This window comes from Triticum urartu, chromosome 7 (genome assembly GCF_003073215.2).
Source record: "Triticum urartu cultivar G1812 chromosome 7, Tu2.1, whole genome shotgun sequence".
NCBI lineage: Eukaryota > Viridiplantae > Streptophyta > Magnoliopsida > Poales > Poaceae > Triticum > Triticum urartu.
Window position 1 is genome coordinate 708,968,789 of NC_053028.1, and position 108,562 is coordinate 709,077,350.

At 43.5% G+C, this 108,562-nt stretch overlaps 1 protein-coding gene and 2 pseudogenes across 1 annotated transcript; all 3 read left to right on the plus strand.

Moving 5' to 3' along the window:
* The first annotated feature begins 7 nt into the window (after positions 1-7).
* On the plus strand, positions 8-4,810 carry LOC125519550 (histidine-containing phosphotransfer protein 2-like). The gene is made up of 4 exons (XM_048684324.1): positions 8-73; positions 159-295; positions 378-447; positions 4,598-4,810. The coding sequence occupies exons 1-4, from the start codon at positions 8-10 to the stop codon at positions 4,808-4,810; spliced, it is 486 nt and encodes a 161-aa protein (XP_048540281.1).
* A 32,118-nt stretch (positions 4,811-36,928) lies between these two features.
* Positions 36,929-38,502, plus strand: LOC125519551 (annotated as a pseudogene).
* A 9,114-nt stretch (positions 38,503-47,616) lies between these two features.
* Positions 47,617-98,604, plus strand: LOC125519553 (annotated as a pseudogene).
* The last annotated feature ends 9,958 nt before the right edge of the window (positions 98,605-108,562 follow it).

A 108,562-nucleotide genomic window follows, 5' to 3' on the forward strand; every position in this document is an offset into this window, starting at 1 on the left:
GATCACCATGGCGGTTGTCGCGCTTAGGGGCCAGCTGAACACCCTTGTCACATCCATATTGGCCATGGGTAGTGCACCCTCACCCCCCCTCCCCCTACTAGACCCGTGTGGTTGCTGGCTGACTATGCTTTTAGCTTCTCGTGAAGTGATCCATCTAGGGTATGCTGGACGAGTATTTCCAGTACTTGCAGTCGATGGACGAGGATGGTAGCTCAGCACAAGGCCTGGTCGCCGAGGTCATCAACCTCTTCATCGCCAGCGCCAACAGGATCCTCAACGACATCACCGGCCTGCTTTCCGGCCCTAAGACCCCCTTCTTTCCATCTGCTTTCGTCATCTCATCATGGGTACTGATTTCGTCCGCTCTGCTTTACCAGGAACCAGCCTGTGATAGACGTCAACAAGGTGGACGACCTGGTGCATCAGCTCAAGTGGTGCATCAGTTCAGTAATGTGTTCTGTTTTAATAAAAATTTGCAAGCATGTTAAGAATTCGTCAATGCTTGTTCAATAAAATTCTGTTTTTTTATTTCTTTCACTATTGTTTTCGATTTTCCCATTCATGAGGGTGCACATGAGCTCGCGAGTAGACTCTAGTGCCTCCATTGCCCACGGGGTATATCTGAATGGTCGTGACTTCTGTTTTGCTTTTCCCTTGACAGTCCTTTTGTTCATAACTTTTTTAACTCTAATGCACATTGATATTGAAGTGCATTTACATTGTATAATATATTTTTAAATGCAACATAAATTTTCTTGAAAAGTGAATAGCTTGGAAATGTCACATAGTTCTTTTTGAATGGTACAACCATTTTTTAAAACTTGAGCCAACTTGTTTACACAACATGAACATTTTCTAAATGTGGGATGAACACTTTTAAAAAAGTAAATATATTACGTTTTCACAATAAGGAGTGTGACTTCAGTTTAGCCATCACTCTATCTTCACTAGTGTATTTGATTTCACTCGATTTCACTAGCGACCACCAAATCTTGAGTTGGTTGCATCAACTCTCTTCACGGCCTACACACTTTCATCACTTGCACTTGTCATTGTATAACAAAGACACATGTAAATGTACTTGTCATTAACGCTTAGGAAAGTAGCTAATGCCTAAATGCATAAGAAACAAAACATGACCGAGTGGCACTAAATCTAAGAATAGGAATTAATTTCCATTTTGTGTTGGAAATTACCTAGCATAGCACCAAGAAATTTTTACTTTCATCCTCCGAATTTTGGTTGTTATATTCATCGCGCAATGTGCATCTTCCACAAGACGGAGACATCATCTTAGCCTGGCCACCTGCAGCATTAAAAAGTGGAATTTCAAGAAATGAAGAGATTTCATATACGATCTGATGCATCAACAGAGGGAGAGAGCATAGCAGCACACCAACCAATCGACGGAGGATTACTGGCCAAGATCACACTGAAATCGGAGGGCGGGGAAGTCCAAGACAAAACTGTGGCCGAGATCACACTAAAACATTAAGACTATGAACTCTGACGTCATTTGAAAATACACCCGTTTGAATAATAGTATTTATAACCTCAGCATAATAATGATTAATAAGCTTTCTATCACATTACTTGCCTCTCTTCTTGAGTCAAGCTGTTGTTGGACTAAAGTCTTGTTGTGTCTTTCCAGCCGACCAGAGTCGTCGGAGCACTACGATGCCGAGAAATAGAGGCGCGACCCTGCCCGAGGTCCTGCCCGAGAAGTTCATTGAAAAAAAATACTCATAGGTTGCCGCCGAAGGACGTCGGCCACTATTGTGCCATCACCATATCATGACGCAGTGTGACATCCACACCCGGATTCTTGCGTGAACACCATGGCTGCTAGCCATCGCAGTGTGACATCCACACCTAGATTCTTGCGTGAGCACCATGGCTGCGAGCCATTGCTCCCCATTGTCGATGGCCACAGGCGTCCCACCACCCTCGTCGTTGTTCGTGGCGCCATTGCCCAGCAGCTCGGAACTTCCCTCCTGGGATCCGAACACCAGTGTCAAGATGGTCGCAAAGGCTCCTGTGATGGACTCCATATCTTCTCTCGGGGTAACTAGTTGTACATCTATAACTCGGTTATCCGCGCGCATGTTCTCTTGTTTTTCCGCACTCGTATTTATGGTGCCAGACACATTATGGGAGGCGGTGGAGACATTATTGTATTCGACATAGAATCAGGGTCATTCCGATAGATGTGTGGTCCACCCCATTCGTTCCATGATGGGAAGTTGTTCGACAAGTAGGGTACACTTGCTTTATTAGATGGCTTCACTCCCCAGCCAACTTCTATCAATGTCTGGGTGATACAGGATTACGAGGCTAAAATATGGGCCTTCAAGTACCGGTTTGACCTGTCAACGATGGAGGCATCAAAGACAACTTTATTCAAATTTCTCCAAAAAGAAATGGAATGAGTCCGTATTGCATATTGCTTACTCACCACACCCTCCAAAAGAGTATCGTTCCAATTCTAGGCCATGAGATGCAAAAAGACCAGGGACATTAAGTTTCTGCCCGTGAGCTCAGACTCATCCTCATGAGTGGTAAAATAAAAAAAACAATTGTCAACAAAATTGTAAAAATCTGATTTTTTTTTTACAAATGGACATTGATGAATTCTGAACATGCGTGCGAATGAAGAAAAAACGTGTCAATATGCTTTCGTAGAAAAAACAAAATTGATGCTCCATGTGTTGTTTCTTTTAATGAAAATTTGCACGCATGTTAATATTTCATCAATGTTTGTTCCAAAACAGTTCAGTTGTTTTTTATTTCTGTTACGATTGTTTTCAATTTTACTGTTCATAAGGGTACATATGAGCTCACGAGTAAACTCTATAGGCCTTCATTCTCCACGGGACATATCTGAATGGTCATGACTTCGGTTTTGCTTTTCCCTTGACATGCCTTTTGTTCATGGCTCTTTTAACTATAAGGTACGTTGATTTGAAGTGTGCGAAACATATTGTTTTAATTGTACAAACATTTTTTACATTATATAACTTTTTTCAAAATGCAACATACATTTTCTTGAAATTTGTGAATAGCTTGGAAATGTCACATAATTCTTTTTGAATTGTATAAACATTTTCTAAAACCAGAGCAAACATTTTTGCACAATGTGTACATTTGCTAAATGTGGGATGAACACTTTTAAAATATTAAATAAATTATTTTTCACAATAATGTATGTGGATTTAGTTTAGCCATCACTTTATCTTCACTAGTGTATTTGGCTTCAGTTTAGTGCATAATTCTATTTAGCCATCACTCTGTTTTCACTAGCGAACGTCAAGACTTGAGTTAGTTGCACCACTCTCTCCAACTCCTACACACGATTCATCACTTGCACTTGTCAATGTATAATAAAGACAATGTGAATGTACTTGTCATTAATGCTTAGAAAAGTAGCTGATGCCTAAATGTATAAGAAACAAAACATGACGGATTGGCACTAAATCTAACAATAAGAATTAGTTACCATCTCATGTTGGAAATCACCCATCATAGGCACCAAGAAATGTTTACTTTCATCCTCTGAATTTTTGTAGTTGTATTCATCCTGCAGTGTGCATCTTCCACAAGACGGAGACATCATCTTAGTGTGGCCACCTGCAGTAATAAATAGTGGAATTTGAAGAAATGAAGATATTTCATATACGACCTGATGGATCAAGAGAGGGACAGTGCAAAGCCGCACACCAACCAATCAACGGAGGATTACTGGCAAATATCACACTGAAATGGAGGGTCAGGAAGGCCAAGATAAAACTATGGCCGAGATCACACTCAAAAATAAGACATGGAACCCTCTTGTCGTTTGAAAATATAACCATGTGAATAATTGTATTTATAAACTCATTAAGAAAAATGATTAATGTAAAACTTAAGCTTCCTGTCACCTTATTTGCCTCTCTTCTTGATTCAAGATGTTGTTGGACTAAATCTTGTCTTCTCTTTCTAGCCGACCGGAGTCGACAGAGCATTACGATGTCGGGAAAGAGAGGCGTGACCCAGCCCGAGGTCCTGACGAGAAGACAATTGTAAAACAATACTCGTAAGTTGGCACTGAAGGACGTCGTCCACTGTCGTGCCATCACCATGTCATGATGGAGTGTGAGATCCACACCCGCATTCTTGCATGAGCACCACAGCCGCCAGCCGTCGCTCAGCATTGTCGGTGGCCACATGCGGACCACCACCCTCATCATCGTTCCAGACGTTGTAGCCCATCAACAGCTCTGACCTTTTCTCCCGGGCTCTGAACATGATTCTCATGATTGTCGGAAAGGCTCCTGTGATGGCTTCCTTATCTTGTGTCGGGGTAACTAGTTGTACACCTGTAACCCGGTTATCGGCATGCACGTTCTCCTTTTTACCACCAGTCCACCACCATGGAGACTGCACTAGCATATTTATGCTGCCAGTGACATTATGGGAGGCGGTGGAGAGATTATTGTGCTTGATGCGTGGTTCACCCCGGTCGTGCCACGACGGGAAATTGTTCGACAAGGAGAGTACACTTGATTTATTGGGTGGCTTTACTCCCAGGCCAACTTCTATAAATCTCTGGGTGATGCAGGATTACGAGGCTATAGAATGGGCCTTCAAGTACTGGATTGGCCTGTCAACGGTGGAGGCATCAAAGATAACTTTATTCAACTTCCTCCAAAAAGAAAATGATAATATTGTTATAGTCCACGGTGCAGCTGTTGAAGAACATGGCTATGCTAAACTAGCAGTCTTTTTCAACAAAAAGCACGTGCTACCCTACGGATTTTGGACAACGGAATGAGTCAGTATAGCATGTTGCTTACTCACCACAGCCTCCATGAGAGTATCGTTCCAATTCTAGGCCATGAGATGCAAAAAAGACCAGGGACATTAAGTTTCCGCTCATGAGTTCATACGCATCCTCGTGAATAGTAAAATCTAAAAATTGATAACAAAATATAAAAAATCTGAATTTTTTACGAACAAACATTAACGAATTTTCAACATGCGTGCAAATTTCCATGAAGAAAAAACATGTCAATATGCTTCCATAGGAAAAACAAAATTGATTCTCCATGTGTTGTTTTTTCATGAACAAGAGAGGGAGAGAGCAAAGCAGCACACCAACCAATCGACGGAGGATTAGTGGCCAAGATCACACTTAAATCTAAGGGTGGCGAAGTCCAAGAAAAAACTATGGCTGAGATCACACTAAAAATGAAGACTTGGACCTCTCTCGCTGTTTAAAAATATTCCTGTTTGAATAATCGTATTTATAACATCATTAAGAATACTAATTAATGTAAAACTTATGCTTTCTATCACCATACTTGCCTATCTTCTTGATTCAAGCCATTGTTGGACTAAATTTTGTCGTGTCTTTCCAACTGACTGGAGTGGACGGAGCACTATGATGCCGGCAAGGAATGTCACGGCCCTACCCGAGGGGGCATTGAAAACATACCCATCAGGTTTCCGCTGAAGGACGTTGGCCACTACTGTGCCATCACCTTGTCATGACGAAGTGTGACATCGACACCGGCATTCCTGCGTGAGCACCGCTGGCGCCAGCCGTCGCTAACCATTGCCGATGGCCACACGTGGCCCACCACCCTTGGATGGTGCAAACATCTTCTAAGAGTAGAGCAAACTTTGTTTTTCACAACTTTTAAATGTGCAACGAACACTTCTAAAAAATTAACCAAATTATATTTTCGTAAAACAAGTATTTAGTATTTTTCTAAAATTTAAACAAAATAGAAAGGAAAAACCACATGTGTGACATCACGTCTACTTGCTCCCTATAGGTGAGCTTAGCTTCCGTGTCGACATGCCCATCCACCCTGCCGACGCGGCTCCTGCCCTGCCTCCCACATACCGGATTGTGCTTGCTTGCCTCCCTCCACACACAGGAAGTTCGTGCTATGGTCTCCAGCTCTAGCTCTCCTCCTAGCCTAGTCGCGGAAGAGCACGGCCCGACACGTTTTGACCCTTCGCCCTGGTGTTGCCTCACTCACTCAACCGAGCCGCTCGTTTGACAGCCGCTTTCTCCACCACCTTCTCCCCCAATGGAGGTGAGCATTGTCCCCGCCAGAACTGGCCGTTGTTTTCTGTTGGAAATATGCCCTAGAGGCAATAATAAATTAGTTATTATTATATCATATTTCATTGTTCATGATAATCGTTTATTATCCATGCTAGAATTGTATTGATAGGAAACTCAGATACATGTGTGGATACATAGACAACACCATGTCCCTAGTAAGCCTCTAGTTGACTAGCTCGTTGATTAATAGATGGTTACGGTTTCGTGACCATGGACATTGGATGTCGTTGATAACGGGATCACATCATTAGGAGAATTATGTGATGGACAAGACCCAATCCTAAGCCTAGCACAAGATCGTGTAGTTCGTATGCTAAAGCTTTTCTAATGTCAAGTATCATTTCCTTAGACCATGAGATTGTGCAACTCCCGGATACCGTAGGAGTGCTTTGGGTGTGCCAAACGTCACAACGTAACTGGGTGGCTATAAAGGTGCACTACGGGTATCTCTGAAAGTGTCTGTTGGGTTGGCACGAATCAAGACTGGGATTTCTCACTCCGTGTAAACGGAGAGGTATCTCTGGGCCCACTCGGTAGGACATTATCATAATGTGCACAATGTGACCAAGGAGTTGATCACAGGATGATGTGTTACGGAACGAGTAAAGAGACTTGCTGGTAACGAGATTGAACAAGGTATCGGGATACCGACGATCGAATCTCACGCAAGTATCGTACCGATAGACAAAGGGAATTGTATACGGGATTGATTGAATCCTTGACATTGTGGTTCATCCGATGAGATCATCGTGGAGCATGTGGGAGCCAATATGGGTATCCAGATCCCGCTGTTGGTTATTGACCAGAGAGTTGTCTCGGCCATGTCTGCATGACTCCCGAACCCGTAGGGTCTACACACTTAAGGTTCGATGACGCTAGGGTTATAGGGAAAGTATGTACGCGGTTACCGAATGTTGTTCGGAGTCTCGGATGAGATCCGGGACGTCACGAGGAGTTCCGAAATGGTCCGGAGGTAAAGAGTTTTATATATGGGAAGTCCCGTTTTGGTCACCGGAAAGGTTTCGGGTGCTATCGGTAATGTACTGGGACCACCGGGAGGGTCCCGGGGGTCCACCAGGTGGGGCCACCAGCCCTAGAAGGCTGCGTGGGCCAAGTGTGGGAGGGGACCAGCCCCAGGTGGGCTGGTGCGCCCCTCACCAAGGCCCAAGGCGCAAGGGAGAGTGGGAGGGGGCAAACCCTAGGTCCAGATGGGCCTTAAGGCCCACCCTAGGTGCGCCCCCCTCTCTCCCCCCTTGGCCGCAACCCTAGATGGGTTTTGGGGCTGCCGCCACCCCTAGGGAGGGAACCCTAGATGGGGGCACAACCCCTCCCCTTCCCCTATATATAGTGGAGGTTTTGGGGCTGCCGAACACACGATTTGATCTCTCTCTTGGCGCAGGCCTACCTCTCTCCCTCCTCGTCTCTCGTAGTGCTTGGCGAAGCCCTGCTGGAGTCCCGCGCTCCTCCACCACCACCACGCCATCGTGCTGCTGTTGGACGGAGTGTTCCCAACCTCTCCTTCTCCCCTTGCTGTATCAAGGCGTGGGAGACGTCACCGGGATGCACGTGTGTTGAACGCGGAGGCGCCGTGGTTCGGCGCTTAGATCGGAATCAACCGCGATCTGAATCGCTACGAGTACGACTCCTTCATCCACGTTCTTGCAACGCTTCCGCTTAGCGATCTACAAGGGTATGTAGATGCACTCTCCTTCCCCTCGTTGCTAGATTACTCCATAGATTGATCTTGGTGATGCGTAAAAAATTTTAAATTTCTGCTACGATCCCCAACAGTGGCATCATGAGCTAGGTTTATGCATAGTTTCTATGCACGAGTAGAACACAAAGCAGTTGTGGGCGTCGATATTGTCAATTTACTTGCCGTTACTAGTCTTATCTTGATTCGGCGGCATCGTGGGATGAAGCAGCCCGGACCGACCTTACACGTACTCTTACGTGAGACTGGTTCCACCGACTGACATGCACTAGTTGCATAAGGTGGCTAGCGGGTGTCTGTCTCTCCCACTTTAGACGGATCGGATTCGATGAAAAGGGTCCTTATGAAGGGTAAATAGAAATTGGCACATCACGTTGTGGTTTTCGCGTAGGTAAGAAACGTTCTTGCTAGAAACCTATAGCAGCCACGTAAAAACTTGCAACAACAATTAGAGGACGTCTAACTTGTTTTTGCAGCATATGCCGTGTGATGTGATATGGCCAAAAGGATGTGATGAATGATATATGTGATGTATGAGATTGATCATGTTCTTGTAATAGGAATCATGACTTGCATGTCGATGAGTATGACAACCGGTAGGAGCCATATGAGTTGTCTTAATTTATTTATGACCTGCATGTCAACTTAAACGTCATGTAATTACTTTACTTTATTGCTAAAGCGTTAGCCATAGTAGTAGAAGTAATAGATGACGAGACAACTTCAAGAAGACACGATGATGGAGATCATGATGATGGAGATCATGGTGTCATGCCGGTGACAATGATGATCATGGAGCCCCGAAGATGGAGATCAAAAGGAGCAAAATGATATTGGCCATATCATGTCACTATTTGATTGCATGTGATGTTTATCATGTTTTACATCTTATTTGCTTAGAACGACGGTAGCTTAAATAAGATGATCCCTCACTAAAATTTCAAGAATAGTGTTCCCCCTACCTGTGCACCGTTGTGAAGGTTCGTTGTTTCGAACCACAATGTGATGATCGGGTGTGATAGATTCTAACGTTCGAATACAACGGGTGTTGACGAGCCTAGCATGTACAGACATGGCCTCGGGACACATGCACTTAGGTTGACTTGACGAGCCTAGCATGTACAGACATGGCCTCGGAACACGGAAGACCGAAAGGTCGAACATGAGTCGTATAGAAGATACGATCAACATGAGATGTTCACCGTTGATGACTAGTCCGTCTCACGTGATGATCGGACACAGCCTAGTCGATTCGGATCATGTTTCACTTAGATGACTAGAGGGATGTCTATCTAAGTGGGAGTTCATTAAATAATTTGATTAAGATGAACTCAATTATCATGAACATAGTCTAAATTGTCTTTGCAAATATGTTGTAGATAAATAGCTCACGTTGTAGCTCCCTGTTTCAATATGTTCCTAGAGAAAGATTAAGTTGAAAGATATTGTAAGGAATGATGCGGACTAGGTCTGTAGTCCGAGGAGTGTCCTCACTACTACACAGAAGGCTTACGTCTTTGATGCACCGCTCGATGTGCAAACCCCTACAATGTCGTCTGTGGATGTTGTGAACACCTGACAGACACATCCTGATGACAACTTGATAGTTTAGTGCACCATACTTTACGGCTTAGAATCGGGATTCCAATGACTTTTTGAACGCCATAGAACATATGAGATGTTCCAAGAGCTGAAATTGGGATTTCAGGCTCATGCCCATGTTGAGAGGTGTGATACCTCTGACAAGTTCTTTTGCCAACAAGATGGAGGAGAATAGCTCAGCTAGTGAGCATGTGCTCAGAATGTCTGGGTGCTACAATCACTTAAATCAAGTGGGAGTTAAACTTCCAGATAAGATAGTGATTGATATAGTTCTCTAGCCACTATCACTAAGCTACTAGATCTTCGTGATGAACTATGACATGCAAGGGATGGAGTTGATCCCGGAGCTGTTCGCGGTGCTTAAGACCGCAAAAGGTAGAAATCAAGAAGGAACATCAAGTGTTGATGGTTTGACAAGACCACTGGTTTCAAGAAGGGCAAGGGCTAGAAGGGAAACTTCATGGATGGCAAACCAGTTGCCGCTCCAGTGAAGGAACCCAAGGTTGAACCCAAACCCGAGACTAAGTTCTTCTATTGTAAGGGGAATGGTCACTGGTAGCGGAATTACCCCAAATGCATGGTAGATAAGAAGGCTGGCAACTTCAACAAAGTATATACGTGTTATTAATGTGTACCTCACTAGTACTCCTAGTAGCACCTGGGTATTGGATACCGGTTCAGTTGCTATTATTGGTGACTTGAAGCAAAAGCTACGGACTAAACGGAGACTGGCTAAGGGAGAGGTGACAATGTGTGTTGGAAGTGTTTCCAAAGTTGATGAGATCACCATCGCATGCTCCATCTGCCTTCGGGATTAGTATTGAACCTAGATAAATGTTATCAGGTGTCTACGTTGAGCATGAATATGATTAGATCATGTTCATTGCAATACGGTCATTCATTTAAGTTAGAGAATAATGGTTATTCTGTTTACATGAATGATACCTTTCATGGTCATGCACCCTATGTGAATGGTTCATTGAATCTCGATCGTGGTAATACACATGTTCACGCCAAAAGATGTAGAGTTAATAATGATAGTACCACTTTCTCGTCGCACTGCCGCTTAGGTCATATTGGCGTAAGATGCATGAAGAAACTCCATGTCGATGGATGTTTGGAGTCACTTGATTTTGAATCACTTGACACATGCGAGCCATGCCTCATGGGCAGGATGACCAAGACCCCATTTTCAGGTACAATGAAACGGGCAAGTGACTTGTTGGAAATCATACATACTGATGTGTGTGATCCAATGAGAATTGAAGCGTACGGTGGATATCGCTATTTTCTCATCTTCACTGAAGATTTGAGTAGATATACGTATATTTACTTAATGAAGCACAAGTCTAAAACGTTTTGAAAAGCGATTTCAGAGTGAAGTTAAGAACCATCATAACAAGAAGATCAAATTCCTACGATCTGATCGATGAGAATTTCTGAGTTATGAGTTTGGCAATCACTTAAGACATTGTGGAATTGTTTCACAATTGAAGCCACCTGGAACACCACAGGGTAATGGTGTGTCCGGACGTCGTAATCGAACCTTATGAGATATGGTGCGATCTATGATGTCTCTTACCGATCTACCGTTTTCATTTTGAGGTTATGTGTTAGAGACAGCTGCATTCACTTTAGATAGGACACCATTTAAGTCCGTTGAAACGAGGTCGTGTGAACATTGGTTTGGCAAGAAACCAAAGTTGTCATTTCTTAATGTTTGGGGCTGCGATGCTTAAGGCTTCAGCCGGAGAAGCTCGAACCCAAAGCGGACAAACACATCTTCATAGGATACCCAAAGGTGACAGTAGGGTATACCTTCTATCTCAGATCCGAGGGAAAATTGTTTGTCACTAAGAACGGGTCCTTTCTCGAGAAGGAGTTTCTCTCGAAAGAATTGAGTGGGAGGAAGATAGAACTTGATGAGGTTGTCGAACCTTTACTTCAACCAGAGAGTGATGCAACACAGAAAGATGTTTTCTGTGGCGCCTACGTCTGTTGAATAGGAAGTTAATGATAGTGATCATGAAGCTTCGGATCAAGTTGCTATCGAACCTCGTAGGTCGACAAGGATATGTACTACTCCTAAGTGGTACGGTAATCCTGTCTTAGATATCATGTTGTTAGACAACAATGAACCTACGAGCTATGGAGAAGCGATGGTGGGCCTGTATTCCGACAAATGGTTAGAAGCCATGAAATCCGAGATAGGATCCATATATTAGAACAAAGTATGGACTTTGGTGGACTTGCTCGATGATCGGCAAGCCATTGAGATAAATGGATCTTTAAGAAGAAGACGGACGTGGGCGGTAATGTTACCGTCTATGAAGCTCGACTTGTGGGAAAGAGTCTTTTCACAAGTTCAAGGAGTTGACTACGATGAGAATTTCTCACCCGTAGCGATGCTTAAGTCCGTCGGAATCATGTTAGCATTAGCTGTATTTTTCGATTATGAAATCTTACAGATGGATGTCAAAACAAGTTTTCTTGCCAGTTTTCGTAAGAAAAGTTGTATGTGATACAATAAAAGTTTTGTCGATCCTAAGGATGTTAAAAGGTATGCTGGCTCCAGCAATCCTTCTATGGACTAGAGCAAGCATCTCGGAATCGGAATATATGTTTTGATGGAGTGATCAAAGCTTTTAGGTTTATACAATGTTTGCTAGAAACTTGTATTTACAAGAAAGTGAGTGGGAGCACTACAACATTTCTGATAAGTATATGTGGATGACATATTGTTGATTCGAAATGATGTAGAATTTTTGGAAAGCATAAACAGTTGTTTGAAGAGTGATTTTCAAAGGAAGACCTGGATAAAGCTGCTTACATATTGGGCATCAAGATCTATAGAGATAGATCAAAACGCCTAATGATACTTTCAAAGAACGCACACCTTGACATGTTTTTGAAGGAGTTCAAAATAGATCAGTCAAAGAAAGGGTTCTTACCTGAATTGTAAGGTGTGAAGTTGAGTAAGACTCGAAGATTGACCACGGCAGAAGAAAGAGGAAGGACGAAGGTCGTCCCCTATGCTCTTATCATAGGCTCTATACGGTATGCCATGCTGAGTACCGCGCCTGATGTGTGCCTTGCCACATGTCTGGCAAGAGGGTACAGAGGTGATCTAGGACTGGACCACCAGATAGCGGTAAAATTGTCCTTAGAGGAATAAGGAAATGTTTCTCGGTTATGGAGGTGATAAAGAGTTCGACGTAAAGAGTTACGTCGATGCAAGCTTAACACCTATCCGGATAGCTCTGGGTAGAGATACCGGATACGTATAATGGAGCAACAATTTGGAATAGCTCCAAGTGGAGCGTGGTAGCAGCATCTACGATATGACATAAAGTTTTGCGAAATACATAGGGATCCGAATATGGCAAGACCTGTTGACTACAACCTCTCTCACAAGCATAACATGATCAAACCCAGAACTCATTGAGTATTAATCACATAGTGATGTGAACTAGATTAGTGACTCTAGTAAACTCTTTGGATGTTGGTCACATGGCGATGTGACCTATGAGTGTTAATCACATGGCGATGTGAACTAGATTATTGACTCTAGTGCAAGTGGGAGACTGTTCGAAATATGCCCTAGAGGCAATAATAAATTAGTTATTATTATATCATATTTCATTGTTCATGATAATCGTTTATTATCCATGCTAGAATTGTATTGATAGGAAACTCAGATACATGTGTGGATACATAGACAACACCATGTCCCTACTAAGCCTCTAGTTGACTAGCTCGTTGATCAATAGATGGTTACGGTTTCCTGACCATGGACATTGGATGTTGTCGATAATGGGATCACATCATTAGGAGAATGATGTGATGGACAAGACCCAATCCTAAGCCTAGCACAAGATCGTGTAGTTCGTATGCTAAAGCTTTTCTAATGTCAAGTATCATTTCCTTAGACCATGAGATTGTGCAACTCCCGGATATCGTAGGAGTGCTTTGGGTGTGCCAAACGTCACAACGTAACTGGGTGGCTATAAAGGTGCACTACGGGTATCTCCAAAAGTGTCTGTTGGGTTGGCACGAATCAAGACTTGGATTTGTCACTCCATGTAAACGGAGAGGTATCTCTGGGCCCACTCGGTAGGACATTATCATAATGTGCACAATGTGACCAAGGAGTTGATCACGGGATGATGTGTTACAGAACGAGTAAAGAGACTTGCCGGTAACGAGATTGAACAAGGTATCGGGATACCGACGATCGAATCTCGGGCAAGTATCGTACCCATAGACAAAGGAAATTGTATACGGGATTGATTGAATCCTTCACATCGTGGTTCATCCGATGAGATCATCGTGGAGCATGTGGGAGCCAATACGGGTATCCAGATCCCGCTGTTGGTTATTGACCAGAGAGTTGTCTCGGCCATGTCTGCATGACTCCCGAACCCGTAGGGTCTACACACTTAAGGTTCGATGACGCTAGGGTTATAGGGAAAGTATGTACGTGGTTACCGAATGTTGTTAGGAGTCCCGGATGAGATCCTGGTCGTCACGAGGAGTTCCAGAATGGTCCGGAGGTAAAGATTTATATATATGGGAAGTCCCGTTTTGGTCACCGGAAAGGTTTCGGGTGCTGTCGGTAACGTACCGGGACCACCGGGAGGGTCCCGGGGGTCCACCAGGTGGGGCCACCAGCCCTAGAAGGCCGCGTGGGCCAAGTGTGGGAGGGGACCAGCCCCAGGTGGGCTGGTGCGCCCCCCCCCCCACCAAGGCCCAAGGCGCAAGGGAGAGTGGGAGGGGGCACACCCTAGGTCCAGATGGGCCTTAAGGCCCACCCTAGGTGCGCCCCCCTCTCTCCCCCCTTGGCTGCAACCCTAGATGTGTTTTGGGGCTGCCTCCACCCCTAGGGAGGGAACCCTAGATGGGGGCGCAGCCCCTCCCCTTCCCCTATATATAGTGGAGGTTTTGGGGCTGCCCAACACACGATTTGATCTCTCTCTTGGCGCAGGCCTACCTCTCTCCCTCCTCGTCTCTCGTAGTGCTTGGCGAAGCCCTGCTGGAGTCCCGCGCTCCTCCACCACCACCACGCCGTCGTGCTGCTGTTGGACGGAGTCTTCCCAACCTCTCCTTCTCCCCTTGCTGGATCAAGGCGTGGGAGACGTCACCAGGCTGCACGTGTGTTGAACGCGGAGGCGCCGTGGTTTGGCGCTTAGATCGGAATCAATCGCGATCTGAATCGCTACGAGTACGACTCCTTCATCCGCATTCTTGCAACGCTTCCGCTTAGCGATCTACAAGGGTATGTAGATGCACTCTCCTTCCCCTCGTTGCTAGATTACTCCATAGATTGATCTTGGTGATGCATAGAAAATTTTAAATTTCTGCTACGGTCCCCAACATTTTCTCCCTCTCTCCTCGGGTGCGTTCTCTTGATTTACTCTCCCCATCTTCAGCTACCGCTCAAGCTATTTAATTACAAGTGACAGAACATGCTCATGATGCGCACATAGCTCGTTGTAGTCGCAAGGACGCTCCGAGGGTCTCGCTTTCCAAGTCTATTTTCTGTTAAGCTAGCACTGTGTGTGGCTTTAGTTTAGTCGTCACTCTATCTTCGCTAGTGTATTTTCCTTCAGTTCAGTGTGTGATTCGGTTTAGCCGTCACTTCTGTTCACTAGTGAACACCAAGTCATTAGTTGGTTGCGTCCACTCTCTCCACGTCCTACACATATTCATCATTTGAACTTTTCAATGTATAATCAAGACCCATGTAAATTTTGCCATTATTGATCAATGAAAAACTTAAGCTTTCTATCACTTTACTTGCTTCTCTTCTTGATTCAAGTAGTTATTGGAGTAAATATTGCCGTCTCTTTCTAACTGACGGAGTCGATGGAACACTACGATGCCGGGCAGGAGAGGCGTGACCTTGCTCGAGGGCCTGGTCAAGGAGATCATTGACAAGATATTTATCTGGTTGCCGCCCAAGGAGGTCCGCCGCTGTCGTGCTGTCACCATGTCATGGCGCAAAGTGACATCCAAGCCCGCGCATGAGCTTTTTCCTTAGAATAGTACCATATAACTTTCTGAGGAGTTTTCTTTCTGTACTTCTTGTATCGAGAAGCATTGCACATTGAACACCTGGTTTTCTCCACGTGCTCGTTTCCGATAAAAGATGCAATGGTTGATGTGTGCGTAGTACCGAATGGCTGGCAAATCAAGAGGGCACACGATTTTCTTGGCCTCCTCGATACTAATAAGACATAAGTTTGCAGTGTGTGAACTTTCTGTAGATACTTCATTTTTCTGAACATGTGAACATTTTTTAAAATATGTGAACTTTCTGTAGATACTTCATTTTTTCAAAAAACATGGGAACTTCATACTTCTTTTTTTTAAACATGTGAACTTTTTGTAGACACAAGTTCTGAACATTTTCTTTAAAACATGTGAACATGTTTTTAAGTGTAACGTGCATTCTTTTGAGTGGTATGAAACATTTTGTTTTGGATTACATAAAAAGAATTATAATGTTGAACATTTTCTGAAAATGTCACGTGCATTTTCTTGAAACGCGTGAAAATAATAATTAAATGTCACTTACAGTTTTCTTCTGTGGTGCCAACCTTTTCTAAGAGTTGAGAAAACTTTGTTTATTGAACAAGTTTTTAAATGTGCGATGAGCACTTTTAAGAAATTATCAAAATTATACTTTCATAATACAAGTATTGAGTATTCTTAGCACATGAGTGACGTCACGTCTACTTGCCCCACCCTTGGACTTATATATATTCCTAGAAGAACTCGTGTATAAACTAGCACGTGATGACAACCGCCTCTTCTTAATGTGCATGCGATACAAACTCATAATTAATTAATTGTTCATGATTTTCCATACGACAATCTCATCAAACAGCCACTAAACACTTCCTTCGTAAGCACACATCTCCAGGTTTTTAGAGATGTCCGCCAGCAATGGCCAGTGGAGGACTGCTACCTCTTAAGCACTGCGTTGGTTTTTCCTTGAAGAGGAAAGGGTGATGCAACAAAGTAGCGTAAGTATTTCCCTCAGTTTTTGAGAACCAAGGTATCAATCCAGTAGGAGGCTACGCGCGAGTCCCCCGCAACTACACAAAACAAATAAATCCTCACAACCAACGCGATAATGGGTTGTCAATCCCTACACAGTCACTTACGAGAGTGAGATCTGATAGATATGATAGGATAATATTTTTGGTATTTTTATGATAAAGATGCAAAGTAAAATAAAAGCAAAGTAAAAAGCAACGGAAATAACTAAGTGTTGGAAGATTAATATGATGAAGATAGACCCAGGGGCCATAGGTTCACTAGTGGCTTCTCTCAAGAGCATAAGTATTTTACGGTGGGTGAACAAATTGCTGATGAGCAATTGACATAATTGAGCATAGTTATGCGAATATCTAGGTATGATCATGTATATAGGCATCACGTCCAAGACAAGTAGACCGACTCCTGGCTGCATCTACTACTATTACTCCACACATCGACCGCTATCCAGCATGCATCTAGAGTATTAAGTTCATAAGAACAGAGTAACACCTTAAGCAAGATGACATGATGTAGAGGGATAAATTCATGCAATATGATAAAACCCCATCTTGTTATCCTCGATGGCAACAATACAATACGTGCCTTGCTGCCCCGACTGTCACTGGGAAAGGACACCGCAGGATTGAACCCAAAGCTAAGCACTTCTTCCATTGCAAGAAAGATCAATCTAGTAGGCCAAACCAAACTGATAATTCGAAGAGACTTGCAAAAATAACCAATCATACATAAAAGAATTCAGAGAAGATTCAAATATTGTTCATAGATAAACTTGATCATAAACCCACAATTCATTGGTCTCAACAAACACACCGCAAAAGAAGATTACATCGAATAGATCTCCACGAGAGAGGGGGAGAACATTGTATTGAGATCCAAAAAGAGAGAAGAAGCCATCTAGCTAATAACTATGGACCTGAAGGTCTGAGGTAAACTACTCACACTTCATCGGAGAGGCTATGGTGTTGATGTAGAAGCCCTCCGTGATGGATGCACCCTCCGGCGGAGCTCCGGAACAGGCCCCAAGATGGGATCTCGTGGGTACAGAAGGTTGCGGCGGTGGACTTAGGTTTTTGGCTCCGTATCTGATCGTTTGGGGGTACGTAGGTATATATAGGAGGAAGAAGTACGTCGGTGGAGCAATAGGGGGCCCACGAGGGTGGAGGGCGCGCCCCTTGGGGGGGGGGGGTAGGCGCGCCCCCTACCTCGTGGCTTTCCTATTGGTTGCTTGACGTAGGGTCCAAGTCTCCTGAATCTTGTTCGTTCCAAAAATCACGTTCCTGAAGGTTTCATTCCGCTTGGACTCCGTATGATATTCTTTTTCTGCGAAACTCTGAAATAGGCAAAAAACAGCAATTCTGGGCTGGGCCTCCGGTTAATAGGTTTGTCCCAAAAATAATATAAAAGTGAATAATAAAGCCCAATAATGTCCAAAACAGAAGATAATATAGCATGGAGCAATCAAAAATTATAGATACGTTGGAGACGTATCAATCATCCCCAAGCTTAATTCCTACTCGTCCTCGAGTAGGTAAATGATAAAAACAGAATTTTTGATGCGGAGGGCTACTTGGCATAATTTCAATGTAATTCTTCTTAATAGTGGTATGAATATTCAGATTCGAAAGATTCAAGATAAAAGTTTAATATTGACATAAAATAATAATACTTCAAGCATACTAACTAAGCAATTATGTCCTCTCAAAATAACATGGCCAAAGAAAGTTCATCCCTACAAAATCATATAGTTTAGTCATCCTCCATTTTCGTCACCCAGGAATGCTCTCATCATGCACAACCCCGTTGATAAGCCAAACAATTGTTTCATATTTTAGTAATCCCAAACCTATAAAATTTCATGCAATACATTAGCGCGAGTCATGGACATAGCACTATGGGTGGAATAGAATATGATGATGGGGGTTATGTGGAGAAGACAAAAAAGGAGAAAGTCTCACATCAACGAGGCTAATCAATGAGCTATGGAGATGGCCATCGATTGATGTTAATGCAAGGAGTAGGGATTGCCATGCAACGGATGCACTAGAGCTATAAATGTATGAAAGCTCAACAAAAGAAACTAAGTGGGTGTGCATCCAACTTGCTTGCTCACGAAGACCTAGGGCACTTGAGGAGGCCCATTGTTGGAATATACAAGCCAAGTTCTATAATGAAAAATTCCCACTAGTATATGAAAGTGACAAAACAAGAGACTCTCTATCATGAAGATTATGGTGCTACTTTGAAGCACAAGTGTGGTAAAAGGATAGTAACATTGTCCCTTCTCTCTTTTTCTCTCATTTTTTTGGGGCATTCTCTTTTTTTATTCCTCACTTGGGACAATGCTCTAGAAAATGATGATCATCACACTTCTATTTATTTACAACTCAATGATTACAACTCGATACTAGAACAAAGTATGACTCTATATGAATGCCTCCGGCGGTGTACCGGGATATGCAATGAACCAAGAGTGACATGTATGAAAGAATTATGAACGGTGGCTTTGCCACAAATACTATGTCAACTACATGATCATGCTAAGCAATATGACAATGATGAACGTGTCATGATAAACGGAATGGTGGAAAGTTGCATGGCAATATATCTCAGAATGGCTATGGAAATGCCATAATAGGTAGGTATGGTGGCTGTTTTGAGGAAGATATAAGGAGGTTTATGTGTGAAAGAGCGTATCATATCACGGGGTTTGGGTGCACCGGCGAAGTTTGCACCAACTCTCAATGTGAGAAAGGGCAATGCACAGTACCGAAGAGGCTAGCAATGATGGAAATGTGAGAGTGCGTATAATCCATGGACTCAACATTAGTCATAAAGAACTCACATACTTATTGCAAAAATCTACAAGTCATCAAAAACCAAGCACTACGCGCATGCTCCTAGGGGGATAGATTGGTAGGAAAAGACTATCGCTCGTCCCCGACCGCCACTCATAAGGAGGATAATCAAAGAACACCTCATGTTTCAAATTTGTTACACAACGTTTACCATATGTGCATGCTACGGGACTTGCAAACTTCAACACAAGCATTTCTCAAATTCACAACTACTCAAATAGCACGACTTTGATATTATTACCTCCATGTCTCAAAACAATCATCAAGCATCAAACTTCTCTTAGTATTCAAAACACTCATAAGAAAGTTTTTACTAATCTTGAATACCTAGCATATTAAGATTATTTAAGCAAATTACCATGCTATTTAAGACTCTCAAAATAATCTAAGTGAAGCATGAGAGATCAAAAGTTTCTATAAAACAAATCCACCACCATGCTCTAAAAGATATAAGTGAAGTACTAGAGCAAGACCTATATAACTCAAAAGATATAAGTGAAGCACATAGAGTATTCTAATAATTTCTGAATCATGTGTGTCTCTCTCAAAAGGTGTGTACAGCAAGTATGATTGTGGTAAACTAAAAATCAAAGACTCAAGTCATACAAGACGCTCCAAGCAAAACACATACCATGTGGTGAATAAAAATATAACACCAAGTAAAGTTACCGATGGAAGTAGACGAAAGAGGGGATGCCTTCCAGGGCATCCCCAAGCTTTGGCTTTTTGGTGTCCATAGATTATCTTGGGGGTGCCATGGGCATCCCCAAGCTTAGGCTCTTGCCACTCCTTGTTCCATAATCCATCAAATCTTTCACCCAAAACTTGAAAACTTTACAGCACAAAACTCAGAAGAAAATCTCGTGAGCTCCGTTAGCGAAAGAAAACAAAAGACCACTTCAAAGTACTGTAATGAACTCATTCTTTATTTATATTGGTGTTAAACCTACTGTATTCCAACTTCTCTATGCTTTATAAACTATTTTACTAGCCATAGATTCATCAAAATAAGCAAACAACACACGAAAAACAGAATCCGTCAAAAACAGAACAGTCTGTAGTAATCTGCAACTAACGCAAACTTCTGGAAATCAAAAACATCAGACAAAATAGGACGACCTAGACAATTTTTTTATTGATCAGTAGCAATTGGAATCAATATTTTATCACGTTCTGGTGATTTTTAACAATTATTTTCGTGAACAGAAAGTTTTTGGAAATTTATGCAAGATCAAATAACTATGATCCAAGAAGATCCTATAGGTTTAACTTGGCACAAACAGTAATTAAAACATAAAAACACATCTAACCAGAGGCTATAACAAATATTTATTCCTAAACAGAAGCAAAAAGCAAAAAACTAAAAATAAAATTGGGTTGCCTCCCAACAAGCGCTATCGTTTAACGCCCCTAGCTAGGCATAAAAACAAGGATAGATCTAGTTATTGCCATCTTTGGTAGGCAATCCATAAGTGGCTCTCATGATAGATTCATATGGTAGTTTTGTTTTCTTCCTAGGGAAGTGTTCCATGCCTTTCTTTAATGGAAATTGGAATCTAATATTCCCTTCCTTCATATCAATAATTGCACCAATCGTTCTAAGGAAAGGTCTACCAAGAATAATAGGACATGAAGGATTGCAATCTATATCAAGAACGATAAAATCTACAGGCACATAATACCTATTTGCAACAATAAGAACATCATTCATTCTTACCATAGGTTTCTTAATAGTGGAATCCGCAAGGTGCAAGTTTAAAGAGCAATCATCAAAATCACGGAAATCTAGCAAATCGCACAAAGTTTTGGGAATAGTGGGAATACTAGCACCCAAATCACATAAAGCATAGCATTCATGATCTTTAATCTTAATTTTAATAGTAGGTTCCCACTCATCATAAAGTTTTCTAGGGATAGAAACTTCCAACTCAAGCTTTTATTCATAAGATTGCATCAAGGCATCAACGATATGTTTGGTAAAAGCTTTATTTTGACTATAAGCATGAGGAAAATTTAGCACGGATTGCCACTAGTGCAGAACCGGGCAATAGCACCGGTTCTTAAGGCCTTTAGTACCGGTTGGTGACACCAACCGGTATTAAAAGGTTGGGGGATTTTGGGTTTATGATTTCTTTTTCATTTAATTTTGTGTTTTTCATTTAATTCTTTTTCGTTTGCTGGTATTTTACGATACTACATATTGTACACGTTATGCATATATATAAATAGAATTTATATTAGAACCGATTATATATATATGTATATATATATCATCGAATATCTCACAACCACCATTAATTCACACATGTATATATATAATTAGCTAGCTATATACAATTTCTCCTAATTGGTGCCTTCGGAGCCAGTGGCATTAGCCTAATTGGTGCCTTCGGAGCACGATGACAATTGGAAGTGGTTCATGGGGGCGGTAGCGGGTAATAGTATTCTCCTTTGGGATCTATGACCTGGTCGAGCAAAAATCCCGCTATTTCCTCTTGAATTGCTTCTATGCGCTCCTCTGCTAGGAGCTGCTCCCGCACCTCTCGGAACTGTTAAGAAGGAGATCAATATGCATGTGTATTAGTTGTGTGACTAGATATCGATAATGGTGTAAAAATTGTGAATAGTTTTCTGACAAATGTACCCAGTCCTGTCTTTGAGATCTGCTCCTTTCGGACGCCATCATGCGAATGTTCTCGCAAACGTAGTATGCACACAGATTATTCCCCGGCGCCTGCTTCAGGGCCTTTACGAGAATGGAATTTGATCAGATAATAATTAACCAAGCATGATAATTAAAGAGATGTTAGCTAGCTAGTTAGTACTACTTAATTACTTACCTTGGGTCGATACCATTTCAGCTTTTGTTTCCATTGGCCTGTAGTGACGCTGATGAACTTTGCCCAAGCCCTGCCCGCCGACAAAGAAAATTAATAAAGGGGTTATTAAATAGTTCATATCAGGAAATGACAAACTAAATATGCCGAGATATAGTTAATAATGATTGAAATTACCTGTTGACTATCCCAAACAAGATGGTGTAGTCACTTTGTTTTTTAAGTAGTGAGTCCAGTATTTCAACTGTTACTTCATCAAAATTAATGATTAACAAGATCCAGTGAAATCTGCATGCACACACGTTTGCATGTCTTAATTAAGCGGGGATATGTAAGAAAAAACATGTAGCTAGCTAGTAGGCAAAAACAGAATTTGTAGTACAAGACAGTGTGACTCACTCAAAGCTGTAAGGAAGTAGTATATCTTCATTGTATTTGAGACGCTTGAAGAACTCTAGCATGCTTTCCTCTACACTTTTTTCATAATATGCATCTAATTTCCATGCGTATTCATTAATGGTATTTGGGTCAATGAACCCAATGCCATAGCATCCACCTTTTTTCATTTCATACATCTTCATCCCACATAATACCATAGAAAAGAATATAGTGAGGATAATTACAGGTAATGATTGATCAAAATAATCACTACAGCTAGCTTGAGACTTAAATTACAGAAATAAATCACTTATAGACAATAGCAACTAACGATAGATTTGTTGAGTGCATCTTGATTGTATAAATGAAATAGTTCTGAATACTCAACGGACACAGCTTTCTCATGGAAGTAATGATCCTTCTTGACATTCACCATGAGGGACTGTCGATTGGAAATCTTGGTAATGTCCATGTACCATTGATGCTATTCATACATTCTCGTTGGGAGCTTCTTGACCTCGTCTGGCTCGACCAAAGGTTTGCCCCGGACATATTTCCGTTTTATTTCCTCCTCTCTAAGCAGAGACATGGGCTCGATATCGAGGAGTTGTCCAACAGTGATCTTGAGGATTTCAGCCTGCCTTATATGCTCCTCGGTTATTACCACATCGCCCAGTTCGGGAATGTAAACGGTTTGCCCACAATAATGTTGGGCGTGCCTACTCTCATGTGTTGTTGGCACAACAAGCGGGGGGATTGATTGCGCCGCTTGTTCTCCCAGCTGGGGAACGGTTTTACCGCATTTTTTGCCAGCTGATTTGCTCGAGCTCGAGCTCGCCTCTTTCTGTAGACGTGCTCGATTTAACTTCCTGAGGTGGCGCTCATAGTCTGTGTCAACAGGCTTGGGAGCTGGTGGTCTAGCCATACGAATGAAGTGGTCAATCTTTTCCTGAGGCACTTTCTCCCTTGGCGGCGGTGGCGGTTTCGGTGCAAAATGGGCTTCCACCTCGGCCTTCAATATGGCTGCGTTTTCCTCCTCTGACTTGTCGTAAGGCCTCTGCGGAAGAGGCGCGAGGCTGCTTGGACCATATTGAAATCGCTTGCCTCCGCCTGTACCTCCCGTCCTACCTCGACTTGTATCGCTACGCACCATAGGTGCGGCGGCTCTCTTCCGTGATTGCTGAGGCGGCGGAGATGGCTGACGTGGCTGAGTTGGACGAGGAGGAGTGGTCTGACATTATGTCGGACTTGGAGGAGGAGTGGCCTGATGCTTTGCCGGACTTGGAGGAGGAGGAGTGGCCTGACGCGTTGGTGGACTTGGAGGAGCGGGAGTCTGCTAACTCGGTGGCGGACTTCGACGAGGAGTCGGTTGACGCGGTGTCGATGGCCTTCGAAAGATGATGCAATCCTTTCTGCATAGGATGATACGATGTTTGGCCTCTCTCAGTGTGTGCTCCTCGTCACCTCCAGGAATGTCAAGCTCTAGCCCCGAATATTGGTCCACCACCTCATCAACCAAGACACGAGCATAGCCCGCTGGAATAGGGTTGCAATGGAAGGTTGCCTCGGGGGGATTTGTAAAAGCAACGGCGTCCGCCACCTTCATGGATATGTTCTTCATTTTGAATTGTAGCTCGCAGTTAGTGTTCTCCATGATGTCATCCACGGGGTATCTAACCAGCATTGCGTCGCCCGGGGCGGAACCCACGCTGCTTCTCGTCATGGATGGGAGGGTGCTATCCAATGCTGGATCATCCGCTAGCTGCTGCAGCTGCTGAGACCCCCTTTGCTGGCTAAGTGAGTCGATCTGCTCCTGCTGCCGCTGGAATTTGACTGCCAAGTCCGCGTGCGCTGATTCTTGGCCTTGAAGGCGTTCATAGTCCAGCTTCCTTTGCTCCTCCTCCATCTTCCTCTTCTTCTCCTCCGCAATCTTCTTTCTCGCACGGGTTCTGTAGTCGGCGTTCCAGTCCGAAAACCCCTCATACCACGGAATAGCGCCCTTGCCTCATGTTCTTCCCGGGTGTTCAGGATTTCCCAGGGCACGCGTAAGCTCGTCGTTCTCTCTGTTGGGCTAGAACACCCCCGATCGAGCCTCTTCTATTGCAACAAGTAGCTTATCTTCGGCTCCATCCAAACATGCCTTCTTCGAAACTTTGCCTGTCTTTGGGTCCAACTCCCCCCCATGCGCATAGAACCAAGTCTTGCACCTGGGGGCCAGCTCAATGTTTCTAGAGTGACACCTGCATCCTCCATCTCTTTCTCAGACTTAGCCCACTTAGGCATTGCCACCGCGTAGCCACCTGGCCCCAGCTTATGGAACTTATCCTTTTTTGCGGCATTGGCCTTGTTTATTCTCGACCGTTCCTTAGATAATTCCGATTCCTCGAATTTCACGAAATCGTCCCAATGAGCACTTTGCTTCTCTAGTGTTCCCTTGAATACTGGAGTCTTCTTTCCTCCCTTGACGTACTGGTCCCATACACGATTCTTGTGGTTGTTGAATGCAACCGCCATCTTCCTAGGAGCAGCGTCCTTGACTTTCTCCACATCTGCATCTGTGAAATGATCTGGTAGGGAGAAATGTTCCATGAGCGTTTCCCAAAGCAAAAGTTTTTGTCTGTCGTCGACAAAAGTAAGATCTGGATATGGCTTTGCTGGCTCTCTCCATTCTTGAAGGGAGAACGGGAGTTGGTCCTTCACAAGAACTCCGCACTGACGAATGAACTTGTCCGCAATCTTCTTGGGCGCTAATGGTTCGCCATTAGGTTTGATGGCCTCGATATTGTACTTTACGCCCTCCTTCAACCTTTTGTTCGGGCCTCGTACTGTCCTGTTGCCTGAAGATTTGCTCGATCCGGATGGCTGAAAGAAGAAAGATCAATTCGTTAATATATATCTTCAAGTCATTTAAAACATGCGATGATCACCAGATGCCTGCTTATATAAATATACCTCGCCGGTCTTTGTTGTTTCAAGATCAACATTTTCTTCGTCATGTTCATAGTTCATGAATTCATCAATTCGGTCGTCGCGATCGAATATCATATCACCCTCCCCGGTGTTGTTTAGATATTCAGAGCCGTCATAATCTTCTTTATTCTGATCATCATCTGGCCCGTGAGGATTGCGTATGATATTGAACAGGGCCTCTTCTCCCTCTCTGCCGGTATTGTCCGCCATAGGTTTTATTTAACTAATCCAAAAGAAATATATTCAAATTACAATGCATGGATGCAATCAATTAATAAGGAAAAACTGAATCAATCATAGTACATAATAAGCATCATCGAATATAATCTCGAATACGTCGTCTCGAATAATAGATATAATCTCGAATACATCGTCTCGAATAATATATATAATCTCGAATAAATCATCTCGAATATTATATATCGAATACATCACTAGCTAGCTAGCTAGCTAATAAAGATCGAATAATAGAGAGTAATCTAGGCCACTCGCGGTTCCTAAGGAGCGGGCGGTGGACAACCAAAGTGAAGGAACCATCACTGGATCATAGCTCGGGTGATCTCCTGGAAGAACCTGCCAGGTATTGGAGAACCTGACGTCCATAGCAGCCATGTAGCGATGGACGTGCTCGTCCTCCTCCTTGACACGGCGACGTACCACTTCCGGCGGGGCCGACTCCCTCCGCACCGAAAGTGGCCCACACGAACGCCACCAAAGGAGATCAGGGTCGATGACCGGACCTGGGGCCGGGTTCCTCACCAAGCATCGCGCCCCTGAAGGTAGCACCTCCCAGTGCCAGCCCAGCAGAGCCCAGTCCAGGACATGGGTCCTCTGAAGCAGGACGTCGTCGCGAACTGGTCGACGGCGAGGATGCGGGCCGGGCATCGTCGACAACAAATACTATATGCCGCAGAAGTAAAGTAACATTTTTTAAATTATGGATTGTGATTTCATATATGCAAATTCTAAATTTTATAACTAAAACTAACATTTCTAATATTTCTATAACTAAAACTAACATTTCTAATATTTCTATAACTAAAAAACATTTCTATATAACTAACATTTCTATATAACTAACATTTCTAATATAACTAACATTCCTATATAACTAACATTTCTAATATTTCTATATAACTAACATTTCTATATAACTAACATTTCTAATATTTCTATAACTAAAAAACAGAAAAATTGCTAACATTTCTATAACTATGTGTGTGTGTGTGTGTGTGTGGACATGGCGGCCGGGGCAGGAGCTCACCGGCGAGGCGTGGCGACGGGGACGGAGACGGGCGGTGACGACGGGGACGGGGACGGGCCGGGCGGGGACGACGGGGCAGGGCGCGGCGACGGGGACGGGGGCGGGCCGGGCGGGGGCGACGGGAGGACGGGGCAGGGCGCCGCGATGGGGCAGGGCGCCGCGACGGGGACGGGGGCGGGCCGGGCGGGGACGACGGGGCGGGGCGCGGCGACGGGGATGGGGACGGGCTGGGCGGCGACGAGGGGCGGCGGCGACGGGGCAGAGGAGAAAGAAGCAGAGGGAGAGATGAGAAACTAAATTTTTTTGAAGTGTTTTCTTATATAGAACCCACCTTTAGTACCGGTTGGAGCCACCAACCGGTACTAAAGGTCTGTTTTGGCCAGGCGAAGCGGCGGGAACCGCACCCCCTTTAGTAACGGGTCGTGGCGCCCCCTTTAGTACCGGTTGGAGCCATGATCCGGTACTAAAGGGTGTGCGCTGCCAGGCGAGGGGCGCAGAAGTTTAGTCCCACCTCCCTAGCCGAGGGGCACTCGCACCTGCTTATAAGCCCTGCCGCCGCTGCTGTCTCGAGCTCCTCTCTAAAGCAGGCCTTCTGGGCCTACCTCTGCTGCGATGCCCTGTTGGGCCTACTGGGCTAGCGGGCCTGCATCCTGGCCCAACTAGAATTTGGGTTTCTAGTCGTATGCAGGCCGCTGTGGCCCAGTAGGTGGGCTTTTTTTCATTTAGGTTTTTTTCTTTTTTTCTTTTCTGCTTTATTTATTTTGTTTTATTTATTTTTAGTTGTTTTTGCTGTATTTTGTGTTTCTTTGTGAATATTTTTGCTTTAGGTACAAAAAATTACAAACTTTTTGTTAGTGCCGCTAGTTTTCAAATTTGAATAGTTTAAATTTTGAATTATTTGAATTTTGTGTGAATCACTAGTTTGTGAATAACTTAACTTTAAAAATAGATTTTTCAGTGATTCTTTTTTCTTATGTTAATATTAGTGTGTTTTATCATTATATTCAATTTGGTAATGCTTAGGTTATTTAAAAAATGAAATGCCTTTGTAACGGATGAGTTTTCGTCCGAAATCCTAATACTTCGAAAGAGATTGTCCATTTTGTACACGAAGTGCATCCAGTTTTTGCGGTAACCCTATCTACTTTTTTGCACATGCTATGTGAGTGAAATTATGATACCATGCCAACTTTCAACCTTTTCTGAGTACATTTGAAATGTTTTTCAATTTCAGGGTCATTTAGCTGAAAAAACAGTAAATGCATGAAAGAATTTGTTTGCACATAAAATTTCTTCGCGTTTCAAATGCCAAAACAAATAACTACCCAAACTATTACAGAGATTCCCTCCTGGGTGTGAAACACAGAAGAAAGTGATGATAGTGAAGCCGATCACATCCCAGATCTTTGGGTGTGAAACTTTTTCTTCGCGTGTGTCCCTTTGCGCCGTAGCCATGGAAAATCTTCATCATTTAACTGGATGCTCGGGTCAATATTCACTGTGAATGGAGCAATTTCATCAAACTTTTCATAATCTTCTGACATGTCTGTCTTGTCATCCACTCCCACGATGTTTCTCTTCCCAGAAAAAACTATGTGGCGCTTTGGCTCATCGTATGATGCATTCGCTTCCTTATCTTTTCTTTTTCTCGGCTTGGTAAACATATCCTTCACATAGAAAACATGTGCCACATCATTAGCTAGGACGAATGGTTCGTCTGCATATGCAAGATTGTTGAGATCCACTGTTGTCATTCCGTACTGCGGGTCTTCCGTTACCCCGCCTCGTGTCATATTGACCCATTTGCACCGAAACAAAGGGACCTTCAAACCACGTCCATAGTCAAGTTCCCATATCTCCTCTATGTAATCATAATATGTTTCCTTTCCCGTCTTGGTTTCTGCATCAAAGCGTACACCACCGTTTTGGTTGGTGCTCTTCTTATCTTGGGCGATCGTGTAAAATGTATTACCATTTATCTTGTACCCTTTGAAAGTCATTATATTCGAAGATGGTAACTAGGACAGCGAGTACATGTCATCTTCAATAGAGGCGTTATGCATGGTACATGTCTGCAACCAGCCGGCGAAACTCCTGGTTTGTTGACATGTAATCCAGTCATCAGACCGCTCCGGGTGTTTGGAGCGTAGAAAATTCTTGTGTTCGTCCATATACGGAGCCACCAAGGCGGAATTCTGTAGAATTGTGTAGTGTGCTTCAGTTAGAGAATGTCCGTCCATACATATTATTTGATCCCCTCCTAGCGTGCCTTTTCCATCCAGTCTGCCCTTATGCCGCGATTCAGGAACACCAATCGGCTTAAGGTCAGGAATAAAGTCAATACAAAACTCAATGACCTCCTCATTTTCATGGCCCTTGGAGATGCTTCCTTCTGGCCTAGCACGGTTAAGAACATATTTCTTTAAGACTCCCATGAACCTCTCAAAGGGGAACATATTGTGTAGAAATACAGAACCCAAAACGTTAATCTCTTCGCATAGGTGAACTAGGACATGCGTCATGATGTTGAAGAAGGATGGTGGGAACACCAATTCGAAACTGACAAGACATTGCACCAAATCATTCTCTAACCTTGGTATGATTTCTGGATCGATTACCTTCTGAGAGATTGCATTGAGGAATGCACATATCTTCACAATGGCTAATCGAACGTTTTCCGGTAGAAGCCCCCTCAATGCAACTGGAAGCAGTTGTGTCATAATCAGGTGGCAGTCATGAGACTTTAGGTTCTGGAACTTTTTCTCTGCCATGTTTATTATTCCCTTTATATTCGACGAGAAGTCAGACGGTACCTTAATACTGAGCAGGCATTCAAAAAAGATTTCCTTCTCTTCTTTGGTAAGAGCGTAGCTGGCATGACCCTGATGTATGTCGTCTTTTCCGTGCATACGTTGCTGGTCCTCCCGTGCCTCAGGTGTATATTTTGTCTTCCCATACACGCCCAAGAAGCCAAGTAGGGTCACACAAAGATTCTTCGTCACGTGCATCACGTCAATTGCAGAGAGGACCTTTAGGTCTTTCCAATAGGGCAGGTCCCAAAATATAGATTTCTTCTTCCACATGGGTGCGCGTCCGTCAGCGTCATTCGGAACAGGTTATCCGCCAGGACCCTTTCCAAAGACTACCTTCAAATCTTTGACCATATCATGTACATCAGCACCAGTATGGTGGCGAGTCTTCGTCCGGTGATCCGCCTCACCTTTGAAATGCTTGCTTTTCTTTCTTACGGCATGCCTGCTCGGAAGAAATCGACGATGTCCTAGGTACACATTCTTCTTTCAATTAGCCAAATATATACTATCGGTATCGTCCAAACAATGCGTGCATGCGCGGTATCCCTTGTTTGTCTGTCCTGAAAGGTTACTGAGAGCAGGCCAATCATTGATGGTCACGAACACCAACGCCTTTAGGTCGAATTCTTCCCCCATGCGCTCATCCCACACACGTACACTTGTTCCATTCCACAGCTGTAAGAGTTCTTCAACTAATGGCCTTAGGTACACATCAATATCGTTGCCGGGTTGCTTAGGGCCTTGGATGAGCACTGGCATCATAATGAACTTCCGCTTCATGCACAACCAAGGAGGAAGGTTATACAAACATGGAGTCACAGGCCAGGTGCTATGGTTGCTGCTCTGCTCCCCCAAAGGATTAATGCCATCTGCGCTTAGACCAAACCATACATTCCTTGCGTCATCTGCAAACTCCTTCCCGTACTTTCTCTCGATTTTTCTCCACTGCGACCCGTCAGCGGGTACTCTCAGCTTTCCGTCTTTCTTACGGTCTTCTCTGTGCCATCGCATTGCCTTGGCATGCTCTTTGTTTTGGAACAAACGTTTCAACCGTGGTATTATAGGAGCATACCACACCACCTTGGCAGGAATCTTCTTCCTGGGGCGCTCGCCCTCGACATCACCAGGGTCATCGCGGCTGATCTTATAGAGCAATGCACCGCATACCGGGCAAGCGTTCAAATCCTCGTACTCACCGCGGTAGAGGATGCAATCATTAGGGCATGCATGTATCTTCTGCACCTCTAACCCTCGAGGGCAGACAGCCTTCTTTGCTTCGTACGTACTCTCAGGCAATTCGTTGTCCTTTGGAAGCATATTCTTTATCATTACCAACAACTTTCCAAATCCCTTGTCAGATACACCATTCTCTGCCTTCCATTGCAGCAATTCCAGTGTGGTGCCCAGCTTTTTCTTATCACCTACGCAATTCGGGTACAACAATTTTTTGTGATCCTCTAACATGTGCTGCAACTTCTTCTTCTCCAAATCACTTGCGCAGTTTCTCTTTACATCAGCAATGACCCGACCTAGATCATCAACGGGCTCATCCGATGCCTCTTCTTCAGCTTCTTCCCGCATTGCCGGCTAAGCTTCTTCCCGCATTACCGGCTCAGCTTCTTCCCTCATTGTTGTATCATCGTATTCAGGGAACCCATGGCCAAGATAGCTATCTTCGTCCTCTTCTTCTTCATTGTCTTCCATCATAACCCCTCTTTCTCCATACTTGGTCCAAACATTATAGTGGGGCATGAAGCCGGACTCAAACAGGTGGATGTGAATGGTTCTTGACGTAGAGTAATTGTGACCATTCTTACAGCCAGCACATGGACAAGGCATAAAAGCATCCGCTCGCTTGTTTGCCTCAGCCGCAAGCAGAAAAGTATGCACGCCATTAATGAACTCGGGAGAGCATCGGTCATCGTACATCCATTGCCGGCTCATCTTCAATACACAGCACCGAAAACACCAAATTGATACAATACATAAAGTTCATACAACACTTAAATGCAACAAACAAATAACTCTCTATCTAAAGAATTTAAATGGAACAACAACTGCGATTAAGATCACAACTAAGGTAACAATTGATCCAACAGCATAATGATACCAAGCCTCACTATGAATGGCATATTTTCTAATCTTTCTAATCTTCAAGTGCATTTTCTCCATCTTAATCTTGTGATCATCGACGACATCGGCAACATGCAACTCCAATTCCATCTTCTCCCCCTCAATTCTTTTCAATTTTTCTTTCAAATCCTCGTTTTCTCTTTCAACTAAATTTAACCTCTTGACAATAGTGTCGGTTGGAATATCCGGTTCAACTACCTCCTACATACAAATATCTATGTCAGCTTGATGGGCATAATTTGTCATAAACACGAAATGCAACAAATAGTTTTAAAAGAGAATATACCACATCCGAAACATAACAAGGACGAGGGCCGACGGGGACGGATATCAAAACCATGGCACTATGTATAATAAACAACGTACGGGTAAGATAATTATACGAGTAACTATATATCCAAATCACACAAACATCAATTTTTTATATAAAATTTCATGAACAAGAGGCTCACCACAAGGTGGTGCCGGCGACGGGACGGTGCGGGCGATCGACGGTGGTGACAATGGAGATTTAGAAGGCACTAAGTAAACCACACCTACATATGCAAACTAAGTGTTATTTTTACCTCAATTTGCATATAAATCAAATTCTACCACATATAATTCCTCCCAAATTACTAAAACCCACAATTAATCACTAGAAAAACCAATGCAAGAGCTAATCTAGCAATGAGAGATGAAAGGACAAAGTTGCTAACCTTTGTGATCATTTGAATGGATGGGGGTCTGCAAATCTTGAAAAATTTGGGGCAAATTTGGTGATGAACTCGAGAGAAAGAAGGGAAGAATAGAGGAGAGGGAGAGGGGAAAGGGGGAAGAACAGAGTGCTGGTGGACGAAGGGTTTATATAGGACGACCTTTAGTACCGTTCGTGGCACGAACTGGTACTAAAGGTGCTGGAGGGGCCCCACTCTGACAACATCCTGCCACCACTATCATTAGTGCCAGTTCGTGGTACGAACCGGTGCTAAAGGTTCGCCACAAACCGGTACTAAAGATCTCCTCCCGCCTAGCCGTAGGAACCGGCATTAATGGACACATTAGTGCCGGTTCTGTTACAAACCAGGACTACTGTGTCTCACATTTGACCCTTTTTGTACTAGTGTGCAACAAGGAAATACAATCTATCAAAGAGCAATTATCATAATTAAATTCCTTGATATCCAAAATAGTGTGTTATTAACATCAATCCCACTTTTATCAATTTTAGCATCAAGTTCTAAAAACTCCGAATTTTTGGAACGCCTTCTAGATAAAGGTGGATCATATTCAGTCCCATCATTATCAAGATTCATGTTGCAAAACAAATATTTAATAGGGGACACATCAATAACTTTTAGATCTTTATCTTTATTTTCATAGAAATTTGAAGAACACGCTTTCATAAAGCAATCTTTCTTAGCACGCATCCTTGCAGTTCTTTCTTTGCACTCATCAATGGAAATTCTCATGGCTTTGAGAGACTCATTGATATCATGCTTAGGAGGAATAGATCTAAGTTTTATAGAATCAACATCAAGAGAAATTCTATCAACGTTCCTAGCCAATTCATCAACTTTAAGCAATTTCTCTTCAAGAAAAGCATTGAAATTCTTTTGCGAATTCATAAACTCTTTAACACTAGTCTCAAATTCAGAGGGCATCTTATTAATATTTCCAAAGGAATTGTTGTAGGAATTACCATAATTATTAGAGGAATTACTAGGATAAGGCATAGGATTAAAGTTTCCTCTATACGCGTTGTTACCAAAATTATTCCTACCAACAAAATTCACATCCATAGATTCATTATTATTCTCAATCAAAGTAGACAAAGGCATATCATTGGGATCACAAGAAACATTCTTAGTAGAAATAATTTCATAAGTTCATCTATCTTTCCACTCAACACATTAATTTCTTCTATCGCATGCACTTTTTTATTAGTAGATCTCTCAGTGTGCCATTGAGAATAATTAACCATAATATTATCTAGGAGTTTAGTAGCTTCTCCTAAAGTGATTTCCATGAAAGTGCCTCCCGCGGCCGAATCTAAAAGATTTCTAGAAGCAAAATTCAATCCGGCATAAATTTTTTGTATAATCATCCACAAATTCAAACCATGAGTAGGACAATTACGTATCATTAATTTCATCCTCTCCCAAGCTTGTGCAACATGTTCATGATCAAGTTGCTAAAATTCATAATATCGTTTCTAAGGGAGATGATCTTAGCGGGAGGAAAATACTTAGAGATAAAAGCATCTTTGCACTTATTCCAAGAATCAATACTATTTTTAGGCAAAGACGAAAACCAAGCTTTAGCACGATCTCTAAGCGAAAAAGGAAATAGCTTCAATTTAACAATATCATTGTCCACATCTTTCTTCTTTTTCATATCACACAAATCAACAAAGCTATTTAGATGAGTAGCGGCATCTTCACTAGGAAGGTCGGCGAATTGATCTTCCATGACAAGATCCAACAAAGCAGCATTGGTTTCACAAGATTCAGTATCGGTAAGAGGAGCAATCGGAGTGCCAAGGAAACCATTATTGTTGGTATTGGTAAAGTCACACAATTTGGTATTATCTTGAGCCATCGTGACGAACAAGCAATCCAACACATGAGCAAACAAAAAGCAAGCGAAAAAGAGGCGAACGAAAAAGAGAGGGCAAATAAAACGGCAAGGGTGAAATGGGGGAGAGGAAAACGAGAGGCAAATGGCAAATAATGTAATGCGGAGATAAGGGTTTGTGATGGCTACTTGGTATGTTGACTTTTGCGTAGGCCTCCCCGGCAACGGCGCCAGAAATCCTTCTTGCTACCTCTTCAGCACTGTGTTGGTTTTCCCTTGAAGAGAAAAGGGTGATGCAGCAAAGTAGCGTAAGTATTTCCCTCAGTTTTTGAGAACCAAGGTATCAATTCAGTAGGAGGCTACGCGCGAGTCCCTCGCACCTACACAAAACAAATAAATCCTCGCAACCAATGCGATAAGGGGTTGTCAATCCCTACACGGTCAGTTACGAGGGTGAGATCTGATAGATATGATAGGATAATATTTTTGGTATTTTTATGATAAAGATGCAAAGTAAAATAAAAGCAAATTAAAAAGCAACGGAAATAACTAAGTGTTGGAAGATTAATATGATGAAGATAGACCCGGGGGCCATAGGTTTCACTAGTGGCTTCTCTCAAGAGCATAAGTATTTTACGGTGGGTGAACAAATTACTATTGAGCAATTGACAGAATTGAGCATAGTTATGAGAATATCTAGGTATGATCATGTATATAGGCATCACGTCCAAGACAAGTAGACCGACTCCTGCCTGCATCTACTACTATTACTCCACACATCGACCGCTATCCAGCATGCATCTAGAGTATTAAGTTCATAAGAACAGAGTAACGCCTTAAGCAAGATGATATGATGTAGAGGGATAAATTCACACAATATGATAAAAACCCCATCTTGTTATTCTCGATGGCAACAATACAATACGTTCCTTGCTGCCCCGGCCCTACTGTCACTAGGAAAGGACACCGCAAGATTGAACCCAAAACTAAGCACTTCTCCCATTGCAATAAAGATCAATTTAGTAGGCCAAACCAAACTGATAATTCGAAGAGACTTGCAAAGATATCCAATCATACATAAAAGAATTCAGAGAAGATTCAAATATTGTTCATAGATAAACTTGATCATAAACGCACAATTCATCGGTCTCAACAAACACACCGCAAAAGAAGATTACATCGAATAGATCTCCACGAGAGAGGGGGAGAACATTGTATTGAGATCCAAAAAGAGAGAAGATGCCATCTAGCTAATAACTATGGACCCGAAGGTCTGAGATAAACTACTCACACTTCATCGGAGAGGCTATGGTGTTGATGTAGAAGCCCTCCGTGATGGATGCCCCCTCCGGCAGAGCTCCGGAACAGGCCCCAAGATGGGATCTCGTGGGTACAGAAGGTTGCGGCGGTGGACTTAGGTTTTTGGCTCCGTATCTGATCGTTTGGGGGTACATAGGTATATATAGGAGGAAGAAGTACGTGAGTGGAGCAACAGGGGGCCCACGAGGGTGGAGGGCGCGCCCTGGGGGGTAGGCGCATCCCCCTACCTCGTGGCTTTCCTGTTGGTTGCTTTACGTAGGGTCCAAGTCTCCTGGATCTTATTCGTTTCAAAAATCACGTTCCCGAAGGTTTCATTCCGTTTGGACTCCGTTTGATACTATTTTTCTGCAAAACTCTTAAATAGGCAAAAAAACAGCAATTCTGGGCTGGGCCTCCGGTTAATAGGTTAGTCCCAAAAATAATATAAAAGTGAATAATAAAGCCCAATAATGTCGAAAACAGAAGATAATATAGCATGGAGCAATCAAAAATTATAGATACGTTGAAGACGTATCAAGGACCCATCGAACGAGTGGTCAGAGCCTTGACGGGCGGCTCATCTGGCTGCATTCGGTGGCGTCAACCTTTAGCTGTTAATGGCTCCCGGCTGAGCCAGCACGTCTCCACATGGGTTGACTTAGGCGCGAGAAAAAATGCAACTAACTACTCATTCGTATATGACTAGCCACAATGGGTAGTAACATAGACTAGTAACATGCCCATGTTACTAGTCTATATTACTACCTCTAAAGTGGGGAGTAACATATGTGTGGTAACATGCAACACTTCGTTTATTAGGCTATAGACACATCTTGCCTTGATATATGTGATATTACTCATACTACTAGTAACTAGCTATGTTACTAGTCTCCTCTCTTTCTTCATTTATTGCTTGCCACATCATCTACTTTATCTAGATATGTGTGATTTACTACCTACGTTACTCCCATTGTGGGTAGTCTACAAAAGCAATCGAATGGAAAGTCGCTGGCTCGAGAGCGAGCATTGTGGAGTTTTATCTTCTGTTTTTAGCCAGAACAATTCATTCGGTTACTAAACTGAACTCGCTTGTTGTAGAGCGAACCCAACATGAGTTGGATATATACAGTTACGTTCCGTCTCTTCTTTGTCCTCCTGTCCTCAAACAAGAACGCGTCGCGTCGAGACGAGATGAGCAACACAAACACGGAATCATTTTCGTCATCCTTCTTGATGCCCTCGATCAATCCTTAAGACAATATCAGTCAGCCACCACTATACTTCTTGTTCGTATTCCTACATCTCCTGGTTTTTTCTATTTAGAGAGATGCCGTCCGTCAATGGCCAGTGGAGGACCCATCCAACGACCCTTGACCGGGCGCCCATCTGGCTGCATCCGGTGTCGAGAACGTCAAGCTCCTTAATGGCTCCCGGCCGAGCCACTAGTAGACTGTTAAAGGGGGGCACTCCCAGCCGCACTTCTTCGTGCAGACAGCCTCGTGCGTCCCGGCATATAAGGGGCTATGTCCCCAAGCCTCCTCCACTCTTCCTCGACAACTCCGCCGCAGCCACCACAGCTTCGGATCACTTCAGCACATGCTCCTCTCCGCCCCCCCCCCCACCCCATCGATCACCATGGCGGCTGTCGCGCTTAGGGGCCAGCTGAACACCCTTGTCACATCCATATTCGCCATGGACAGTCCACCCTCACCCCCCTACTAGACCCATGTGGTTGTTGGCCGACTATGCTTTTAGCTTCTCGTGAATTGATCCATCTAGGGTATGCTGGACGAGTATTTCCAGTACTTGCAGTCGATGGACGAGGATGGTAGGCAGCACAAGGCTTGATCGCCGAGGTCATCAACCTCTTCATCGCCAACGCCAACAGGATCCTCAACGACATCGCCGGCCTGCTGTTTGGCTCTAAGACCCCCTTCTTTCCATCTGCTTTCGTCATCCCATCATGCGTACTGATTTCGTCCGCTCTGCTTTACCAGGAACCATCCCGTGATAGACTTCAACAAGGTGGACGACCTGGTGCATCAGCTCAAGGGGTGCATCAGTTCAGTAATGTGTTCCGTTTTAATAAAATTTTGCACGCATGTTAAGAATTCGTCAATGCTTGTTCAATAAAATTCTGTTTTTTTATTTCTTTCACTATTGTTTTCGATTTTCCCATTCATGAGGGTGCATATGAGCTCGCGAGTAGACTCTAAAGCCTCCATTCCCCACGGGGTATATCTGAATGGTCGTGACTTCTATTTTGCCTTCCCTAGACAGTCCTTTTGTTGATAGCTTTTCTAACTATAATGCACATTGATATTGAAGTGCACAAAACATTTTTTACATTGTATAATGTAATTTTAAATGCATCATAAATTTTCTTGAAAATTGAATAGCCTGGAAATGTCACATTATTCTTTTTGAATGGTACAACCATTTTTTAAAACTTGAGCAAACTTGTTTACACAGCATGAACATTTTCTAACTTTGGGATGAACACTTTTAAAAAGTAAATATATTATGTTTTCACAATAAGGAGTGTGGCTTCAGTTTAGCCATCACTCGATTTCACTAGCGAACACCAAATCTTGAGTTGGTTGCATCAACTCTCTTCACGGCCTACACACTTTCATCACTTGCACTTGTCATTGTATAATAAAGACACATGTAAATGTACTTGTCATTAACGCTTAGGAAAGTAGCTAATGCCTTAATGCATAAGAAACAGAACATGACTTAGTGGCACTAAATCTCTGAATAAGAATTAGTTTCCACTTTGTGTTGGAAATCAGCCAACATAGCACGAAGACATGTTTACTTTCATCCTCCAAATTTTGGTTGTTATATTCATCGTGCAATGTGCATCTTCCACAGGACGGAGACATCATCTTAGCTTAGCCACCTGCAGCAATAAAAAGTGGAATTCGAAGAAATGAAGAGATTTCATATACGATCTGATGCATCAAGGGAGGGAGAGTGCATAGCAGCACACCAACCAATCGACGGAGGATTACTGGCCAAGATCACACTGAAATCGGAGGGTGGGGAAGTCCAAGACAAAACTATGGCCGAGATCACACTCAAAAATTAAGACTAGAAACTCTGACGTTATTTGAAAATACACCCATTTGAATAATAGTATTTATAACCTCAGCAGTAATAATGATTAATAAGCTTTCTATCACATTAGTTCCCTCTCTTCTTGAGTCAAGCTGTTGTTGGACTAAAGTCTTGTTGTGTCTTTCTAGCCGACCGGAGTCATCGGAGCACTACGATGACGAGAAAGAGAGGCCCGACCCTGCCCGAGGTCCTGCCCGAGAAGTTCATTGAAAAAAAATACTCATAGGTTGCCGCCGAAGGACGTCAGCCGCTGTTGTGCCATCACCATATCGTGACGCAGTGTGACATCCACACCCGGATTCTTGCGTGAACACCATGGCTGCTAGCCATCGCAGTGTGACATCCACACCTAGATTCTTGCGCGAGCACAATGGCTGCTAGCCATTGCTCCCCATTGTCGATGGCCACAGGCGGCCCACCGCCCTCGTCGTTGTCGTGGCGCCGTTGCCCAGCAGCTCGGAACTTCCCTCCAGGGCTCTGAACACCATTGTCAAGATGGTCGCAAAGGCTCCTGCGATGGACTCCTTATCTTCTCTCGGGGTAACAAGTTGTACATCTATAACTCGGTTATCCGTGCGCATGTTTTCCTGTTTACCACAAGTATACCACCATGGAGACTGAACTAGCATATTTATGGTGCCAAACAAATTATGAGAGGCAGTGGAGACATTATTGTATTCGACATAGAATCAAGGTCATTCCTATAGATGTCTGGTCCACCCCATTCGTTCCATGATGGGAAGTTGTTCGACAAGGAGGGTACACTTGCTTTATTAGATGGCTTGACTCCCCAACCAACTTCTATCAATGTCTGGGTGATACAGGATTAGGAGGCTAAAATATGGGCCTTCGAGTACCGGAATTACCTGTCAACGATGGAGGCATCAAAGACAACTTTATTCAACTTTCTCCAAAAAGAAATGGAATGAGTCAGTATTGAATATTGCTTACTCACCACACCCTCCAAGAGAGTATCATTCCAATTCTAGGCCATGAGATGCAAAAAGACCAGGGATATTATGTTTCTGCCCGTGAGCTCAGACTCCTCCTCATGAATGGTAAAATAAAAAAAATCAACAAAATTGTAAAAATATGAATTTTTTTACGAATGGACATTGACGAATTCTAACATGTGTGCGAATTTTCTTGAAGAAAAAACGTGTCAATATGCTTTCGTAGAAAAAATAAAATTGATGCTCCAGGTGTTGTTTTTGTAATCAAAATTTGCACGCATGTTGATATTTCGTCAATGTTTGTTCCAAAACAATTCAGTTTTTTTATTTCTGTTACTATTGTTTTTGATTTTACTGTTCACAAGGGTACATATGAGCTCACGAGTAAACTCTATAGCCTTCATTCTCCACGGGACATATCTGAATGGTCATGACTTCTGTTTTGCTTTTCCCTTGACATGCCTTTTGTTCATGGCTCTTTTAACTGTAAGGTACATTGATTTGAAGTGTGCGAAACATATTGTTTTAATCTTACAAACATTTTTTTACATTAGATAACATTTTTTACATTATATAACATTTTTCAAAATGCAACATAAATTTTCTTGAAACAAGTGAATAGCTTGGAAATGTCACATAATTCTTTTTGAATTGTACAAACATTTTCTAAAACTAGAGCAAACTTTTTACACAGCATAAACATTTGCTAAATGTGGGATGAACACTTTTAAAATGTTAAATAAGTTATTTTTCACAATAACATATGTGGCTTCAGTTTAGCCATCACTTTATCTTCACTAGTGTATTTGGCTTCAATTTAGTGTATAATTCAATTTAGCCATCACTCTGTTTTCACTAGTGAATGTCAAGCCTTGAGTTAGTTGCACCACTCTCTCCATGTTCTACACACGATTCATCACTTGCACTTGTCAATGTATAATAAAGACCAATGTGAATTTACTTGTCATTAATCCTTAGGAAAGTCGCTAATGCCTAAATGCATAAAAACAAAACATGACGGATTGGCACTAAATCTAACAATAGGAATTAGTTACCATCTCATGTTGGAAATTACCCATCACAGGCACCAAGAAATGTTTACTTTCATCCTTTGAATTTTTGAAGTTCTATTCACCCCGCAGTGTGCATCTTCCACAAGACGGAGACATCATCTTAGCCTGGGCACATGCAGTAATAAACAGTGGAATTTGAAGAAATGAAGAGATTTCATATACGACCTGATGGATCAAGAGAGGGACAGTGCAAAGCCGCACAACAACCAATTGACGGAGGATTACTGGCAAAGATCACACTGAAAATGGAGGGTGAGGAAGTCCAAGATAAAACTATGGCCGAGATCACACTCAAAAATAAGACATGGAACTCTCTCATCGTTTGAAAATATAACCGTCTGAATAATTGTATTTATAAACTCATTAAGAATAATGATTAATGTAAAACTTAAGCTTCCTGTCACCTTATTTGCCACTCTTCTTGATTCAAGATGTTGTTTGGACTAAATCTTGTCTTCTCTTTCTAGCCGACCGGAGTTGACAGAGCATTACGATGCCGGAAAATAGAGGCTTGACCCAGCCCGAGGTCCTGCACGAGAAAATAATTGAAAAAAATACTCATAAGTTGGCACTGAAGGACGTCGTCCACTGTCGTGCCATCACCATGTAATGAGGGAGTGTGACATCCACACCCGCATTCTTGCGTGAGCACCATAGCCGCCAGTCATCGCTCAGCATTGTCGGTGGCCACATGCGGACCACCACCCTCATCATCGTTCCTGATGTTGTAGCCCATCAGCAGCTCTGGCCTTTTCTCCCAGGCTCTGAACATGATTCTCAAGATTGTCGGAAAGTCTCCAGTGATGTCTTCCTTTTCTTGTCTCGGGGTAACTAGTTGTACACCTGTAACCCGGTTATCCGCATGCACGTTCTCCTGTTTACAACCAGTCCACCACCATGGAGACTGCACTAGCGTATTTATGCTGCCAGTGACATTATGGGAGGCGGTGGAGACATTATTGTGCTTGATATATAATTGGAGTCTTTCCAACGGATGCGTGCTTCACCCCAGTCGTGCCATGACGGGAAATTGTTTGACAAGGAGAGTACACTTGCTTTATTGGGTGGCTTCACTCCCAGGCCAACTTCTATCAATCTCTGGGTGATGCAGGATTACGAGGCTATAGAATGGGCCTTCAAGTACTGGATTGACCTGTCAACGGTGGAGACATCAAAGATAACTTTATTCAACTTCCTCCAAAAAGAAAAGGATAAATATTGTTATAGTCCACGGTGCAGCTGTTGAACAACATGGCTATGCTAAACTAGTAGTCTTTTTCAACAAAAAGCACGTGCTACCCTACAGATTTTGAACAGTGGAATGAGTCAGTATTGCATGTTTCTTACCCACCACAACCTCCATGAGAGTATCGTTCCAATTCTAGGCCTTGAGATGCAAAAAATACAGGGGACGTTAAGTTTCCGCTCACGAGTTCATACGCATCCTCATGAATAGTAAAATATAAAAAATTGTTAACAAAATGTAAAAAAATCTGATTTTTTACGAATAAACATTGATGTATTTTTGACATGCGTGCACATTTCCATGAAGAAAAAACATGTCAATATGCTTCCAAAGGAAAAACAAAATTGATTCTCCATGTGTTGTTTTTTCATGAACAAGAGAGGGAGAGAGCAAATCAGCACACCAACCAATCGATGGATGATTAGTGGCCAAGATCACACTCAAATCTAAGGGTGGGGAAGTCCAAGAAAAAACTATGGCTGAGATCACACTAAAAATGAAGACTTGGGACTCTCTCGCTGTTTGAAAATATTCCTGTTTGAATAATTGTATTTATAACATCATTAAGAATACTAATTAATGTAAAACTTATGCTTTCTATCACCTTACTTGCCTCTCTTCTTGATTCAAGCCATTGTTGGACTAAATCTTGTCCTGTCTTTCCAACTGACCGGAGTGGACGGAGCACTATGATGCCGGCAAGGAATGTCACGGCCCTACCCGAGGGGGTCATTGAAAACATACCCATCAGGTTTCCGCTGAAGGACGTTGGCCACTACCGTGCCATCACCATGTCGTGACGAAGTGTGACATCGACACCCACATTCTTGCGTGAGTACCGCTGGCGCCAGCCGTCGCTAACCATTGTCGATGGCCACAGGCGGCCCACCACTCTTGGATGGTGCAAACATCTTCTAAGAGTAGAGCAAACTTTGTTTTTTGTACAATTTTTAAATGTGCAACGAACACTTTTAAAAAATTAACCAAATTATATTTTGGTAATACAAGTATTTATTATTTTTCTAAAATTTAAACAAAATAAAAAGGAAAAAAACACATGTGTGACATCACGTCTACTTGCTCCCTATAGGTGAGCTTAGCTTCTGTCTCGACATGCCCATCCACCCTGCCGACGCGGCTCCTGCCCTGCCTCCCGCATACCGGATTGTGCTTGCTTGCCTCCCTCCACACACTGGAAGTTTGTGCTATGGCCTCCAGCTCCAGCTCTCCTCCTAGCCTAGTTGCGGAAGAGCACGGCCCGACACGGTTTGACCGTTCGCCCTGGCGTTGCCTCACTCACTCAACCGAGCCGCTCCTTTGACGAGCGCCGTCTCCACCACCTTCTCCCCCAATGGAAGTGAGCACTGTCCCCGCCCGAACTGGCCGTTGTTGTCTCACTCTCTCCTTGGGTGTGTTCTCTTGATTTACTCTCCCCATCTTCAGCTAGCGCTCAAGCTAGTTAATTACAAGCGACAGAACATGCTCATGAGTCATGATGCGCACATAGCTCGTTGTCGTTGCAGGACTCTCCAAGGGTCTCGCTTTCCAAGTATATTTTTTGTTAAGCTAGCACTGTGTGTGGCTTTAGTTTAGTCGTCACTTTATCTTCACTAGTGTATTTGCCTTCGGTTCCGTTTGTAATTTGGTTTAGCCGTCACTTCTGTTCACTAGTGAACACCAAGTCATTAGTTGGTTGCGTCCACTCTCTCCACGTCCTACACATATTCATCATTTGAACTTTTCAATGTATAATCAAGACCCATGTAAATTTTGCCATTATTGATCAATGCAAAACTTAAGCTTTCTATCACTTTACTTGCTTCGCTTCTTGATTCAAGTAGTTATTGGAGTAAATATTGTCGTTTCTTTCTGATTGACGGAGTCGACGGAACACTACGATGCCGGGCAGGAGAGGCGTGACCTTGCTCGGGGACCTGGTCAAGGAGATCATTGATAAGATACTCATCAGGTTGCTGCCCAAGGAGGTCGGCCACTGTCGTGCCGTCGCCATGTCATGGCGCAAAGTAACATCCAAGCCCGCGCATGAGCTTTCTTCCTTAGGAATAGTACCATATAACTTTCTGAGAAGTTTTCTTTCTGTACTTCTTGTATCGAGAAGCATTGCACACTGAACACCTGGTTTTCTCCACGTGTTTGTTTCTGATAAAAGATGCAATCGTTGATGTGTGTGCACACGATTTTCTTGGCCTCCTCGATACTAATAGGACATATGTTTGGAGCGTATGAACTTTCTGTAGATACTTCATTTTTTAAAAACATGTGAACATTTTTTAAAATATGTGAACTTTCTGTAGATACTTCATCTATATCTATACCTACTAATAAAGCAAGGTGGGTTTCGCCAATTTTTTCATCCGTTCACCGCCAAAAAGATTTTTCTTTCTATCCGAGGTGGTACTAAATTCTTATGCATTTGTGTGCTACAAATATAATTTCCGTACGTGGGTTGCGCGCCGTGGCCCAGGGAAATCAGCCCACTTATTATTTTTCTGCCCACGCAGCTAGGGAAACTCTATTTTCCGCACATGGCAACGAATACTCGAAGGTCGCACTGGACAATCAATAATGGGCTGGCCCATTTTTCTTTTTTTTCTGTGTTTCACTTCTATTTTTATTCTACTTACCTATCACTTTTTTCCTTTCGAAGTTTAATTTTATTTCACAATTTATTTCGTAAATTAAAAATTCTCAAAAAAAGTTTAGAATTGGAATTTAAAAAATATTCATGTTTTAGTGAAATTTTCAAAATTCAAAATAATGTTCGTGTATAAAAGATACACATTTTCTAAGAATCTTATGAATTTTTCAGCAAATGTTTCTGTTTTAAAAAAATGTTGACAAATTCAAATAATGTTCATGTTTTTATAAAAAAAGTTGGTGTTTTCAGAAAATGTTTATGAATTTGAAAAGATGTTCCCTTTCATATTTTGTTCATGTTTTTTTAGAAGTGTACATAATTTTCAAAAAAGTGTTCAGGATTTAAAAAATTGTTCATGTTTCCTAGAATATTTAGAAACTTCATACCGTAAAATCACCTCGATTGAAATGATTGAAAGGAAGAGTAGATTGAGTAACTCATGGGCCTTATATGTAACGTAACATAATTTTTAAATGCCCTCGATCGAAAAATGGAAAAATAGCGTATTGATTCCTTCACACGTGGCGAAACCGAGAAGCTCAATGTTCCTTTTTTGTGTGCATACAAGGTTTTGCTTGCGCTTATAACTCTCACTGACTTTAAATGCATGCTATTTTATCTCCCATTGCAACACACTGTACATATTTTTGTTGAGAAGCAAAAATACGCGTGCAACTCGAACGACTTGGAACTAAAAACACGAGTCGCAATCCTTCCACAGCAGCAACAGAAAAACACGAGTCGCAACGTAGTCAAATTGAGTTGGTGGGCTGGGCCGACCCGGCCGAGCAACACATATTTTTTTGTACCGTTATTTCGTATTGTACCACCTCGATAGCTCAGGTATCTATGCTCCAACTTAAGTAGCGTGCTGCTGACCTATCGTTCGCCGAGGAAGCAAGCCTGGCGTGCCGAGGCAAAAAGGCAGTCACGATGTACTTCTGTCCGGGCCCGTTCGTGTCGGCCCGTCACCCTAGCTCGCTGGCCTCACAAATGTGACTTCGTGTGTGTAGGGGGGCAGACGTGCAAAGTGACGTAAGTCCTTTTTTATTTTGATGAATTTCATTCTTCTATGATTTGTATTTCTGTAAAACGCAACGGAATTTTTTTCAGTGATATTTATCTTGAAAAGAAAATGCACATCCAATTGTGTTGGTGCTCTCGACCCCTCCATTTGGAGAGCTATTTTTTTCTATGATTTGAATTTCAGGAAAATGAATCCGTCCAACTAGGATTTATTTTTCCGGTAACTCCTGCATCAACAAGATTTATTTCAATGATTTCGATCCAAAAGAAGCGCGTTCGCTTGAATTGCTTCTCTCCACCCCTCCCTACTACGTGTTACGTTGATTGGGAGCCTCTAAACATGTGAACTTTCTGTAGATACTTCATTTTAAAAAAAAAACATGTGAACTTTCTGTAGATACTTCTTTTTTCTAAACATGTGAACTTTCTGTAGACACAAGTTCTCAACATTTTTTTAAAACACGTGAACATGTTTTTAAGTGTAACGTGCATTCTTTTTGAGTGATACGAAACATTTTGTTATGGATTACATAAAAAGAATTAGAATGTTTGACATTTTCTGAAATTGTCACGTGCATTTTCTTGAAATGCATGAAAAAAAATGTCACTTCTACTTTTCTTCGGTGGTGCAAACCTTTTCCAAGAGTTGAGCAAACTTTAATTATTGAACAAGTTTTAAAATGTGCGATGAACACTTTTAACAAATTAACCAAATTATACTTTCATAATACAAGTATTGAGTATTCTTAGCTCATGAGTGACGTCACGTCTACTTGCCCCACCCTTGGACTTATATATATTCCTAGAAGAACTCGTGTATAAACTAGCACGTGATGACAACCGCCTCTTCTTAATGTGCATGCGATACAAACTCATAATTAATTAATTGTTCATGATTTTCCATACGACAATCTCATCAAGCCGCCACTAAATACTTGCATAGTAAACACACATCTCCAGGTTTTTAGAGATGTCCGCGGTCGATGGCCAGTGGAGGACCCATGGAACGAGTGGTCAGAGCCTTGACAAGAGGCTCATCTGGCTGCATTCCGCGGCGTCATCCTTTAGCTGTTAGACTAGCCATGATGGGTAGTAACATAGATTAATAACATGCATATGTTACTAGTCTATGTTACTATATCTACTGTGGGAAGTAACATATGTGTGGTAACATGCAACATTTCATTTATTAGTCTATAGACTCATCTTGCCTTGATATGTGTAATGTTACTCATACTACTAGTAACTAGCTATGTTATCACTTTTCTTTCTTTCTTCATTTATTAGTTGCCACATTATCTATTTTATCGAGATATGTGTGATATTACTATCTATGTTACTTCCACTGTGGGTAGTCTTAATAGCTCCCGGCTGAGCCAGCACGTCACCGCATGGGCTGACTTAGGCGCGAGAAAACAATGCAACAAACTACTCATTTGTATACGGAAGCAATCAAATGGAAGGTCGCTGACTTGAGAGCGAGCATTGTGGAGTTTTATCTTCTGTTTTTAGCCGGAACAATTCATTCCATTATTGAACTGAACTCGCTTGTTGTAGAGCGAACTGAACATGAGTTGGATATATACAATTATGTTCCGTCTCTTCTTTGTCATGTTGTCCTCAAACACGAGCGCGTTGCGTCGAGATGAGACGAGCAACACAAACACGGAATCATTTCCGTCATCATTCTGGATGCCCTCGATCAATCCTTAAGACAATCTCAGTCAGCCACCACTATACTTCTTGTTCGTATTTCCACATCTCCAGGTTGTTTCTTTTTAGAGAGATGCCAACCATCAATGGCCAGAGGAGGACCCATCCGACGAGCCATGACCGGCGCCCATCTCGCTGCATCCGGTGTCGACAACATCTAGCTCCTTAATGGCTCCCGGCCGAGCCACTAGTATACTGTTAAAGGAGGGCACTCCCGGCCACATGTCTTCGTGCGGACAGCCTCGTGCGTCCGGGCATATAAGGGGATCTGTCCCTCAGCTTCCTCCACTCTTCCTAGACAACTCCGCCGCAGCCACCACAGCTTCAGATCACTTCAGCACCTGCTCCTCTCCCTCCATCGATCGCCATGGCAGCTATCGCGCTCAGGGCCCAGCTGAACACCCTTCTCACATCCATGTTCGCCATGGTCAGTCCACTCTCACCCCCTACTAGACCCGTGTGGTTGCTGGCCGACTATGCCTTTAGCTCCTCGTGAAGTGATCCATCTGGGGTATGGTGGACGAGTATTTCCAGTACTTGCAGTCGTTGGACGAGCATATAAGGGGATCTGTCCCTAAGCTTCCTCCACTCTTTCTAGACAACTCCGCCGCAGCCACCACAGCTTCAGATCACTTCAGCACCTGCTCCTCTCCCCCCATCGATCGCCATGGCAGCTATCGCGCTCATGGCCCAGCTGAACACCCTTGTCACATCCATGTTCGCAATGGTCAGTCCACTCTCACCCCCTACTAGACCCGTGTGGTTGCTGGCCGACTATGCCTTTAGCTCCTTGTGAAGTGATCCATCTAGGGTATGGTGGACGAGTATTTCCAGTAGTTGCAGTCGCTGGACGAGGATGGTAGCTCAGCACCAGGCTTCGTCGCTGAGGTCATCAATCTCTTCATCACCAATGCCAACAGGATCCTCAACGACATCGCCGGCCTGCTGTCCGCCCCTAAACCCCCTTCTTTCCATCTGCTTTCGTCATCTCATCTTGGGTACTGATTTCGTCCACTCTGCTTTGCGATACCCAGGAACAAGCCCGTGGTAGACTTGAACAAGGTGGACGACCTGGTGCATCAGCTCAAGGGGGACATCAGTTCAATAATGTGTTGTTTTTTAATAAAAATTTGCACACATGTTAAGAATTCATCAATGCTTGTTCAAAAAATCAGTTTTTTTTATTTCTTTCACTATTGTTTTCGACTTTCCCGCTCACGAGGGTGCATATGAGGTCGTGAGTAGACTCTAAAGCCTCCATTCTGCAGAGCATATATTTGAATGGTCGTTACTTCTATTTTGCTTTTCCCTTGACATGCCTTTTGTTCGTAGCTCTTTTAACTGTAACGCACGCTGATATTGAAGTGCACAAAACATTTTTTACATTGTATAATATTTTTTAAATGCAACGTACATTGTCTTGAAATGAGTGACTAGCATGGAAATGTCACATTACTCTTTTTGAATGGTACAACCATTTTTTAAAATTTGAGCAAACTTTTTTACGCATTATGAACATTTTCTAAATGTGGGATGAACACTTTTAAAAAATTAAATATATTATGTTTCATAGTAACGAGTGTGGCTTCAGTTTAGCCATCACTCTATCTTTACTAGTGTATTTGGCTTCTATTTAGTGTATAATTCGACTTAGCCATCACTTGATTTCACTAGTGAACACCATGTCTTGAGTTGGTTGCATCCACTCTTCAGGTCCTACACACGTTCATCACTTGCACTTGTCATTGTATAATAAAGATACAGTAAATGTACTTGTCATTAACGCTAAGAAGAGTAGCTAATGCCTAAATGCATAAGAAACAAAACATGACCGAGTGACACTGAATCTAAGAATAGGAATTAGTTGCCATTTTTTGTTGGAAATTACCCAACATAGCACCCAGAAATATTTATTTTCATCCTCCGAATTTTGGTAGTTATATTAATCATGCAATGTGCATCTTCCACAAGACAGAGACATCATCTTAGCCTGGCCACCTGCAGTAATAAATATTGGAATTTGAAGAAATGAAGAGATTTCATATACGATCCGGTGCATCAAGAGAGGAAGAGAGCATAGCAGCACACCAACCAATCGACGGAGGATTACTGGCCAAGATCACACTGAAATCGTAGGGTGGGGCGTCCAAGACAAAACTATGGCCGAGATCACAATCAAAAATTAAGACTTGTAACTTTGTCATCATTTGAAAATACACCCGTTTGAATAGTAGTATTTGTAACCTCATTAGAAATAATATTAACAAGCTTTCTATCACATTACTTGCCTCTCTTTTTGATTCACGCTGTTGTTGGACTAAGTCTTGTTGTGTCTTTCCAACCGACCGGAGTCCTCGGAGCACTACGATGCCGGGAAAGAGAGGCACGGCCCTGCCCGAGGTCCTGCCCGAGAAGTTCATTGAAAAAATACTCATCGGTAGCCGTCGAAGGACGTCAGCCGCTGTCGTGCCATCACCATGTCATTACTCAGTGTGACATCCACTCCCGGATTCTTGCGTGAGCACCATGGCTGCTAGCCATCGCAGTGTGACATCCACACGTAGATTCTTGCATGAGCACCATTGCTGCTAGCCGTTGCTCCCCATTGTCGATGGCCACAGGCGGCCCACCACCCTCGTCGTCGTTCGTGACGCCATTGCCCATCGGCAGCTCGGAACTTTCCTCCGGGGCTCTGAACACCGTTGTCATGATCGTCGCAAAGGATCCTGTGATGGATTCTTTATATTTTCTCGGGGTAACTAGTTGTACATCTATAACTCGGTTAACCACACGCATGTTCTCCTGCTTACCACGATTCCATCACCATGGAGACTGAACTAGAGTATTTATGGAGCCAGACACATTATGGGAGGCCGTAGAGACATTATTGTACTCGACGTAGAATCAGGGTCATTCCGATAGACGCGTGGTCCACCCCATTCGTTCCATGACGGGAAGTTGTTCGACAAGGTGGGTACACTTGCTTTATTAGATGGCTTGACTCCCTGGCCAACTTCTATCAATGTCTGGGTGATGCAGGATTACGAGGCTAAATACGGGCTTTCAAGTACCGGATTGAATTGTCAACGATGGAGACATCAAAGACAACTTTATTCAACTTTCTCCAAAAAGAAACGGAAAGAGTTAGTATTGCGTATTGCTTACTCACCACACCCTCCAAGAGAGTATCGTTCCAATTCTAGGCCATGAGATGCAAAAAGACCAGGGACATTAAGTTTCTGCTCGCGAGCTCCGACGCATCCTCATGAATGGTAAAATCAAAAAATTGTAAACAAAATTGTAAAAATCTGAATTTTTTACGAATGGACATTGACGAATTCTGAGCATGCATGCGAATTTCCCTAAAGAAAAAACACGTCAATACGCTTCCGTAGAAAAAACAAAATTCATGCTCCATGCGTTCTTTTTTAATGAAAATTTGCACGCATGTTGATATTTCGTCAATGCTTGTTTCCCAAAAAATTCAGTTTTTTTATTTCTGTTACTATTGTTTTTGATTTTACTGTTCACAAGGGTACATATGAGCTTACGAGTAGACTCTATAGCCTTCATTCTACACGGGACATATCTGAATGGTCATGACTTCTGTTTTGCTTGACGTGCCTTTTGTTCATGGCTCTTGAAACAATTGAATTCTGGTTTTTACCCTCTATTTTGACGTTTTGAACACTAATTACCCCATTTAGCAAGATCTTATTTGTTTCACCCCATTTACCAAAAGTATTGCCGCAATTTACCCTGTTTAAAATTTTGTGAGCATTCTGATCGATGGATCCCAATTGTAAGCTCCAGCTAGAATGGCAAATTGCCAGGTTTTTTCGGATTGTTTTCTACACGGCAAACCAGCTCACCCTAGCTTCTCCCCGTCGACCGGCCAGGCTCGACATGATCACACCAGAGAAGCTCAGGAAACACATACTAACTCTCTACCGGTCAAAATATTTGCTAATACGAGAAAGGAAACTTCTAAAACATGATTTACCAAGTTCATTCTTGGCTAGGTATGTTGATATGTACGTGCATCAGAGTTAGTGAAGCCATGTATTTTCACCAATTTTATTCTGATCCACAGAATCATTCATACTTAAGGTCGTATATGATAGTGCTGAAGAAAAACAAAATTGATTTCATATTATACGGCAACAGTTCCTCCTATAATTTATTCAATGGGAACACCCCACAATGGACGCAGCTTCGGTGCCTTAAAGGCACCTGCCTTTGGGTCACTGACATGTGGGCCAGCCACCTATTGGGCCCATATGTCATAGACACAAAGGTAGGTGCCTTAAGGCACCGAAGCATCGTCCCCCCACAATGATCAAGTACAGTCACCTCATCACAATACTTCTTAGAATTGGAAACGAGTAACCTAAACCTATCTAATATGCATCCCAGACTAAGAGAAAATCTAGCCACAAAAAACCTAATCATCAGGGGTGACAAATAGAGAATGCAACATGCATGGGACTAACCAAGATTGTCATATTGGTTGCCACTTGCTCCGATGACCGCCAGCGGCCATGCCTTGAACTATTTCCTGTCGCTGTCGCCTACGTCGTCCTACCCCCTCCTAACGAATGAGGCAGTGGTTTTGGGTTGTAGAGGCGCGACACTGCTCGAGACCCTTCCTGAGAAGATCATTGAAAAAAATACTCATAGGTTGCCGGCAAGGGACGTCGACTGTTGCCATGCCATCACCATGTGATGAAGCAATTTGACATCGACACCCACATTCTTGCGTGAGCATCACGGCCGCCAGTCATCGCTCCCCATTATCAATGGCCACAGGTGGCCCACTACACTTGTCATCGTTCGTGATACCTTTGCCCATCAGTAGATCTGACATTTCCTCCTGGGCTCCGAACACCATTTTCAAAATTGTCGCAAAGGCTCCAGTGATGGATTCCTTATGTTCTCTTGGGGTAACTAGTTGTACATTTGTAACCCTGTTATCCGCACGCATGTTCTGATATTTACCACCAGTCCACAACCATGGAGACTGCATAGGCGTGTTTATGTGCTATGTCCATGGCTCACGCTCATGTATTGCATGAAAGTTGAAAAGGTTTGAGAACGTCAAAAGTATAAAATAATTGCTTGGCTTGTCATCGGGGTTGTGCATGATGTGAATATTTTGTGTGGTGAAGATGGAGCATAGCCAGACTATATGATTTTGTAGGGATAACTTTCTTTGGCCATGTTATTTTGAAAATACATGATTGCTTTATTAGTATGCTTAAACTATTATTGTCTTAATGTCAAAGGATAGACTATTGTTTTGAATCACCCGTGTCTTAATATTCATGCCATGATTAGACATATGATCAAGATTATGCTAGGTAGCATTCCACATCAAAAATTATCTTTTTTATCATTTACCTACTCGAGAACGAGCAGGAATTAAGTTTGGGGATGCTGATACGTCTCCGTCGTATCTATAATTTTTGATTGTTCCATGCCAATATTATTCAACTTTCATATACTTTTTGGCAACTTTTTATATTATTTTTAGGACTAACATATTGATCCAGTGCCCAGTGCCAGTTCCTGTCTGTTGCATGTTTTTGGTTTCGCAGAATATCCATATCAAACGGAGTCCAAACGAGATAAAAACGGACGGAGCTTATTTTTGGAAAATATGGAAAATTCGGAAGGAAAATCAACGCGAACCAGTGCCCGAGGTGGTCGCGAGGCAGGGGGGCGTGCCCCCCCCTAGGGCGTGCCCCCTACCCTCGTGAGCCCACCGTAAGGTGGTTGACGCTCTTCTTTTGCTGCAAGAAAGCTAATATTCGGAAAAAATCACGGCGAAGGTTTCAAGCCAATCGGAGTTACGGATCTCCATATATATACGAAACGGTGAAACAGAGCCAGAAGAGAACGCAGAACCAGAGAGAAACAGAGAGATAGATCCAATCTCGGAGGGTCTCTCGCCCCTCCCGTGCCATGGAGGCCATGGACTAGAGGGGAAACCCTTCTCCCATCTAGGGAGGAGGTCAAGGAAGAAGAAGAAGGAGGGGGGCTCTCTCCCCCTCGCTTCTGGTGGCACCGGAGTGCCACCGAGGGCCATCATCATCACCGCAATCTACACCAACACCTCCGCCATCTTCACCAACATCTCCATCACCTTCCCCCCTCTATATACAGCGGTCCACTATGCCGCAACCCGTTGTACCCTCTACTTGAACATGGTGCTTTATGCTTCATATTATTATCCAATGATGTGTTGCCATCCTATGATGTCTGAGTAGTTTTTTGTTGTCCTATCGGTGGTTGATTATTTGCTATGATTGATTTAATTTTGTTGTGGTTATGTTGTTGTCCTTTGGTGCCCATCATATGATTGCGCGCGTGGATCACACCCTAGGGTTAGTTATATGTTGATAGGACTATGTATTGGAGGGCAAGAGTGACAGAAGCTTCAACCTAGCATAGAAATTGATGCATACAGGATTGAAGGGGGACCAATATATCTTAATGCTATGGTTGGATTTTACCTTAATGAACATTAGTAGTTGCGGAAACTTGCTAATAGTTCCAATCATAAGTGCATAGAATTCCAAGTAAGGGATGACATGCTAGCAGTGGCCTCTCCCACATAATACTTGCTATCGGTCTAGTAAAGTAGTCAATTGCTTAGGGACAATTTCGCAACTCCTACCATCACTTTTCCACACTCGCTATATTTACTTTATTTTTTTCTTTTATCTAAACAGCCCCTACTTTTCATTTACGTAATCTTTATTATCTTGCAAACCTATCCAACAACACCTACAAAGTACTTCTAGTTTCATACTTGTTCTAGGTAAAGCGAATGTCAAGCGTGCGTAGAGTTGTATCGGTGGTCGATAGAACTTGATGGAATATTTGTTCTACCTTTAGCTCCTCGTTGGGTTCGACACTCTTACTTATCGAAAACTGTTGCGATCCCCTATACTTGTGGGTTATCACCCGCTAACCCAAGGCCCGTTACGCCCTATCCGAATTAGGCCCAGTAGCGTCATTTGGGCCATCCAATATGATTCCAGCCCGTTTTCACTTCTGGCCCAAGTATGGCCCATGACGTCTTTCGACCCATATGAGGCCCTATGTAACTCTTGGCCTATTAACGGCCCGTGGTGAAACTTGCCCGTAATGAACAGTGTATCACTTTACACCCATTAACGGCCCGTGGTGAAACTGGCCCGTAATGAACAGTGTATCACTTTATACCCATTAACGGCCCATTATTCCGTTGAGCCGTTTCCAGCCCATGTTATCTTTCGGCCTTCTCAGAGCCCATTTATTCTTGGGCTCTGATACGTCTCCAACGTATCTATAATTTTTGATTGCTCTATGCTATATTATCTACTGTTTTGGACTATATTGGGCTTTATTTTCCACTTTTATATTATTTTTGGGACTAACCTATTAACCTGAGGCCCAGCTCAGAATTGCTGTTTTTACCCTGTTTTAGGGTTTCGAAGAAAAGGAAAATCAAACGGAGTCCAACTGACCTGAAACTTCACGGAACTCATTTTTGGAAGGAAAGAAGCCTAGAAGACTTGGAGTGCATGTCGGGGGACCTGCGAGGAGGCCACGAGGCAGGGGGCGCGCCCACCCCCCTGGGCGCGCCCTCCACCCTCGTGGGCCCCTCGTGGCCCCCCTGACGTACTTCTTCTGCCTATATATCTCCATATACCCTAAAAACATCCGGGAGCACAATAGATCGGGAGTTCCGCCGCCAGAAGCCTCCGTAGCCACCGAAAGCCAATCTAGACCCGTTCCGGCACCCTGCTCCCCCTCTACTCTCTTGTAATGGGTTGAGTTTTCCCTTTGAAGTTATCTTATCGGATTGTGTCTTTAAAGATTTGAGAACACTTGATGTATGTCTTGCCGTGCGTATCTGTGGTGACAATGGGATACCACGTGATTCACTTGATGTATGTTTTGGTGATCAACTTGCGGGTTCCGCCCATGAACCTATGCATAGGGGTTGGCACACGTTTTCGTCGTCATTCTCCGGTAGAAACTTTGGGGCACTCTTTGAGGTCCTATGTGTTGGTTGAATAGATGAATCTGAGATTGTGTGATGCATATCGTATAATCATGCCCACGGATACTTGAGGTGACATTGGAGTATCTAGGTGACATTAGGGTTTTGGTTGATTTGTGTCTTAAGGTGTTATTCTAGTACAAACTCTAGGGTTGTTTGTGACACTTATAGGAATAACCCAACGGATTGATTAGAAATAATAACTTTGAGGTGGTTTCGTACCCTACCATAATCTCTTCGTTCGTTCTCCGCTATTAGTGACTTTGGAGTGACTCTTTGTTGCATGTTGAGGGATAGTTATGTGATCCAATTATGTTATCATTATTGAGGGAACTTACACTAGCGAAAGTATGAACCCTAGGCCTTGTTTCCACACATTGCAATACCGTTTACGCTCACTTTTACCATTAGTTACCTTGCTGTCTTTATATTTTCAGATTACAAAAACCTTTATCCACTATCCATATACCACTTGTATCACCATCTCTTCGCCGAACTAGTGCAACCATACAATTTACCATTGTATTGGGTGTGTTGGGGACATAAGAGACTCTTTGTTATTTGGTTGCAGGGTTGCTTGAGAGAGACCATCTTCATCCTACGCCTCCTACGGATTGATAAACCTTAGGTCATCCACTTGAGGGAAATTTGCTACTGTCCTACAAACCTCTGCACTTGGATGCCCAACAATGTCTACAAGAAGACGGTTGTGTAGTAGACATCAAGCTCTTTTCTGGCGCCGTTGCCGGGGAGGTGAGTGCTTGAAGGTATATCTTTAGATCTTGCAATCGAGTCTTTTAGTTTCTTGTTTTATCACTAGTTTAGTTTATAAAAGAAAACTATAAAAAAATGGAATTGAGTTTGTCTCATATGCTTCACCTTTTTAATATCTTTCGTGAGTATGATGGAAAGGAAAATTGTGCTCAAGTGCTAGAAGAAGAAATCTATAAAATGTTTGGCACTAAATATTTGAATTATGAGCATGATTGCAATGTTTTTAGTATAAATTCCTTGAATATCCATGATGCTAATGATATGCAAAGCCACAAGCTTGGGGAAGCTATGTTTGATGAAGATTATATTTTTTGTCCCCCAAGTTTTGATGAGCAAATTTATTATGATGAAAGCATGCCTCCTATCTATGATGATTATTGTGATGACACGTATGCTTTAAAGAATAATGATAACCATGAAACTTGTCATCTTGATCTTAATTTTCAATCACATGATAGTTATTTTGTTGAGTTTTCTCCCACTATTATTCATGAGAAGAATTTTGCGTGCGTGGAGAGTAGTAAATTTTCTATGCTTGTAGATCATGAAAAGAATGCTTTAGGTGCTTGTTTCATTGTTGAATTCATTCATGATGCTACTGAAAATTATTATGAGGGAGGAATATATGCTAGTAGGAATTTTAATAATATCAAGTTTCCTCTCTATGTGCTTAAAATTTTGAAGTTATGCTTGTTTTGCTTTCCTATGCAAGTTTATTCTTGTTCCCACAAGTTATTTGCTCACAAAATCCCTATGCATAGGAAGTGGGTTAGACTTAAATGTGCTAGTCATATTCTTCATGATGCTCTCCTTATGTTTCAATTCTTATCCTTTATGTGAGCATCATTGAAATCATCATGCCTAGCTAGGGGCGTTAAACGCTAGCGCTTGTTGGGAGGCAACCCAATATTATTTTTGCTTTTTGCTTTTTGTTCCTGTTTAGTAATAAATAATTCATCCAGCCTCTGTTTAGATGTGGTTTTATGTGTTTAATTAGTGTTTGTGCCAAGTAGAACCTTTGGGAAGACTTCGGGAAAGTCTTGTTGATCATGCTGTCAAAAACATAAACTTTAGCGCTCACGAGAATTGCTGCCATTTTATTTGGAGAGTGATATTTAGTGAATTATTTTTGCAGATGATTAATAGATAAATTCCTCAGGTCCAGCAATTTATTTGAGAATTTTATGAGTTCCAGAAGTATACGTTTGTTCCAGATTACTACAGACTGTTCTGTTTTTGACAGATTCTGTTTTCATTGTGTTGTTTACTTATTTTGATGAATCTATGGATAGTAGAAGAGTTTATAAACCATAGAGAAGTTGGAATACAGTAGGTTTAACACCATTCTATCTATCTATCTATACCTATACTAATTACAGACTCCCAAGAAATTACCACATTAATTAGAAATTACCGGCCGTTCATCTGATGGGACCGAGTTATAACGGTGTAGATCCACCCATATAATCCTTGCAATCCAGGAAAAAGAAAACTTAAAGTAGCTGTAAAAAACCAATCTAAGTTACCCGTAGAAAAACAAATCTAGGCTGGCTGTAAGAAAAACCGATCTATCGTTAGCTTTAAAAACCAATCTAGGTTACCCGTAGAAAAACAAATCAGGTCTAGCGATCCATCCCCAAAGAATCCTCACGCTATAGTTTTCTCCCTAGCCTTCTCCTTCCCTTTCATCCTCCGTTGTATTCTCTATCTCATCCACGAAGTCCACATCCTCTCGATCTTGCCATGCTCCCTCACGACTTGCTGCGCTGGGACTATCAGGGCTGCAGCACCCAACAGGAGGTTATCCCCATGCTTTCCCAGGTAGTGACAGCTACGGGGATTATCAGCGGCTACAAGCCTGAGCACAATAACTACTACTTCATATCAGCGGCTACAAGCCTGAACACAATAACTACTACTTCAGAGGTGTTGTAATCTGATTAAGCAATTACTGTTAAATTTTGATGCAGCTCAACACCCGATTTAACATCTGGAGGAGGCAGAGGGAGGCCAGGGGCATAACTAAACTGAAGGACCAATGCACTGTGGAAAGAAGAGGGGGCCGCAGGCTGGCTGCTTTTAGCGTGGTTGGACTGGATGAAGGATTGGAGGACAGTCTGTGCGTTCCTGCTACTTCGGAGGTATTTGTAATCAGATCAAGCAATTGCTGATAAACTTTGATGCGGCTCAACACTCGATTTAACGTATAGAGGAGGTAGAGGGAGGACAGCGGCATCATTATCCTGAAGGACCAACGCATTGTGGAGGGGACAGGGGGCCGCTGGCTGGCTGCTTTTAGCGTGGCTGGACTCCATGAAAGATTGGAGAATAGTTCGTGCATTCCTGCTTCTCCCGGTTTGAGGAGGGTCTACAGAGAAGATCTGAAGCAGAGGATGGAGGAGGACGAGATTGCAGAGAGGATTGTCTAGGAGACGTTGTTGCTCCCCTTGTCAGGAGGGTTGGAGGATCGACGAAGGAGGTGTGTAATCTCTTGACTCTGGGTCGATGCTACAGCATTGCCGACAGCTTAAGCCAGGTTTCTGCAGATTTCGTCTTCCTATGTGCTGCCCATGCTTAATTTATTCTTTAAATACCATGACATGGCTTTCTGTATTGTTCATCTTCCATGTTAACTCAGGCTTTTGCTTGCATTCTATCGAGCCTAGTCTGCAGCATCATCTTAAGATGGTACTATCTATACTCGGTTCATGTATCATCTAAGTTACATGCCAACAATTGGGACCTTCCGCTCCAAACATCTCCCACATTAACTGAAACGTGTGCATTTTTTGTGGATCCTAATTTGATGTAGATGAATTGTGTTAATGTGGAAGTCTAATCGATTTATTTTCTAAACATCAATTGTAGTTCTATGGTTCAGTTGTATTTTATACAGTTTTAATTAAGGTATACGTATTTTAATATATCGCCCAATCTATTATTGTACCAGCAAGGTAATGAGCTATATTAGATTCTTCAATATTTATTCTGCCTAAATTCAGTGCGATTTTATTCAGGCACATGTGCGCAAGTAACATATGTCAATTATTGACAAATCTGGCATTTCATAAGTTTCTACATGGGAGCCATGCAAACACGCAGATTAGTTATAATTCAATCATCGCCAAGCTGTGTTAGGAAGAAACTCCAAATGACAACTCCAAATGATTGTTCTATCTACACGCTGAGTTCTCTATGGTCACTCCTACGCGTGCTCACCTCTTGAACAATTAGTGGAGTACCCATTGTGAAGTCGGCTAATAGGGAGTAATGTGGTTGTCTCCTTGCAAGTACTGCAGGCTAGAAAGACCGGAGAGAGAAATGCTAGTGGAAAACACTTAAAGTTGGAGGTGCACGAATCTGTGAGTATTTTTATATACTGTTGATACACTTCAATAAATTCTTTAAGGAGGATTGAATATTAAATCATTTGTGATGAGCTCTTCCGTAGTATCCTGCCATTTTAGCTTGATCTATCATATAGATGAAGGGGGTCAATGTATGATATTACTTCTTTTTCTTAGTAACTTGGTGAGTGATCAGCTGCGTATCTTCAGTAGGTTTGAGCACATATATCGTAGCCGTACTTTGCATTGTACAAACAGCATTACTGTCACTCGTTGGACACACCTTCTCTCTAGAGATGCATTGCTTCGTGGTCTTCAATGCGGACAAGAAGAAAGTAGTCCAAGCTAATACTCAAACACCCCAACGGCGGTAGTCTAGCCATCTTTGCGCATTTCTTCATCTGATTTTTTCCAGTTGGTTTTTAGTTATGCATTTCACATGTAAAGATCAATAACTGAAGAAACTGCACATAATAATTTCAGATCTAATATTCAGATCAGCAGTGCATAGTTCAAGATCGCTTTCGTTTTCTGTCTGTATTGAATATAGTTGTTTTTTGTGTATGTAAGTTTGAACGTACAGTAAGATTCATACACACTAGAAATCCGTATCCCCAATAGAGATGAAAAAAGGGAAAACACATCTTCCCTTCTATCAGGTAAGACTGAATTTCTTTCCCTACCTTGAATATCCCATTATTTCACAAAATAATAAGAACCTTGAGGTATCATTGGTGCTATATCTGATACAAGAAAGAGTTGGTGTTCCATATAGACATTTAGTTATCCGAATTAAAGAGATTATTTTGCAAAAAATGGTAGTGCAGCGGCTATGCCTTTGTAGACTCCATATCAAGTCTATTCTAACTTGAGTACCTATAAGCTACTCGAGATATTAATTTGTTGTGTGTGCATGTTATCGTTTTGTGTATGCTAATTGACGAAATTTTCATGTCCATTACAGAAAAAAATATCAAAGCAATCTACTAGATATTTATCTATAGAGAATGCCAATGTGAGATATCCCTATTTTATAATTTTACTATACATCGATGCTAAATAAGATTCATATATTGCTAACCGATCATATTTCCGAAACAATTTTGTTTAAAATATAGCAGTTTGGTGCATTGCAAAATAATATATAAACGATGGCCTGTTAATGTACAGAACATTAACATATAAAGTAAAAGAAGGTCTTTTGACTGGCTAAAGTATTTTTCTCACCAAAGGTAGTACTTACACCATGCATTCAACTATTGCAGCAGCCAAGGTTGATAGTGATTTCTCATCTACTATTCTTTTTGTCCAAGAATGTGCTTCTTAATTACGAGGTTAAACAACCATATAATTGTTATGGATTTACCTTGAAGATTGATTAAAAGTATGTTTGTAATTAAATAACATACAAAATGTTATATCAATATAATCCTAAAACTATATGATATATAATATTATGAGGGCAGAGTACATGGGCCGAAGATCTAATACAACTAAACTGCTTTGTGTATAACCAGTACTCGCACATTATTATTATATTTTCACTCAACCTTATTTTCTTATGTGCTCCCATTATTATGTTCCTTTCGAATACTTCAGGTTACAAGTGACAAATTACTTTACAATTGTATATATGTCTAGCCCGTGCAAACGCACGGGTTGACGACTAGTATAAATAAAGAATGAGTTCTTTACAGTACCTTGAAGTGGTGATTTATTTTCTTATACTAACGGAGCTTACGAGTTTTCTGTTAAGTTTTGTGTTGTGAAGTTTTCAAGTTTTGGGTAAGGATTCGATGGACTATTGAATAAGGAGTGGCAAGAGCCTAAGCTTGGGGATGCCCAAGGCACCACAAGGTAATATTCAAGGACAACTAAGAGCCTAAGCTTGGGGATGCCCCGGAAGGCATCCCTTCTTTCGTCTTCGTTCATCGGTAACTTTACTTGGAGCTATATTTTTATTCGCCACATGATATGTGTTTTGCTTGGAGCGTCAATTTATTTTGTTAGGATTTGCATGCTGTTATTTAAAACAATGTTTTTCATCTTTTATTTCAATAAAAGTGGCATTGATAGCCTTTACTATGCGTATGTTACAAGTATACATGTTGCTGTTTGAAAACAGAAAGTTTACCGCTGTTGCAATAATTCCCTAGAAAAGTCAGAATGTGATAAAATGTTGAAACCTTTTTCATATTAAGCTATGATAAATTTACTACAGTGGGAATTTTCTTTCATAATTTTTGGAGCTAAGGAAGTATGGATGTTGCAGCATTCTTTACAGACTATCCTGTTTAGGAAAATTGCTGTTATGTTTGCATTGTTTGCACATGTTTGCTTCTTTAATGATTCTATTTGAGGATAGGACTATTAAATATGCAGAGGCATTTAGTATGCAATGTTGAATAATAATTTTAGGGATTTGCTACAGTAGAGTATGATAAGGTTTTGCAATGGTTTATACTAACTTATCTCACGAGTCCTTGTTGAGTTTTGTGTGGATGAAGCTTTTGAGATTTAGGGAGACCGTGACATGAGAGGAATTAAGGAGACACAAAAGCTCAAGCTTGGGGATTCCCAAGGCACCCCAAGATAATATTTCAAGAAGTCTCAAGCATCTAAGCTTGGGGATGCCCCGGTGGGCATCCCACCTTTCTTCTTCAACAACTATCGGTTAGTTTTGGTTGATCCTAAGTTTTTGCTTCTTCACATGATGTTTTCCATTCTTAGAATGTCATTTTATTTTGCTTTGCTTGCTGTTTGAATAAAATACCAAGATCTGAAATTATTAAATGTTAGAGAGTCTTCACATGGTTGCACAATTATTCAACTACTCATTGATCTTCACTTATATCTTTCGGAGTAGTTTGTCGATGCTCTAGTGCTTCACTTATATCTTTTAGAGCATGGTGGTAGTTTTATTTTGAAGAAATAGATGAACTCTCATGCTTCACTTAGATTATTTTGAGAGTCTTAAATAACATGGTAATTTGCTTTAAATCCTAATATGCTAGGCATCCAAGATGGATATAATAAAACTTTCTTATGAGTGTATTGAATACTAAGAGAAGTTTGATGCTTGATGATTGTTTTGAGATATGGAGGTAATAATATCAAAGTCATGCTAGTTGAGTAGTTGTGAATTTGAGAAATTCTTGTGTTGAAGTTTGCAAGTCCCGTAGCATGCACGTATGGTAAACATTGTGTAACAAATTTGAAACATGAGGTGTTATTTGATTGTCCTCCTTATGAGTGGCAGTCGGGGACAAGCGATGGTCTTTTCCTACCAATCTATCCCCCTAGGAGCATGCGCGTAGTGCCGAGGTTTTTGATGACTTGTAGATTTTTGCAATAAGTATGTGAATTCTTTATGACTAATGTTGAGTCCATGGATTATACGCACTCTCACCCTTCCACCCTTGCTAGCCTCTTCGGTACCGTGCATTGCCCTTTCTCACATTGAGAGTTGGCGCAAACTTTGCCAGTGCATCCAAACCTTGTGATATGATACGCTCTTTCACACATAAACCTCCTTATATCTTCCTCAAAACAACCACCATACCTACCTATTATGGCATTTCCATAGCCATTCCGAGATATATTGCCATGCAACTTTCCGCCATCCAGTTTATCATTACACATTCATCATTGTCATATTGCTTAGCATGATCATGTAGTTGACATAAGTATTTGTGGCAAAGCCGCCATTCATAATTTTTTCATAATTGTCACTCTTGATTCATTGCATATCCCGGTACACCGCCGGAGGCATCCATATAGTCATACTTTGTTCTAGTATCGAGTTGTAATCATTGAGTTGTAAATAAATAGAAGTGTGATGATCATCATTCAATAGAGCATTGTACCAAAAAAAAGAGAAATGCCAAAGAAAAAAAAGAAGGCCCAAAAAAGGGGCAATGCTACTATCCTTTTTTCCACACTTGTGCTTCAAAGTAGCACCATGTTCTTCATATAGAGAGTCTCTTGAGTTATCACTTTCATATACTAGTGGGAATTTTCATTATAGAACTTGGCTTGTATATTCCAACAATGGGCCTCCTCAAGTGCCCTAGGTCTTCATGAGCAAGCAAGTTGGATGCACACCCACTTAGTTTCTTTTGTTGAGCTTTCATACATTTATAGCTCTAGTGCATCCGTTGCATGGCCATCCCTACTCCTCGCATTAACATCAATCGATGGGCATCTCCATAGCCCATTGATTAGCCTCGTTGATGTGAGACTTTCTCTTTTTTGTCTTCTCCACATAACCCCCTCATTATATCCTATTCCACCCACAATGCTATGTCCATGGCTCGCGCTCATGTATTGCGTGAAAGTTTATAGGTTTGAAATTACTAAAGTATGAAACAATTTCTTGGCTTGTCATCGGGGTTGTGCATGATGAGAGGATTCTTGTGTGACGAAAATGAAACATGACTAAACTATATGATTTTGTAGGGATGAACTTTCTTTGGCCATGTTATTTTGAGAAGACATAATTTCTTAGTTAGTATGCTTGAAGTATTATTATTTCTATGTCAATATGAACTTTTGTCTTGAATGTTTCGAATCTGAATATTCATATCAAAATTAAGAAGATTTGCATTGAAATTATGACAAGTAGCACTCCGCATAAAAAATTCTCTTTTTATCATTTACCTACTCGAGGACGAGCAGGAACTAAGCTTGGGGATGCCTGATACGTCTCCTACGTATCTATAATTTTTGATTGCTCCATGCTATATTATCTAATGTTTCGGACTATATTGGGCTTTATTTTCCACTTTTATATTATTTTTGGGGCTAACATATTAACCGGAGGCCCAGCCCAGAATTGTTATTTTTACCCTATTTTAGGGTTTCGAAGAAAAGGAAAATCAAACAGAGTCCAATTGACCTGAAACTTCACGGAACTCATTTTTGTAAGGAAAGAAGCCCAGAAGACTTGGAGTGCATGTCGGGGGACCTGCGAGGAGGTGATGTCTACTACACAACCTTCTTCTTGTAGACGTTGTTGGGCCTCCAAGTGCAGAGGTTTGTAGGACAATAGCAAATTTCCCTCAAGTGGATGACCTAAGGTTTATCAATCCGTATGAGGCGTAGGATGAAGATGGTCTCTCTCAAGCAACCCTGCAACCAAATAACAAAGAGTCTCTTGTGTCCCCAACACACCCAATACAATGGTAAATTGTATGGGTGCACTAGTTCGGCGAAGATATGGTGATACAAGTGGTATATGGATAGTAGCTAAAGGTTTTTGTAATCTGAAAATATAAAAACAGCAAGGTAACTAATGGTAAAAGTGAGCGTAAACGGTATTGCAATGTGTGGAAACAAGGCCTAGGGTTCATACTTTCGCTAGTGTAAGTTCCCTCAATAGTAAAGGCTATCAATGCCATTTTTATTGAAATAAAAGATGCAAAAAATTATTCTAAATAACAGCAAGCAAATCCTAACAAAATAAATTGACGCTCCAAGAAAAACACATATCATGTGGTAAATAAAAATATAGCTCCAAGTAAAGTTACCGATGAACGAAGACGAAAGAGGGGATGCCTTCCGGGGCATCCCCAAGCTTAGGCTATTGGCTATCCTTGAATATTACCTTGGGGTGCCTTGGGCATCCCCAAGCTTAGTATCTTGCCACTCCTTATTCCATAGTCCATCGAATCCTTACCCAAAACTTGAAAACTTCACAACACAAAACTTAACAGAAAACTCGTAAGCTCCGTTAGTATAAGAAAATAAATCACCACTTCAAGGTACTGTAATGAACTCATTATTTATTTATATTGGTGTTAAACTTACTTTATTCCAACTTCTCTATGGTTTATAAACTCTTTTACTAGCCATAGATTCATCAAAATAAGGAAACAACATATGAAAAACAGAATCTGTCAAAAACAGAACAGTCTGTAGTAATCTGGATCAAACGTATACTTATGGAACTCATAAAATTCTCAAATACATTTATGGACCTGAGGAATTTATCTATTAATCATCTACAAAAGGAATTAACTAAATATCACTCTCCAAATAAAAATGACAGCAGTTCTCGTGAGCGCTAAAGTTTCTGTTTTTTACAGCATGATCAACAAGACTTTCCCCAAGTCTTCCCAAAGGTTCTACTTGGCACAAACAATAATTAAACACATAAAACCACATCTAAACATAGGCTAGATGAATTATTTATTACTAAACAGGAACAAAAAGCAAGGGACAAAAATAAAATTGGGTTGCCTCCCAACAAGCGCTATCGTTTAATGCCCCTAGCTAGGCATGATGATTTCAATGATGCTCACCTAAAAGATAAGAATTGAAACATAAAGAGAGCATCATGAATAATATGACTAGCACATTTAAGTATAACATACTTCCTATGCATAGGTATTTTATGAGCAAACAACTTATGGGAACAATAATCAACTAGCATGGGAGGGCAAAACAAGCATAACTTCAAAAATTTAAGCACATAGAGAGGAAACTTGATATTATTGTAATTCCTACATGCATATATTCCTCCCTCATAATAATTTTCAGTAGCATCATGAATGAATTCAACAATATAACCAGCACCTAAAGCATTCTTTTCATGATCTACAAGCATAGAATTTTTTACTACTCTCCACATAAGCAAATTTCTTCTCAGTCGGAATAGTGGGAGTATCATAAGAGACTTGAATACTATAAATTGTTTCCACATTAAAAGAGTAATGTTCAGACAAAGGGTACTCATAATCATGACAAGTTTTATAAATATAATCATCACTACTCTTTATAGCATAAGTTTCATCACAATAATCATCATAAGTAGCAACTTTGTTCTTATCATAACAACTTTGCATATCAAAACTTGGAAGACTAAAAATATCATCATTAATAAAATAGCATCCCCAAGCTTGGGACAAACATTAATTGCAGAAAATATATTCTCAAAGACATCATCTTCATCAAACATAGCATCCCCAAGCTTGGGCCTTTTCATATCATAAGCATAATCACTCTCATCATTAATTGTACGAATATCACCAATAGTATAGCAATTATCATATTCTTCCAAGCAAGTGCCAAAAAGATTTTCAAGATCATAAGAAGTATCATTATCTTCCACAATTATATTTTCATGAGGCACAATAGTAATAGGAGCAGCATTATTTGGAAGAGATATCTTTTTACCTATCTTCCTTTTTCTTTTCTTCTTCTTCACCACATCATGTGTGGGTTCAATCCTCTTTTTGGAGCTCCTTATTAATGAGATTGGATGAATAGGAGGCTCCTCCTCGTTACCTGATTCATCATAAGAAATAATAGGAGGATATTGGAAAGTCTCTTCCCGTTCATTAGTATTCTCTTCATCCTCTATTTGTTTCATTTTCTTTATGTAATTGGAAATATAAGGATTTTCAATACAATTCACCACACAATACATATAAATTTCCTCTAGATCAAAACCAAGAAGTTTATAATGGGCAAATTCCGTAAGATAGTTGGTTATACATTTCATTTCTTCATAGCCCATAAGCAAACTAAATTCATTATAGTGTGCAAGGGAAATCAAGTCATCACAATTTTTGGACATGATTAGATCATGAAACAATTTGCATCGGACAACTAAATGACCACTTTCATTGCAAAGTCCACAAGTACGACCAAGAAAATTTAAATTTTCAGCACAATCATCTAGCCTTTCTTGCAACAATTTAGTTTCTAATTACTTATGCCTCATGCAATATCTATCTTCCCTATTTGGTGTGTACTTACAAACCCAATGCAGTCCACAAAAAATTGACATGTTTATAGGAGACATTTTCATCATAACTAGTGCAATCATCATTAGCATCACGGATATTCAAAGAATTCATACTAACAACATTGCAATCATGGTCATCATTCAAATATTTAGTGCCAAACATTTTATAGATTTCTTCTTCTAGCACTTGAGCACAATTATCCTTTCCATCATACTCACGAAAGATATTAAAAAGATGAAGCGTATGAGACAAACTCAATTCCATTTTTTTATAATTTTCTTTTATAAACTAAACTAGGGATAAAACAACAAACTAAAAGACTCGATTGAAAGATCTAAAGATATACCTTCAGGCGCTAACCTCCCCGCCAACGGCGCCAGAAAAGAGCTTGATGTCTACTACACAACCTTCTTCTTGTAGACGTTGTTGGGCCTCCAAGTGCAGAGGTTTGTAGGACAGTAGAAAATTTCCCTCAAGTGGATGACCTAAGGTTTATCAATCCGTAGGAGGCGTAGGATGAAGATGGTCTCTCTCAAGGAACCCTGCAACCAAATAACAAAGAGTCTCTTATGTCCCCAACACACCCAATACAATGGTAAATTGTATGGTTGCACTAGTTCGGCGAAGAGATGGTGATACAAGTGGTATATGGATAGTGGATAAAGGTTTTTGTAATCTGAAAATATAAAAACAGCAAGGTAACTAATGGTAAAAGTGAGCGTAAACGGTATTGCAATGTGTGGAAACAAGGCCTAGGGTTCATACTTTCGCTAGTGTAAGTTCCCTCAACAATACTAACGTAATTGGATCACATAACTCTCCCTCAACATGCAACAAAGAGTCACTCGAAAGTCACTAATAGCGGAGAACAAACGAAGAGATTATGGTAGGGTACGAAACCACCTCAAAGTTATTCTTTCCAATCAATCCGTTGGGCTATTCCTATAAGTGTCACAAACAGCCCTAGAGTTCATACTACAATAACACCTTAATACACAAATCAACCAAAACCCTAATGTCACCTAGATACTCCAATGTCACCTCAAGTATCCGTGGGTATGATTATACGATATGCGTCACACAATCTCAGATTCATCTATTCAACCAACACATAGAACCTCAAAGAGTGCCCCAAAGTTTCTACTGGAGAATCACGACGAAAACGTGTGCCAACCCCTATGCATAGGTTCATGGGCGGAACCCGCAAGTTGATCACCAAAACATACATCAAGTGAATCACGTGATATCCCATTGTCACCACAGATATCCACGGCAAGACATACATCAAGTGTTCTCAAATCTTTAAAGACTCAATTCGATAAGATTACTTCAAAGGGGAAACTCGATTCATTACAAGAGAGAAGAGGGGGAGGAGAAACATAAGATCCAACTATAATAGCAAAGCTCGCGATACATCAAGATCGTGCCAAATCAAGAACACGAGAGAGAGAGATATCAAACACATAGCTACTGGTACATACCCTCAGCCCCGAGGGAGAACTACTCCCTCCTCGTCATGGAGAGCACCGGGATGATGAAGATGGCCACCGGAGAAGGATTGCCCCTTCCGGCAGGTTGCCAGAACGGGTCTAGATTGGTTTTCGGTGGCTACGGAGGCTTCTGGCGGCGGAACTCCCGATCTAATCTGCGTTCTGGAAGTTTTAGGGTATATGGAGTTATATAGGTAGAAGAAGCACGTTAGGGGAGCCACGGGGGCCCCACGAGGCAGGGGGTGCGCCCTAGGGGGGTGGGCGCGCCCCCTACCCTCGTGGGCAGCTACTGTATCTTCTGACATGGGGTCCAAGTCCATCAGGTGTGTTTCCTTCCAAAAATAACTTCTCTAGTTGATTTTGTTCCGTTTCGACTCCGTTTGATATTCCTTTTCTTCAAAACACTGAAATAGGCATAAAACATCAAATCTGGGCTGGGCCTCCGGTTAATAGGTTAGTCCCAAAAATAATATAAAAGTGGATAATAAAGCCCAATATTGCCCAAAACAGTAGATAATATAGCATGGAGCAATCAAAAATTATAGATACGTTGGAGACGTATGAGGAGGCCACGAGGCAGGGGGGTGCACCCACCCCCCCTGGGCGCGCCCTCCACCCTCATGGGCCCCTCGTGGCCCCCTGACGTACTTCTTCCTCCTATATATCTCCATATACCCAAAAAACATCCGGGAGCACAATAGATCGGGAGTTCCGCCGCCAGAAGCCTCCGTAGCCACCGAAAGCCAATCTAGAGCCGTTCTGGCACCCTACCGGAGGGGGCAATCTCTCTCTGGTGGCCATCTTCATCATCCCGGTGCTCTCCATGACGAGGAGGGACTAGTTCTCCCTCGGGGTTGAGGGTATGTACCAGTAGCTATGTGTTCGATCTCTCTCTCTCTCGTGTTCTTGAGGTGGTACGATCTTGATGTATCGCGAGCTTTGCTATTATAGTTGGATCTTATGTTTCTCCTCCCCCTCTACTCTCTTGTAATGGATTGAGTTTTCCCTTTGAAGTTATCTTATCGGATTGAGTCTTTAAAGATTTGAGAACACTTGATGTATGTCTTGTCGTGCGTATCTGTGGTGACAATGGGATACCACGTGATTCACTTGATGTATGTTTTGGTGATCAACTTGCGGGTTCCGCCCATGAACCTATGCATAGGGTTTGGCACACGTTTTCGTCATGATTCTCCGGTAGAAACTTTGGGGCACTCTTTGAGGTCCTATGTGTTGGTTGAATAGATGAATCTGAGATTGTGTGATGCATATCGTATAATCATGCCCACGGATACTTGAGATGACATTAGAGTATCTAGGTGACATTAGGGTTTTGGTTGATTTGTGTCTTAAGGTGTTATTCTAGTACAAACTCTAGGGTTGTTTGTGACACTTATAGGAATAGCCCAACGGATTGATTGGAAATAATAACTTTGAGGTGGTTTCGTACCCTACCATAATCTCTTCGTTTGTTCTCCGCTATTAGTGACTTTGGAGTGACTCTTTGTTGCATGTTGAGGGATAGTTATGTGATCCAATTATGTTATCATTGTTGAGGGAACTTACACTAGCAAAAGTATGAACCCTAGGCCTTGTTTCCACACATTGCAATACCGTTTACGCTCACTTTTACCATTAGTTACCTTGCTATTTTTATATTTTCAGATTACAAAAACCTTTAGCTACTATCCATATACCACTTGTATCACCATCTCTTCGCCGAACTAGTGCACCCATGCAATTAACCATTGTATTGGGTGTGTTGGGGACACAAGAGACTCTTTGTTATTTGGTTGCAGGGTTGCTTGAGAGAGACCATCTTCATCCTATGCCTCCTACGGATTGATAAACCTTAGGTCATCCACTTGAGAGAAATTTGCTACTGTCCTACAAACCTCTGCACTTGGAGGCCCAATAACGTCTACAAGAAGAAGGTTGTGTAGTAGACATCAGGCTCATTTCCAGCATTCATTTACTTACGGCCCGTTACTGTCATTTTCTGCTTGTGGGCCAAATTCAGCCTGTGGTTACGGTCGGCCCGTTTGTGGTCAGTTAATACGTTGGGCCGTTTTCATAGCGTCATCAAATACGGCCTATTAACAATGGCCCATTATGGTTGGCCCATGAACGGACGATTGCAACTCTAGCCCGTTTACGGCCATAATGCGTCCTGTTATTGGCCCATGTTTGGCCAATCAATCATACGGCCCGTATAAGGCCCATTGATGATACGGCCCGTAGAAGGCCTACTGTTTCTACGGCCCGTAGAACGCCCACTGTTTCTACGGCCCGTAGGAGGCCCAGTGTCACTACAGTAAATATTAGCCCATGGTTATTGTGGCCAAGTTTTAAAAAATAGGTTATTGCAGCCACTAGTTAACCGCGGAAAAAGAACTGCAATGACTACAAGCAAACAAATAAACAAGACAACAAGGAAATAAATAAGCAAGCAACTAACGCTAGGCTATCATGGCTATTACACATATTACATCCACTGGGCATCAAAGTTCGCCGCCAGTGCAAATATAGGGAATAAAGCAGCATATCATATACACTGGCCGTCAAAATTGGCCACCAGTGTAAATAAACGTGGCAGCAAAACAAGAGCATAACTAAAACAACTTCAGAAGAGCTCAAGAAACGTTATCCTGAGTATCCACCATACTGGCAATAAGCTTAGCAAGCTGATTAGCTTTGTCCTGTTTGGCGCTAAAATCCTCCAAGGCTTGTTGTTGCACCAGAAAGTATGCATCTGAATGCTCCAGGGACTTCCGCAGTCCTTCTGCTTCTTGTCGCAGCACAGCTGATCGATGTCTTTCAGCTTGTAGTCGAGACTCAAGAAACCGAACTGATTCAAACAGTGAGTTTGAATAGCTTGTGCAAGCGGTAGTGGCCAGTAACTCCAACACTAAACCAAGACAAGATGTGTCACTATCCTGAACCTTATCTGCATTAATTCCTTTACAGTTGCTTAATAAGGCACTCTTCCCCAATATTCTGTCAGCATTCTAAAAGAAGAAACAAGTAGACACATAACAAGTTTAGCATGTACTAGTATATGGAACTCATTTCGGTGAACCAGTTCATTAGTAAGGTGGACAGGATTAAACTACCAAGTCTTCTATTGCCAAGTACTAGTACATAATAAAAGCATCAAACAAACATATATCTATGTCCTATGGTAGCAATGGAATCTTAAATTAGAACAATTGTTCTTCAGGTTTAGGCACTTGTTCTACATGAACAGAGTACAATAAGACGCAAGAATATAATACTTAAAAATAGAAAATGAGCTCATAGACCTTACCACATTCTTGGTTCGGGACCAGTACAGAACAAGGCGTTCCCAGTCATCGTCCAGTAAATGTGTCTCAGGAGAACGCAAGGGAATTTGATGAGTTTCTTTGCCGGTGAAGTATGTTTTCTTCAGGTAATTCCGATACTGCCACTAAGCATTCTTGAAGATAGCAGAGGTATTAGCAGAGGTTACCTCATCCTGAGTTTCCAAATCAGTCCTTCTCTATAGAGAAAAATGGGAAAACTTGCTGTATTATAACCATCATGGAGGTAGGATGTATGGGACGAAGCAAAGTAATTGCCATGAATAACATTACTTACACATAACTCCTGGACAAACACCTGCAACTGGCATTTTCCTTCATCTTCAGTATAATATTTCCAAGATGGGAAGATACACACATATGATTTAACAACATCAAATGCGATAGATGCTAAACTACGACTAGCTAGTTGTGCTTCCTCCACAGGAATAGGCATACTAACTGGTGGAGTTGGGGTTCGCCGTGATAGTACTGGCCGTATGGGCAGTGGAGCCACCTTACTAACTGCTCTTGTTTGGGAGCTCTGTGGTGGAGATGGTGCTGTGTCAACAGGAACTGGGTTACTATCGGCTGGGGTTGGGGTTAGATGGGTGAAGCTGGTTCTCTGTCCATCGTAGTAGGGGTACAATCTGCGAGAGTTTGGGTTATGTGTGGTAGGGCTGGTTCTTGTGCATGTACAACCGGGGTGCTATCTCCACCAAGAGGTAGAACTGTTTTATTTGAAAACAGTGTTTTTAGTTCGCTAGATACTGGCATCACCCGCTCCAATTCAAATGGCTGATAAACAGGAAACATAGTTGAATGTATAGACATTGTATGAGAGACAGATGCAATAGATAGTGTGGAAAAAAGAGGGCATGAAATAGTTTACATATATATTGTTTAACTAAAATGGATAGCATGACATAATTTCACATATATGATGTCTATCTAAACTGGATAGCATAGCATAACATAATTCAAATATATGATGAATAACTAAACAGGATCGCATGACATAATTCACCTACATGTTATCTAAGTAATCAGGATCGCATCATTTAATTCATATATGTGATTTATATGCTAAACAGAGGGCATTCGATATGATGTCTGAACTAAGAACATGGTGTTGAATATTGTGTATATGATGACTAAACTATGCAATGCAAGACACCGTATGCATGATATGAGCAGTATAACCGTGCCAAGTTAGAGCATACACCTCAGTGGGGGAATAGGACTGGTCATCTGTCTCTGAATCCATCTCTAAGGAGCTATCGGGACCTAACAAGAGATCTGCTTCGACAGGTAGCACTGTCGGCTCTGAAGGCCTTGTTTTCACTCCAGATTTTTCCATCTCCCACCCAAATGGCTGATTCACAGGAAGAGTAGTTTAATGTACAAACATTGTCGACAAATGGAAATGTAATGAAGAAAAGGATGGGCAAGATATCATTCAAATATATGATGCCTGGTTAAACAGGATGGCATTGCACATTTCACATATATTATGGCTGGCTAAAAGACATGAGACTGCATAATTCCCATATATAATATAGAAACTAAACAGGTGGCATTGCAGAACATGTCTAAACTAAGCAGATGACATATATGATGTTAAAAGTAGGCACTACAAGGCAACATATGCATGATATGACTAACATCATCATGCCAAGGTAGAGCAAACACCTTGGGGGTAAATAGGAGTTGTCAGCGGCGTCCGAATCCGCCTTAGAACAGATATCTTCCTATGGATTACAATCTGGAGAGGGGTGGGGAGGGTTTGCCATTGAACCCACCATGGAGCGATGTCTACATGACATTGTATTGCCGTGCAAAACTCTTCTCTTTTCTCTACATGTTCAGCATGACTGTGTACAATATCTGACATGCATACGAAAAAATATGGTGAGATTATGTAGAGCATGCAGAAATTTAGAGTGATGGTAACAACTAGTGGATCGATGTTTTTCCGTTGAACCAAAATAGCCCTAATGGATCGACGTGAATGTATAATAATAAGTGATGCAACAAGTGTATAACCTCTTTGCCGTAGCCGTGTCTACCTCAGCATCATTGGGTTGGTCGCTGAAGCAGTTGAGGCAGAGGTGGCTGTCGGAGGTGTGGAGGAAGATCTGAGGAATCTGTAGACGGCGTCCAGGGCACTGCTCTGTTGTGACAGATCGTTCTGTCGTTGGAGCAGCTCCGGTGAGCCGTAAGACGTCAAGGCTGAAGCAGCATAAGACATACATCGTTGATCTCAAGTGGGATTCTAATAGCATCTCCAATAGATGATGTAAAATGGATGTAAAATTAACATCACCAAAAACCACCTGACTACAACAGATGAGGTAAAAACTGTTGTCTCTAAACTTAACTGTCGAAACTAAAATTTACTGTGGAATCTGAATGCTACTGTCAAAACTGAACGCAATGGTAGCAGAGAGGCACTTGACATGTAGTTTAGGTAGGGCCTGCAGTTCATCTTCAACCTGCACCCCCTGAGCCGCCAGCGACCACCGTCCGAACCGCCAGCCCCAGCGCCGCCTCGCCGCCCCGAAACAACTCGCCACCGCCGCCCCGGCCAGCCCTCTAGGCCCCCCGCCCCCACCCTGAACCCTAAGATAGATAGTGGGGTACCTCTCCGGCGAGCCCCCGTCCCCACTGCAGGTGGTTCTTCCTTAACTCCGGCGAGCTCCCCCAACCCCTGAAAATCGACTGACCCAAAAGTCGATTCGGTCGACTGAAGTGTGGCTTAATCGGAGCAGAGCAGCAGCACGAGCGAGGGGGACAGCAGCAGCAGCAGCTAGGCGAGCGAGCGATCGAGCGAGAGCCGGAGCAGCAGCAGTAGATCCGGCTGGTATGGCCGCCGCCACCCAAGGGGCCTTGCACTGGGGGAGAGCTGCCGTGGAGATGTCGCTCGCGGCGCCGGCTTCAAGGTAGCCGCTCCATGGGGGTGTGGGATGGAGCACCGTCGGCGCCGGGAGGTCGAGTTAAGGAGAAGGTGCGATGCGATGAGTGTACAACCTCTTTGGTGGCGCCGAGTAGGCCTCGGCTTCGTCCGAGGAGTCGGTGAGGATGTTGCGGTTCCGGTGGAGTAGGTTAAGGCGGTGCTGTGGGGATGGAGCAGCCGCGATAGACGAGGCGATTGTTGGAGCAGCTCCTTGGAGGTGGAGGACGGGGCGGCTGAACCGGCGGGATGGCGAGATGGACGACGGATCCTCATCCGGGGAGGTGGACGAGGGACGTCGAGCTATTGTGCTGGTCAACGTCGTCGGGGAAGAGGCTCTGGCTAGGCAGCGGTGACGTGGCGGACGGAGGAGGGTGGGGTTTCGCGGCTGGAGCGGAGAGGTTATGGCGGCCTGGGATTTCGAATGGCGAAAAGGGGGCGATGGGAGGGGGTGAAGCATGACTTAGGAACGCGCTTGTCCAAAATGTAGGGTGTGTTACAAAAGTACCCCCCACCGATTTGAACTAGCGGCCCTTTCGGCTCAGGGTTAGAAGGGGGATTTCGCGTGTCGGGATTTGGCAGCTGGAGGGAGTTTTCGCGCGCGTTGTAATTTCAGGATAGCAAGGCGCGGATTGTGAAGGCGCCGGTTTTGGGAGCACGATATCTGAATTTTCGGGATATAAAAAGACACGGGTTGAATTTTAGGGACAAGCCTAACGTGTAGTAATATTTTACTTGTACGTACCAAATCAATTCGCACTTCCCTCAACCAAAAAGAAAACGAAAAAATAAAACTATTCACACCACACAAAGAGAGAGTCTTGCCCCGTTTTACTATACAAATGCTATTCAAAGCTACTCCCTCCTTCCATCTATATAGATCCTAACGCGTTTTTCGATGCTAACTTTGACCAAATATTAGAGCAATGATATATGACATGCAACTTACACAAAGCACACCGTTAAATTCGTCTGTGAAAGGTTCTTTCAATGATATAATTTTCACATTGTGCATGTCATGTACTATTAATCTTGTCAATAGTCAAAGGCGGTCTTAAAAATCTCATTACGCCCTATATAGATGGAAGGAGGCAGTATGAATCCATGTTATGTCCGATTAAATTTTTTCGCTTGCTGTATAATGCATGTAACCTACTCATACCAACATTTTAGTGCATTCCAAATGTCTATACTACGGCTGCAATTCGAACTACATTTGAATTTGTTTCTCTATTTCAATAAGAATCTACAATCATGATTGTTGCCAACTTCAACCATCATAGTTTCCTTGCTATCCGCCAGATATAAATCAGACGGCCTATAATGCAAGATGGCAGGCACACCATCATCAACAACTACGTTTTTTATAAGAGTAGAGATAAAACATATTAAATGTAGTATACCATGTTCATAACCACACCATGTGTATCACCATTATATATATTCACATATCCGTCAGTTTGAAACACTATGATAAATTTTTTAAATATCCGAATTTGCTTTTTATAATGAAGTATATATGATCTCTATTCGTCTTTTACACCCACACAACCCTCTTATCTTTGTAGCTAGCGCTAACTTTCTCTTGTGCATGCACACGCCCGCATCCCTCTCACCCTACCTCAGCATTCTCTAGCTCCATCACGCAAATTCGTCTTTTCACTTTAGGACGTTCACCCACGGTGTGTGTAGGCCCCCCCAGCTCCTTCTTTACGGCACACATCGATTGATATGCCTCTCTGGCCAGGTGTGCCTAGCACAAACACAAGCTTCCCCTCTTCTCTTGTCACCGTCCATGCCTCACTCCCACCACTCTTTTGATCGTTCTCGTACTCGCACACTCCTCCCCCTCGATATAGTATGCCTCTCGTACCACCTCCTACATGCATCCCTCTCTCTCTATCCTTCTCCTCGTGCCTCATTTGCTTCTAACACACACATGCATGTATACCGATCGATCTCTCAACATATACCTAGATCGACTTTAACTACCCCCCATCGATCGACGTACCTCACAAGTTATGTCTCTCCTTTATCTTACAAAGGGCGATTGATCTTCCTATGTAGTTACGTCTGCTTACCACAGCCACATCGTCCCCCCTCATCATTTGTGCATGCCTCCTAACCCGTCTCTCACACGCACGTGCACAGACAACAAGCAGCCATCTCCTCTCTTATTGATATTGCAGGCATGCCCTCCGTTTGTCTAGCAATCCTATCCCACCATTTGTTAGAAGCAACTCCATTACCACCCCCTCCAACACTCTAGCTCTGTCTCTCTCCCAACCTTATTCATCTCCTGCACATATGCATGGATGTCGATCGATCTCCCTTAATACATGAGGCAGATCGTTCTCCTTAATACATGAGGTAGGCCTCTCTCCTCCTCCACACATATACCAGCCATTGTACCTCTATAGTTAATTGGGCCTCCCTCTTCCCCCACCACACACCGATAGTCGAGCGCTGCAGGTAGGTATCCATGCCACAGAGACAAACTGCACATGTCCCATCTCACTTTCCAGTAGGCCAACCACTCTATATCTTTGACGTGGGCACACACAAATTCGATGGCACTCTTTATCGACCGCGCGCGCGCACACACACACACACATCATCCCTCTCTTCGATTCTATGGACACCTCAAGCCGATGATACCTCCACTCTCTTCTCGTGGATCGCCCCCTCTATATATATGTTATATCCAGGACTCTATTTCACACACGTTACATATGTTAAATTTTTTGATTGACCCCCCCCCCCCCCAAAAAAAAACTCTCAAGAACCCACACACTATATCTCTCTAGGTTTGTATCTCTCTCACAGAACCCCACGCAGGTGGTGCACGTATACAAGAAGAGAATAGGTGCACCATGCACGTACTCACGCTTCGTGCCCAGCCACACCCGCGCAGGTACCCGGTGGAGCTCATTTCTTTACGAAATGGCAGCCCACGTGCTAATTTGAATGCCTGTAGCGGTTGTTTACCTAGGGAGGTCATGTACCACGTGTGCACGAAACAAAGTTCGACTTGACGCGTTGCCGCGTTATTTTTAAATAAAGTTATAGCGCTCAATGGCACGTACACAGAATATAAAACGATTTTTATGGAGGAAAAGGTAGTCCGCTCTTCAGGGTATCTCACACAAGGCTCCGGTGGCCTCTCTCTCTCTCACCGTTGGTCATTGATCCGGCCGCATCCCGTCCGCCGGGGGCAAGGGAGTGCGGTGGCCTCTCTCTCTCTCTCACCGTTGGTCACTGATCCGGCCGCATCCCGTCCACTGGGGGAGAGGGAGGAAGTGCATCGTTTCTCCGTTCGACGGCGCCGAGCAGCACGTCCCGATCTGCGGTACACGCCGTTCTCTCTGACCAAGCTCCGGCGTGGCAGGGCCTACGCCACCTGCTCGCAGATTCCGCGCGCCGCCTCTCACCTAGTTACATCCCGACGACCTCCAGGTATCCCCTCCCGCCTTGCTCCACTGCCCGGTTTCGCACGTCGCTGCATGTGGATCGTCCATAGTTCTTTGCCCAAAACGTCGCTCGTCCGGCGTACTTTCCATATTGCATTCTCGTCCTCACACCATTTTAGACAAACACAACCGTGTTGTTATCTTCCCTTAGGACAAGGAATATGCTTATTTTTTGTCGTCGCATGTGTCATCAACTGTTATTGGCCAGTAATTGTTTCCTTTCTACCTCTTTTTTGCAAACAGGGCTATCCATTTCACGTCGTTGCTATTGCGACCTTTTGGTGAACTGCACAAATCACTTTTTTCTTAAGAGTGTTTTGTGCAGTTGTAGTAAAATGTCACACGGGCAACGTCTCTACATTTCAGTGCGACTTCACAAAGGGAGATTGGTTTTGCTCTATCCTCCTCATCCAACTCCGAGCCTAATCTTCTCCAACTAGTTAGTCTTAAGAAAGACTGCAAAGGTGATCGGCTTCTATTTGTGTGTTTATTGTTTCATCAGCAGTCCTCTATTATCGTAATCACACTTGATATCTTTGGAACAGGGACGCTCAGCTCTATTTTAGTGGAATTGCACAAAATGATCGGAATGTTGCATGCTCCAGACAGCTACTTTTTTTCCCAACATGCCTTGTTGATTTAGACAGAGCTGGGGGGACGTTGCTACCAATGAAAGCATGGATCAATTTTAATTTAACACCTTCTCACAACTTTGTCTTCAGTTGTGATGTAATTATTAGCTCTGATCTGCTAATAATTGACATGCATTAGCAAGGAAGTTAGTTTTTTATTGTTTTCGAAAGAGCATCGATGGCAAGACACGCGAAACAAAAGCTGAAAGCTCACACCATTGTACAATTTCATGTTGCTGGAAAATTATTTGTATAGTACATCAATTATGTAAACAAATGTTGGAAGCTTGATAGCATTGCCAGAAGCCTCTTCATCATCCGGGTCCATGTGCCATGCACAAAATTATACTCCTTCGTTCCTAAATATTTATCTTTTTACAAATTTCAAACGAGCATATTTTAGAGTGTAGATTCACTCATTTTTCTTCGTATGTGTACTCCCTCCATTCCTAAATATTCTATTCGTCTTAACAGAGATTTCAACAAGTGACTACATACAGAGCAAAATGAGTGAATCTACACTCTATAATATGTCTATATACATCCATATGTGCCAGTCCATTTGAAATCTGTGAAAAGACAAATATTTGAGAGAGAGAGAGTAGTCACTCATTGAAATCTCTAGAAAGACAAATACTCCGGAGTATATTTAAGAACCGAGGTGGTAGTGCACAACCGCATGGGAGACTCAGCCCGGTCGTTGCACCGCATTAATAGTGAGTAATGAGCAGTCAAATCATAAGCCCCACCTTTCCCACTGTAAGTTGCTTTGAAGAAGCAACCATCAATACGCTCTTCTTTGAATCCGCTCATACTACTCATCTGTCACTGTTTATACAGCGCGCTTCAGAAAAAAGAAAAAAATTTGTGGGACCAAGGCGACTAGCGATCGGCCTGAAAAATAGCATTGGTAGTTATAGCACGGCGTCTATTACTAAAGGGAATAATGCGTACACACATGCATGCAGTGCTTCCACCCCGGGTACACACATGCATGCACTCCGTAGTAGTACAGTACATGGAGAGAAAATTGTGGAGTTGATTGCGGTTACCACGCCCTAATTAATTGAGCATTATACCAAACGCGTCTAAAGCCTCTCTCGTGGTGGAAATGCGTTGAGAGAAATGCATCATAATGAAGCGCGCCCTGTAACTGTGACGGAGGGTGAAGTAGTATGAAGGTGCAAAACCAAGTACGTGTACTACCGCGCTTGGCTCTTCGCCCCTTCATGAAGTCGAACAACGATGTTACTCCGCATGTTGGGTACTACAGTGTATGCCTCTGACAATCTGACACCGAATGGACTGATGCATGTCCACCGAGGGTAGGTTGCATTAGTCAAAAGGCGTAAGCGAGCTTCACCTTGTCCTGCAAGCTTCTCCTCGTTCTGCGAGTTGACGGGACACACCAAAAAGTAGTGCTGGTCCATACTCCCTCCTTTCCGGTTAATATGGCTTAATCTTTTTTGCGGGTAAATAAGAGAGCTTTATTCATATATAAGCATTCTTAGGACGATCAGCCAAGACACTGGTCACTAGGAAGCGAGGTACCCCACAAAAAAAGAAGTAGGAAGCGAGGTGTTTCATCAAGCCAGCTCTCGGCCACATTCAAAGTGCAGCAAGTACGGTTCGCACGAAGATGCGCCGCAAGGTTTGCTGACCTGTTTACATGCTGAATAATAAAAAAGAGGAAATATTACTGAGCGCTACTATTTGTAAGAGGATATGAGCCAGAATTAAGCGAGAATTGTGGCGACTGTTCCATGCAATCAACTTCCATTATCACATGTGAGAACCCTCGAAGAGAACCAAATGTGTTGAAGATTGCTTTATCACATTTTAAAATTATAATAAGAGTGCAGACGCTCCTCCATCCGGTTCCTAGTACTAGTATAATACATACCTTTATGGACTATAGTAGTAGTACTAGTAAGGCCTCCTTTTGTTTGTAGGATTTTTGTAGGAATTCTATAGGATAGGATTTTCAAAGGAAAAATTCCTTTGAAGCCCTTTGGTTTGTAGGAATGTAGTCCTATTCCAATGTAGGATAGGAATCAATCCTTCACGTTTTGGAGGAAAAAAAACATTAGCGTAGGCTCAATGGAAAAAATTCTATCCTATGCACCAAATGACATCTCTTTCTCTATAGGAATTGACATGCATGTCATCTCACTTCCTATGATTTTCCTATTCCTATAAAATTCCTATCCTATGAACCAAAGAAGGCCTAAACTTTGCGCTTGGCTGTTCGGGAAGTCGAACAATAATAGCACTAGTAGTATAGTGTATGCTTCTGTCAATCTGACACCGAATTAACTGTTGCACGTCCACCGCCTGAGCGAGGGAGAGCTTGCATTAGTCAAAAGTTTCTCCTTGTCCTGCGAGCCACTGCGCGCAAGCTTCTCCCGCCCTACAACCTTCTCCTCGTTCGGCAAGTTGACGGGACACAACAAAGTAATGCTAGTCCATGCTGCCTCCTCTCCGGTTAATATGGCTTAATTTCAAACAAGATAAATACACTGTCTGTCACTGTATATTTTTGAAAATACGGTCAGTGGACTTCATAATACGCTCACTGCGCTCAATATATATATTTTCCGGTGTTCATACGGTCACTAGCTCACCTTGACTGAGTATGTGTGTGCATGCACATGTAGGTTGAGCACTTGAGCGTGACCGTGTGTGTTCCGTCGTGTGCTCGGACATGCATGCATTAGGGCGTCGCGCGCGTTTTTGCGTCCATGTGTACGTGTGACTGTTGCATACACGTAGGGGGAGTACGTGTAGGGGCCACTAAGGAGCAGTCAAATCACACAGTAAGTTAGTCGGAAGAAGCAACCATCATTTCACTCTTGAATGACACGTACGTAATGTAAAATGGTTGATATGGAGAGAAAAAGAAAACCACTATATATACACTAGCAGGAGCCTAAGCTACAAGCCTGCTTGCTTAGGTTGCTCTCTTCACAAGCATAGAACGACGGGCCTGATCCCGTGGCTGGGGGAAGGGAACAATGTTCTGCGTAGACGCGTTCGACATCGGCGAGGGAGAAAACCCACAGTCGGTGCGTCCCAATCGGGGGTCACCGCGGAATGGGCCGATGCCGCGTCCCAACCGCCCTTCTAGCTACAGCCCGACATCCCAGGTAGTCCATCTTCCTTTTGGAGCCGGCTTGCTCCACTGCCGTAGCTCCATCTCCATGTCGATCTTTCTCTACTTCTACCGGCTTCTACTTGTGATGAGTTTATGTCTCATGAACTAGTGCCAGTACTATTATTCTAATCATAGTTCTTAATTATCTTTGCCATCAGGGATGCTCAGGTCGATTTTAGTGGAACTGCACAAAAGCATCGTATGATCCGAGGGTGCCAGCCGTCTTTCCTTCGACAGGTTCTACCTGGCCAGGAAATTAAATCATGTTTAGGGTTTAGGGTTTAAGTCGTAGTGACCCCATCAGTAGTTTTTCTATCGTACATGCTCTCACAACTTTTTTCTTTAGTTGTGAAGTAAATATTGGCTATGATCTGTGAATCATTGAGATGCATCAGCATGCGTGTTAGTTTTCCTTTGTATTTGATGGAATGTTGTAACGGGGCATCCTTGGAATAGGAATGAAAATGGAGTGGAAAAGTTTCCGTTTTTCCGGAGAAAAAATGGAAACAGAGAGAAACCAACGTTTAAATCACGTCTGTCGTGTTCGTGTCTCACCCTCCTCCACGGCTCGACCCCACACGGTCGCTCAGCATGCCACTCACCGCAAACCGAGCAGTATACCATAACTTTCCCGCCTCCTTGTCGATGGATCGCGCCATGGAGTACTAGCACTACTGGAAGAGATTGACGAGTTGAGGGAGGACAGCTAGCTGTAGCACAGACTCCCAAGAACTTACTACTGGAAGAGATCGCACATGTTGTCGCCGACTATTGTGACCTTTGAGCGCGGAGCAGCCGCGTGCACCCGGAAGCGGCGCCGGCGACGCTCTCTCGGCCGGCGCGCCGCAATCAATGCTGGCGCCAGTGAGAGGTCGCATCCGCTCTGGCCGGGCATGAATGCGGCACTGACCGTTTCGGGTTGGTCAGGACCGACCGTGGCAGCGGTCCGGACATGCGCAAACAAGAGATGTTGTACGTTAATATTGCTGCGTATATAATTAACAACGTAAATAATGTGCGAGTTGGACAAATATGATTGGAGATGGAGATGGAAATGGAATTTTACGTAAACACGGATATGCATATCTATGTCTATGTGTGTGTGCGCGACGACTCTCGCGACCTGGAAGCGGGGGCGTGTTTTTGATCGAGTTTTCTTTCTTGGTACGTTAGAAAATCAGTTTGTCTAATTCACATCTAGATGTTATTTAAGGATATAACATCTAAGCTCCCACAAGTATATAATGTAGCAACAAGAAACAAAAAAACTAGGAAAAGACCACAAACAGAGTGGACATCAACTTATATGTGACATAACTATGTCACATCTAGATATGTCCTAGACAGACCCTTAAAAAATTGTCCGCCAGTTTTCGTTTCTTTTTTCCGGGAACGCGCGTATTCTATTTAAAACCACTACTATGGAGAGATTTTTTTAATCCATTATAGCCTCTTTTTTGATAGAGTTTCTCGCGTCTCGCTCTCTCACCCTCTCCATATCAAAACAAGATGACAGTGTCCACTCTATCTCTCTCCTCATCGGTGGTCACAGATCCGGCCGAATCCTGTCCGCTGCGGGAGGTGAGGAGGTGCAGCGTTGACGTTGTCGCCGTCGGCGACGGAGGAAGCCGATGCGCACCGTCCTCTCGGAGCCGGCGCTGGCGCGGACGAAGATCCTCCGCGCCCTTGTTCGCTGCCGTCGTGTGGGCAGATCCCGCCCACCCGCCTAAACAACATCTCGCCTACCTAAGGTATAACTTCTTGTACTGGTCTAGCTCCCTAGGTCGCTGCGTGCGGGTTTTCTTCTATGTGACTAGTCCCCAGCTCCCCATGCATAGTAGCTAGGGTTCGTCGGCTGGTCCAACATCACCTACTAGTACTATTATAGAGGAAATGCCACTCAAAAGGTTGTCCTGATTTATGCCTCAGTGGAGGTATACATGTTGTTTCAAAAAAAAGTACATGGTGGTTGTGCGGTCATTGTCCATATGGTGGTAGTACTATCACTGGTTAAATGAAGAAATGCTTTTTTTCTCGGGTATCCTGGTTTAGTTCCCATCAAGATAGTTATGATGCTTCTGTTTGTTGGTGTACTTTTCATTAATTCTTATTGACAATTGAGATGTCGTTGCTAACCCTTTTTTATATTTTTGGAAACAGCGATGCGTGTCTCCATACCCGGGCATGTCTTCCTCAATTTTAGTGGAACTGCACAAAATTGGATGGCCATTGTTGTTCCGCCTCACTATCCTCTGCCACGTGGTTCTTCCTTCCTCGAGCTTGATTACTGAGAAGAAACAGACCATAGTGAGGATTTGTCGAACTTCTTAGGTGCCTCACCCAAACTTGATGCCAAATGGATGATGCATCACCACGATGACCTATCGATGCTCATGGTTGCGCCTCATGGTTGCGTCAGCTGGTGGAGCTGATCGATTTTGGACGAAAAACAAGCTGTCTTCCATCAGTGCTCTTTGCTTGTTACGCACAAAGATGATATCCTTCGTCAGTTCACCTTGGTCGCGTTGGAGACGCAGTCGTCTTTCACGTTGGTGCAATTTTCGCTAGGGTTTTACGACAGGTGGGCCCAAAATGTGGCTGGCTCACCTGTCATACAACCAAAAGTAGGTGCAGTGAAGGCACCGGAGCTCAGTACGTACTACAGTAGTATATATATAAGCGGGAGCCTCAGCGCTTGTTCGCTAGGGTTTGCACTCTCCACACGCTCGCCGCACTACATATATGTTACTCCCTCTGTTCCGAATTACTTGTCTTAGATTTGTCTAGATACGGAGGTATCTAGCACTAAAATGAGTCTAGATACATTTGCCAGGGTTTGCTATATTCACAGTCTCTCACCCTATCTTCACCAGATCTAAACAAGACTGTGTTGGCCTCTTGTCTCTCTCTCCCCCCTCACAACTGGTGAAGGAGGCGTCCGTATCCCGTCGCACCGGGAAGGGGAGGAGGTGCAGCGTTCACTCTATCGCCTTCGGCGAGGGAGGCAATCTACTATCGGCTGCGTTGTTCTCTTTCACCCAGCGTCTTTGCGGGAGGGCCACCGACCCCTTCTTCCTCGCTGCCGTACTTAGTGTGGGCAGATCCGGCCTCCCGCCGCACGCCTTGCCACATCCCGACGACCCTAAGGTATACGTTTCTTTGAAACCGTCGTTGCTCTAGCTGCATGTGGATCTTTTTGGATCTGTAGTCGAATCTAGGTCTTGATTCAAAGAGGAATGAAGGGTGTGGTGGGCTGGAGCAAGAATCTAGGACGTGGTTCAATGAGGAAAGGAGGGACGGAAAGTAGTATAGACTGGCTGTTCAGCCGCTTTGTAGGTCGAAAAGGGGAAAAGGGGGTAACCCAGTACACACATTTGTAAGGAACTGGGGGGTCGGGTAGTTTGTGCACGACTAGATTTGCTGCCCTCACATAGGAAGAAGGTTCAAAGAGAACAAATATGGGACCAGCGCATATATGCTGCTTTGCTACATACTCTGTATCACCCATTTATACGTCTGGAGGCACATGGTGCTGGCATGTCCCATGCAGCTATTTTGTTGTTGTTAATCTCAGAATTAACTACAGATCTGTTTTAAAAGAATTTCTCTGTTAATATCAATTAATGCAACCGTTTTAGAAATGCCACTATCCTATACTTTGTTTTCCATCAAGATAAGGTAGATGCTTCTTTTTGTGGCCGCATGTTTCATCCTCCTTTATTGGCCAGTAATTGTTTTCTTTTTTGCCTCTTAAAACAGGGATATCTATTCAACTTGTTGCTATAGAAAACTTAAATGTCACACCGACAACTTTGCTTGATTTCAGTGCAACTGCACAAAACTTGATTGGATTTCCTATTCGTGTTGGTAGATTCGTATTTTATGTTGGTCGTCTCATGAAAGGTCAGTACAGGCCTTCATCCACATGATTGTGCATTGTGCTTTGAGATGATGTGCTACTTGCATTGGTACTGTTTTAAATAAATGATGAATTGAAGCTATTGTATTGCTGTCTTTTCCCATTAAGTAGTGAACAAAAATTGGACCAACCCAGACATGATGCTTGTTGCTTTGTTACAACAAATTCAGCATCACCCCCTTTATAAGCTAGTAATTGATGCCACTCTCAGAATTAATTACTGAATCTTATTTCAAAACTGCAACACTTGTTAGGGATTGGCGGGATTACCATTTTTGTGGCCGCATGTTTCATCCTCCTTTATTAGCCAGTAATTGATTCATTTTTTGCCTCTGTTTATACAGGGATATCTATTCAACTTGTTGCTATTGTGACATTTTGCTTCACTACGCGAAACACTTTGCTTGATTTCAGTGCAACTGCACAAAACGAGATTGGATTTCCTACTTGTGTTGGCAGATTCGTACGTGATCTTGTGTGCGTCATGACAGGTTGGTACTTGCCTTCATCCACATGATCGTGCAGTGTGTTTTGAGATGCTGTGCTACTAGTATTGGTATTGTTTTAAATAAATGATGAATTGAAGCTATTGTATTGCTGTCTTTTCCCATTAAGTAGTGAACAAAAATGGGACCAACCCAGACATGATGCTTGTTGCTTTGTTACAACAAATTCAGCATCACCCCCTTTATAAGCTTTGTCGTTCTTTATACATGTTGAAACAAGGCATTGTTAAGATAATGTCTTGGTCAATATGAATGAATCACACTGATGGAGAATTGCTACTTTCATGCTTTGTTTCCCATTAAGATAAAGTAGATCAGTAGATGCTTTTCTTCTGGGAGTACAAGTCATCAACCGTTATTTCTTAGTAATTGTTTCCCTTATACCTATTGTTGCTTACAAGGATATCAAAATTAAGGCTCGGTTTTATTCCGACTTCGATTTTAGTTGAACTGCACAAAAGGAGCCAATGTGTAAGGCAAACTGCTGCATTACTGGGTCTAATTGGTCGTTCCACTTTGCAGAAAGAAGCAGTCACTGTTTGCGCTACATTACAGAAGGAATGACTGAGAAGCTTTACAGAGTATTATTAGACACCTGTGACATGACTAGTCTGCAGAGACCATTGGCAATTTAACAATACGTGGAGTGCCCTGGGCAAAAAGTGCCCAAACAAGTATAAAAGCTACGACAGGACTCCACGATCATAGCCATTACATATTTTGAATGGGAAAAGCTTGTCAAAGTTTAATCATTGATGCTAGCAAGAAGACATTAGTTTAATATATTGGGATTGGAAAACCTTGTCAAAATTTGCTCATTGATGTTAGCCAGAAGACATGCATTTGATATTTTTGAGTGGGACGCCCTTGCTGTGAGCAGCGTCGAGTGTTTTTTCCTATTCCCGTGTTTAGTTTAGAAGTAAATAGTTACTCAGCTGAGATATTCCTGTGTTAAAAGTTTGTTCTGAATATTGTCTATGTAATGCCAGGCCTTGTGTTTGATTGCAAAGTTGAGCTTGGAATGTTGTGGCATGCGGCATCACGAGCTGTTCACCGTGCCTCCTGAGAATAATGCTTCGTATTGTTTTGCATGTCGATCTAATGCCAGTGATTTGCTTGTTAAGAAGATCATCCTCTTCTGTTGTTTCCGTGCTTAAGAAGTTCATCGTCTAATGTTTCATTCATAGCGTATACGACAAGTCGGGTAGGTTAGACGTGAAACCATATGATCTTCTGACCAACTCATGCTATTAGACCGTGATTGGATCGTCGTTTTCCAACCAAAACCGCTTGTAAAACTGACGCTTGTAAATTAAAGCAGATGGTCTCGGGTGAAGGCGCTTGGTTGGTCGATTTCGACTAGTAAAATATCAGAAGTACTTGACACACGATAAAAACGCTGAACGACACTCGGACGATTGCTAATCCAGCCGTTAGCTGCTGTTTCAGCCTTGCCCATGGATGGCATGATACGCACGTCGTGCATGTATCGTCTGGTAATGTCGTCCATATAGCAGTGCTCGTAAAATATACACTGGTCTCTCAAATTACACGCGTAACCCGCCGGTTTTACTTATAGATCTCGGACCCTCAGTTTCATTACGCCTGTATTTTACGCGTTGTTTTCGATGACGAGTAAATTACACTTGTATGTTAATACAGGTTTGAAATAAACCAGAGCTCCCAAGCGCGGCCTTACCGTTTCATGCCGTCTAAGTTTCTCGAAGGTGCTCATAGGTGTCCGATGATCCTAGCTTCCTGAATGAGTAGCGGGCGCTGTATCAGACCATCCGTACGTATAGTTGTCCTTCGAGTTGTTGCGCTCGCCGTGGCGCCGAGCATTGTTAACATCGTCAACGAACATGAGGATTCAGGAGATGACTTTATTTTGACTGGATGACACTAGGGACCCACTAGGGCCATAGCCGTACGTACGCAAGTGCCTCCTTATTATGTACAACTATATTTTCTTTCTGCTTTCTCCTGGTTTCGTGACATCACGGTCCCACACTTGTCAACCTATGTAGTCAATATAAATGAGAGAATTGCACAAGGTGCGGTGGACAGCTGGGACTAAGCAGCTCGAGCAGTATTTGTGTTTTTGAGGCGTGAGCACTGTAGAGTTTTTCTTGGCGATGATTTCGTTGTTGTTCAGAAGAGAGCAGGGTATTAACTCGGCGGGCTGTGGCCCGTCTAGCCCAGGCAAGATATCCAGCCCAGATACTAATTTTTTCAAGATGAAAATGGCTAGCCCAGCTATATGTCTTTTTGAGGAATACCCAGGCAAGGTCAACTTGTTATTCTCCGCTCCGCTGGGCTACAAATCTTTCCTAGGAGGGATGCATTAGGCTTAACAGGAAAATAAGCTTTAAAAATAATAAATGGGATGTAATTATAAAAACTGGGCAGTAACTATAAAAAAATGCACCAAACACGAAATTAGTTTATAAAATATTATTTATGGATTTTGAAAAAAATCTTAAATTTTATTGTTGCGCGCGCAATGTTTCATTAGATTTTTACGTAATACAAATTTATATTTAATCTGACTAGAAATTTCGGGATAAAAATATTTCGGAGCCCATCAAAATGTGGAAATTTTTATTGAATTCTGTCTTCAACGGTTGGTTGAAATTATTAATCATTGTCCTAGCTAGAAAATGGTTGTACTTTTAACAAACTGTAAATGGGTTGTTGTAAATTCCATTAAATTCCAAAATGGGATGTACATTCTTACAAAACGCAAATGGGCTATAAGTTCTCTGCCACACACTTGTGGGCCTACTAAGTGACGCGTCCCCTAAAAAAATAAGTTGACGCGTATGCAAGGCTTTGCCAACTTATTATAGTCAACACACGGCTCTAGCAGTAGTGGCCGTTGGATGTCTATCCAACGGATGCCGTGCTTCTTCTTCAATCTCGGATATTCTTAGCTTCGGTCGCCCAAAAAATGATTCCTCCCCTGACATCTGGGGCGCACCGTTTCGGAGGCTGACCTGTGGGCCTACTAAGTTGGAGCATAATAAGGGCTTTGTCAACTTAGTCAATAATAAACGTTTCTAGCTTCAGTGACCGTACGATGTCCATCCAACGGCCATAGTGCTTCTTCAACCTCTGGTCTTCTTGGTCCAGCCGCCCAAAGCAGCGCCGGTCGTGCCGCCTGCTCCTGCCTCCCGTGGCCGGCTGTGCTGCCGCGGAGGCCTCACCGCCCCCATACTACTCCCACCGCTGGCCAGGCCATCCCTCCACTCACCCACACCCCCTGTTATTCTGCGGCGACGACAGCCTCACACCGCAGCCGAACCAGTCACTACTATAAAAAGGGCTATAGATGGGATTGACACTAATGCCGCACCAGACAAGCGGTGCGCCATTAGTATATACTAATGGCGCACCACCTTATGATACGCCATTAGAGTTGAAACTACTAATGGCGCACCTGGCCCAGGGTGCGCCATTAGTATAAATTTTTTTTTTAACTAGTGCGCCTGTCCAAACATACTAATGGCCCATCCAGACACAGTGCGCCATTACTAGTTGTAACTAGTAATGACGCACCTGCCGGAAAGTGCGCCACTAATGTTGTTTTTTCTATTATATTTTTTATTACCTTGTTTGCAAAACTACTAATGGGGTACTCGCTTCAGCTCGGGTGCATTCTCCGGAGCACCGTCTCGATCAACACCGAGAACCTGAGGCATCCTGACTGAGGGAATTTGCGCAACCTCCTCTTCACGAAGCTGCACGAACGATACAAGTTCCCCGCTGAATTTGAAAACACAAGCCTCAAAGGGAATAAAGTGAACAATGCTGCCCTCACGAAGATGAGCAAGGCCCTGTCTACTTGGAAAAGCAATGTGAAGAGAATGATCAAGAAAGGTGAGAGTTATGAGAAGATCAAGTAGAAAAATCCTTCGATCACCGAAGATGACTACAACGACTTTAAGATCAATTGCTCAAGCACCGCAAACTCCGAATCAAGTAAGTGGGGGAAAGAAATGCGGGAGCTGAACTTAGGGGAACACACACTCGGTCCCGGCGGTTACAGAGTGGCGGAGCCTATATGGGACAAGGAGGAGGCGGACCGTGCCGAGCAAGGCCTACCGCCCCTCTTCGATAAATACGGTGACAAGCAGACCAGGAACTTTTTCAGGGCCCGGTACAAGAAGGACCCAAAAACAAAGGAGCTTACCACGGATCCGAAGACCAGGGCGCTTGAGCTTGTTCTGGTAAGGAATACACCCCCGCGTAATTAGCTCCATATGGTTGCATTCTAATTAATGAAGCCAAATTTCTAAATGGTTCACATTCCTTCCGCAGGCGACTGAAAGCAGTAGCGCGGGGTCGACTAAGAGCAACCATTGGGACACCACTCCAAATAGGGCGTTGAATGTAATGAAGAACAAGGATAAGCTCAGTAAGCCGACGTCAGCTGGTCGTGTGGCCGGCAAAGGCTTGTCGACAAAATGGTCGTCATACTATAACACTGGTGGCGAAAGGAGAAAAAGACCAGCTCGGAAAGCCAGGCGCGCGAGGTTCAAGAACTCAGGGCACAGGTGGCGCAGATTCCGGAGATTGTCCAAGAGCAAGTGCAACAACAACTCGGAGCGACGATCACCGCCATTGTGCCTACCTTGATCCAGGGGATTAGTGCGTCGATTGCGGGCGGCCAACAGGGGCCGCCCCCGATTCCTAGCTTCACGACCAGCAACTCGCAGAACGCGATGGCGGGGCCATTGGTGTCTCCGGCGGAGGCGGCATTGGTCTCTCCGACGCCGGCACGGGAGCTTAATGCACCCGAGTGTACGCCGGCCGGCACCTCTGCAGCAAGCGGCCCCTCCGTCAACTGCACGCCCGCCGTTGGCGGTGCCTCGACATTAGCCGAGCTCGACGCCATCATCACGGTAACTAATTAAGCCTCTCTCGGCCGAGGACTTCTCTCCTTGCCATTGACTGGGCATCCCTAACGCCCTACATGTTTTCGCAGGGCGCCGCCGACGTTCCGTGCACTCTCCTGCACTTCGTGAACAACGAGTTGGTCGATGTCGCCAAGGGCAAAATCGTTCAACCGGGCAACCCCTTGTTCCACGGTACCCAGATGCCACCCAACTTGTTTAGGGTTCAACTGGTTCGGGTGCTGCCAGGCTGCGACGAGTTGTTACCTCCGATTCGACCCGTCGGAGCCGACGATGATGACGTGATGACCCTCAGCGCCTGCCTGAGCTGGCCCCTGCTTTGGCCGAAGAGCCAGATTCGTTTGGGGGCGGGGGACACCACCCCAAAGACAACACCGCCAGTCATGCCGGCGCCAAGTCGGCCCCATGGCAAGACCGCCGCAACGGTGTCGGACATCCCTATGCCACTAGATCCAAACATGCATATGGCACAGGATCAGAACGACGACGACGACGATACATTTGCCAGCGTCGATCAGTACTTTGCCGATCATGGGTACGGTGGCGACTTCATGGGGCCTCCTTCTCAAGAACCCAATCCAACAAAAGACGTGCGCGATCTAGCTGGTACCGCGAAGAAGCCAAGTTGCAACAGGCGTTGTCTGCAGTTCAGCTCTCAGGAGACGCCTCCAGCTGCCGACTTCACCAAGCCTCAGATAGGCGAGGTGCGAAATATGATCAGCCCCAACACACTCAAGAAGGCGGTCTGTGAGCAGAACTCGGTCCCATTACAGGAGAAGAAGAAGGCACGCAAAAGAAAGACTAACAAGGGTGCGGGCCAGCCGGCACCGAGTACGATCCGTGCTGAGGACGGGCCATCTTCACCTGAGGATATCTCGAGGAGGGTGCATGTGGCGGGTAGGCCGATGCTACCGAGAAATATGCTCGATGCTGCAACCGATGCTATGCGGAGTCTGCATGACAGTGTTCTTTCTTTGGAGAAGCGGCGTCTCGGAGAGAAGAATGTGGCATACTCGGTTTTCGCGGCCAAGGTGCCAGAGGGCAAGGGCTTTGTGGATAACTCCATCGGGGGTACGATCGTCTTGCGGTTTGATGACATCCACGCTATGTTGAACCTTCATCCGCTGCACTACACCTTCGTTCGGCTATTTTCGCTGAGTATGGAGATGCGGATCATTCGCGACAAGACCCCGGACATCGTGATAGTCGACCCCTTCTACATGCGTGCCAAGATCTTGGGCAGCGCTGGGGACCGGCAAGTCACGAGTTCTTTCCTCGAAGGCGTCATTCTGGCAAACCAAGCTAAGGATAATTTCCTCGTGCCTTACTTTCCCGAGTAAGTCCTCCCCTCAACCGCCCCGTAACATATGAATTCTTAGATTTCGATCGTTTTTCTTTTAACATTCCGTGTTTCCTGCAGTGACACACATTGCACGCTCATCCTCCTAAGCCCCAAATATTCCATGGCCACGTATTTCGACCCGGACCGTCAGTCGAACGTAGACTACACAAATGTCAAGAAGGTTCTTGATGATGTTCTCCCCGGCTACGTCAAATCTGGAGGCACCTTCACCAGGCCTATTCATAAGTACGGCAAGCACGTGTTCTCCCACAATACGACGTTCTGCTACGTCAAGCAGCCGCCTGGCGGTCAGAAGGGTGCCTACTACGCCATCCATCACATGCGGGCGATCGTACGGGACCATCATCAACTTCTGCTACCGAGTAGACTCAAATATTGGGCCGCGAGCGTGTCGGCAATCCAGGACGCGGACATCAGACAAGAATTCTTTCGCATCCAGTCGGAGTTTGCGGAAATCATCCATCAAGATGTCCTTCGTACCTCGGGGCAGCTCTACCTCAGAAATCAACCGTCCAACAGTGACATCGACACAATCCTACAAATGCAGGCTGACAACGCCCGTTGTTTCATGACTCCCACGATAGACGGCGGCTTCATCCACGCTCCGGTCCCTTGAGTCGAGTCGAAAGCAGTGATGCTGTGTCTAGTTCTGAAACATCGATTGGCTCATGTTGTAATTAAACTTTAATGAACTTGTAGTATGTCTCTTTGGTTTCGAGAGTCGTTCAACTTAGATGTAATCGATGCTATTAATGTCTTGCTTTTCTCTTCCGATCGTTCTGTTGCATACTTATATATTGCTTATGTATTGTCTGTGAATTGGTACTAACGTTTCGTTTGGCTACTGCATAGCGATGCCGTGGTATGTCGTGTACAAGGGTAAGGTTCCCGGAGTCTACGACGACTGGGAGGAGTGTCGGAGACAGGTTCACCGATTCAGCGGTAACAGTTACAAAGGGTACGCCACTAGGGCCGAGGCCGAATCTAGATACGCCCGCTATCTAGCGGGAGAGGGGAGGGAGCATTGGAGGAACCGGATGAAGACGAGTTTCATCGTGATGATGCTCATCGTGATGACCGCAGCTCTCTTCTATGTGATGGTAGTTTAGATGATCGATATCGACTTGTAATGTGAAGACAAACTCGCGGTCTCGAGACTTGTAATATAATGTTCTATCTTTGTTCGGTCTTTTCAATTCGGAGACTAATATGATGAATTGTATTCGGAGACTAAAATGATGAATTGTATTCAAAGACTAATCTTCTATTGTATTCGATGAATCTGTTGTTGATGTGTGCTGTCTATATTTTGTCCAATTATACATTTTGTAACCTGTGCAAAAAACAGAAAATTAAAAAAAACCTAATATTCATACTAATGGCGCATCACATCATAGTGCGCCATTAGTATGCTAAAGGATACTAATGGCGCATCATTAAACAGTGCGCCATTAGTATGCCGAAGTTACTAATGGCGCATCCTGTTGTTGTGCGCCATTAGTATGCCAAAGCACCTGGGTATACATGGCCCCCTGGGAGGCATACTAATGGCGCACTGTTGTATATACTAATGGCGCATCTGGGGTGCGCCATTACTATACCAGATACTAATGGTGCACCAGTGGTGCGCCATTAGTAAAATATACAAATGGCGTGGCACTAATGGCGCACCACTAATGCGCCATTAATGGCCAAATTAGGTGCGCCATTAGTAGGCCTTTTCCTAGTAGTGAGTGAACCCTCGTACTCCTCTCCGCGCGGGCTTCCACTGCTGCGTCTTTCCCGGCTCCGCGTCGTCCCCTTCCTAGGCCTCGCCGTCGTCCAGACCACCGCCCTGGTGCTCTCGGCGCGGCGTGGTCAACGTGGTCAACTACCGACTTCCATCGGAAGAGTACTATACGTGGAGAGGCTGACAGCTGGGTCCAGGCGGCCGGAAGGAAGTGCCTCCTTATTACGCGCAAAATAATTATTCCTCCACCTTACAGCAGGGACCCACCGGACAGGCCACCTTATTTCGCGAAAAAAACGTTTCCCCCCTGACTGCTCGGACCCATCGGACGGGGCAGTGTATTTCACGAAAAAAACGTTCCCCCCGCTGTCATCTCGGACCCACCGGAAGTGCCTCCTTATTACGCACAAAAAAATGAATACTCCCCCTGGTAGCTGGGACCCACCATGGTGGGAGGCTGACTTGTGGGCCTACTAAGTTGACTGGGACGGCGGCCTTTGTCAACTTTAGTCAATATGAACGATTCTAGCTCCAGTGACCGTACGATGTCCATCCAACGATCGTAGTGCTTCTTCAACCTCTGGTCTTCTTGCTCCATCCGCCCAAAGCAGCGCCGGTCGTGCCGCATGCTCCTGCCTCCCGTGGCCGGCTGTGCTGCCGTGGAGGCCTCACCGCCCCCTACTATTCCCACCGCTGGCCAGGCCCTGCGGCGATGGCAGCCTCACACCGCAGCCGAACCAGTGAACCCTCGTACTCCTCTTCGCGTGGGCTTCCACTTCCGCGTCTTCCCCAGCTCCCTGTCGTCCCCTTCCTAGGCCTCGCCGTCGTCCAACGCCCTGGTGCTCTCGGCGCGGCGTGGTCAACGTGGTCAAGGAACGACTTCCATCGGACGTGGACTGTACGTGGAGAGGCTGACAGCTGGGTCCACGGCCGCAGCAAGGAAGTGCCTCCTTATTACATGCAAAATAATTAATCCTCCACCTGACAGTGGGGACCCACCGGACGGGCCACTGTATTTCGCGAAAACAACGTTTCCCCCCTGACTGCTGGGACCCATCAGCTACACCTTCGCACGCAAGGAAGTGCGTCCGGGCAAAAAAAAAACAAAACGATTCGCCCCCCTGAGTGCTGGGACCCACCAGCTACATCTTCGCACGCAAGGAAGTGCCTGACAGTCGGGACCCACCTAGTCAAAGCGTACATAGCGTTGTCATTCTAGTCGCGAACGTGTACGTACATATATACTGGTCGATGTAGAGGCGTGCACATGTCGTAGTAGAGGTGCACACGTAGCATGTACACGTACGTACAGCGGCCAGGGTGCAAGAAAGAAAATACGGCCACGTATGTGTACATACGGGCGGGGTCTCGAACGCCTACTAGCGCATACGTATGGCCAGGGCTCGTGTACATGGCTGGGTCGGAACGGAGAAACAGCGTCGTTGTCGTGTTCATGGGGAGGCAACGGTATGCGTCGTGTTCATCGGGAGGGCTTGGACGGAACAGGCGATGAAAACGAGGCATGGCGTACTGCAGAACGGAGGAAACGGCCTTGTGTTCGACCGGCCACGTTCGAAACGAGATCCTGTTCATTGGGAGGGGTCTGGCGTACCGCAAAACGGAGGAAACGGACCTCCTACGGTCGAAACGGGGGTCCTGTTGATCTGGAGGGGTGTGGCGTACCGCAAAACGGACGAAACGGACTTGTGTTGGAGCGCTACGGTCTAAACGGGGGTCCTGTTCATCGGGAGGGGTGTGGCGTACCGCAAAATGGGACTCCACGGGATACTGTTCATCTCCATCGTCGACCCCCTCCAGCCTCCACGAGCTACTGTTCATCCACCGTCGACCTCCTCCAGCCTCCACCTGCGACTATTCATCCACGGGCTCCTCTTCATCCAGCCTCCACCGCACGCTACTCCATCGGCTACTGTTCAACCACCCCTCTCCACGGGCTCCTGTTCAACCACCCCTCCACGGGCTACTGTTCATCCTGCCCTCCACCGTCTACTGTTCATCCAGCCCTCCACGGGGTGGTCCTGTTCATCCAGCCCTCCGCGGGGTCCTGTTCATCCAGCCCCAACCGGCTCGATCGATCGGGGTCCTGTTCATCCAGAGGCAACACCACGGGGTCCTGTTCATCCACCCCCACCGGAAACTATTCATCCAACCCCCCTCCCCCCACAACGCTCACTGTTCATCCAGGGGCAGCATCGATCGGATTCAGTTAGCAGCAGTAGCGAAGGAATCACTCGATCGGGTTCAGTTAACAGCCATCGATCGATCGCTCGGGTTCAGTAACGCGTAGCCTGCAGTGCAATCGCTCGGGCTCAGTTAGAGCCCAACGCCTCGCTCGGGTTCAGTTAGAGCCAACGCCTCGCACACACGCGCGTACGTGTACGAGAGAAACACGCATCGCTCGGCCCCCAACCTCCCACCGTAACAGGAACTCCCCGAAATTTTCCTCCCCCTCGCTTCTACCACGGTCTTTTCCGTCATGGACGGCCCAAAGAATGTCATGCAGCTCCATCTCCGGCCCGCCTAGGACGAAAAGCCCATTTTCTGTCATGATTTTTGTCATAGAAGTAGGAGTCCACCACATCTATGATGATACCGGGTTTTGTCACAATTATCATCATAGAATTGTCATATGTATGACAAAAAAAAATTCGTTCGGCCCAAAATGTCACGGATGTGTCTTTTTTTTGTAGTGAAAGATTGGATTATTTTAGGTCCAGGTTTTTTCGGCAAGGAGATGGTGAAAAGAAAAAATATAGACTGGCCAAATGGAGTGTGGTTTGTTGGCCGAAAGACCAGGGAGGCCTCGGTATTCATGACCTGCAGGTCAAGAATGAGGCCCTACTTAGTAAATGGTTGTTCAAACTTCTTACTGAGAAGGGTGTTTGGCAAACCATGCTGCGCAATAAGTATATAGGCCAAAAGGCAGTGTCTCGGGTATATTGGAAACCTGGAGAGTCACACTTTTGGGCCGGCCTAATGGCGGCAAAGAAACATCTCTTTCGCTTTGGGTCTTTTGCGATAAAGGACGGTTCAGAGATTCGTTTTTGGGAAGACATCTGGCTAGGCAATGCTAGCCTCCGAGAACAATAGCCAGCCTTATACAACATTGCATGCGATAAGAATAATACTATTGCGTAAGTGCTCAGCTCATCCCCGCCAAATATTTTGTTCAGGCGGGATTTGATTGGCACCCGACTTATGTCACGGAATAATCTATTGTCCTGTCTGGATTCGATTATCCTGACACAAGGTCGTGATGTGTTTCGCTGGAACCTTACTACATCGGGGTCTTTCACAGTAAACTCTATGTAGGTACCACTTAAAGTCAAAATATTCATGTGGTATCTCCGTAGGGGAGTTGTGCTAACAAAAGACAACCTCACACGACGCAACTGGTCGGGAAGTAAGAAGTGTTGTTTTTGTACTCATGACGAGACAATTAAACACCTCTTTTTTCGCTGTAAGTTTGTGCGTTCTACGTGGTCAGCCATCCAAATAGCGTCAAATTTGTATCCGCCCACAAGTGTTGCCAATATTTTTGGTCATTGGCTGGACGATATTTCAAATGCATACAAAACGCTAATAAGGGTGGGAGCGTATGCCTTACTATGGTCGCTTTGGCTATGTAGAAATGATGTTGTTTTTAATGACAAAACTGTTTCTTCTTTGCAGGTTATTTCCCGTTATACGCACTCGCTTCGTACGTGGTGTACGCTACAACGAGCGGAGTACCAACCGCTATTCAAGGCGGTGTGTACGCTATTGAAGCAGGTGGCTATGGAGGTTTTTACCCAACATGGATGGCAGCATAATCTCCGACTCGGTCCACCATCTCTTTCGACATAGGCATAGTGTCGGTCTATGGACTCTACTGTTGCCGAATTGTCGGTCTTTTATCTTTCTGTTAATCGGACTACTGGTGTTTGGCTGTGTGCATCCTAGTTATGCAAAGGCCGGGTGATACTCTTAGTGCTTTGTATCACTTTGATACTACATTTTGAGATAATAAAAGCGCCCTTTATCGAAAAAATATAAATAGTAAGCTGAAATCAGGTGGCGCGCAACAGTCCATAACCCCTCTTAGCTCATTGCAGTTACACGATTTATATATTAATATTTCATTACCTTCTTCAATGAAAACTTGTATTCTCTTGTAGGTTGTTAGTCTGGAATATGTATTAGAGTCAGTAAGATGTGTGGCGCAGGCGGACCTCAAACTTGATGGATCCTTTGCTGATATGATTCTTATTCCAGATACTTGGTTCCAAATAAAATACGAACTTCTGCACCTTTTATATTGACAAATCCTGGGCAGTTAAATTTCTGTGATGGTGGTGCTTTATTTTCTGCACGGAAATCAGAAGAGGAACATGCTCAGTCTGAGGCACATAAATTTTCAGTCGTAGTTCCTACAATTCATCCCAGCATAACAGTTACGAATATGTATTCACTAACTGGGCGAGAGCATCCAAGTATTTCACTGAATGTACGGTTTTATGTGGATTCTTGGCATTTTACTCTACTTAACTTAACTGCAACATTTTTACCAGATCATATATTCATGTTTTTTGGTAGAAATTTTGTGCTAGGAAAATTGTCGCACCTCTGATATCAGGGAATATGAAATGGCCTTTGACTGGTGGGGCTCCTAGTGAAATGTCACTGAAGGAAGATCATGTAGTTGAAAGAATATATATTGCAGGCTATCAAGATGGTTCTGTTAGAATATGTGATACAACTTTTCCTATTCTGATGCCAATGTTTGTCTTGGATGCAAAGGTCACTTATACTGTGTTCTTAGTTGTGTACTGATGACTACTAGATCAATGCAAGAAGACTAAAACTATTTTTACCTCAGGTGTCAGATGTTACTTTGGATGGAGCAAATGCTTCTGTATCATCGCTGGCTCTTTGTTCATTAAACATAACTTTGCTGTTGGCACAACAAAGTGGTCTGGTTAGTTCCCATTCCTACCATTGAAATTTATGGGTCAGTCCAAGTTATTGGTTGTCAGCAGTATACTACAGGAGACTATTCATTGCAAGAAAGAGTGGGATTAATTTAGCTGATGTTGAGTTTGTGTTTTGTCTGATGGGTTTGACATGTTCCCCACTTTACTGGTCAGAGAGGGATCATTCATGATAGACAGGAGGATGGGGATACATGCGCATCCTCTTGAGATTCAAGTAAGTTGAAATTTAGACTCAATTCTTCACAGTGTGGTCTTTCCTGAACAACTCTATTATCTCAATAGTTTTAAGTCTATATGTGGTACTGATGATGTTCTTAAGTTGTAGAATGGCTTATGATTTCTAGCCTATAGGCACGAAGCAACCAATGTTTTTACTGAATGCAATACTATTTTGAAAGAACATGATGCTGCTACTTTAAACCCGTATTGTCTACCGTCTCGTCGCTGAGAGAGAAACCCTTTACTTACATGGCTTTGTTCTATTCTGCTCTAAGATGCTCGAGATTTTGAAAGAACATGATGCTGCTACTTTGAACACGTATTAGAGCATCTCCAGCCGTTCACCCCCCTAGGGGCTAGAAAAAAGCGCCGCCTGGGAGCGAACCGGCGATAACTTCGGTGTGGGGGCGATCGGGTTCCCAGCCACCGCCCCCAGGTCGCCACCAGACACCCTTTTTTTAAAAAGGAAATCAGCCAAACACGACACAAAATTTGTCTAACTCGGTGATTTCATTCATATTTGAACAAAAACTAAAAAACATAAATTAAAACTAACTAAAAACGACATTGCTACGCAGCTGCCCGCCTTCTACATGCCGAGGAGCCTATAGAACTAGGTGTAGTCGTTGTCGCCGCCGCCATCCCTGCTGCACCCCTGACTCGCGGGGGGTTGGACGGCCCGGGCGCCTCCTCGTCGTCAATGTCGAGGATGACGAAGCCGCCCTCCTTGTGTCTGCGACGCCGAGCTTTGATCTCCTCAAAGGCCCGGCACTGGCGCTCCATCTGCTCGCGGACGTAATCCGCCTTCACCCACTTGAGGGCTCTCTCGTCGGCGGCGGCCATGGCCTCATGCTCCATCTTCACGGGGAGCAAACCCGGCCCGGTCTTGGGCCTGACGAGGCGGTAGGAAGAAGGAGAGGGGCGGCTGGCCCGCTGATGACGAGGGCCCCGCCGCGGGTGCGGCACCCTAGCGGTGTCTCCTGTGGCTCTGGCTTGACGGTGCATAGCGCCGGCGAACCGGAGGAAAGAGAGTCGGAGCCCGATGACGACGAGGTCATTGTCTCCATTCGTCGCGGCGTCCAGGAACTACCGCGGCGGCGAGAGAAGGACGGGGGCGCCGGGTACTCCCGGCGCGGCGTGTTGCCGGCCTTGATGTGCTCGAGGACAGCTTCGAGGGTGCGGCCGGGCACGCCCCACCATTCGCGCCGCCCGTCGGAGTTGAGCCGGCCATGGGGCAGGACGCCGTTTGTGGAGGCGACCTGGTCTGCGTGGCGGCGGTCAAAGTACATCGTACACAGTGTGTGGCTGTCGGAGGCGTACCTCGACTCGTTCCGCTTCTCCTCCGACAGTGACGACCAGATGCGCGCTATCTCGGCGCGCCGTTCAACACCGGTGGGCGCCGGGGGCATCGGGACGCCGCCGGCGCTCAGCCTCAACGACCCCGGCACCCGCATGTCGGGGGGCGCCGGCCTCATAGAGGAGATGTGCCTCGTTCTCACGCAGATGGCGGCGGCCGAAGCTGTTCGTCGCTATGCCGTCGCCTGGGAAGCGCTCGGCCATTGCCTGTCGACGGGGGGAGAGAGGGGGAGAGAGAGGCGTCGGAGAAGTTGGCGACGAGAGGGGCGTCGGTGGCGAGGGCTTGTGCATTCACTGGCGAGGGAGGTTGGCTTTTATAGCCGCGGATCGACGGTGAGAGGGATGCCGCCGTGTGCTGCATGGCGGGAACGGGCGGGACGCGCGTTCCCGCGGCTTCACCGCGCCTCCCGTGAGACATCAATGGAAGGCTGACCGGCGCGGTAGCCATGGCATTGATTCCTACGGGAACCGAAGCGATATGGACGATGAAGACGGCGAGTCGCTGTCTCGGCGGTCCCATTTCATTTCACGCCAAAAAATGTTTTCCCCGGCGCCCCCAGGCGCCTCCCTGCGCGCCGGATTCAGCCTGGGTCCGCCGTGCCAAAATTGGCTCGAGCCGGCGAAATGTGGGCTTCTGGGGGCGCAACTAGGTCGATTTCTCGGCGCCGACGACAAAATAGGCCCTTGGGGGGCTTGTTGGGGGCGCGGCTGGTGATGCTCTTATCTAACATGTTGTCACGTGCGAGGCTGTGCCTGCTTTCAGGCTTTGTTCTATTCTGCTCTAAGATGCTCGACGGAAATGATTCCTCATCTGAGCCATCAACAACATGCTTAGTGCATTGTCTTTTGACATTAGGGAGTACTATTGGCTCGATATCTATAAGATAAACGAGATCTGCAGATACAAGACACTAAGACAGAAGAATACTCACATGCTGCAGCTAACAAATTTAGCATTTATCACGAGCAAAATCCCTTCATGGCTTGTTGATTGGGTTCCTGCGAAAGGGGGTTATCTTATTGGAAATCTACAGCCAGCTCACATGGGTTTTAGGTTCATCTTACTTGGCAACCTTTGGGCCATATCTTCGTCTCTAACTATTCCAACACAAGCCGATGGAATACTTGGCCTTATTGAAGAGAAATGGAATGATCTTGTAGCAAATACAGATTCACTTATTCAGCATATATCTGTCTTGCTCCTCCTTCTGCAGTAAACCTTTTGGTTAAGTTTTGCAATCATCACCTCATATTCTGCCTTGAAATATTATCTCTATTTGATCAAATTGCATGAATCTGTAGACACCATAGGCATCTTAGAATTGACAGTGTTGTGCATGACTACACGTTGTTGCAAAAAATATTCCTGCAATTGATACTAGCTCTATCTATTTGTTGTTTCCATGTAGTTGCAAGTGCGCTGTTTTCAAGCTTCGATGTTTAGGGATCTAGCATTGGTTGTGTTTTTTTGCGGCTTTGCAGAGGTGTCGTTGTCGGTGGTCGAGCTGCTGATGCAGAAGATTCATAGAGAGATTTGTCGGGTGAATGCTGGCAACCTCCCTGCCAGGGCCGGACCTGGGCCATGGCGAGGAGTGCGACGGCCTAGGACCCAGCCTCAGCAGGGGCCCATATATCTCTAGAAAAATAGACTACTACACAAGAGAAACAGGTCTGGCCCATTACAAAGGAAAAAATTCACGCACGAACTGATTCCTTCGCTGGCTCCTTGAATCACGCCCTCGTTCGTTTCCGTTCTCCGTCTTCTTTCCCAATTAATTGCCCCCAAATTCCTAAGAGGCGCCCCAATTCCCAAAGTTAATCAATGAATTTCTTTGGTTCCTCGCATCCTGTAAACTGCCCCAAAATCAGAATTTCTTTGGTTCCTCGCTGCCCCAAAGGACCCCGACGGACGTTGGCCAGCCGGTGACACATCCTTGTCCTGGGCCCCTGGGAAGAACGCGAGAGCAGCAACCTACACCATGGCCGTCCATCGACAGAGCTGTGGTCAGTGTCTGAGGGCAGGCGATGCAGACGTGAAGTCCAGGCACTGTTCAAGCGAAGCAATCAAGCCATTGCTACTCAAGGGAATTTTTAGATCTCAATTCTTTGATCTTTGCCGGTTTATTTCTGTTATGATGAGTTGACGTAATAATCAAAATTCATGATAAGCCATTGCTGATGGTTTAGCGGGCAAACGGCTACCCGAAGCGCTCTAAAGCTGCCGGTTATTTTAGGAAAAAAAATTGTCTCCTTTCTCCATTAGGAAACTTTTCTCATCTGGGTTTTTTTCACATCCTACAGGATACTTTCATGGTCATCTTTTGGTGCATGCATTTTGTTCTATTTTGCATTTAATTCTTTGTTTTAAAAATTCAAAATGGCATAACTTTCAAACCATGCATCGAAATTAAGATCCGATTTCACTGTTGGAATCATCGCGATGTGATTTTCAAAACTAGACGCTGCATGAGTATGTTTAGGCCCCACTAGGTGTAACTGCCTGATAGTTGATGTGCAACTACCCGACAGTCGATGTGCAACTTTCTCCCTACGAGTGGACTTGCAGTTTAACCTACTTGATTGCTCTATTTTTGTTCAAATTGCAGTCATGTAAATTATGCAGGTCGTGTCCTTGCATGAATTTTGATTATTGGATGGATGGGGCATAGAATTTCTTCTAATTTACTCCAAAACCAAGATTTTGGAATTCAGGTGCTCTCTCCTTTTTTGTTTGTCATAAAGATCCAAAAAAGCAATTATCATCGGTTGTGAGAAAAATAAAGGATCTAAGTTGTAAATCAATTAGTTTAATTTGGAAACGGTGCTAAGTCCTTCACTGGAAAAAAAATGAGTATATTATAAGGCCCATTATATGAAACTCGCACAAGGGCCTCTAAGATGCTAGGGCCGGCCCTGCTCCCTGCCGTCCAGCAGGAGGTTCGGTCTTGTGCTATCATGTTCCACTTGGTTTGCAGTATCTATGCTCTTTGCATTAAGATTGGTTAAATATGGCCATACTGATGTGTGAAAATGTGCATGATCCTTTTATATTAAAAACTTGTAGATTTATTCAATGGTAGGTAACATACAAGTGGTGGCTGGCCCTTTCTATATTGTTAGCTTTACAAAATTGTGGAAGCTACCCCGTACTCCTATTTTCAACTGGATATAGTTCAATTTTTTTTCTATTTCGAATAGTTCTAAACATGTTCCTCAATTTCTATAAGCAAATGAAGAAGATAACATTTGTTTTATTCTTTGGATTGAAATACGTCTCTTTGTGTAATTGTGCTGATGAAACTTTAAGCTTTCTTGCTTTTACCTTAGTCTTGCTCAATATTGTGTTAAACTTTGGAAGTTCTAATTACCTGCAAGAATCTGCTCCTGATACTTCTTTCTAGGGCGTGTATTTGTGGTGATCAACATTAAGCTTTCTTGCTCTTGCTGGGGGCAACTAAGAGCTCTTCACTGTTAGTGTCCATTTATTCATTCTCCACCTTGGATGATCAATATAGTGCGAATTTGGTTTTCTACTATGTCAATCTGTCAAGTATATTAAAACTTTGGGATATGAGTTCTGATGACATGCCATATTGGTGTTTGACTGTGGAGTAAATCGTAAAAGATTTCTTAAGACTTTCTAATTCTTTAGGTCACAAATTAAAATTATGTGTTCCTGTTTTCGTTTCTGTTTTATTCATTTCGCTCTGAAAAGTAATCAGCCTAACATGAGATCGCATGTCATCTGATGTTGCAATCAATCAAGCTATGGTAGCTTGCGCTGATTTTCCGTATGCCGTCTGGTAGATGAAATTCTTTTTGTTCTATGGGCACAGCAGATCCAGTGCACCTACTTGAAGGTGACTTTCTTTCAGCAAACACTAGCTTAGAAATGGATGTTGATTGCCGATTAACTTACTTTCAGAAAAAAACGAAATATTAGTAGATTCGTAACTGTTCTTTTTCTTGGTATCCAAAAAATTGCAACTGATTTTTAGGCCATTTAGGATTTCCTAAATTCTATCGTTTCCCTTAAATCGTGGTACATAATTGGAGTTGTGCATTTTTCATTTTGTCCCAACCAATGTTGCTTTCCTGTTAATCATAAAATATTTTACTTGGTGGCTGACTCAAAGCTTCTTTGCTGTCATTTTTGGATTCATCATCGCGAACAAGACCAGATCAGTGGAGTAGTCTCTGTCGAAAGATATAACAAATAATAAGCCCTATAGCTACAAACTTATTGTATGGACTATAAGAACATGGGAAATGCAAGGGAGCATCAATGATAATTAACATTACAAGTGGTCCTTTTGGTTCAGATTGTAGAAGCCATACACGATGTTACCCTGTTGTTCAGGTTCTATTAAAAGAATAAAGTTTCATGATATATTAGTGTGTTTCTTATGATTGTGTCATACTTCCATGTTTTACTGCTTCTGATACACATGCTTTCTTCAGCTTAGTCCTACTGCCCGACTGAGCATTTAAGCTGCTTATAATGTTATTTGTCACTTGCGTCTGCATATGTCCTAGCGAGGACCCAAAAGACAAGCGGAATGGGCGTTGACCAACCTGGCACCTCGCAGGGTCTCCTCATTTCATCCAAAGTGCATCAACTGGATTAGTGCGTCCAATCACGCAAAGGAGGCGTGCCAAGGGCGCACCCCAACCACTAGTAAAAACCATGTGCTACGCTGCTGCCATACTGTGACCATTGGAAATGGTGAGTATTGCATGCCGCTTACTCACCACCCCCTCCAAGAAAGCATCGTTCCAATTATAAGCCATGAGACGCAAAAAGATGGGTAGACTTCATAGCCTCCATTCTCCACAGCCCATGTCTGAATGGTCATGAGTTATGTGTTGCTTTTCCATTGACATGTGATTTGTTCCTTGCTCTTCTTAAGGGTAATGCACATTGTATTTAAATGCTATGGAATATAGTGTTTGAATTACACAAAAAAATTAAAATTGTGCAACTTTTAAAAAAAATGCCACGTGCATTTTCTTGAAACATGTGAACATTTTTCTAATGTCAGACTTTTTTTTGATACAAACATTTTTTAAGAGCAAACCTTTTTATACTACATGAACATTTTTTAAATGTGCCATGAGCACTTTAAAAACTAAGTAAAATATGTTTTTCACAATATATGTATTTAGTTTTTTTTCAAATACAAAAAAAGGAAAAAAAACCAACGTGTGTGACGTCACGCCTGGCTCCCTGTAGGCGAGCTCTGCTTCCCTCTAACTCATCCATCTCAGCACCGTGACTCCTCATGTCCTGCCTCCTGCATTACCGCTTGAGCTCTCTCACCTCCGTACACCGAAACCTCACGCTATGGCCTCCAGCTCCATCTCTCCTCCTGTCCTGGCCGCGGACAAGCACAACCCTGAAACGGCTTGACCCTCCGCCCTGGCGTTGCTTCACTCACTCAAACAAGTTCACTAATAGAAAAAGGGTCAAATGTGCGACACATTAGTCCCGGTTTGTAACAGAACCGGCACTAATGTGTCCATTAGTGCCGGTTCCAACGGCTAGGCGGGAGGAGCTCTTTAGTACCGGTTCGTGGCGAACCTTTAGCACCGGTTCGTGCCACGAACCGGTACTAATGAGAGTGGTGGCAGAATGTTGTCAGAGTGGGGCCCCTCCAGCATCTTTACTACCGTTCGTGCCACGAACCGGTACTAAAGATCGTCCTATATAAACCCTTCGTCCACCAGCACTCTGTTCTTCCCCCTTTCCCCTCTCCCTCTCCTCCATTCTTCCCTTCTTCCTCTCGAGTTCATCACAAAATTTGCCCCAAATTTGTCAAGATTTGTAGGCCCCCATCCATTTAAATGATCACAAAGGTTAGCAACTTTGTCATTTCATCTCTCATTGCTAGATTAGCTCTTGCATTGGTTTATATAGTGATTAATTGTGGGTTTTAGTAATTTGGGATGAATTATATGTGGTAGTATTTGATTTATATGCAAATTAAGGTCAAAATAACACTTAGTTTGTATATGTAGGTGTGGTTTACTTAGTGCCTTCTAAATCTTCGTCGTAACCATCGTCGATCGCCCGCACCGTCCCGTCGCCGTCACCACCTTGTGGTGAGCCTCTTGTTCATGAAATCTATCTATCTATCTTCTATCTATCTATTATATAGTTAAAACGATAGAAAAGTAATGGTCCAGATTAAGTAATAGTTAGCGAACGGCCCAGATTACCTAGAGTCTTTTTTTTAGCGGTTACCTAGAGTTGTACGTGCCATAAGGATGCAGATTTTCGTTTTGGAAAAAGAAGACCGAAGACATGTACAGGCGTGTATGTTTAGGACAAGTACACGGAGACTTCAGATTTCCTAGCGTTGTACGGCTCGGACATACGTGCCAAAGGATGCGGCTATTCTCAAAAAAAAAAAAAAGGATGCAGCGATTTGGAAGTGAGACTGAAGACATGTACTGTGTACTGCACGTGTTTAGGGGAAAGGAAAAGATGCATCCATGCATTGAAGTGGTCTCTTTCCCACATTGTGATAACATGCATCCGCACAACAGTGATATATCTCAAGCGACAAGTCTAGGAAGTATGCAGTTAAAAAAAAGTATAGCAGTGCGCAATGCACGTGACCCAGATTTCAAGCAACAAGAAGGAAGAAAAAAAAACTAATCATCATGGGAAATATAGGATTTTTTTACCATTGCAGACTTTGCCGCTCGAGTGATTTTTTAAGCTAATATAAAAAGGATAAAATAAAGAATACATACTACTAATCTAGCCAAGTTGTATCTTCTATTTTGAATCCAAAAAGATAAAATATCGCATGAGTATGTGAGTCAGCGACATGTCAGATTAGTACACGCTCTATATTTTGAGTGAAAAAGGACTACGGGAGTAGAGCACATAAGCAGGTTCTACCCACAAGCAAAAAGTTACTCCCTCCGATTTAAAATAAGTGTGGTACTTACACTAAATATGCAAGCTGTATGTAAATACGTGGCTCATACACTTCTAAGCAGAGATCTCTTTCATTGGTCCAAATGGGATTTAAATTATCTACTCGCATGCTTCTATAACCAGGATATTTGTTTGATCTACAATGAGATTTTTTTTTACAAATGCATTGTAGATAGAACACTTAACTATTTTATAGATAAAAGAAGGCAACTAAGTTCAGAGTAATAACAAAATATGATTAGTGTTTTGTATCCCGTACAAACACTATATGAA

What these genes read in the sequence shown, in the direction of transcription:
- LOC125519550 (XM_048684324.1), top strand. Translation starts at nt 8, where the DNA reads ATGGCGGTTGTCGCGCTTAGGGGCCAGCTGAACACCCTTGTCACATCC. An exon ending in CCATATTGGCCATGGGTAGT is followed by an intron (nt 74 to 158) that starts GCACCCTCACCC and finishes TGATCCATCTAG; the next exon opens with GGTATGCTGGACGAGTATTT. An exon ending in TCAAGTGGTGCATCAGTTCA is followed by an intron (nt 448 to 4,597) that starts GTAATGTGTTCT and finishes TGGGTGATGCAG; the next exon opens with GATTACGAGGCTATAGAATG.